Source organism: Eubalaena glacialis, chromosome 14 (assembly GCF_028564815.1).
Source record: "Eubalaena glacialis isolate mEubGla1 chromosome 14, mEubGla1.1.hap2.+ XY, whole genome shotgun sequence".
Classification (NCBI taxonomy): Eukaryota; Metazoa; Chordata; class Mammalia; order Artiodactyla; family Balaenidae; genus Eubalaena; species Eubalaena glacialis.
Genome location: NC_083729.1, coordinates 88,353,091 through 88,455,141, shown reverse-complemented (window position 1 = coordinate 88,455,141; position 102,051 = coordinate 88,353,091). Strand labels below are relative to the sequence as shown.

Genomic DNA, 102,051 nt, shown 5'->3' with positions numbered 1-102,051 from the left:
TTTATTGGAGTAGAGTTGCTTTACAGCGTTGTAGATGTCCTTTAACGGGTGACTGGTGAAACAAATTGTGATACATCCGTGCCGTGGAATACTACTCAGCAACAAAAATAATTTCCAATACAAGCAACAACTTGGATGGGTCTTCAGAGAATTATGCTGAGTGAAAAAACCCATCCCCAAAGGTTATGTCCTGTGTAATTCCACTTATATAACATTTTGAAATGCAAAATTCTAGAAATGGAGAACAGATTAAGGGTCACCAGGGAGGAGGATGGAGAAGGAGAGAGGTGGGTGTGTCTGTAAAAGGGATCCTTTATTGTGATGGAAATGTTCCCTAGCTTGTCTGTATCAATGTCAAAATCCTGGTTATGATATTGTATCATTTTGCAAGATGTTACCATTGGGGGAAAATGGGTAAAAGGCACACAGAATCTCCGTATTATTTCTTACAACCGCATGTGAATCTACAATTATCAGCAATTCTCTCAGAATCTATTACACAATTATCTCAGAGTAAAAAGTTTAATACAAACAAAATTTAAGGCTTCGCTTAAATAAGGCATTTATGCCCTCTCGTTGGTCCCTAATGAAATGAAGAACTGAGCTACGTGCCAAAACCTAGCAGAACGGACGACATTTGTTTTCTTTAGCCATTAATAGATGCGTTTTTGGAAGAGAGAGAAAATTTCTTTGAAAGTTTTCAAAATGTATTCAACTTAATATTGAATACAAATTAACAAGAATTCAACAAACCTGTATAGATTTGATGTGGGACACTTAGAAGAGGAGGCTATCTTTCAGTTTCTGGAATAAATGTGCTGAGCTACAGGTGTATATAGGTATCCACGTCTGTGCACAGTGACTCGCCACTGATGTTCATAGCAAAGAACAGTATTTCCAGTAATCCTCCTCTAAATATTCTGGGAAAGAATTCTTCTTTTGTATCTATGAATAAGCTATATCCTGACCTCCACATTTTTATTTACCATGATTGTACACATCCATAGTGTTGACACAGAGAGTTTAATTCTGATGTGACTTGTTTCAATATGCCTTGTATATATGGACTCGTTATAAAAGAGTGGTTTTTGGTTGAAATGTATTTCTACAGTTTTTCCAGAAAGTCTGTATTTCATATTTAATAATGTAACCATCAAATGCTGTTCTGAAAATAAACCTTCTCTAGGATAATTGATTGATGCTTATTTGATTGCTTGTAACAAATCAATTGTTATAAAATTTGAATTGTAATGAAGCTATGGTTTGTGCTGTGTAATGCATGTGGAGTGTAAAATCTATTTTCGAAACTAGATATGTCTATCTAACCAAAGACTATTTCACTCCTGATATGATTTCCATGCTTAATTAAATAAATTTATAATATTTCTACACAGTCCTTTCATGTAATATTACAAATTGACATTATTAGATTTCTAAGAAAATAAATGCTATTACAATAAATCAGCAGTTACATTTCCAATAGAAAGAAAAGTACTAGCTGGGTGACTGTTGTTGATATGATTTTTTAAGGCTCTGAGTACAATGCACTTAATTTGCAGACTGGAAAATGCTGATGTAACCACACTTTGGTGTTCCCACTCTTGGAAGTATTTGCCATTTTTAACATAGTTGTTATTCTTCGAATTCAGGTCTACAAAAAAGCTCCCTTTTGCTAATAAGAAAACATGCCACTGGGTCACACTTAAGACTGTGGCAGAAGATGACGCATGCCCACAAGAGTGATCAATACTGCAGCTTCTGTAGACCCCCCCCCCACCAACACTCCGGCTTCTCAGAGATGGTCTTATCTTAGAGACAGGGCAGAGAGAGACCAAGCGGCCCAAATGACCCAGGACTGAGAGTCCCTGGGACACAGGACTTTCAGTGGTAAAGTCAGAAAATCCAGGGCCAATCGAGATGGATTGGTCACCTACCTTCACTCCACCTCACGCCCCAGGTCCTGAGCGGGTCACCTCCAGAACCGGCCCACCTTGGAAACTGTGCATTTGGATATTCAGGCACCTCCAACCTCACCTCCCTCCTTCCAACCCTCTCTCCTGCTCCGGAGCCCTGAGCTGCTTCTCTGTCATCATCTGACTCCCTTGTTCAAGCAGGTGAGCGACAACATGGTGGGATTACAGTGGAGAGCAAAGCCCAGCCCTCAGGAAGCTTATGTTTTGTAAATAATAAGTAAACAAGCAGATCTTGAAGCCAGGTGACCTGGTCATGTCTGGATTCTGCTCCATCACGTCAGCCGGTATCCTCAGAATCCCCACTGTTTTCTCTTGGAACCACAGGGCAAACCCTGCCCTGGATAAATTCCGCGATCATCTCTGCAGCTGAATTGTAACAGAAAAGCCATGACCACAAGAATTGGTCTCACCTTACATCAGGCATCCTCATCCTTAACTGGGCCCTCCAGCTGCCCGGGGACCCCAGCGTGGTTCTCCGTCCAGCTCTCTCCCACTCTTGTAAGCAGCTGTTTCCAGGACTGTCTACAGTCTTCAGCCCCTGGAGCCCACCCCTCGATCCCCTCACTCTCAGCTAAAAAAAAAAAAAAAACACTTCCTGGAGATCCATGAAGCCTTCAAATGAACACCCCCTCAATCACAGAATTTTCTGTTCCTCTGTTCCTCCTTCTCTCCTGACACTCTCTGCTGCTGGATGATTTTTCTGGCTGCCCTGATGCAGGCGTGAGCATCCCATTTATGGGAGGTAGAAGCCAGTGCCATGGAAGAAGGTCAGATAAGGGAGAGTTTAAGGTGTTTTTAAGAGTACCTGAGGGAATTCCCTGGTTGTCCAGTGGTTAGGACTTGGTGCTTCCACTGCCGAGGGCCCGGGTTCAATCCCTGGTGGGGGAACTAAAATCCTGCAAGCCACGCCAGGTAGCCAAAAAAGAAAAAGAGTAGCTGATATGCCACATGGTGGGAACTAAGCTGGGGAAGGAAATGAAGGAAGGAAGGAAGGAAGGGAGGGAGGAAGGGAGGGAGGGAAGAGGTGGCAGGAGAGGGTAATGCAGGAGAAGCTGGACCATCAGGGGACCCAGTGGGGGTACTTGAGCCCACAAGCTGGAAGGCGGGTCACTGGGAACAGAGTGAGATGTGTGGACGAGTGCTCTCCCAAGCAACAACATCGGTGATGGCAAAGGCCAGGCTGTGGTGGTGGGAGTGGAGGGCGAGGTGACCGGAAGATGGTGGCTGGGTGATGCCGTGGAGAGTGAAGGGTGAGCAGGAGGTGGGGATGCCAGCCGGGGTGGAGGGGCACCAGGGAGTGTCCTGCCATCCTGGTTGTCAACTCTCGCTGAAGTTCACCGAAAGTCCAAAGTTGTGAGTTTTCAAGGAGCAGAGCTGTTTTGGTTTTCCTTGTTTTACTGCAGGAGTAATGATTTGTAAAACGTGGCCTTTAAAACAGACTGGCATAGCAGGAGTCCATTGTTTCTCAGCTTTGTGAATTTTGGAAACTAGTGAATCCTCTGAATCTCAGTTACCTCGTGTGTTAAATGGGGTCATTACAATACAGTGCCTGGCACAGCGTAAGGGTTAGAGATGGTGGCGTTATATGTCTCATTATTTTCACGTGTACGTTGGTCATCTGCCCATGTGTCAGCCTCCTCAGCAAGGCTGTGAGCTACGTGAGGGGCTGATTTCACACGGCGCCCGTTTGTGGCTTATGGCAAGTGCTGGACAAATGGATAAATGATCTGTGGGCTTTAGGCCAGAGCCCCTACCTTTCATTGACACATTTCCTTGTCTCCTCCTCCGGCTGTGACTCTCCTCCCTGGCCTGATTGCCCCTCACTGAGGTCTTCCATCCTCCTGACCACTTCCAGATAAGCCACTGACCCTCCCAGAGCTTCTGACGAACTCCCAATCCTGGCGATTTGTCCCAACAGCTTCGGTAAAGAACCGTGGCGCCCCCTGGTGGCTGTAGCTGGGACCTTCACCTTGTTCAGACCAGAATCCTGGCGAGAAAGAACCCAGAATGTAGAATCCAGGCCAGGATGAAACTGCGTCCCCGGAGCCACCAGCTACGGTCAGCAAAATATCCGTGGTGGACGCACAGATATGCACACCGAGCACTCTGCTTTGCAAATACAATGTTTTCCTGCCCATGATGGCAGGGCAAACGCAAATACTTCATGACATTTTGATAGTGATATTTTAACTAATTATTTTGTTATTTATTTATTTTTAGTTATTTCTAAATAATTATTTAATTACAGCAGTTACTGTAATTGAACTCGTCCTATAAGCTAGGTATTTTACATACTTTTTTAAAAATCTCATTTAGTTTTTACATCCGCCCTGCAAGGAAGAAAAGGCTTCAATTTTCCACGTGGGAAATCTGCTCAGCAAGCAGCTCTCGGACCAGCATTCCTGGGACCCAGGACCAGGTAGGAGGCCCAGTGGGTACTAAACCCAGGTCTGTCTGATTCCAACCTCCTCTCCCTCTTCTCAATGCTTGGGGGTCTGGAGGAGAGCGCGGTCCGATCTGCATAGTTTTTCTTCCTTGCCTTCCGTCCTTGGTCCCGGGTGAGTGGCCGTCCCTGGCGTGGCCTCAGGCTCAGGCAGGAGCAGCTGCCAGCAGGTGCAAGGACTGTACATTAGCGGAGAATTTACTAAGTGCCCTGTGTTGCTCTTCACAAGCTGTACCTTGTTTAGTCCTCGTGCCAACCCTGGGAGGTGGGGAATTCTCGCTAACTGCCGACTGAGAACACCTGACCAGCGTCCCCCAGCGCGTAATTGGTGGTGTAAAGAAATTAATAAACAGAACCCTCAGCTGAATAGAGTCAGATGACCAGAAGGGGGCGCTCCCACGCTGTGCCAGGAAACAGCTCAACAGGTAGAAAATTCTCTCCTGGCAACAGTTCAGCCAAAGGAAAGGCATGGACTCTTTGTTTACCCTAACCTTCCCAACTTCCTCTTCCCTCTATTAAAGAGTCCTCCTTCCCTTGCCATGCAAGCATTTGCACTTGGCTCCCCGGGGTTGCAGACCCCAAACTGCAATTCTCTGCTGATCCCTAATAAACCCATTTTTTGGCTGGAGAAATAACTGACCTTTGTTTTAGGTCAGCCGTGGCACCCATGTGAGCCCAGACTTCCAAGTCCATGCTCTGAACCACCACCCAACAGGCTTACCCAGGCTTCTTTGTGTCTTTTTCAGTATCAAATTGTGACTCACATTTTTATTTTGATTCAGTAATATAATACTTCCAAGAACAATAACTCAGGTGTGGGCTCTCAGCCTCCAGCCAGGCAATAGGAGCTTCTACCATCCAGCCCCACACCACACACACTTCCTCTTGGGTCTTTGACTCTTGCTGCCCTTCCAGCCTCTTCATAGCTAAGTCCCTGCATTAAACCCCTCTTTACTTGAAATATCCTAAGTGATTGAATGCTGACTGACATGCCTTTCAACATAAAAGAAATGTGCGTGGCATTGATCTCTTAGTTTCTCATGGAAGAAAAAAGCCTTTGTTCTATCAAGACTGTATCTCACATTTCCCAAATCATCATATAATATTTTAATAAAACCATGCTCTGGATCTGTCTTATATGAATGCCACTTTTTATAGACAGTTTTGAAAGGATTGTGTAGTTGACCTAAAAAAAAAAGTGTCTGGAAGTGTCTGGAAATAATAAAACAGGGATTTTTGTTTATTTGTTTTTTAACGTAGCAGTTGTTTTTATTGTACTCATGGTGTACATGAGTACAACAAAAATAAAAATAAAAATTGTACTCATGGTGTACTTCTGCAAAGTAGCTGATGATTTTTTTTTAATAAAGACTCAAATAATTCTCTCTCCAGACACTATATTGAAAAAGGAAAACTCTGCCCTGAATCTGGCTGGCACACTAGACACAGACAAAGCCAGCTGCAAGGTTAACTGGAAACAATATTTCTCCCAACGTCATGCTACGGCTGTAAAACATCATAACAAACCCCTTTATGAGTAACTTCTGATTTTTTTTTTCATTTCTATCACTTTATTGAAATATAATTGACATACAATCAACTACAGGTATTTAAAGTATCCAATTTGACAAGTTTTGACAATGTATACACAGTGAAACCATCATTACATCAACATAATGAACATGTCCATCACCCGCAAAGAGGTTTTCTCATGCCCCTTTGTAGTCCCTCCTTCCCACCCCCCATCCTAAGATAATGACTGATGTTCATTCTGTTTCTATAGAATAGTTTGCATTTTCTAGAATTTTATGTAAGTGGAATCACATAGTATGCATAATTTTTTACTGCTTTCACTCAGCATAATTATTGTGAGATTCACTCACGCTGTTGCATGTAACAGGAGTTGATTTTTTTTTAATTGCTGAGTAGTATTTCATTATATGAATCTATCATAGTTTTTTATCCATTTACCTGTTGATGGACACTGGGATTGTTTTTATTTGGAGGCTATTACAGATAAAGTAGCTATGAATATTTATCCCTTTAACTTTTTTTTTTTAATGTGGCAACTACAAAATGTAAAATGTGTTCATGTTGTATTTTTTTTAATACACAGAAAGCTTAATATTTATTTAGTGATTTCTTAGTGAGAAATCGTGCTCTAGAATCAGCAGCTGTCAGAAACTTTGACGTTTGAAATCTAATCAGTAATGTTACCCCAAAACTGGGTTCACCTCTTGGTAGGTGTTGAGCCAAAAGCTACAACCAAGCCAAAGACGGGGAGAAGGAAGGATTTATTACTTGCGACAAGTAAGGAGAACACCGGGGATCTTTCCCAAAGCAGTGTCTCCCCTAACAGCAAAATTGGGCAAGTTTTAAGCTAAGGCACATGCATATTCATGAAGGGGCTTGAGCAGAGGAGAACTCAGCATAGAACTGGGGCAAAGGTCGACAGAGTCCAGGCTTAGTTGACTGAAGTCAAGAGGGTCAGAAAAGGTCATTATCATCATCTCGTACATTCCAGTTGATCTGGTGGGTTGGGCGCTCCAGCGTTTAAATTCTGCAAAACAGCTCAAGAAAGAGTTTCAGGCTAATCTTTACCATTGAAACAGAACTTGGAGTCTTTACAACTGAGTTATTATCTTTGCTATTGTTATTTCTCTTGCCTGATAACAGTCGTTTGTTCTTTTATTCCCTTAAGATCATTATCACTGAGACCTGTTCAAGGGCAAGCATTGCGGCTAGGCTTAGATCACAAAATGGCTTCTCTTGTGTAAAAAGGCTACAACTGGTTCTTTTCCTCCACGGGCCCCCCACCCTATCTGCTTACAGTAAGAAGGAAATATTCCACTTTGCCTGAAAGATCTATGTCTTTTTTTTTTGGCCGCTAGGCTTGTGAGATCTTAGTTCCCCGACCAGGGATCAAACCCATGCCCCCTGCAGTGGAAGCACGGAGTTCTAACCACTGGACAGCCAGGGAATTCCCATAAAGATCTATGTCTTTAACATAGAGAAGCAGCCTTGATTTCCAAAGCAGATGCAAGCTCCAGACATAGGGCGTTCTAGAAAAGATTCTATTGATATCTTAACTTGTCATTTCCAAGAAACAGGGCCCTGAGTTCACTTTGCAGTTTAGACCCAAAGCTGACCCCTGTTTGCCTTGAGGCTGTCCAAACATGGCTTCATTAAAATTTTACCTAAACTCCCTTCCCCCATATCACATAATAACCTTATCTCTTTCTTTCTTTCTTTGGTGAAATGCCCAGGCTCTGCTGGAATGCAGTCTCCCTTTCCAGGAGCTGATAAACCTGACCTTGCTGGACTTGGGGTTTGTCCTCATGCCTTTGGCTGAGTGAGCTAGTGAAGCTGAATCTGGCTTCTGCACCCCAACACTGAATTAAATCTCAGAGACAGAGTTTGGGTGAAGTAGAAAAGAATAGCTGTATTGCTTTGCCAGGCAAAAGGGGGCCACAGCGGGCTCATGCCCTCAAGACTGTCTCCCAACTTGGAGCGGGTCGTGAGGAGTCTTACAGTGTTTAAGGAGCAGGGCGTGGTCAGCTCCTGGACACTCTTCTGATTGGCTAGTGGTGAGGTCATCGGGAGTCGGCATCACCAACATTCTGGTTCCAACCGGGCTGGGGTCTCCGTGCTTGTGGGCAGCAGACAGTTAACTTCTCCCACCTGGAGGGGGTTTCAGTATCTGCAAAACAGCTCAAAGATATTGTTCTGTGCATCCCTTTCTTCTTTTTATAATTAATTTTTATTGGAGTATAGTTGCTTTACAATGTGTTAGTTTCTACTGTACAACAAAGTGAATCAACCATACGTATACATATATCCCCTCTTTTTTGGATTTCCTTCCCATGTAGGTCACCACAGAGCATTGAGTAGAGTTCCCTGTGCTATACAGTCGGTTCTCATTAGTTATCTATTTTATATATAGTATCAATAGTGCATATATGTCAACCCAATCTCCCAATTTCTCCCAACCCCCCTTTGCCGTTATGTGTATCCCTTGAGGGGGGGGAACCAGGACCCTGCCCCAAAGCTGCACTGTTGTTTCCTGACTGCTCCTCCCTTGTCTCTGCATCCCCTCCCTTCCCTGATGAGCATCTGTTTGAACCTGCCCTTGGAACTCAGGGCAGGTCCTGGAGGCTGAATGAAGCCTATTTCCTGTAATCCAGAAATGGGGTACACGGAAAGGCTTTTGTGCCCGGGAGCCCCACAGGGTCCTGCTCCGTGTCACTAGGGCAGCCTCCACAGGCCCAAATGTTTCCACTGCACAATCAGGGTGCCCCACCCTCCTTCCCAGCCACCAGGGAAGCTGAATTATTATTCAGAGTTGTTTCATGAGCATACAAACAGAGCAAAAGAGTAGAATGGATTGGAAGGAGTTATTCACCCAAATTCAGAGACAGGCAAACAAGATCGTCTTTATTCCCCAACAGAGAATGCAGCCACCTTTCCCTTATAACTGTTACCCAACTCAGGTCCGGCTGCTTGCTGCTCAAAAATTCATACCTGAGAGAGGCAAAATTTGGTAGAAAGGAAAGTTGCTTGTAATCAGAATGCTGGCGATCTGACGAGGTGGTGGACACAGAGTCCCCCCAAAATCAACTCCCAGGAGTCTGCTCAGCCGTGAAAATTTTAAAGGGAAAAGGGGAAGTCATCTCAGTTAATCGTTGGGATAGGGGGGTCAGACTCGTAGGCTTGTTGACTTCTTGTGCTCTTTCTTTAGATGCTATCGTGTTCACACAATTTGTTCATGAGATTACTGAAGGGGAAGCTAGGGAAGAGATCTGGTCATCTGTGAATTACTTATTCTTCATTTCTACTTCTTTGATCTAGGGAAAGAACCGACAGAATAGGCAAAGTATTGCCTGATCAAAAGATCTGCTAGGGCCGGAGATGAGTAGAGCATGCTGGTGCCTGGTTAAAAGTTAGTTACAATGTAGCTTTGCTAAATTGACTAGAAAAGGGTTTTCCTGCTGAGGGCAGTTTCCGGCAAAGAGCTGCTTACAAATCCCCTCCCCCATCAGATATTATTCCATTGCCATGGAATTAGGGATGAAGGTCTGGCTTCTGTAACTTCTTCATGCTGAGAAAGAGTGTCGAGGTCTTAGTGTGAAAGATATCAAATGAGTTTGAAGCATCTCTTTTCTGACAGTTTTAGTTGCCCACTTACATATATGTGCAAAACAAGCTACAATTATTTTGATGCCCACCAAGATATACTTTATTATGAGCAATAGTGTTAATTCCATTGTCTTAAGGCCAGTTCCTGGAATTGTGCTAGCCCTAGACTCAGTATTGCTCGAGATGGAGCAGCTTGTGTCATGGCTACAGTCTGGTCATCATGCAGTTGGCTTTTCCCTCTGGTGGCATTTATAGTATCTGTAAGACAGCTCAGAAATATGCATCAGACACTGAGTCTGTGACTCTATTGTCCTAATCTTTAGCTGCTTGAGCCCACTCTTTTGTGACCCAGGGAGGCCTGGAAGGCTTCAGCTTTTCTACAAACAAGAAGCAGGGAACATGGAGGGGCCTTTGTACTTGGGGGGGGGGGTTCTGCTTGGTTCCACAACCAGATTTAGTGGTTCTCTCCCTATGAGACAGTGATGGGTAAATGCTTAATATCACTGCCGAAGCTGTATTTCAAGGTACTGTTCTATAAGCCATGAGACATTCTGTCTCCAACAATTTATTATCTACTGATTTAATTAGAACTACTCCGTAAGTTTTAGGATGTCCTGCCATGGCGACCAGCAATTTCTGTATAGTCTACTTAGCTGATGTAGATTGTATCTCAGTGTTTTAGTTATCTATTACTGTGTAACAAATTTTCCCAAAACTTAGCAGCTTAACACAATATTTATTATCTCACACAGTTTCTGAGGCCAGAAATTCTCATGCATGTTGCTAAAATTTTTAGGGAATTTAAATCCAGTTAAAAATAAAGTTGCTAACTAACGTAAGCGGTCCCTGGGCCTTTCTAACATCCTCCTCCAGAGACAGGACTTTGAGCTTTTGCCCTGGGCCCTACGGTGATGACCATCAAATCATACGATTTTTCCGCCACCATAGTCCCCGTTATGATTATTTCTTATCTCATAGCTCCCCAGATATGAAAGATTCCCTCAAAGCCAGTTCAGGCTCACGGTTTCAACAAAGCCTGGCTTTGAGGTTCCTGTTCCTGGGAGCACTTTTTAGGCATATTTATAGCCTCCCCTCCCAACCATGTTTATAAGGCAGAATTTTGCAAGTCTTGACGTTAATAGAGTAGCTAGCTCTTCAAAACCCAGGAAGCACAATTCTCGGATAGTCACAACAGACAACTGTAGTCTGGGTCGTTGTTTGTTTTCTAGGTGGGTTTTTCTTACTTATTCAAGCCCCAGTCTTTAATTTTATGAAACAACTTCCATTAAGCTCCTGCCGAAATGAAATTTTATAAATCTTAAACCATTACGATTCCTGTACTGTTTCAATCAAAGCTATAGTGTGATATTTCAGTCTGTTAAATAAAAATGTGAGTTTGAATTATGCCATCTATGCCAATTACAAAGCGATTAAAAGATTTATTTTCTACAAAAAAAAATAAAGTTGCTACTATTCCTATGTGAATGGAGATATTATCTATTTAAATTGTTAATATGAATGCAGCCTTGTGAAAGCTTTCACTGCTGCTGTCCTCATTACTGTGTATGTTTTAGTGCATCAGTGTATTCATCCCCCTCAGGTCTAGAATACAAATACAATTCATCTTGGGATCCATAACTCATGGAAATTGTTCAGTTCAAAAGTAGAGCAAGTTTATAATAACATTAAATTATTTTAGGAAACATATCACTTAACTGCTCATTATGGGACCAAAGAAACACTAAGTGGGAAATATAGAGAGAGAGAAATATAGATATATATATACATATACATATATAAAGTGGTGTCATTAATTTAGGATCCTGGAGTAACCTTCTACTTTATACAGTAACTTCTGTTGCAATGGTTGGTTAATGTAAATCAGCCCCTTTCTTCTGATAGGTTTTCTTTATTAAAAATAGAAAAGGTGAAGAGGAAAGACCTTTTAAAGTCTTTTCTAAGACAAATGGTATTTTTATATGTGACATAAAATTTATCATGCATTCTAGCAACCTGTCAATATTTTTCAAACACCTCATTAGGACTTAATAAAAGATAAGGCAGTGCGTACTGACTGAGGCCAGGGCAATGGACTCAAACAGACGAGCTTAAGGACAGGCTACGCCACTTACAAGTGTATGACCTTGGATAACCTAAGTTCTCTGACCCTTCATTTTCTCAATAGTAAACTGAGAATAATAACTCATAAATGCCATAAGATTGTTTTGAAGATTAAATGAGATGTGTAAGTAAAACCCTCTTAGCACTGTGCCTGGCAAATCATAACTGTTTTTTAAGTAATAGCTCTAATTATTACAGTCTATCAGGACATCACAAAGGGAGTGTAGCCATGTACAAATACAGAGCAACTTTATATGTCCATTGGTCAACTTGAAAAGTTAAAAATTCAGTTAACACAAAATAAGTAAGTATAAGAAAAAAGCTCGGTCTTGATCTCTTCTATATTTCTCTTTCTTTCATTTTTCCACTAGTCTGATATACCTTTGTCTATCTTTTTAGAAAAACTAAAAATATGTTTCAGTATGTTTCTTGTTTGCACCAGGGAAACTGAATTATTATTTGGGGTCTAGTTTTGTTACCCAAAGTCTTATTCTTTTCGTGAGTTAAGCCCACTCGCATTTATTGATGTAACTGATATGTTTGGTCTCAAATCTGTTGTAATATTTTGTAATGATGTGTATTGTATTTGCTGTGCTTCTTTTTCTACAAGATGTGCATTCTTTACTCTTGTTTATTTAAATACGTTTGGTATTTAGGAAGCTTCATGTTTTTGTTCTGGTGGTCACCTTTGTACTTACGCCTTTTTTTTTCCTGCAGTGTCTAATCTGCTATTAATTCCATCCAGTGTATTGTTTATCTATACAATTTCCATTTGTGTCTTTTTTATATCTTCCTTGTCTCTACGGAACAGATTCAGTCTTCTCCTTCTTGGACATATTAAACAGTTATATTAGCTGTTTGCTTTGTCTATTAATTCTATCATCTGGTCATTTCTGGGTCTGTTTCTATCGATTTATTTTTCTCCTCACTCTGGGTCATGTTTTCCTGCTCCTTTGCATGCTTTGCAATTTTTGATTGAATACCAGAATACTGGAATTTTTAAGTGAATATTATATCTTCTTGGGTGCTAGATATTTTTCTATTCCTGTAAATATTGAGCTTTGTTCTGGGATGAAGTTATTTAGAAACAGTTTGATTCTTTCAAATTGTTTTTTTTTTAAGTTGATAACATGGAACAGCCTTTGGTCTAAAGTTAATTACTCCATTACTGAGGCAATAACCTCCTTAGTACTCTGTTCAATGTGCCATGAATTAGGAGGGTTTCCACTCTGCTATTCTCCTCAGAGCCTCCACAGAGGAACGTACCTGTGCTGACACGTTGATTTTTGAGAACCATGTCAGTCTTCTAACCTCCAGAACTTTGAGACAATAATACGTGATGTTTCAAGCCAGTAAATTTGTAGTAATTTGTTACAGCAGCAATAGGAAACTAATACAGTACATATTCATGACAAATTAGCTCCCATGAAAAATTAGTAAAATGTGAAGAATAGGATACAGTTAAAAACAAAACTCAGTTACATGAATGAATTGGACCTTGCTCAATTGCATTAAAGGAGGTGACCTTGGAAGTTTTTTAAAAATAATAATGTTAATTGATTTTTATTCTTTATGTCAGAGACCTAAGCAGTAAAAATGGGGAGAAATGAGAGAAAGTCTGATATAGACCCTCCCTCCCACATACAATAAAAAGAGCTTTTCTTGATAAAAATTGCCATCACTATTAAGGAAATATGGTTTTTGATCAAGCCAAGAAAGTGCTATAGGGACTTCCCTGGTGGCGCAGTGGTTAAGAATCTGCCTGCCAATGCAGGGCACACAGGTTCGAGCCCTGGTCCGGGAAGATCCCACATGCCGCGGAGCAACTCAGCCCATGCGCCACAACTACTAAAGCCCGCGTGCCACAGCTACTGAGCCTGCGCTCTAGAGCCCGTGCTCCACCACAAGAGAAGCCACCGCAATGAGAAGCCCGTGCACAGCAAAGAAGAGTAGCCCCCCGCTCGCCACAACTAGAGAAAGCCCACGTGCAGCAACAAAGACCCAACGCAGCCAAAAATTAATTAATTAATTAATTTTTTAAAAGTGCTATATATTTTGAAACTTGATATCTAAATTAAAGATAAAAATATAAGAAACAAAGGGTATATTCTGCCAATATATAAAAGTTAAAATTTCCAAACAAACTTAGGATGATAGTCCTCATAATTTGACATTAGAAAAATTTTCAACAACATATGAAGAAGAACAATGCTAATTTTGTTGGACATTATGTTCCTGTGGGGCCTCTAAGTGGCTTTACTTTGTAAAAAGAACAATCTTCTATTCACAGAGACGGGAACTGAAAAATAAAATTAATAAAGCGCAAGCTTCAGAACTGTTTGCATTCATGTCAGAATATTTCATTATAACTATCTTAACAAATTCTTGCACAGTTTAGTTTTTTTCCAAAATTCCTTTTTAATGATTTCATGCAAATTTAAAATTGGTAATTTTCTGAGCATGCATAAGAAAGCATCTTGAGACATCTTTGTGTTTTTCACAATTATTTTCATCCTCTTGAAATAGTTGGGTTAAATGGCCAGTGCAAACAAGTCCTCCACATCATGTTTCATCTATTAAATGATTAAAAATCATGAGCTTCACTGAAAACAAAGCTACCCAAAACCTAAGAACTATGAAATGACCCTCAGCATAAGGATAAACTGAAGCAGGCAATGCGAAATCTTTTAAACATCCTTGAATCTAGGTGAAAACTATAGCCAAAGAAGTGTTTCAATGTAAAAAAAAGATACTTTAAGAGAAATAAAAATTGAAGTAAAATCCATATATCACAGAATTAACCATTTTAAAGTGTGCAATTCAATGGCATTTAGTACATTCTCAATATTGTGCAACCAAAAAATTATTTTTAAATTTATTTTCACATATCTTTAAGACACAGAATTACTCACCAAGTATTAATACATGATTCCTATAAAGACTCCATCGTTTTAGCTAAAGAGGCCAAAGGGCAAAGAGCTATTAAACAGTGACAACTCTTTGTCTTTTCTGATGACAACAAAGATATCCAAATCCCTTCAGCTGAACAGTCAACAGAGATCAAAGGGGCTCCTAATGTTACTGCTGAGAAAGATGCACGCTCTCTTTACACATTTTAATAAATCAGGAATGCCCAGTGACCTACACGGAGGATAATGTTCCACAGGCTTTTCAAGAGAGAGCAGTTGGAATTTCCAGGGTAAATTTGTTAGTGACATTAGTGACATTAGCGATAGTGATTACATACTGATGTTTGTATTTTTTAATACAATGTAATTTGGTCTTGCAATACTTCAGTCAGTTAGCAACTTCAAATATAAGATCCAAATATCTGGAAAAGCTGACAGTATGGTTTCTTATTCTTCCGTTAACTTGAGCATAAACACTCTTGAATACTTACGGAATCTCACCTGTTGAAGGAGCAGAGTTTCTCTCCTTCTCTCCTAGGATCTCCCATCAGTGAGTGCCTCCTGCTGGCAGAAGATAACAGGAAGTCATCTGGCAAGAGAGCCCGGGACCCCCAGATCCCACACTCCAAGAGGGTTTGCAGATCCCCAGCCTCAACATGACAGAACCAAGTAGAAAAGAGACATTGTGGATTTAAGAAACAATTGGTCAATAATTGGCCAAGTTCATGCCTTCCAGTACTCAGCATCTACACCCTTCAATACACATTTAAACATCTCTTCACCAACAACAAACCTCATGTGTCACCCTTACAAGATGCAAGCCCAATTTGTACAAATAAAGATACTCACACTGTCTCCCTGAGAAGAGGAGATTTAAAGTCCCATCAGCCACTGTATCCCACGCTGGGTGATATTAATTCCCGCCTGGATGTTCTGTAACCCAAAGACCAAATTATAACGTTAATCGCCACCAGTACTCCTCATATAAAACAATAGAGGAAAGGAAGAGGGAAATTTGGGGTTAATGCAGATGAACAAATGAGCAGCAAGCAAGGAAGAAAAGATAATAACTTCTATAGCTCCTGTTATATCAGGAGTCACAAAGCCACAGTTGATATCCATGACTTCCTTCTTCCTCTATCCATCTCATGTTTCTTTTCATCTCAGTTAGCAGTTCAGGTGAGGTTCATTACCCAGAGGAGTGACCCAAACCTTTCCTGAAAGGTCTTAGTCCTTAGCAATCTTTATAGGTTGCTGTAGCCTTCCCTTACAGTTTACTAAGAGATGTTGCAAACACCATGGTCCCCACCCTCTTTGTGTACCAGGATCCTTTGTCCCCTTGATAATCAGGATCAACCACCCCAGACAACCTGCCTGTTGGTTCAAGGGGATGAAGAGCCCTCATGGTCAAATGACAGTCCCCTGCAGTAAACCTGCCCTCCAGGCTGATGGCTGATCCCTTTGGGAATGGTGCCATATTGAGGACTAAGCACTGACATCTGGTTTTGGCAGATCCAGATCACAGAGGTCACAGTAGCAGGACCAGATTTGTGAAAGGAAGTACAGGTTCCGTGTATTCAATATTACATACATTCCCACCTGCATTGGGCAAAGGCAGGTGGGATGAGAAAGAGGCTGACAGCCACAGAATAGGGGGTCTTGTTCTCCTGGTTATTAGGGTCCTCCTCTGGTCTTTGGTTAGCGTTCGCATGGGATATAAATACCTTCACTATTTTTGCCCATTCGAGATATCCATCCACATTCCTCCTTTCCAGACCTCTTTGTCACCAGTCTTTTACTTTCCAGGTCCCTAGCTAGCTAGCCAAACCATTAACTATTGTCCATGAATCCATATAGACCATCTCTTTGGCCATCTGTCCATCCAGGTGGATCTGCCCAGGATTTTCCTCGCCTGTTGTCCTTCAGACACCCTCCTGGTTGAAGCCACAGGGCTGCAGCTGTCCACTTCAGCTGACGCCAGCATATCATCAGCTAAGCCCAAGCTTGTTTGTGTTTTTCCTCTGTGAACTGGTCATAGAAAACTCCCCATTAAAAACTGGGTGATGTGGGCAGCAACATACCATCTTGGAACCCTTAGAGCCTTTCTTATCTAAGTACGGGTCAAAAAAATGATGTCCGGGCTTCCCTGGTGGCGCAGTGGTTAAGAATCTGCCTGCCAATGCAGGGGACACGGGTTCCAGCCCTAGTCCGGGAAGATCCCACATGCCATGGAGCAACTAAACCCGTGCGCCACAACTACTGAGCATGCACTCTAGAGCCCATGAGCCACAACTACTGAAGCCCACGCGCTTAGAGCCCGTGCTCCGCAGCAAGAGAAGCCACTGCAATGAGAAGCCCGCGCACCGCAACGAAGGGTAGCCCCCGCTCACCGCAACTAGAGAAAGCCCGCGCGCAGCAACAAAGACCCAACACAGCCAAAAATAAATAAATTAATTAATTTTTTAAAAATGATGTCCGATTGTCATCTAAGTACTTGCACCATTGGGCTCAGTTATTGGTTCTACTTGAAAGAAGAAAAAGTGAAAGAAGAAAGATTCAGAAGTCATATCTTCACAGCAGCTGAAAAAAAAGAGGAACTTATTCAAGAATTTCCTTAAAACACTAGAGCTTACCTGAGAAGTAATGAGAACCCAAATGAACTTCAAGAAGGCCAGAAGACCATAGAATTAGATTTGGAGAAAATTGGCCTCTCTCCCCTTTCTATTCATTCATGGATTGATTTTTTATTTCACTTGTTTATTCATCTGCTCTAACACTTATTGATAATATACTTTATGCCAAGCCCAGAGTGGATACAACAGTGAATAAAATAAAGCCCGTGCCCCAACAGGGCCTCTATCACAGAGGCTGGTTGTCGTGAGGATTAAATGAGTTAATACAAATAAAGTGTGTATAATAGGACCTGGCACATAGTAAACACAGAGGAAATGTTTGTTATTCTTACATTCTATTTTCGACCCACAATTTCACACAGAAAGAGAGAAAATTTGAGAGTGGGGAAGGAGCCTTAGGGTCAGGCAATTCAACATCTTTGTACGGTCAGGCAATCAAGATGGCTGTCCTCTTGCTCTCTATCCATCCCCTGCTCGACCAGTCCCTGCTTCGCCTACACCCGACTCACATGACTATCCAATCCTCTTAATTACAGGACTTAATCAGTAACTGCCTACAAGCTTGCCCCCTGCCCCAGCCGCTGGTTCCCCTGGTAACTGATGAGCCAACCTGATGTCAATTCCCCCTATAACTGGTAGCCTCCATCACCCGCCCCACCCCACCCCACCCCACCCCACCCCCGGGACCGAAGACTGCTTCGTTTCCTACCTGTGGTCTACAGTACACGGTGGGGTATCTCCAGGACCTTGCTTCAGACTTGTAAGATCCCCTATCTAATGAACCATTGATGTCTCTGTTGCTGTCTCTGTCGCTCTCCAGGCTCTTTCTTCAGTCTTTTTTTTTTTTTTTAATAAATTTATTTATTTTATTTATTTATTTTACTTATTTATTTTTGGCTGTGTTGGGTCTTCGTTGCTGCGCACAGGCTTTCTCTAGTTGCGGCGAGCGGGAGCTACTCTTCATTGCGGAGCAAGGACTTCTCATTGCGGTGGTTTCTCTTGTTGCGGAGCACGGGCTCTAGGCGCACGGGCTTCAGTAGTTGTGGCTCGCGGGCTCTATAGCACAGGCTCATTAGTTGTGGCACTCGAGGTTAGTTGCTCCGTGGCATGTGGGATCTTCCCGGACCAGGGCTCGAACCTTTGTCCCCTGCATTGGCAGGCAGATTCTTAACCACTGCGCCACCAGGGAAGTCCGACCGTGCTTTTAAAGAGAATGTGTGCTCCACTTGTGAGGGGATAAACTTCAGTGTTTCCTTGCCGCCCTTTCTGATTTTGTCTTTAAGGGAATCTCCTGAAAGATAGAATACAGTGGAATCAGTGGAAACCACTTCTGCTTAACTTAAGCAAAGGAAAGAGTTGGTATGCTTCAGGTATGCTTTCACAGACTTGAAAGGAAGTCAAAGTTGCTGGCTTCTGAAGGATGGACGCAGAGCAGCTGGAAGTCTGGTGCAGGTGCCAAGGGAAGGTCTCTTCAGAGTCCTGGCCTCTGAACAAATGTTCTCCAACGCTTTCCAGCTTTGTGCTCTTCCAATTCAGGTTCTGGGAGAGAGCCCCCTTTTGGACTAAGTTGACTTACTTGCCAACCCTTGAGTGAGAGAGGGGAAGCATCTCGAGTGACACTCCCATCAAGACTGTATCCAGCATAAAAGGTTAGTTCCACAAAAAAATGGTGGTGCCCCTGGCAGAAGAACAGGAAATGGGCCCTGGGCAAGCATACCCGACAGATGTCCACTACACTTGGCTCAATGGCCTGGTCAGGGATATGCCCCCCCAATCAAATCTTAATTCGCTGAGACAGTCCCTTTGTCTCCTCATCAGTTAAATGACGAAGAGGAAACCTGCATGTGATGGTTAATTTAATGCGTCAACTTGATTGGGTTAAAAGGTGCCTAGACAGCTGGGTAAGCATTATTTCTGAGTATTTGTGAGAGTGTTTCCAGAAGAGATTAGCATTTGAATTCATAGACTGAGTAAAGAAGAGCGCCCTCACCAATGCAAGTGGGCATCGTGCAAGCCACTGAAGGTTTGAATAGGACAAAAAGGAGGAGGGGGTGAAATCTCTCTCTTTCCTTGAGCTGGGACATTCCTCTTCCCCTGCCTCTGAACACTGGTGCTCGTGGTTCTCACGGCCTTTGGACTCAGACCACAATTTATACCATCAGCCTCCCAATTCTCAAGCTTTCGGATTCAGATTGCATGCATCAGCTCCCAGGGACAAAGACCAAAATACGTATTTCTTATTATATTCCAATCGGCCTCTTCAGTGGCTAGAGCAATGCTATGGTAACTCACCTGCCATCAGCCCTCTAGGCCTCTGGGCTCTGATGCAAATGTTCTGTATCAGTCCAGGTTCTCCAGGAAGACAATTTCAAGATGAGATGAGTGGTTCAAGGATTTTATTATTCCCGTGAGATAACTGGGAGAGAGCTGGGAAAGGTTGGGAGTAATATTAGACCCCATGCAAGTTTGACCCAGAGTGAAAGAGACAGGGAAGAAAGATTAGCTGGAGATGTCCTGGGCCTCTGTGTGATGTAAGGTTCCGCAAGACCAAAGGAGAGCCCTTAAGCCAAAGTCGGCCATCAGAAGGGTCCATGTCTCCTGGGAATTGCCTTAGCATCACTGGCTAAAACACCAGTCATTGGCTGTGAGCAGGCCAGCAGCGCTGGTCAATTACACCCCCATAGTTTGAGGTCTATTAGAGGCATTCTATGGCCACAGCAAGTCCACAGTCATCTATCCCTAAAGAAGTGTTTTGCCCAGAAATATGAAATTCTGAGAATTCAAGTAGACTACAAAGTTCATACAATATCTAAATGTTCATTAATTTTGTCTTGTACCTTCCTTGTTGGAGTCCCTGATTTTTTTTTAAACAAATTTTATTTATTTATTTATTTATTTATTTTTGGCTGCATTGGGTCTTTGTTGCTGTGCGCGGGCTTCCTCTAGTTGCTGCGAGCAGGGGCTACTCTTCGTTGCGGTGCACAGGCTTCTCATTGCGGTGGCTTCTCTTGTTGCGGAGCACGGGCTCTAGGTGTGCGGGCTTCAGTAGTTGTGGCTCACGGGCTCAGTAGTTGTGGCTCATGGGCTTAGTTGCTCCGCGGCATGTGGGATCTTCCCGGACCAGGGCTCGAACCCATGTCCCCTGCATTGGCAGGCGGATTCTTAACCACTGTGCCACCAGGGAAGTCCACCCGATTTTTTTAATTCAGAAAAACCCATGTCCTTTGTTAAAATATTGATATTACACACTTTTTTGGGGAGGGGGACTTAAAAAAAAACTTTGTTCCAAACAGAAATACCAAAAGAAGCACGTTAACTCTGAAACATTTAACAGATTTCATTTAAACTCATATAGTCACAAACTCAAAATATCAAACAAAAACAACTTTGTGTGCTTAACCACTTTTTTTTAAAATTTTTTAATTCATTTATTTATTGGCTGCATTCTGTCTTCGTTGCTGCACGTGGGCTTTCTCTAGTTGCAGTGAGTGGGGGCTATTCTTTGTTGCCGTCCGTGGGCTTCTCATTGCGGTGGCTTCTCTTGTTGTGGAGCAGGGGCTCTAGGCGCGTGGGCTCAGTAGTTCTGGCTCACAGGCTCCAGAGCGCAGGCTCAGTAGTTGTGGCGCACGGGCTTAGTTGCTCCACAGCATGTGGGATCTTCCCGGACAAGGGCTCGAACCCATGTCCCCTGCATTGGCAGGCGGATTCTTAACCACTGCGCCACCAGGGAAGTCCCTTAACCACTTTTAATAATGAAACTTTAAAAAAGGAAACATGTAGACTCCTCCACAATTTGGGAACCATTTAGGCAAGCAAATATTCAATATTAGGCAAAAAGACAGCATTAAATCTAAAAATCCTCAAATTTAAGGAGAATGCCTATTCAAGTCTTTGATACACATAAGCACGTGAGAAAACAAAGACTATTTTAAAAGAAACCAAGTCTGTGTGCTTACCCTTTCTTTAAATGTGACCTCCCACCTCGCTTTCATCTTGACTGCGTACCCCTCACAAGACAGTACTTCACCTACACCGAACAGTGTTGGTCAACACGATTGGCTTACTGTGAAGCCCTCCAGTACCACCCATTATCCTCTTATTAAGGTTTGTACAGCCTTATAACTATCACCACTGTCATCAAGCCAGGGAATTTCAGCTCTCCAAAGATGATTATATATACACAGTTCTGTCTCATCACACAGTTCGTAATATATAGCAGGTGATTATATAACCAACCATAAAGTAAGATGAATATTGACCGAGACAAAAGCATCAGCTTTGTCTCCAGCCACAAATGAAACAAAGACACGTACATTTGCCACCATATAGAGGTTGTGTTTACTCTGTAGTGCAGTCCTGAGGGCTCATACCACTCTAAGGGTGTTTAAATATAGAATCCATAACATATTTCTGGTGGCATCACAATGAAGTGTAGGAGGCAAGGTCAGAGGTGCCCTGCGCTCACGGGCTGCCTGTGCCACATATGTAACAGCAAGGCCACTTTTAAAGCTTTTCAGATAAAGTTATTCGATCATGTTTGCCTTTTCAAAATTATTACCATACTAGTTCACACTGAAGGCAAAAACAATAGCTAGGATTGCTTACTTACTAATAACACATTTTGACTTCTTTTAAATTTCAGACAAAGCTGTTGGCTACCACAAGTTCTAGTCTTTTGTCAAATTTAAGAAAATATAGGACAACACAAAACCATCCCTGGTAATGTATTTGCAGTTTGGTCTTCAAAAGCTGTAAAAAGTGACCAAGAAATCAAAAAATATAATGAGTTAAAACCATTAAAAAATATATTTGTTTTTAAATGCTGCATGTTTGAGATAGCAAAAACCGAAACATCCGCCTTCAAATTCTCACTTCACTTGTATTTCACAAAAGTGCTTTAGAATTTAGATTTCTATCACCTACATGGAGTGTATAGGCAAAAGGAAGCCCCGTGGAACCGCAGGCCAGTGGAGTCTACTGCCAGGGCCAGGGCGTGACCCCAGGCTAACTCACCGGCCACACGCTGAGCACTCAGATACGCCCAGGAGTGCGGGACACACACGTGAGCAAGGGGGTCAGGCACCACAGTGCCTTTGCCACTCATTCCTGAAACTCAGCCCACTTCAAATCCTGACTCTATTCCATAGGCCAAAGGATGCTACTCTCATTTATTTGGTGTCAAATTCTTGTTTTCTCAAATCCTTACATCTGCACCTTGGTCTCTAGAATAAACTGCCATTTCCTGCACAACGCCGTCAGAGCCTTTGTAAACTAGTGAGCTTCAGTACCCCCTGCAAAGGCTTGACAATGCCTCCTAATCCTTCACAGCTGGAAGAAGGATGTTCCTGTCATTTGACCAGCCACCTTGCATTGACAGGTAAACATCTTTTTTGGACTATCTGTCCAGAAACTGAGTAAACTACCAATTGAGCCCTGATTTTATTTTGGTCAGCATGTGCACATATTCACATGCAATTACCCAGAATGATGAAAGACTGGTAATAAAACCTACGTGCTCTGCCCCATGTCAGATGCTGGAAAGTAACCTTAACTACACAATACTTACAGATGTGGATTTTTAAAAGATTGATAAACCACTTTTCTAGGATGTCTCGGATGTTTTTTATTTTTTTTCCCGTGTCTTTTTTTTTTAACATTTTTATTGGAGTATAATTGCTTTACATTGTTGTGTTAGTTTCTGCTGTATAACAAAGTGAATCAGCTATACATATACATATATCCCCATATCCCCTCCCCCTTGCATCTCCCTCCCACTCTCCCTATCCCACCCCTCTAGGTGGTCACAAAGCCCCGAGCTGATCTCCCTGTGCTATGCGGCTGCTTCGCACTAGTTATCTATTTTAAATTTGGTAGTGTATATATGTCTCGTATGTTTTATTAGTTATTCAATTAGTGTATGAGTCACTTTGCCTTATTTATCTGGCAAAAAGTATGTTAAAATCTGATTCCTTTGACAAGTAAGTTTTTGTCTGTTAGCTAAGGGATAAGTATGCTATCCACCTATCACCAACTTCTAGAATTTAAAACTAACCCCTGAAATATCTTTATTTAGGTCTTATCCTCTCAAACTGTCTTACTGTTTAAATGATAAAATGGTAAAATTGGGTTCCCAAAATGTAAAGATCCTAATAGAAGTCTCTATTTCCAAGAGTAAAATAAAAAAAGACAGCTTAACACTGTGGGGTGAAAGCTATCCTGAGGGTTTTTTTTTTTCCCCTTCCCTGGAACACTTAGAAACCAGAAAAAAAATCTGAGGTCCAAAATAAAATTTTATAGAAGCATTTCTGTTGTTTTTTTGTTTTTGTTTTTTTTAACTTCGGGTTTTTGGGGTTTTTTTTTTTTTGGCTGTGTTGGGTCTTCGTTTCTGCGCGAGGGCTTTCTCCAGTTGCGGCAAGCGGGGGCCACTCTTAATCGCGGTGCGTGGGCCTCTCACTATCGTGGCCTCTCTTGTTGTGGAGCACAGGCTCCAGACGCGCAGGCTCAGCAATTGTGGCTCACGGGCCCAGTTGCTCCACGGCATGTGGGATCCTCCCAGACCAGGGCTCAAACCCATGTCCCCTGCATTGGCAGGCAGATTCTCAACCACTGCGCCACCAGGGAAGCCCCTCTGTTGTTCTTTTAATGGGAGTTTCAAGAGAACAGGATACTTGACTATGACAAACTACTACTCAAAGGAAAAAAAACCAAAACTCCAAAGCTCTTCACTAAGTTGGCAACAACAATTCAAAGAAGCTGAGCTAAACAAAATTGGATCTCTAATGCAATTACAAGTTTCCCCGCATTCCTGTGGAACCTTTCGTAAGCCGAAATGGCACAGAGAGAAGAAGCAATTACCTTTTTTCGTAAAAGCACAAATCATCCTCGTATTTCTTTCGGTTAGTGAAAACAGGTACTAATGTAGGTCTTTTGTAAAAGCGAAGTGGCATGAAGAAAAGGGGGGAATACCTGTAATATGAAACTTCTTAATGGGATGACACACCATTAACAAAATTTAAGTCTCCACATCTTTTGGCAATGAAATAAGTGAAATTAATATAAAAATATTTTGGAAAGGTTTAAGGTCACACTGAGAACTACAGAGAAAACTTTCATCCTAGAAAGCAAAATGGGAGATGTCATTAGACATTAGATGTCATTGCTTTAGTCTACCACGTCTAAAGAGAAATAATTCGGATAATGACCATCCCAACAGGTGCTTAGTTTCAAAACGAATACAAGCAATTTATCATGAAAAATCCACACATAATAAGCTGTTTTTCTTCTCTGTTTTGCTCCTTTGTCCTACCATGTATAAGTTAACAAAAACTGCCCTTTGCAACTCCTCCTAAAAGCAGAGAAGCAAGAAATGGAGTAGTAGAAGTAAGCCTGAGAATTCATGGGACCCTAAGAGCCTTTTCTCTGCCTGGTCATGGCCACTTAATGTTTCAATATGGAAGACTTGGAAAAAAAGAATCGTATCTTGGCTGTTAGTTTCCTTGTCAAAAGCCATCAGATAGACAGCTATTAACCAGGCAATTAGCCTGAAGTTCTCAGATAATGATTAAAAAAAATACAAACAGACCCCCCCCCAAAAAACAAAACAAAACAAAAACCAAAAAACCTTAAATTTTCCTACTGAAATCTTTTATTCTGAATTTGTTGCTGCTTAAAGAAAACAGCTTTGCCCATAATTCATTGTGCCCTGGATTTATGACACCAATTTGTATTTGGCTGATTAGAAACAAGGCCAAACTGCATTCGTCTTAGATCTATTCAGTTGATAAATGGCACTTAACTGATTTCTTTTATATAATCTTTAACAAGAACTCATAAGTCGATTAATTATGCCCCAAGAGATGGGGGACCGATGGTAATTCAGATGGGCACCTCTGAAAAGATTTGTCAGTTTCCTGTCCCGTTGTAGCCATATTTTTTGTAAAACCTTAGGGAAAGACTGAAATTCCCCACCAATCTGAGATTGCATGCGAGTTTTTACAACATTAACTGGAAAAAACAAGATTCCCAACATGGCACCCAACAGGCCTCCGCAGATAAAATCATTGACCAAATGAGCGCTGTGAGTCGTCGCTGTAGGCAGGTGCTCCTTGATGGGACCTCGAAGGCCAAAAAAAAGGACATTGCTGAATCCATTACAGAAAAGAACAGGCACCAAGCCTCGATAATACTAATTCCATGGCATTTCAGTGCCTTGAAAGCCTGATAAGTGTTTGTAAATTTGTCATGATGCTTGTGGACTCAAAGCAATGTTTGAACGCTTTCCAATGGAGTGAAAATTGCTTCTGTTGTCCCTGCAAGTACTGCAGCCATGCTAGGGTTGCAAACTCTGGGGTACTGATGTGCTTATAGAGAAGGCAAGATAAATCCTCATACAGACCAAACATAAGTGCCAGTGTAGTCGTTTTCTGCATTAATGGGGGAAGGATTCCACCATACAAGTTTCGAAATCCATCCCTCCTCAACTGAAGTACTGAATCCCAGATTTTGATTCCATACAGCTGTTGCCGAAAGAGCAGAATGGGAAAATGTGATTGCTATATTGTTGAGAGCTGCACAGCTGCCACACAAGTAATGCTTCATTTCGCTAACATTTGCAATATGAGGTGATATATCTTGCTTTGAAGATGTTAGGATTTGTGGCCTCTTTTCATGAGCTTCTGAATCCATCGTGTTGCTTAAGATCTTCTTCAGGAAGGATTTTTTTTAACCTGAAACACCATGATAACTTTCTCAATTTCCCCCATCGTTACTGGTCTGTTAGGTTCTCTCTTCTGGAGTCAACTTTGATAACTGGATTTCCCATCACCGTGGGCGCCCGGCTCCGCGGCCGGTACCCGCCCGCCCGCAGGTTGGCGAGCCCGCGAGCCAGAGCCGGCGCAGGCGCAGACCTGCCACTGAGCCCAGTCACGTGAGGGAGACGCCTCCATGCCCCTCTCCCTAAACCCACGGAGTGCCAGGTGACACCGGCCAACTCCTGGCAGCGGTTCGGCGCCGCAGCGCAGGTGTAGGATCACCCATCACACCTGTCGTCAGGCTGTGGGGTTCCACTTGGTTGATATTACACACTTCTAATTGAAGAGAGCTCTAAATTCTATATTTTTCCCCCTGTGCGGTACATTGGCAACTTACTATTACTGGTAACTTATTTTTTTATTGAAAAATAAACATTTGTTGCTCTACAATATTGTGTAAGTTAACAGTGTACAATCTAGTGATTCGCAATTTTTAAAGATTATACTCTATTTTAGTTCTAAAATATTGGCTGTATTCCACACGTTGAACAATATATCCATACAGCTTGTATTATACCTAATAATTTGTACCGCTTAATCCCCTACCCCTATATTGCTCCTCTCCCCTTCCCTCTACCCATTGATAACCACTAGCTTGTTCTACATATCTGTGAGTTTGCTTCTTTTTTGTTATATTCATTAGTTTGTTGTATTTTTTAGATACCACATATGAGTGATATCATACCCTGTTTGTGTTTCTCTGTCTAATTTCACTTAGCATGATGCCCTGCAAGTCCATCCATGCTGCAAATGGCAAAATTTCGTTCATTTTATGGCTGAGTGGTATTCTATTGTATTTGTACTTTATGATGATAGCCATTCTGACAGGTGTGAGCTGTTATCTCATTATGGTTTCGATTTGCATTTCCGTGATGATTGATGGTGTTGAGCATCTTTTCATGTGCCTGTTGGCCATCTGCATTTCCTCCTTGGAAAAATGTCTATTCAGTTCTTCTGCCCATTTTTTAATTGGGTTGTTTGTTTTTTTGATATTGTGTTGTATGTGCTGTTTTTATATGTTGGATAGTAATCCCTTATTGGTCATATCATTTGCAAATATTTTCTCCCATCAGTAGGTTTTCTTTTCATTTTGCAGATGGTTTCCTTTGCTGTGCTAAAGCTTTTAAGTTTAGTTAGGTCCCATTTGTTTATTTTTGCTTTTATTTCCTTTGCTTTAGGAGACAGATCCAAAAACATATTGCTGTGATTTACATCAGAGAGTGTTCTGTCTACGTTTTCTTCTAGGAGTTTTATAGTATCCAGTCTTACATATAAGTCTTTAATCCATTTTGAGTTTATTTTTGTATATGGTGTTAGACAGTGTTCTAAGTTCATTCTTTTACATGTAGCTGTCCAGTTTTCCCAGCACCAATTACTGAAGACACTGCCTTTTCTCCATTGTATATTCTTGCCTCCTTTGTCATAGATTAATTGACCATAAGTGTGTGGGTTTATTTCTGGGCTCTCTATCCTGTTCCATTGATCTATATGTATGTTTTTGTGCTGGCACCATACTGTTTTGATGCCTGTAGCTTTGTAGTATAGTCCAAAGTCAGGGAGCACGATTCCTCCAGTTCTGTTCTTCTTTCTCAATACTGTTTTGGCTATTTGGGGTCTTTTGTGTTTGCATACAGATTTTTAAATTATTTGTTCTAGTTCTGTGAAAAATGCCATTGGTATTCTGATAGGAATTGCACTGAATCTGTAGATTGCCTTGCATAGTATGGTCATTTTAACAATATTGAATCTTCCAATCCAAGAATATGGTATATCTTTCCATCTGTTTGTGTCATCTTCAATTTCTTTCATCATCAGTGTCTTATAGCTTTCTGAGTACAGGTATTTTGCCTCCATAGGTAGGTTTATTCCTAGGTATTTTATTCTTTTTGATGTGTTGGTAAATGGAATTGTTTCATTAATTTCTCTTCCTGATAGTTCATTGTTAGTGTATAGAAATGCAAGAGATTTCTGTGTATTAATTTTGTCTCCTGCAAAATTTTACCAAATTCATTGAGGAGCTCTAGTAGTTTTCTGGTGGCATCTTTAGGATTTTCTATGTATAGTATCATGTCATCTGCAAACAGTGACAATTGTACTTCTCCTTTCCAATTTGGATTCTTTTTATTTATTTTTCTTCTCTGATTGCTGTGGCTAGGACTTCCAAAACTATGTTGAATAAAAGTGGTGAGAGTGGGCATCCTTGTCTTGTTCCTCATCTTAGAGGTAATGCTTTCAGCTTTTCACTGTTGAATATGGTGTTAGCTATGGGCCATATATGGCCTTTATTATGTATTTTTCCTCTATGCCCACTTTCTGGAGAGTTTTTATCATAAATGGATATTGAATTTATCAAAAGCTTTTTCTGCATCTATTGAGATGATCATGTGGTTTTTATTCAATTTGTTAATGTGGTATACCACACTGATTGATTTACAGATATTGAAAGATCCTTGCATCCCTGGGATAAATTGCACTTCATCATGGTGTATGATCCTTTAAATACAGTGTTGAATTGGATTAAATTTGTTAGTATTTTGTTGAGGATTTTTACATCTATGTTCATCAGTGATATTGGCCTATAATTTTCTTTTTTTTGTGATAGCTTTGTCTGGTTTTGGTATCAGGGTGGTGTGGGCCTCATAGAATGAGTTTGGACATGTTCCTTTCTCTGCAATTTTTTGGAATACTTTGAGAAGGATAGGCATTAATTCTTCTCTAAACATTTAGTAGAATTCACCTGTGAAGCCATCTGGTCCTGGACTTATGTTTGTTAGGAGTTTTTAAATTACTGATTCAATTTCATACTGGTAATTGGTCTGTTCATATTTTCTATTTATTCCCGGTTCAATCTTGGGAGATTGTACATTTCTAAGAACTTTTCCATTTCTTCTAGGTTGTCCATTTTATTGGTATATAGTTGTTCTTAGTAGTCTCTTATGATCCTTTGTATTTCTGAGGTGTTGGCTGTAACTTCTTTTTCATTTCTGATTTTATTAATTTAGGCCCTCTCCCTTTTTTTCTTGATGAGTCTGGCTAAAGGTTTATCAATCTTGTTTATCTGTTCAAAGAACCAGCTTTTAGTTTCATTGATCTTTTCTATTTGTTTAGTCTCTATCTCATTTACTTCTGCTCTGATCTTTATGATTTATTTCATTCTACTAACTTTGGGTTTTACTTGTTCTTTCTCTGTTAACTCTAGGCGTAAGGTTAGGTTGTTTATTTGAGACTTTTCTTGTGTTCCTGAGGTAAGCTTGTATTGCTATAAACTTCCCTCCTAGAACTGCTTTTGCTGCACCTCATAGGTTTTGGATCATTGTGTTTTTGTTTTCATTTGCCTCTAGGTACTATTTGATTTCCTCTTTGATTTCTTCAGTGATCCATTGGTTGTTTAGTAGCATATTGTTTAGCCTCCACGTTTGTGTTTTTTGCAGGTTTTTTGTTTGTTTGGTTTTTGGTTTTGGGTAGTTGATTTCTAGTCTCAGTGTTGTGGTCAGAGAAGATGTCTGATATGATTTCAACTCTCTAAAATTTACCGAGGCTTGTCTTGTGGCCTAGCATGTGGTCTATCCTGGAGAATGTTACATGTGCACTTGAAAAGAATATGTATTCTGCTCCTTTGGATGGAATGCTCTATATATATCAATTGAGTTCGTCTAGTCTAATGTGTCATTTAAGGCCAATGTTTTCTTATTGATTTTCTGTCTGTATGGTCTGTCCACTGATGTAAATGGGGTGTTAAAGTCCCCCACTATTACTGTGTACTGTCATTGCCTTACGTATTTGGGTGCTCCTATGTTGGGTGCATATATATTTACAATTGTTATATCTTCTTGGATTGATCTCTTGATTGTTATGCAGTGTCCTTCTTGTTACAGTCTTTATTTTAAAGTTTATTTTGTCTGATATAAGTATTGTTATTCTGGCTTTCTTTTGATTTCCATTTGCGTGGAATATCTTTTTCCATCCCCTCACTTTCTGTCTGTGTGTGTCTCTAGATCTGAAGTGAATCTCTTCTAGGCAGCATGTATACGGGTCTTGTTTTTGTATCCATTCAGCCACTCTATGTCTTTTGGTTGGAGCATTTTGTCCATTTACATTTACGGTAATTATTGATATGTATGTTGTTGTTGCCATTTTGTTAATCGTTTTGGATTTGTTTTTGTAGGTCTTTTTTTCTCTTTCTTCTTCTTTTGTTCTCTTGTGATTTGATGACTATCTTTAGTGTTATGTTTGGATTCCTTTTTGTTTTTTATGTGTATATTGATTATAGATTTTTGGTTTGCAGTTACCATGAGGTTTTTGTATAGCAGTCTATATATAATATATACATGATTATTTTAAGTTGCTGATTTCTTAAGTTCAAATGCACTTTAAAAACCCTTCATTTGTACTCTCCTCCCTTCACAATTACTGTTTTTGTTATCACATTTTACATTTACTTGTTTTGTGTATCCCATAACTGCTTATTGTGGATATAGGTGATTTTACTTTTGTCTTTTAACCTCCCTGTTAGTTTTGTGTGTGGATGATTTCCTCCCTTTATGGTATGTTTGCCTTTTCTCGTGAGCTTTTTCATTTCATAATTTTCTTGTTTCTATTTCTGGCCTTTTCTTTTTTACATAGAGAAGTTCCTTTAACATTTGTTGTAAAGCTAGTTTCATGGTGCTGAACTTTTTTAGTTTTGCTTTACTGTAAAGCTTTTCATCACTCCATCAAATCTAAAGGAGAGCCTTGCTGGGTAGAGTATTCTTGGTTGTAGGTTTTTCCCTTTCATCACTTAAAAAATAGTGTGCCACTTCCTTCTGGCCTGCAGAGTTTCTGCTGAAAAATCAGCTGATAGACTTATGGGAGTTCTATGGGATAGACTTATGGGATTCTCTGTGCTTTCTGGACTTGGGTAACTGTTTCCTTTCCCAGATTAGGAAGGTTTTCAGCTATTATGTCTTCAAATGTGTTCTCAGCCCCTTTCTCTCCCTCTTCTCCTTCTGGGACCCCTATAATGTGAATATTGGTGTGCTTGATGTTGTCCCAGAGGTTTCTTAAACTGTCCTCCTTTCTTTTCATTCTTTTTTCTTTTTTCTGTTCATCAGCAGTGATTTCCACTACTCTGTCTCGAGCTCACTCATCTGTTCTTCTGTATCATTTAGTCTACTGTTGATTCCTTCTAGTGTATTTTTCATTTCAGTTATTGTATTCTACATCTCTGTTTGGTTGTTCTTTATATTTTCTAAGCTTTTGTTTAAAACTTCTAACTTCTCACTCTGGGCATCCATTCTTCCCTCAAGTTGTTCAATCATCTTTACAATCATTACTCTGAACTCTTTCTTGGGTAGATTGCCTATCTCCACTTCACTTAGTTCTTTTTCTGGGGTTTTATCTTGTTGCTTTATCTGAAACATGTTCCTCAGCCACCTCATTTTGTCTAAGTTGCTATTTGTACTTTTCTGTATGTAGTAGGGTTAGTAATGTTTCTCATCCTTGGAGAAGTGGCCTCCTATAGGAGACATCCTATGCATCCCAACATAACACTCCCCTCTCACCCCCCAAGCTATTTGCTCTAGGGATTCCCCCTAAGAGGGTTGCGTGGGTCTTTCTGTTGTGGTGGGCTGACTATGTGGGCAGTCTTGTAGTCTTGGTTTGCCCCTAGCCCAGTTGGTTGTCAGGTCCTGCCTTGTGCAGACACTGCTGGCTGCTGTCTAGCAGGGCTTGGTCACGAAGCAGTTGACTGCAGAGCCCCAGGTGGGGCCCAGGGCTAGTGCTGGCTCACTGGAGGGTGGAGTCAGGGACCAGAAGACTCCAGGCCTGTAGCCTTCCCCCTGGTGGGTGAGCCAGCACCTGAGGTTACTGCTAGACTATTGGCAGGCAGAGCCAAGTCCTGAGTCTGGCTGCAGGACTCAGGGATCCCAGAGCTGGTGTCATATCAGTTTTGGTGAGGGGGCTGGTTCCTGACCCAGTTGGGCATGGGGTCTGGGGTGTCCTGAAGGTTGTGTTGGCCTCCTAGTGAACTGGGCCGGGTCCTAGGGTAGGGCCTGGCCTGCTGTGGGCTGGCTGGGTCCGCAGGCTGGGATTGTGGTTTTCTTGTATCTGGTGTCTGCCCCCTGGTGGGTGAGGCTAGTCTAGAGGCTTGTGCAGGCTTCCTGGAGGGCAGGGCAGGTGGGTGGAGCCCACTGGTGGGTGGAGCTGGACCTTGGCCTTCTAGTTGGCAGGGCCATATTTAGAGGTGACTGTGGGCTAAGGAAGATTTAGGGCAGTGTGTCTGCTGATGGGTGGGGCTGTGTCCCCACCCAGTTAGTTGTTTGGCCTGAGGTATCCCAGCACTGGTGACTACAGGCTGTTGAGGGAGCCAGGTCTTGGGCTAATGAGCTAGAGTGAAGATCCCAAGATGGTAGCCACCAGCTCCCAAATATGGCTGCCACCAGTGTCTATGTCCCCAGAATGAGTCACAGCCACTCCCTGCCTCTCCAGGAGACTCTCCAAGACCAGCAGGTAGGTCTGGCCCCGGCTTCTATCAAATTACTGCTTTTCCCCTGGGTCCCAGTGTGTGTAGGATTTTGTGTGCACCCTTTAAGAGTGAAGTCTTCCCCCAGTGCTTTTGGACTCCTGAAATTAAGCCCCACTGGCCTTCAAAGCTGAATGCTCTGGGGGCTCATCTTCCCCATTGCAGGACGCCTGGGCTGGGGAGCCAGACCTGGGGCTCAGAACTCCCACTCTTGTGGGGGGAACCTCTGCAATATAACTATTCTCCATTTGTGGGCCACCAACCTGGGGGTATGGGACTTGATTATATCGCAAGTCTGCTCCTCTTACCCATCTGGTTGTGGTTCCTTCTTTATGTCTTTAGTTGTAGAAGATCTTTTCTGGTAGGTTCTGGTCTATTTCATTGATGGTTATTCTGCAGATACTTGTGATTTTGTTGTGCTCGTGAGAGGAGGTGAGCTCAGGGTCTTTCTACTCTGCCTTCTTAGCCAATCTCCTCCTAAACTCTATATTTCTTGACTTCAGTCTCAGCAGCATAAAAATTTTTTTCTGGAAGAAGTATAATTACAATACATTGCCTCTGATACCGATGTTGATGCCCAGCTTTGCAGCTTTAGAACTTGTTTTATTAACTCATCCATGAATTAATATCTTTCCCATGCATTGCATTCACACAAGACTGGTTTATAAGCCATCATGCTAATTTGTTAATGTTAAAAGAAGATAAAATATTTGTAGTAAACCATGATCGTGGCCTTGATATTAGAACTATTAGATCTGGAGAAGCCAAATTAGAGAGCAGTACTGCAAGGTAAGCCTGATGACAAAAGAAAGGAGGGTGAGGGAATTTTCTGGATCTCTGTGATGCCATAAGCAGGCGTGGGAAGTTTCTGTAGAGGAAAGGGAGCTGAGGTTCTGTCATCTTCTCTCTGGCAAGTGGAGATAGGACAGCTGCTGACAGGGCACTGACTCAGCCTTAGTAATAACACTGCTTCTCTCCTTCTGCTGTATGGTAGCCATTTAATAAGAATTTTTATCTGGTTGCGCTTATTTGTTCAATAAACATTTATGAAGTATGAGCTTGGTAAGTGTCCTGGGTATTGGGACTACAATGCTGAGTAAGGCATGAACCTGCTCTTCACTTGCAGTGATAACGTAAAATATACAGAAAATTGGCTAAATTATATCTCTAGAAGACCCCACTATCTGCTTTCTTTACTTCGCCCTCCAGGGACCCCACATGGATGATTATGCCAACTGGTTCTACCACACATTCTTGGATTTAGATGCCATTGGGCTCCCAATGGTCTTCAGAAATCTATTTACCCATGTCTAGTGGACTCTGTATCTCATTCCCCAGCAGCTACTTTAATCCTTTCCCTTATTCTCAAAACCCAACACCTGCCCCATCCTGGTGTCTGGTGACCTCACTTTCTATTCTCTTGAGAAGTGTGAGTTGCCCACTGAGAATGCCTTCAGCTTCCTGCCTGTATGCATCAAAATGTCTCTGTATCCACACTTGCCATTTCGTCCTTCTCCCCTGTGTTGAGGAAAGACATATACCTCCTTTCTTCTAAGGTTCCTCCTCTACTTCAATCCCATCCTTTTTGCAACTTTTTGCAGACTTGATCCATCAACCACTCCTTCTAACCTCCATCCTCAATCTACACTTATCCCTGGTTCCTTCTCCTCAGTCTACAAACATTCCCATTTACCCCACCCCAAGAAAGAAAATGCTTCCCTCAATCCTGCTACTCCTTAGCATTACCAGTCTTGCTTCTCCTCAAATGATTTAAAGTGGTATATGCTTACAAGCCCCCAATATTGCAGTCAGTAGTATCCTTGGGGTCTTCTTCCTTTCAATGTTTCTTCATTCTCTTGCCCTTCCCAACCACTACTCCTTCTTCCCCCGAGGTTCTCTACCTTCTCTCTTGAAATAGTTTCCTTTGCTGGGCATCTCAAACCTCATGGCTCCCTAATCACCTTTGCACCGTCACCTCTCAAATTAGGATCACTAGACCTCACCTCTCTCTCTAGCTGCTGACCTACATTGCCAGTGCACATTTCTACTTGAATGGCTTGCCAAGCACCTTCAACTCAATCCAAGCCAATTCATCATTGTCCCACCAAACCAGTTCTTCCTGCTGCTTTCTTTACCTTGGTTTGACACCGTCGTCCTTCCAAGCACCCTTTCTTTCCCTTGTTGTTCATATTTGAGCAGTTTTTAAGACCTATAAATGCTGCCTCAATCATGACTCTTTATACACTGTCATTCCTCTCAGATCCCAATGCCAACACCCTTGTTCAGCCCATCATAGTGGTCTCATTATTTAAATAGCATCCTAATTAGTCTCCCTCACTCTAGTCTCTTCCTTTTAAGACGCCCGTTCCTCCAAAGATATGAAGTTAATCTTTTAAATCAAGGCAGAATCATGTCACTTCCTGGTCCAAAAAATATCAGTGGGTCCCTACTGTCCACCAAGTGAAGGATAAACTCCATGGTATGGAATCCAAGTCCTTTCTAATATGGCTTCAAATACTTTCTGACCTTACCTCACTCTAACTTCTATACCCTATTTTCCATTCAAAACTGACTATTTACTGGGCTCCAAACCTTTGCTTATACTGTGTCCTACCTCAAAGGTCTTATCGTTTTACCCTATCAAGCCCATCAAAATCTTAATCATCATTCATAACCCAATTAAACAATGGCAGAGGACCCAAACAGACATTTTTCCAAGAAGACATACAAATGGTCAATAGGTGTGTGAAAAGATTAATCATCAGGGAAATGCAAGTCAAAGCCACAGTGAAATATTACCTCACACCTGTTAGAATTACTATTATCAAAAAGAGAAGGGAGGGGCTTCCCTGGTGGTGCAGTGGTTAAGAATCCGCCTGCCGATGCAGGGGACGTGGGTTCGAGCCCTGGTCCAGAAAGATCCCACATGCCGTGGAGCAACTAAGCCCGTGCGCCACAACTACTGAGACTGTGCTGTAGAGCCCACGAGCCACAACTACTGAAGCCCATGTGCCTAGAGCCTGTGCTCCGCAACAAGAGAAGCCACCGCAATGAGAAGCCCACGCACTGCAACAAAGAGTAGCCCCTGCTCACCACAACTAGAGAAAGCCCTCATGCAGCAACGAAGACCCAACACAGCCAAAAATAAATAAATAAAATAAATTTTTTTTAAAAAAGGCAAGGCACGGAGCAACTAGGCCCGTGAGCCACAATTACTGAGCCTGTGCGTCTGGAGCCTGTGCTCCGCAACAAGAGAGGCCGCGATAGTGGGAGGCCCGCGCACCGCAATGAAGAGTGGCACCTGCTTGCCACAACTAGAGACAGCCCTCGCACAGAAACAAAGACCCAACACAGCCAAAAATAAATATAAATAAATAAATAAATAAAAATTTAAAAAAATAAAAATAAATTTAAAAAAAAAGCAAGGGAATTCCATGGTGGTCCAGTGGTTAGGACTCCGCACTTCCACTGCAGGGGGCACGTGTTCAGTCCCTGGTGGGGGAACTAAGATCCTGCATGCCACAGGGCGAGGCAAAAAAAAAAAAAAAAGGCAAGAGATAAGTGATGGGAAGGATGTGGAGAAAAGAGAACCCTGTTGGTGGGAATGTAAACTGGTACAGCCACTATGGAAAATATTATGGAGGTTCCTCAAAAAATTGAAAATAGAACTATCATACAATCTAGCAATCCCCTTTCTGGTTATATACCCAAAGGAAATGAAATCCATATTTTGAAGAGATAGCTTCATCACATTCAACACTATTCACAATAGCTAAGATATGGATACAACCTAAGTGTCTGTCAATAGATGAATGGATAAAGAATATATGTAGTTCATCCATTAAAAAAGAAGAAAATCTTGCCATTTGTGACAACATAAATGAAGCTGGAGGACATTATGATAAGTAAAATAAACCAGGTACTGAAAGACAAACTATATGGTATCACTTACATTTGAAATGTAAAAAAGTTGAACTCATGCAAGCAGAGAGGAGTATGGTGGTTGCTAGGGGCTGAGGCATGGGGGAATAGGGAGATGCTGGTCAAAGAGTACAAACTCTCAGTTATAAGGTAAATAAGTTCTGGGGATCTAATGTACAACATGGTGAAAATAGTTAATAATACTATACTGTATACTTGAAAATTGCTTTTAAGATGGTACTTGGGGCTTCCCTGGTGGCACAGTGGTTAGGAATCTGCCTGCCAGTGCTGGGGACACAGGTTCGAGCCCTGGTCTGGGAAGATCCCATGTGCCGCAGAGCAGCTAAGCCCGTGCGCCGCAGATACTGAGCCCATGTGCCACAACTACTGAAGCCCGTGCACCTTCAGCCTGTGCTCTGCAGCAAGAGAAGGCACCACAATGAGAAGCCCATGCACCGCAACAAAGAGTAGCTCTCGCTCGCCACAACTAGAGAAAAGCCCACGCGCAGCAATGAGGACCCAATGCAGCCAAAGATAAAAATAAATACATTTATATTAAAAAATAATAAAATAATAATAAAATGGTACTTATGTGAGATGACTGATGTTCTAACTTGACCATGGTGATTATTTCACAATGTATATCAAATCATCATGCTGTACACCTTATGTATATCAATTTTGACTTGCCAGTTATACCTCAATAAAGCTGGAAAAATTATTTTTCTCCCTAAAAATTTTTTTCACCATCATTCAAATTTTAGTTCATATTCACTGCTTCCTTGAAGCATTGCCAGATTTTTCCATTAGGAAGCTCTCTTCTTCTTGTTTGGAGCTTCTCTGGAACCTATTACAATTTACCTAGTAACAAGACATAGAAAAATGTGCATCTTAAGCTCTGCTACTCAATTGTAAGTAAGCTTATGTTTGACCTATCTTTGTATCTCCCCATACAGTGCCTCATACAAGGTATGGTTCCCATCACTAAGCACACTGCTCAGTTCAGCTGAATTTTTTCTTTTTATACCAAGACGGGTTTTTTTTTGGACTGCCTTGGCCTTCATTGCTGCACGCCGGCTTTCTCTAGTCGTGGCGAGTGGGGGCTACTCTTCGTTGTGGTGCGCGGGCTTCTCATTGCGGAGGCTTCTCTTGTTGCTGAGCATGGGCTCTAGGGTGCTCGGGCTTCAGTAGTTGTGGTTTGAAGGTTCAGTAGTTGTGGCTCGTGGGCTTTAGAGCACAGGCTCAGTAGTTGTGGCGCACGGGCTTAGTTGCTCCGCAACATGTGGGATCTTCCCGGACCAGGGCTCGAACCCGTGTCCCCTGCATTGGCAGGCAGATTCTTAACCACTGCGCCACCAGGGAAGTCCCAAGACTTTTTTTTGATAAAGGGAACAGTAGATTGATTTACCCTCTGGCAGAAGTCCCTTGTCCTGTGGCAGACCATCAACAAACAGCTCACTGACTGGCACCAGACCACAGACCACACTTTGGTAGGACTGCCCTGGGTCACAGTACCTTCCAATACATATTTTAAATGAATAAGTACTCCGGTCATTGGGCAGTCTTACTCTTCTCTATTAAAAGTCATTACCAGTAATCTTATTGACTAACTAAATACTTCTCACTTAGTGTCACCTGCTAGTTCCTATCTATCTGTATTAGTTTCCTTTAATGTTTTTCATTGCTTCTTCTTTTTTTTTTTTTTTTAAATAAAGGGCCCAGGTTATTTTAAGTTATTAATTTATTTATGGCTGTGTTGGGTCTTCGTTTCTGTGCAAGGGCTTTCTCTAGTTGTGGCGAGCGGGGGCCACTCTTCATCGCGGTGCGCGGGCCTCTCACTATCGCGGCCTCTCTTGTTGCGGAGCACAGGCTCCAGACGCGCAGGCTCAGTAGTCGTGGCTCACGGGCCCAGTTGCTCCGCGGCATGTGGGATCTTCCCAGACCAGGGCTCAAACCCGTGTCCCCTGCATTGGCAGGCAGATTCCCAACCACTGCGCCACCAGGGAAGCCCCTTTTCATTGCTTCTTGATATAGAGTCTTTCACCTTGGCAAGTTAACATGAAGATAAGTATATCAAATATAACACACAGAGAAAGAAAACTTCTGGATTAGCAGATTAAGGACCTCTGCAAACCTACATCTCCACAAAAGCAATAAAAACACTGCCAGAAAATGGTCAAAATCAACTTTTCAGACCTCTGGAATGTAACCAAAGGCTTGCAACAATCCAAGAAGCATTAATTCAAGAAAAATGGCTGAATCTCGGTGAGAACAGCAAGCTTTGTGGTGTTTTAACTGCCCTTCCTCCACCCACCTCTTTCCAGCTCCACAGCAGCCTTTAAAACCAACAGCCTTGCAATTGTGTTAACCATGAAAACCAGTAGTCTGGCAACCAACCCAGTCTATCATAATGGGCTCAGAGCTCCCAATAATGCCCCATTCCCAGAGAACTGCATTATTTGACCTGTCTGGAAGTTCCCTGGAAACACTCACAAGAGCTTATCTTTATTTGACCTAATTCAGAGCTTGTTCAGTGAGAATAGCCTTTCCCCAGGGGCATGGATTGAAAATAACCAGCAATTTTAAAATTTGTCAGCTGCCTAAAGTAGTACTAATAGCTGGGGCAAATGAGAAGCTGACCAAAAAACTTGAAAAGCTGAATAATGAAATGTCCATAGGGACTTTGAAAACCTCCAAAATATTCTTGGGAATCTAAAGGCTCAGGCCTGTGCAGAACCGTGTGCGTGCTCAGGAAAGACTGAGAAGGCCCTGATCTCTCACCTATGATAACCTTGAGGCTCTGCACAACCCAGAAGGGAAAATTAAGGCAGAATTGCAAACGGCCTTCTGGAACATTGAAAACACGCCCTGATGTGCACACAGAGCCCTTAAGCAAAGCTAGGAGACTTAATGGTTCAAGGCACGTAAGAAAATCTCAGACCAGTCATCAACAGACCAAGGATTCCATATTCAGAAAAACTATACTTCAAAAAAAATGTAGGAGCAATTAAGACATTCCCAGATAAACAAACAAAAAATTAGGAGAATGCATTTTTCAGCAAACCTGCTTTACAAGAAATTTCAAGAGGGTCCTTTAGACTGAAATGAAAGAACACTTTTGTTTTAAACTTCTCAGTAAGTTTAAGTGGCTTAAACTTAATTGAAATCATATAAAGTATGTTCCCCACACACAGTGGAATTAAATTAGAAATTGTAACAGAAGTAAATTTGGGAAATTCACAAATATGTGGAAATTAGGCAACTCACTTCTAAATAACCTATGGGTCAAAGAATAAAAAAAAAACAAGGAAAAATTAGAAAATACTTTGAAATGAATGAAAATGAAAAATAAAACATACTCAAACTTACAGGATGCAGGTAGAGCAGTGCCTAGAGGGAAATTTATAGCTGTAAGTGCCTTTATTAAAAAAGAAGAATGATCTCAAATCAATAACCTAAACTTTCACCTTAAGAAACTAGAAAAAATGAGCAAACTAAACCCAAAGCAAGCAGAAAGTAGTATGTAATGGACCTTAGAGCAGAAATAAATGAAATAGAGAATAGGAAAAATAATAGAGAAAATCAATGCAACCAAAAATTGGCTTTTTGAAAAGACAAACAAAATTGACAAACCTTCAGTTAGACTGACAAAAGAGCCCAAATTACTAAATCAGGAATGAGAGGGGACATTATTGCTGACCTTACAGAAATAAAAGGAATTATAAGAGAATATGATGAACGATTATATGTCAACATAGATAACTAAATGAAACAGAAAAATTCTTAGACAAATATAGCAGTTATCAACAAAATGGTGCTATATTTATTTGCCTGTCCAAAAATACATATTTCCAACGACAAACTGAAAATTAAGGAAGGAGATAGAACATTTTGAATATTGGTGAATGAGTCTGTCATATGCCTTCTTTTATTTATTTTGTTCTTAGGTTCCCCTCTAAACGTACAAGTGATTATCTAAATAGGATTAATGAAGGAGAGTTGAAGAACCTTGCCTCTTCTTTTAAATGTCCTCAGAAGGACCCCTCATTGTATAAGTATAAATGAATAAATGTATTATTTGTTTCCAGAAGAGCAGTGCAACCCACAAGCTTGAGGAAATAGAAGACTTTCTCACCATGGTGAACTATGACATTGTATAACAGGCTCTGCTAACACAAGCTGTAATTAGTGGATGACCCAGTACTAGGTATGCACTTAAGAACTTACAATTTACGGCCTGCACCAGCAGGCAAAGCCTTACACACACCCCTGTTTATGAGCTTTTAGCAACCATTTACAAATCTGTGTATTTATTAAGTTTGTGGGATGCTGTAGCCTGCTTTTTTCAGTAGGATAAAAAAGGTTTATATAATTGTTTGGTAAATATCCAACCTCATAATTTTTCATCATCTGGTAAACTGTTTCATATACTGGTGCTAAATTTTCAGATGGTAGTAAGGCAAAGTTTCTATTGATCCATTTAGGAATATTTATTAGAGAATCATTTTTTTTTTAATTTATTGAAGTATAGTTTGAAAGCAGGAGCTACTTGGTACATAAAATTCCTGAGAACTAAGATCTTTGGTACTTGAGAAGGAACCTTGATTGAGCAAATGTCAGGAAAGACCTTTTAAGACCCCGTGTGAGACATTAAGACACAGCTGTGTTTGGAGCCCATCACCAAATACCAAATACCAAATACCATGTTCTTGCTGGACACAATAGCAATGTCTCAGGAAATCTATTTGTATTCACCTGGTCCTACACAGCCCAATAAAATAGCCACTAGCCACATTTAGCTACTGAGCACTTGAAATGTGGCTAGTCCTAATTAAGATGGGGTAGAAGTATAAAACACACACTGTATTCCAAAGACTTAGTACCAAAAAGATGTAAACAATCTCAGTTATTTTTTTTTAATACATTTATTTATTTTATTTATTTATTTTTGGCTGTGTTGGGTCTTCGTTGCTGTGCGTGGGTTTTCCCTAGTTGCGGCAAGCGGGGGCTATTCTTCGTTGTGGTGCGCGGGCTTCTCATTGCGGTGGCTTCTCTTGTTGCTGAGCACCGGCTCTAGGCACATGGGCTTCAGTAGTTGTGGTGCGTGGGCTTCAGTAGTTGTCACTCGCGGGCTCTAGAGCGCAGGCTCAGTATTTTTGGCGCACGAGCTTAGTTGCTCCATGGCATGTGGGATCTTCCCGGACCAGGGCTCGAACCCGTGTTCCCTGCATTGGCAGGCGGATTCTTAACCACTGTGCCAACAGGGAAGTCCCAATCTCAGTTATTTTAATATTGAGTGTATGTTGAAATATTGTGAGTGTATTAGGCTGGGTAAAATATATTATTAAAATTAATTTCACCTGTTTCTTTTTACTTTTTATATGTGGCTACTAAAAAAAATTCAAATTTGCATGCGTGGCTCACACTGCATTGTTTTTCTGGACAGTGAAGACCTAATGTGTTACAGATAACTTGACATATCCAAAGGGAGAAGGCTGAAATTAACATCACAGATAGCAGGAACCCCAGAAATGCCTGCAGAAATCTTCCTGAAAATTCATCACAGACATCTTTTGGAGAATGGAGTCAGGTTTTATCCATCATTTCTTAATGCTGGCAGCGTTCAGAAGACCGAAGAGATAGTAGGTTAAAAAACAAACACAAACAAACCAATCAGGCTACTGTATAAAGGATGCCCAGGCCTGGATCTAATTATAATTTGAGTCAGTCCCTGGAAAGGATGTTTGATAATGTTCTAGTTAATGGCCTAATGATCAACTTTGCCAGATTCCACCCTCGATGCTTCAGTGCCATATTTATGGGCTTTTTCATTTCATTCAATCACTTATTTCAAATAGTGATTGACAAGTAGAGAAAGGCCCCAAGGCACCCCTGACCCATATGAGAGCCATTCCGGAGCCATTGTGGCTTAGATTTAGACTCAGAGGAGCCTAGAGAGATCTCTTCTTCTCAGGAGCCACCTGGGATTTTCTGCTTTGAATAGCATCCCATAGAAGTTCACCCTGGGGCAGGCGCCTCCAGGGCCTCTACCACCCACCTGGGGTCAGTCCGGCAGAGCCTTTGACACACGCCCCAGGGAGCCTAGCAAAGCTCTGTCCTTTGTTCCTCCAGGGGTCAAGCCCTGTGCTCCTTCCTCAATGTGCTCCTACACACCTCAAACCGAACCAGGAAGACTTTGCAGACCTGACAACCCAGGTTTCATTTAAGCTTGTAATATTTATTTTACTACCAATAAAGTCAAGCAAGTGCATTAAAGAAAATGTCTAAAATAGAGGACAGAGTTTTAAAAATCATAGGGAAATCAATCTAAATTCAGAAAATTCACTTACAGTAGTACCAACCACAAAAACAACTACTATTAACAATTATGTGATTTCCATTCAAGTCCTTTTTTAGACATACTTGGGTTGTGTCAAAGTGAATATGTGTCTTTGAAATTTTTAGTGAGTTATTTATTCGTTCATTCATCCATCATCATGATTATCTGGGTACACAAATCTAAAAGCCACAGCCCCTGCCATCAAGAAGGTCCTTTGTCTAGGAAAAGGGGTTTTAAGCTTCTTTAGAAACTTTTTTTTTGAATCTCAACAGAATTCTGATATGTATATAATCCACACAGAAATCAGATAAGTGATGCTTTTTTTTAAAAAATTTTTATTGGAGTATAGTTGCTTTACAACGTTGTATTAGTTTCTACTGTACAGCAAAGTGAATCAGTTATACGTATACACATATCCCCTCTTTTTTGGATTTCCTTCCCATGTAGGTCACCACAGAGCATTGAGTAGAGTTCCCTGTGCTCTACAGCAGGTTCTCATTAGTTATCTGTTTTATACCTAGTATCAATAGTGTCTCTATGTCAATCGCAATCTCCCAATTCATCCCACCCCCCCCCATGAGTGATGCTTTAGTCGCAGAACCTAATTTCATAATTTCAAATTGGCAATATCTATTTTGAAATACTAGTTTGTTTGTTCTCCTCTCTGCGCCCACAGCATCCCACACCCTCCTCAGCTCAAGCAGGTCCAGGGCTTGGTTTTCCTTTGCCTCAGAAAGCTTTGCAGAACAGACAACAGAAGCTGTTCTAAGGCTCTTCCACCTTTTGAAGCGGTCCTCACCCGTGTTACACAAGGAGTGGTCCTCTGAGGAGCTGTGTGCTTGTTAGAAGTGTGACTCCGTGGGTCCCACCTGGTCTCTGGAATCAGAACCTTTGAGGGTGAGACCCAGGAAAGTCTTGCAGCAGCTCCCTCAGGCAATGGGCACACACAGTAAGGTGAGAGAGCCACAGTTAGAGGCAGTTTCCAGAGGCGGAGGGGAGGAAAGAGGAAGGGAGGGAACAGCCTCCAGGGCTGGACCCAGGAAGATGTTGAGACCTTAGGTGAGGCGGCCTCGGGTTCCCTGCCGGCCAAGCCTCCCTGCCCTCCGTGATAGGCAGGGAAGCGGTGTGTGAACGGACTTCAAGGCACCACCAGAGACCTTGACAGTGAGGGTCCATGTGTCCGCAATGGACTGCTCATCAGAGGTTCTGTTCAGCCTGCAGCCCTGGGTTCTGGACCCCACTGGAGCCCGCTGCGTTCTGCCGGGCGCCTGTGCAGGCTGAGACACCCATCCTGGGGCCGAGCCCGCAGACTGATTGACTGATGGCTGTGACTCCCTTCGGAAAACTGCGCTTGGGCTCCAGGAGCCACATCTCCTGCCTAGAGTCCAACCTGAAAGCGGAACTGGGGTTTGCGGAGGACGTGGGGAAAGCGACGAGGAAGGGGCGGGGGCGGGGGCGGGGGCGGGGGCGGGGGCGGGGCCCCCCTGGGGGCGGGGGCGGGGCCCCCCCTCTGTGTTCCTCCTCCGTAACTGGCCCCTCTGACGCGGCTCAAAATTTCCCTCTCGAGGGGCTCCAACCACAGGGCTGGCTCGGGGCTTCCCACTAACGAGAGAGAACGCCCAAAATAGGGGCCACAGACTCAGATACTTTCAGGGTGGGCCAAGTAACAGGGGTGGCGAGGTTGAAAACGTGAAGTCACGTTATAACTTGAGAGCGCAGAGAAAATGCAAGGCTTAGGTTGCTCGCCCTGAAGCCTTGAGATGAGCTTTCTTTTTTTTTTCTTGCTCTCTCTTTTCTCTTTTGGTCCCTTCACCCATATGGAGGTTTATCTGCAGGATAAATACCTAGAAGCGGGACTGAGTGAATGCTGAGTAGGTACATTTATAATTTGTTTAAAATTTTTATTTAACCTTTTGACTCCTTCACCCATCTTTCCCACCCCTGACTGCCACCTCTCCCCACCCCTGGACCCCTGCAGGACAGTCTATCTGTTCTCTGTATCTATGAGCTTGGTTTTTTTTGTTTGTTTGGTTTTAGATTCCACATATAGGAGAGGTCATACAAGAAAGGCATTTTTCTCTGTCTGCCTTATCTCACTTAGCATAATGCCCTCAAGGTCCATCCATGTTGCTGCAAATGGCAAGATTTCATTTTTTATGGCTAAATAATATTCCATCGTGTATGTACACCACGACTTCTTTATCCATTCATCTATCAGTGGACACTTAGGTTGTCTCTATATCCCAGCTATTGTGAATAGTGCTGCAATGAACATAGGAGTGCTTGTATGTTTTCAAATTAGTATTTTTGTTTTATTTGGATAAATACCCAGAGGTGGAATTGCTGGATCATATGGTAGTTTTATTTTTAATTTTTTGAGGAACCTCCATACAATTTTCCATAGTGGCTACACCAATTTACATTCCCACTAACAGTGCACAAGGGTTCCCTTTTCTCCATATCCTCACCAAAACTTGTTATTTGTTGTCTTTTTGGTAATAGCTATTCTAACATGTGTGAGGTGATATTTCATTGTGATTTTGATTTGCATTTCCCAGATAAGTAGTGATGTTGAGCATCTTTTCGTGTACGTGTTGGCTATCTATATGTCTTCTTTGGGAAAATGTCTGTTCAGAACTTCTGAATTTTTTCTTAATCCGATTGTTTTTCTATTGAGCTGTATACATTCTTTATATATATTGGATATTTACCTTATCAGATATATGATTTGCAAATACTTTCTTCCATTCCATAGGTTGCTTTTTCATTTTGTTGATGGTTTCCTTTGCTGGCTACAAGCTTTTTAGTTTGATGTAATCGTACTTGTTTATTTTTGCTTTTGTTGCTTTTACTTTTGGTATCAGAGTCGAAAAAATCACCAAGACCTATGTAAAAGAGCTTACCACTTACGTTTTCTTCTAGGATTTTTAAGGTTTCAGGTCTTACGTTCAAGTCTTTAACCCATCTTGAATTAATTTTTGTGTATGGTATAAGATAGTGGTCCAGTTTCACTGTTTTGCATGTGGCTGTCCAGTTCTCCCAACACCATTTATTGAAGAAACTGTCCTTTCCCCATTGTATATTCTTGCCTTCTTTGTTGCAGATTAATTGACCATAAGTGTGTGGGTTTATTTCTGGGCTCTCTATTCTGTTCCATTGAACCATGTGTTTTAGTGCCAGTACCATACCATTACTGTATCTTTGTAATATAGTCTGAAGTCAGGGAGCAGGATACCTCCAGCTTTGTTCTTCTTTCTCAATATTGTTTTGACTACTTGTCTTTTGTGATTCCATACAACTTTTGTTCTAGTTCTGTGAAAAATGTCATTGGTATTTTGATAGGGATTGCATTGAATGTGTAGATTGCTTTGGGTAGTATGGACATTTTAGCAATATTAATTCTTCCAATCCACGAGCATGAATATCTTTCCTTTTTTGTGTGTCTGCTTCAATTTCTTTCCTTAATGTCTTCTAGCTTTCAATATATAGATCTTTCACCTCCTTGCTTAAATTTACTCCTAGGAATTGTATTCTGTTTGATGCAATTGTAAATGGAATTTTTTTCTTAATTACTTTTTCTTATAGATCATTATTAATTTTTAGAAATGCACGGTTTTTTTGTGCATTTATTTTGTATCCCACAACATTACTGAATCCATTTATTAGTTGTAAGTTTTTTGATGGATGGAGTCTTTATGGTTTTCTATGAAAGAGAAGATATTACAACTGATACCACAGAAATACAAAGGATCATAAGAGACTACCAGGAACAGTTATACACAAACAGTTGAACAACCTAGAAGAAATGAATGCATTCCTAAAAACATATGACCTACCAAGAGTGAATCATGAAGAAATAAAAAATCTGAACAGACCAATTCCTACCAAGGAGATTGAATGAGTAATCAAACCTCTCCCAACAAACAAAAGTCCAGGGCCAGTCGGCTTCACTGGTGAATTCTATCCAACACTCAAAGAAGAATTAATACCAATCCTTCTCAAACTCTTCCAAAAAATAGAAGAGAAGGGAACTCTTCCAAACTCATTTACAAGGCCAGCATTATCCTGATACCAAAACCACACAAGGACTCCATTAAGAAAAAAGAAAATTACAGGCCAATAACCCTGATGAACATAGATGCAAAACTCCTCAACAAACATTAGCAAACCAGGGGCTTCCCTGGTGGCGCAGTGGTTAAGAATCCGTCTGCCAATGCAAGGGATACGGGCTCGAGCCCTGGTCAGGGAAGATCCCACATGCCACGGAGCAACTAAGCCCGTGCGCCACAACTACTGAGCCCGTGCGCCCGGAGCCCGTGCTCTGCAACAAGAGAAGCCACCGCAATGAGAAGCCTGCGCACCTCAACGAAGAGTAGCCCCGACTCGCTGCAACTAGAGAAAGCCCACGCACAGCAACGAAGACCCAATGCAGCCAAAAAAAAAAAAAAAAATTAGCAAACCAAATTCAACAATACATTAAAGGATCAAGTGGCATTTATTCCGGGGATGCAAGGCTGTTTTAACATCCACAAATCAGTCAGTGTGATACACCGCATTAACAAAATGAAGGATAAAAATCATATAATCATCTTAAGAGATGCAGAAATAGCTTTTCACAAAATTCAACATTCATTTATGATAAAAACTCTCAACAGAACAGGCATAGAGGGAACGTACCTCAACACAGTGAAGGCCATATATGGCAAGCCCACAGTTAACATCATACTGAAAGGTGAAAAGCTGAAAGCTTTACCTCTAAAATCAGGAACAAGACAAGGATGCCCACTCTTGCCACTTTTATTCAACATAGTATTTGGAAGTCCTAGCTAGAGCAATTAGACAAGCAATTGTTTAATTAGACCACCACCCAAAAGAACAAAGAACTGAAGAATTCTTGCATACCTGAGATTGTAAAATTGTAAACTGAGACACTTCCCCACTACATGTATTATAAAGTCAAAAAATGAGAAAAAGAACCATCTCAATGAATACAAAATTCTTTAATGGGGGTAATGATTGACATTTTCTGTTTTTTATCAACCTCACCCTCTAAGGTATTTCTTTATTAGGGATTCTTTTGCACACTTTGAAAAAGAAAATCTTCAATCACACTGATAGGTAGTACTAGGTTCATTTATACAGTGTTATTTGAGTGGGGCCTATGCAGAATTACAACTTTCCTGATTAATACTATTTTGAAAAAGTTAAAATATCTGTAGAGGTGAAAAAATCTTTATCCAGATACAGGCCAAAAAAAAAAAAAAAGGGCCATCTAGGTAACACAACTAAAGTCTCTGGTGTGAATAAAGTTAACTTTGGTATATTACACATTTAAATAAGTGTTTCTTTTTTTTTTAATTTTATTTATTTATTTATTTATGGCTGTGTTGGGTCTTTGTTTCTGTGCGAGGGCTTTCTCTAGTTGCGGCAAGTGGGGGCCACTCTTCATCGCGGTGCGTGGGCCTCTCACTACCACGGCCTCTCTTGTTGTGGAGCACAGGCTCCAGACACGCAGGCTCAGTAACTGCGGCTCACGGGCCTAGCCGCTCCGCGGCATGTGGGATCTTCCCAGACCAGGGCTCGAACCCGTGTGCCCTGCATTGGCAGGCAGACTCTCAACCACTGCGCCACCAGGGAAGCCCTAAGTAAGTGTTTCTTAATTACAACTTTGAAGTTGGAACTCTATTAAGAATAATATTACAGCTAACATGGGGGCTCTTGGAAAGCATGTCATATAGTATAAGGATAATGCTACAGCTTATCATTTCCCAAGGGGCAAGGTCAAAATCCAGGTACCAGAAAAAACTGTTTTATGACATTAGGGCAGTGGTCCTCAAATGTGGGTGTGCATCAGTCACCTGGAGGGCTTATCCAAACACAGACAGTTGGGCCCTCTTTGCCCACCGCCCTCCACTCCCCAGTTTAGGATTCGGTAGGTGGAGCCCAAGACTTCGCATTTCTAACAAATTCTCAGGTGATGCCAATAATGCTGGTCCGAGGACCACCTTTGAGAACCACTAGAACCAACTGTGGCTACCCTCTGTTGCTTGCCTTGACCTATGTACTTGCAAAGAGGAAGTACATGCCCCCCTCAAAGGCCTTCTGGGCTCAGGCCAGGGTTGAACCATTGCCCAGCTGCTTTCAAACTAGAACTGACTGCACATTACAGTCATCTAGGGACCTTTTTGTAAACTAAGGATGCCTTGGCCCCATTTCTGGAGAATCTGATTTAACTGGTCTGGCCTGGGACCTGGATAAAAGCTTGTCGGAGCTTCAATTATCATTTTAAGGCAGCGGCTCAATGCTGGGTATTTGCAACACCTGAGATTTTTTTAAACGATTACCTCGGCCTGGCTTCACTCCCAATGATCAGAATCTCTAAGGGAAGTGGGCCTGGAGTTTTGTTTTTGTTTTTAATTAATAGCACTTGTATGTTTACAGAAAAATTAAACAGAAGGTCCAAAGAGTTCCCATATACTCCCTCCCCCATCCTGCACCATTCCCCTAGTAGTAATACCTTGCATTGGTGTGGTATATTTGTTACAACTGATGATAGATGAACTGATGAATACTGATATGTTATTATTAACTAAAGTCATTAGTGTACATTAGGGTTCCCTCTGTGTTGTACATTCTATGGTTTTGCCAATTGTGTAATGTCACATATCCACCATTGCAGTGTCACATACAATGGTTTCAGCTCTGGTATTTTTAAATTTTTTAAATTTTTATTTATTTAGGCTGTACCAGGTCTTAGTTGTGGCAGGCATGTGGGATCTAGTTTCCTGACCAGGGATAGAACCCGGGCCCCCTGCATTGGGAGCACAGACTCTTACCCATTGGACCACCAGGGAAGTCCCAGGATTTTTTTTAAAAAAACACCCCAGGAGATTCATAGGTATAGCCAAGCTGAGAACGACTGACTTAACCAGGAATCAGGAACAAAATAACTGAGAACTTTCTCATGATTGTTATTTTTTTAAACTCCTCATCTGATTCTCAGTAATGATCAACAGCAAAATAAAAAGGGAGCAGGGTGTCAATTTGAATAAAAAGCAGTAAAAAGATGCATACCCAAACACAACCATTCTGATATTATTTACCTGTCATATTGGCAAAGTTCAAAAAGTTTGCTAACACACTATATCGAAGGGTACTCTCAGACACTGCTGGTGGAACAGAGTTTGGTAAAACCTCTGTGGAGCATTTTGGTAATATCTACCAAAATTGAAAATGTACTGACCTTTGCACTCACCAATTCTACTTCTAGAAATCTATCCTACAGATAAATGTGCAAACTGGCATCTGTGCAAAATTGTTTGTAATGACAAGATTGATAATAACCTAAATGTCCGGTGCTGCCCGTGGTTGCAGCTTTGGATGGGGCTGGGGGTTAGGGGTTGGGGGTGGGAACTAGCTGAGGCCTGAAGCTGGGAGAGAGAAAATTAAAACCAAGAAGCTGGGGTGGGTCTAAGGGCTCAACAGCTGCAAGCCAGTTCCTATTAGTCTGTGAACTCCTCTGAGCAACAAACCTGTAAGTAATCATAAGAGTTTTAACTCAAACAGTACAAAAGAGCTATTTTGCTTATTTAACAAACATGGATTACACACATGATGCTGTGTTAGCTGAGGCAGGCTCATGAAACCAGCAAAGACACAATCCTGGCCCTCAGGAAACTCGCAGTATTATAAGAAGACAAAAAACTGTATTTGGAAAGCAGTATTGCTGGTACAACATTGATGAGTAAGCAAAACATACACAAGCAGCAGGGAAATTAGGGGCACCCAAGTTTGCTTTTAGGAACCAGGGAAGGTTCCACAGAAGAAATAGCTTTTGAGTTAAACCTTGAAGGCGAAGATGGCATTTGCCAGGACAAGAGCCAGGAGCAGGAGAATCTCAGGAAGAAGGAAATCGATGTGCAAGACGTAGCATGAAAGGACAAACACCTGTTCTGGGAACTACAAGTATTTGTTTTGCTTGTAGAGCATATCATGGGGGGGTCCTAGGACCTGTTCCCTAGCCTGCCATGACCACCATAACTTATCTCCTTTATTCTAGGCTTGGGACAAGGGGAAGGCCTCAAGCCTTGGGGTCCTTTCAGCCTTTTAAAATTAGTTTCCTAATGGAAAAGGGAGAGGAGATCCAACTTCAAGGAGAACTTATGGGTTGTGGGCTGCATTTTGGAGCAGAGCTTTAAAATGCAGTCCAAGACTTATAACAAAGAGGACACAGAAGAGGGTGTCAGGCCCAACAAAACGCCTGGTGTGAGTGACAGCAACCTACTTCCTGCAAAGAAGGTTCTTGTGCAAAGGAGGAAGATGAATCACTCAGAAATCAGTGTTCTAAACTTCTTTTCCTGTAACAGTAAGGCTTCCTTTCCAAGGCAGTTTCATATGGACTGTCACCCAGTTTTTATTTCCAAACAATACATTTTCTCTTTTTATATGTTTATTGCTGTACCATTCCAATGCTCATCTATACAAGTAGTTTGATGCACTCACTTCAATGTTACAGACTATACACAAAATACCAAAATCAATTAGCATTACAAAATCGGTAACAAAAAGTATCTGGAAAATCTGTGCAGCTTTGGAGTTTTTAAGCTGTTTTTCAATGTTTTAGACAAGCAAGGCCTTTGCCACGTGCCTTGCACAGTGAATTCTTCATAACATCCGTTCAGCGATTTTACACAACCAGGCTACCGCGCCTCTAGGCCGGTTCGCGGAGAAGTTTCCCGTTTCTCGGGCGGTCACTTCCCATACCCCCGCCTCGGCCCGCAGGGCCCTGGGGTCCCAGGACCGCCGGGCCGCAGGAATCTGGCGACACTCCATAAAGCACTCGGTGGTCCCGAGCCCGCATGCGTCGCGCCGGGCTCAGAACGGGGAGCGGGGCCAGTCAAGGCCCCTCCCCCGCCGCCCCGCCAGGTGCGCGTGCGCCACGGCCCCGCCCGCCGGCCCCGCCCTCGCCCCGCCCCGCCCGCCGCGCCTCCAGGTGCGCGTGCGCCGCGGCCCCTCCCGCCGCCGGGACTGGGTCTTCCCGGGCTCGGCAGCTGGTCTCCGTTTCTTCGCGCTTTTCGGCGTTCTCGCACGCCAGCGCCCTCCGGCTCCCGCCCGGCCCTCTCCCGGTCAGCCCGGCGGCGGGCCCATGGCGTGGCGGCGGCGGCGGCCCGAGGCCCGCGGCGGGGCCCGCGGCGCGCTGGCGCTGCTAGCGCTGGCCCTGTGCGCGCCCGGGGCCCGGGGCCGGGCGCTCGAGTGGTACTCGGCCGTGGTGAGCACCGAGTACGTGGACCCGCAGACCAACCGGAGCGTGCGGAGCGTCTCGGAGAGCGGCCGCTTCGGCGAGAGCTCGCCCAAGGAGGGCGCGCGGGGCCTGGTGGGCGTCCCGCGCGCCGAGGACCGCGATCCCGAGGGCTGCGCGCCCCGCACGCGCTTCCTCGTGCCCGGCGGCCGGGGGGCCGCGCCCTGGGTCGCGCTGGTGGCGCGCGGGGGCTGCACCTTCAAGGACAAGGTGTTGGCGGCGGCGCGGCGGAACGCCTCGGCCGTGGTCCTGTACAACGAGGAGCGCCACGGGAACCTCACCGCGCCCATGTCCCACGCGGGTGAGCCGCCAGAGCGCGGGGACGGGCGGGGCGTCCGTGCGCCGCGGTCCCGGCCGACCGCCCGGCCCTCCGGCGGGACCGCGAGGGGCGGCGGCGATGGGCTCTGGCCGAAGGGAACTACGAGGGAAGCGCTAGGTTGGCTCGGTGTGACCCCCGGGGGCTCTTAGGAGGGAGGCGAGCCTAAGGGCAAGATTAGAACATCTCCCTGGGCCCTTCCAAGTGGAGGGAGGTGCGCTGTGCAGGAGGGTGATGGGGAGAACGGAAGAAATTAAAACTCGCAGGAGGAGGATTGTGGTTCTCGCTGGCGGAAGGTCTCATGATTCCTAATCATGGATCCCTTGCCATTCGGCGTTCCCCAAAGTCAGGTGGGGCAGGAGTGTAAGCTCTTTCCCAGGGCATTCCAGGGTCTGGCTCTTTCTTCACCACGTAAGGTGGTGGCTTGGTGACACTCTGGTGTCTTCACGTTCATAAAACATGTCAATATTCTGAACATTTGAGTGGGACAGTCCGGATTCAACTGAGTCAGAAAACCTGGCCTTAAGTTGGGGTATGTTTTCTCACTTGCTAAATAGAAGGTTATAATACTGGCTCCACTGCCAATCAGATTGCTTGAGACTTGAGTTTAGTTGAAAATTTTAAAGTTGTGACCATGCAGGAAAAGATCTTGCTCTTGGGACTTCCCTGGTGGCCCAGTGGTTAAGACTGCCCTTCCGCTGTAGAGGGCACGGGTTCGATCCCTAGTCAGGAAACCAGGATTCCCACAAGACACATGGCTTGGCCAAAAAAAAAAAGAAATCTTGCTCTTTGCCGGGTGACCCTTCCCACACACTGTTCTCTGGGGCAACGGGTTGCATCGTCAAGCAGTCATGAAAGTTTAAAAGGTGCATTTTGCAACGTTATCCTCAGAACTGAATTCCAAGTGATATTCTACCAATACACGGCAGAGGCGGAAGGCCTTAGATCTAAGAACACGAGTCATTCTGAACTTACGGGGATTAAAATCTCTTTAGAGAGTTTCTGCTGCTGCTGCAAGTCAGACATCCTTTTTCCTGTGCTTTTGGTTTTTCTGTTTTGGCTTCTTGAATGCAAGTTCAGAATACCTGTACAATGAGGACAGGAGAGTGACTTTGGATTTGGCCTATTTTAGCAGAACGAGGGAACGGAATTTTGTTGAGAGGTGAGGAAGTGAGACTGTTAGAACCACGCTTTCAAGATGGTTGACGGCAAGGGCTGGGGAGGTGCTAAAAAGTGGGTGGAAACCGTAGGGCAGGGAAGGGTGGGCTGGATGGCAGCGAGGCATATTGAAGTTGGATGGGAGTGATCTGGTAGAGGTGTTGGATGGGAGTGATCTGGTAGAGGTGTAGGATGGAGAAGAGGTAACAAAGAGTCAGGTTTTTGAGAAGGACAGCCGCTGGGTCCAGGATACTCGTGGAGGGGTTGCCCTCTGATAGGAGAGGGGAAATTCCTTAGTTGCAACAGAGAGGAAGTGGGTTTGGGGAGGAGACGGGAGCAGATGTCCCCGTGGTGGCACCGGGCGATGCACCACCTTTGGTGCAGTTATTCCAGTTGTCACTGTACCCAAGTCATGTTTCTACAAGCCTCTCGTGAGAAGTTCTGTCAGAGTTCACACAGCGTTCCAGATGCATCCTGTGGACAGGCGTCTGCCAAAGAAAAGAGGGCAGTGTGTGAGGGTTCTCTGGTGCTGGGTCCTTGCAGTCCCTTCTGAGTGACATCGTAATGGGCACTTTTTCTTTTCCATGGCAGGCCCATCAGCCTACAGTTTTCAAAATCTGTTTACTGCATTTTTTGGTAGTGACATTCACGTCCTTCCAGGCTAATTGCACTTGTTCTAACCATGGTTCAGTAACCTTGCTTGCTTACATTATTGACATATAATCTATCCAGGCCCAGAAAACACCCAGGCCCAGAATGCCCTGGGAAAGAGCTTCCACTCCAGATTATTGACATATAATCTCTCCAGGCCCAGAAAACACCGAATTGGTATTTATTTTACATCTTCTTCTTGTGAGCTTCTGTTGCCATTATCAGTGTCCGTTCTAGCCTTTTTACTGTGAGAATAATTCTGTTTGAGAAAAAAGACAAAAGTAACAGCATTAGGAATTCTTTAAAAATGTATGAAAGCTCCCAGTGTTGAGTCGGTATTCTCCACTTATTCCTCCCGACAGCCCTTGGAGGCGGGTACTTTAACCCCGTTTTACAGATGAGGAGACCGATGCCCAAAGAACTTAAATGACTGGCCCATGGTAACACGGTGATCTATGGCCAGATCATTCTTTGTTGCAGGGGTCTTTCCTGGCCTCTACTCACGAGATTCCAGTTGTGACAACCAAAAATGTCTCCAGATATTGCCAGATGTCCGAGGGCAGAGGGGATGACAGTAGCATACAATGTTTTGAACCACTGACTTAAAGGGAGGTGAATTTGGTGCAGTGTGACCAATGGGTTACTCAGAGGAGACGCTGGAAACAGGGAATCCACTTAGACCAGGTAGAAATGTGAGGGCCTATACCGTAGTGGTCACTAGAAACGGAAAAGAATGACCCTCATTCTCAGAAGGTGGCCCCACTGGGGACAAGGGTACAGATGTTTCATGGCTTTTTGAGAATGGACTAGATTTAAGAATGGAGTGAGTGGAATTAAGTCAGAAGAGGAGCCAGCTTTGACGGACTTGAATTTGAAACGTTACACAGAACGTTGACGGCAGCTCAGACTTTGCTTTCTCTTGTTTTGCAGAGTGTGGAGAGGGCCGGTGTAAAGCACTGATCAGCGGTTCTGTGCCGGGGCTCCACAGAACAGGTCGAGGTGGCTGCTTGTAAACTCCGATCACGATAGTCTCCTCCCAAGTCTCAGAATTTCACCGGTTTTTCTTAGACCTGTTGCTTGACTACTAGAATCCAGTACAAGATATTTTGGATTTAAATCAGTATTTTATTGTGGTTCTAAAATAAATCGTGACTTTAAGATAGTATTCTATCAGGACAGCTGTAAGGACCGTCACCCTAATGCCCCAGGTTGGTTCCCTTTACTTTGGCAGATGGATATACAGCGGCCAGTCTGGGCCAGGTATGGCGCCTGCTTGGGGGTAGAAACGCCTAAGACATGTGCCGGACTTTGAGGAGTTCCCAGCCTAGTGGGAGCGATAAACAGACCTTTCCGGGCAATGTGGTTTGGACCTCGACAGAATTATATGCACAGGTACTTAGAAAGCATAAAAGAAGGGCATCCGATGCAGAGATAGTGCAAAGATGATTAGAAGTCAGTTTGACCAAGAAAAGTAAAAATTGACGTAAGTCAAACCATTGAAATGAAAGCTTTTGGAGAGGGTCGGCCTCGATGTGGCGATTGTTAGTTAACACCAGGCTGATCCTCTAGCTGACATCTTGAGTGGCTGTTTAGACTGGCACATTAGTTCTGTCAGCAGTTTACTGAGTGCCAAGTACCCGGCAGGGCTTAGAGGTGTGTTTGGGGAAGGGGCCAGAGCTGGGGTGGAGGGAGATGACACAGGTGATAAGAAATTCTTACCTCAGGAGAGATGTGCATTTTGTGTTTGCAGAGCATGGTAAATAGTCTTTTATGAGTGAATGATGCGCGATGATCTTGAATGCTGCACTCTCACCAATGATCTAAACGTTTAGATTTGAGATTAGAATGTATTTTGGTGCCCTAAGAAGAGATGGCACCTCACAGCCTCGTAGCAGGTGGGATTAACTTAGACAGTTCCCAGACAGATGGAGTGTTGAAGCACAGCTTAAGCTGATGAAGGTATCTGAGTGTGTGTGTGGTATGCGGGGTGGAGTGGGGCTGTAGAACCTGGGTGAAGGGAGCGGCCTCGGAAAGGACTGAAGGCCTGAGGTGACAAAGTGAGGTGTTTGGGGAAACTGCAAAGAGTTCACAGTAAGATTGTTGAGTATTGTACTCAACAAATACAAAATATTCTTGAGCAAGCCAGATTATCCAAAACAAAATGTGAAGTTCCAAGAAGAGAATTGCATATATTTTTGAGTCCTCCTAACTCATCCTAGCCAACCATAAAGACATTTCTGTTCGCATGATAGCTTCACATTTTGGAGACGTTTCCGTTCATATTTGGTGTACTATTTCCCCTGCAAAAGGAGTCTCTGATAATTCTCCTTTTTGGGTCAGTTCAAGGATAATACCGGAAGATAAACCAGTTTTTCAGGTTGATTCATTTGTACAGAAACCCTTCTGTTGGGCCATCACTGTGTGATGCTGAGCGCAAAAACTAATAAATAAGAACTGTAGTCCTTGTCTAGTGAGGGGGAGGGGCCCAGGAAGACGTTCTAGAAGGAGGGTAGAAAGAGGTGTACTTCAGAGACATGGCTGCATCTTAAAGATTTGACCAGGAATTCTCCAGGTTTGGGGAGGGGGGTGGGAGGGATGGAGAGAATATGGAAGTTAAGTTATTGGAAAAAAGAAAATCTGAAAGGTCATGGGATTCTCTCGTTGGAGATTTAAAATGTATTTCTCGCTGCCTGCATCAGTCTTCTAGAACAGAAATCTAAGCCACTACTTTAAATATTTTAGTAGTTCCCATCTCCTTCAAGAGAATGTTGAAATCTACTTTAAATAGTTTCCTAGGGAGGAGGAATGGTACACTAGACTCAAATGTGACCCTCCAGAATGTTGAAGCTATTGACCAAAACAGATTTTCTTTTTACATTTTTTGTTTGTTTTTGACAAGGTGGTAAGGGGAACTATTATTTCTCAAGTGGGTTTATGATCGTGTGCTCTGTTTGAGACCTTAATGCGATGCCGATGTGTAAGACAGAAATACAACAGACTGCCTTCAAGGAGTTTAGTGGTGAGGTCTGTAGGTTCTTTTGGGGAAGGGCGGGCATTGCACAAGGTGACTTTTTTTGGTCAAGTGTGATTGGTAGCACTGAGGCCTGGGGAAGAAAAACATTCAAAGGGCTTTTTCTCCCCGTCCCAAGACTCAGCGTCTGTGCCTGAAGAAGGCACAGGCAAAACGTTTGGTTTGGCAATCAGCCGTGACTTGCTCTCTCGTGCCACTCGGGCTCTCTAGGACTGGCCCCCGGTACATCCGGAGGGGTGGGCAGGGCCAGACGTGGCTCCTGTGCCCGGCGTCCCTTGGGGTTGTGCACCCAGTGACCCTGAGCTAGTGCATGTTTACTCAACTGCCCGGCCAACAGTTCATCCCACACATGTCCCAGAAGAGCCAATCACGGGATCGAAGAAGTCTTCATTCTGAGTTTTTAAATTTAAAGTAGTTCCCAGAAGCAATCTTGCTGCTATAATTAGAGTGTAGCAAAATTTAGCACTCAGTATTTTTTTGTTTTTAATGTAACTTAATGAACTAAGAATTTCCTAGGTGAAAAATTTCAGATTGATACTGGAGATGTTTTCTGTCCCAGGTGTCCTTCTGATAATCACTGCTTGTCTGCAGCCCCTCCCTTGAGGTTTCGGGTGTTCTCAGCTCATTCCTCATCTCTCGCTCATTTAGACAACAAATATTTATTAAATAGTTACTATGTGCCAGGTTCTACCTGAGGCACTGGGGCTAATGAGATAAGCAGGATACCTTTATGTGTATTTAGTCACTAACCAAACTGGGCCAGCCACCATTCCAAATATGCTCTTAACGATGGTTTCACAGCCAAGAAATCTCCCTTCTTTTGCTTGGGGAACTCTTCCTGTCCGTCAAGATGCACTGACTTCCCAGGGAAAAAGTTCCCTCCCACCCCAGACAAAATGATCAGTTCATTTCCGCAGTTTTTTGTTATTCCACGTTCTCGTTAAATAAGCGACAGCCCCAGATAGAAAAATTCTCATCCCCATTTTACAGCTGAACAAATACTCTCAGAGCACCCAGGCAGTGGTTGTCAGAGGGAGATGTGAGCCCGGTGACCCTGAAACCTGTGTCCCCCCGAATGAGAGGGCAGGGCAGAGGTACACGTAGGAGCTGGGGCTTCAGGACCCTGGAACTGGCTTTTCCAGGTGGTGTGTGACATTGAGCAACTCTTTTTTTTTTTTTTTAAATCTTGTGTTCCAAACCCCTAAATCTGGGTATGTTATCTTCTCAAATGGCTGCTCTTGCTTTTTTTTTTTTTTTTAACTTTGGGTTTATTTATTTATTTATTTATCTATCCATTTATGGCTGTGTTGGGTCCTCGCCTCCGTGCGAGGGCTTTCCCCAGTTGCGGCAAGTGGGGGCCAATCTTCATCGCGGTGCGCGGGCCTCTCACCATCACGGCCTCTCCTGTTGCGGAGCACAGGCTCCAGACGCGCAGGCTCAGCAATTGTGGCTCACGGGCCCAGTTGCTCCACGGCATGTGGGATCTTCCCAGACCAGGGCTCGAACCCGTGTCCCCTGCATTGGCAGGCAGATTCTTAACCACTGCGCCACCAGGGAAGCCCTTTTTTTTTTTTTTTAATTGGAGTATAATTGCTTTACAATGTTGTGTTAGTTTCTGCTGTACGATGAAGTGAATCAGCTATGTGTATACATATATCCCCTCCCTCTTGGACCTCCCCCCCCATCCCACCCATCTAAGTCATCTCATCACAGAGCACCGAGCTGAGCCCCGGTGCTGTACAGCAGGTTCCCACTAGCTAGCTATTTTACACATGACAGTGTTTTTAGCCCTCATCTGTAAAATGATTACTCGCCTCTTTCTGCCTCAAGTGAGAGACAGATGTGAAAGTGCTTCAGAGTTGGTTTTCCCCATTAACACACAAAGGTCATTCTATCATCAGTACCAGAAACTGTAACTGTAACTGTAGCATAGCAACATTTTGTTTTCTGTATAAAAATGAGACAGGTACATGGGGTTCATTATACTCTCCTTTCTAGTTTAGCATGTGCTTGAAATTTTCCACGAAAGGAAACTTTTTTTAATTTATGAAAAGGGCTTTCAGCTTATAAAGCACCACATAATCATAAGTGGTATAAGTATTCTAATTGTTTCTGTATTTGTCTTTCTCGGCTACAAGATGTTTATTTTCCTGAAGGCAGGAAATGCCTTGCTCCTTATTAAGTCTCCCCAGTGATGACGTAGTAGATTGTGTGAGTGCTCAGATAACTAGGGTACTGGCCAAGTAACACTTTTAGGGCTGGGTCATAGGATCGACCTCCAGACAGCAGCCACCTGAGAAGGGTGCCCTTCTGGGGTTTCAGTAACTAAATCCCCACGGCCGAGGGCGGATTTGCTACAGATTAAATTTCTCTCTATAATAAAATAGTGTTAGAATGTGGTTTCAGTGTAATGGCAGAGAACAGTCTTTAAATGTATTTTGTAAGTTAGTTTTTGAATAGGTAATATGTACACCTGATAGAGAATTTTTCCTGTGTCCAGCTCTTTCCCCCGCCCGGAGGCAGTCAGGGTCCCCAGTCTCTGGGGTAGCCTTCAGGGGGATCTGTACTGATATCGCCACGTAGAACTCTTGTCCACACAGTTTTACATGTGGCTTTTTTCCTCTTGTGTCTTGACTGCCGTCACTATTAACAGAGCTGCTGCCTCAGACTGTGTACACGTACTGTAAATTATATAACTATTATTGATGGACATTTATATTTTTAATAAATAAATAAATTTATTTATTTATTTTTGGCTGCGTTGGGTCTTCGTTGCTGCGAGCAGGCTTTCTCTAGTTGCGGCGAGTGGGGGCTACTCTTCGTTGCGGTGTGCGGCTTCTCATAGCAGTGGCTTCTCTTGTTGCGGAGCACGGGCTCTAGGCACTCGGGCTTCAGTAGTTGTGGCGCGCGGGCCCAGTAGTTGTGGCTTGCGGGCTCTAGAGCGCAGGCTCAGTAGTTGTGGTGCACGGGCTTAGTTGCTCCGCGGCATGTGGGATCTTCCTGGACCAGGGCTTGAACCCGTGTCCCCTGCATTGGCAGATGGGTTCTTAACCACTGCACCACCAGGGAAGTCCCATTGATGGACATTTAGGCTGTGATAGCAAAATTTTAGAAAAAAGACTGGCAATAAATATCTTTATGGATTCCTCCTGTGTACATACATAAGTATATCTGTGGAATTAGCTTCTTGGATCTGGAATTGCCGGGTCAGGGAGACATGTGCATTTAAAGACTTTTAGTAGCTGTTGCTCTCCATACCAGGTTGTAATAATTCACTCCCCCAGCAAGAGTGCCCGTTTGTACTTGCTCTTGCTGATATGGTGTATCAGACTTTTTGATGTTTGCCAATCTTTTAGGTGTGTTTTCATTTGTACCATGACTTTTCATATGTTTAAATCCTTTCTGGGGGGAATGATCGCTAATATGTACAGGATTTCTTTTGGGGGTGATGAAAATGTTATGGAATTAGGTAGTGGTGATGGTTGCACAGGCTTTGTGAATATACTAAAAACCATTGAATTGTACACTTATTTAAAAGAATGAATTTTATGGCATGTGAATTATATGTCACTAAAGATGCTGTTTTTTTTTTTAAAACCCATTTGTGTTTTCTGCAAACTGACTTAATTTTCTTTGTTTTTCTGGCTCTTTTTCTTATAGAAAATTAGCTTTTTGTCTTTGTTATGTTCCATGTATTTTTTTCCCCATTGACCAGTTGTTCTTTTGATCTTGAGTCTTTGATTTTCCTCTCTTTTAGCCAGTGCAGAAAAATTTTTGTTTTTATATAATTAGTTAGTTGCTCAAATCTTTTTCTTTTTTTTTAAGAAGTTTCGAGGTGATTTTTCACACTTGGAAAGGTTTTCCTTCAATATTACTTCTGTTTTAATTCCCATGTTTCTTCTGGCTCTTTTATGTTTTCTCTTTTTTATATATTTAAATCTTGGATTTGGTTAGAATTTATTTTGGCTTAAGTTGCAAAGAAGGGATACAGCTTTTTTAGCCTCAGGTGATACTCAGTTGCGCCCACACTGTTTTTTTAAAAAATAATCCATTTTACCCCATTGATTTGAAATTCCACTTTCATCATTTACTGAATTCTTTTATGTATTTGGGTCTAGTTTCTGGGCTTCTTATTCTGCACCATTCTGGTTGTCTTCATATGCTACTACCACACTGTTTTAATTACTTTGACAACAAAGGCTAGTCCAGGTTTTACTGTTTATAAAGTTTTCCTGATTGTTCTTTATTATTTTTCCCCTAAATGAGCTTTAGAAGCAGAATTTTTAAGGTTTTTGAAATCCCATTGATAATTTAAAAAATTAATTTATAGATTCATGTAAAATTGGCCATTTTATCCCTTTTTTATTTCTCTTATTTTTTTGTCTTATGTCTGCTGATGTCCTCAGAACAAAATGAAATAATATCGAACATAGTGGAACTTCTCCGATTGCCTCCCTGAGTTAATGGGTGTGCTTAGGCATTCGTATTAATAGTCACAAGTTGAAATTGGTCTGTGTGGTTCTTATGTTGGTTTTTTGCTACCATGCTTGGTTTTATTACCTTAGAAATAATTTTAAGACTTCTTTTTATTTTTTTCAATCTGCTGTGGAGCACTTTAAATGTCATTGATGTTACTTGCTCTTTAAAGGTTTGGGGGTAGAGCTCACCTGTGAAACTGAACGGGGGCCGGGGCGGCTCTTGCTTTCTAGGGGGTAGTTCTTAGTGATTTATTCTACTTATGCAATCAGTCTGTTTTCTCCTTGGAGACCAGTGTTGGTAACTTGGGTTTTCCTAGAAAATTATCCATTTTATCACAGTTCTTGGTTGTATGTGCATGGAGCCATACTTTCTCTGTATCTTATTTTGTGTTCCTCATATTGATTCCTTTGTTCTTTCCTACAGGAACAGGAAATATAGTAGTCATTATGGTTAGCTACCCAAAAGGAAGAGAAATTGTGGATCTGGTGCAGAAAGACATTCCGGTCACAATGACCATAGGGCTCGGCACCCGGCACGTACAGGAGTTCATCAGCGGTCAGTCCGTGGTGTTTGTGGCCATCGCCTTCATCACCATGATGATTATCTCATTAGCCTGGCTAATATTTTACTATATACAGCGCTTCCTATACACTGGCTCACAGTTTGGAAGTCAGGTAATTGTCTCTCTTTAACTTTGCTTTTTAAAAGATAGTTTGTAAATATTTCCTATATATATTGCTTGAAATTATTGGACAATATTCTTAATTTCATTATCACTCACAATATTTAAGTATTAATATGGGTTTTTTTAAATAAATTTATTTTATTTTTATTTATTTTTGGCTGCGTTGGGTCTTCGTTGCTGCGCACGGGCTTTCTCTAGTTGCGGCGAGCGGGGGCTACTCTTCGTTGTGATGCGCGGGCTTCTCATTGCGGTGGCTTCTCTTGTTGCGGGCCACGGTCTCTAGGCGCGCGGGCTTCGGTAGTTGTGGCACACGGGCTCAGTAGTTGTGGCTCGCGGGCTCTAGAGCAGAGGCTCACTAGTTGTGGCGCACGGGCTTAGTTGCTCCGCGGCATGTGGGATCTTCCTGGACCAGGGCTTGAACCCGTGTCCCCTGCATTGGCAGGCGGATTCTTAACCACTGCGCCACCACACCAGGGAAGCCCGGGGGGGGGGTTTGAAATAAGTTTTAAATTAGAATATATTAAACTTTCTGTTCTGTGGGAAATCGGGTCATGTTTCACTTCTGCAGAGACCCTCTGTCCTTCCCAGATGTAAAGGGATGACAAAAAAGCAAAGCATGAGGTGGGGGGACCTGGTTCTGTGTTTCGAAAGAGAACGGGCCTCCCTGTCTCCATGGTGGAGCCGTGTTCAGAACCATTTATCTGCAGAGACACTGGTTCAGTAACAGGGGAGAGCAGGGCCCTCTGGGTTCCCCACTCACCTGTTGTCTTGAGAACTGCCCCTGTCCTGGCTCTGCAGGCAGTAGATGGTCATTTCTGGGTCATCTTCCACCTCCGACTAGGAAGCCTCTGCCCTTTTAGGGACATAAGCCGATGAGTGTATGGAGCCCCCTCCTCAGTTGACGACGTTCTTACCAGTAATTAAACATAAGATTGGTTTCTTCTAAAAGGGAACCCTCTTGCACAGTTGGTGGGAATGTAAATTGATACAGCCACTGTGGAGAACAGTATGGAGGTTCCTTAAAAAAACTAAAAATGGAACTACCATACGACCCAGCAATCCCACTACTGGGCATATACCCTGAGAAAACCATAATTCAAAAAGAGTCATGTACCAAAATATCCATTGCAGCTCTGTTTTCAATAGCCAGGACATGGAAGCAACCTAAGTGTCCATCAACAGACGAGTGGATAAAGAAGATGTGGCACATATATACAATGGAATATTACTCAGCCATAAACAGAAACGAAATTGAGTTATTTGTAGTGAGGTGGGCGGACCTAGAGTCTGTCATACAGAGTGAAATAAGTCAAAAAGAGAAAAACAAATACCGTATGCTAACACATATATATGGAATCTAAAAAAAAAAAAAAAAAGTCATGAAGAACCTAGGGGCAGGACAGGAATAAAGATGCAGATATAGGGAATGGATTTGAGGACACAGGGAGAGGGAAGGGTAAGCTGGGACAAAGTGAGAGAGTGGCATCGACATATATACACTACCAAATGTAAAATAGATAGCTAGTGGGAAGCAGCCGCATAGCACAGGGAGATCAGCTCGGTGCTTTGTGACCACCTAGAGGGGTGGGAGAGGGAGGGTGGGAGGGAGATGCAAGAGGGAGGAGATGTGGGGATATATGTATACGAATAGCTGATTCACTTTGTTATAAAGCAGAAACTAACACACCATTGTAAAGCAATTATACTCCAATAAAGATGTTAAAAAAGAGGTTCTTCTTCAGACATGGAGTTGAAAATAAGTATTCTTGAACAGCAAAACAGCCCTTAAGTTAACATGTGGCTGTTGTGTACATTAGGACTTCAGTGGTAATTTCTTTTTTTTAAATTTATTTTATTTATTTATTTTTGGCTGCGTTGGGTTTTCGTTGCAGCGTGTGGGCTTTCTCCAGTTGCGGCGAGCGGGGGCTACTCTTCGTTGTGGTGCGCGGGCTTCTCATTGCGGTGGCTTCTCTTGTTGCAGAGCATGGTCTCTAGGCGCGCGGGCTCTAGAGCACAGGCTCAGTAGTTTTGGCTCGCAGGCTCTAGAGCACAGGCTCAGTAGTTGTGGTGCATGGGCTTAGTTGCTAAGGCGGCATGTGGGATCTTCCAGGACCAGGGCTCGAACCCGTGTCCCCTGCATTGGCAGGCGGATTCTTAACCACTGCGCCACCAGGGAAGCCCTTCAGTGGTAATTTCTTAAAATTAGTTTCATTGTAGTCATCTAACTTTGCTTTTTAAATGAAATTTTTCCATAGCTTGCTTATATTATAATATATCAATTTTTTAAATAGTGACTTAAAATTTTCAATAATAATAATGTTTTTCCTCCCTAAGAGCCATAGAAAAGAAACAAAGAAACTTATTGGGCAGCTTCCTCTTCATACTGTAAAGCATGGAGAAAAGGTAATATTTTCATAGCTTTTGTTTGTTTGTTTGTTTAGACTAAAATACAAATCTGTTTATGTGTCTAAACTCAGTATCAATCATGGAGCTTTGGCTAGTCTGAGTTAGTGTTAACTATGACCTATGTGTTTATTTTAAAGAAGCGTTGGCAGAAACACTCTTGTATATGTGGAGAGCCTTCCAGACCTGTGCTGCCGGAGGGTACCACTAGCTACATACAGCTATCTGAATTTAAATAAATTAAATTAAACTGAAAACTCAGTTCCTCAGTCACACTGGCTACATGTCAGATGCTCAGGTGGCCACACTGGCTGGACAGTGCCCACACGTCCATCCTCCACCTGTCGGTCAGACACAGGTAACTCTGAAGAAGCTCTGGTCTCTACCGGAGACCCTGAAGCTTAAATCCATCTCCATTAAATCTCACACACTCTGTCCATTCTCTCTGAGACTCCTTTAATTACAGGGAGAAAATAAGGGATTTGTGGAGAAGGGGAGAAAAGATGTTTTTAAAACTTTTTAAAAAAGAAACGTTTCACATGGCCAATCTGAGACTTTTAAAAGGCCAAAATCGTACCAGAGTTCAGAAGCATTTTTGGAATAGGACAAATCCCAACGAAATCTCAGAACCTCAGGTTCTTAGAGGATAGATTCCTTAAAGGAAAACAGTTGCTAATGCAGGAATAGTTATTCCCTTAATGGTCCGTTTACTGTGCTGGGAAATGTTGATGGCTGTGTTGACATAGATAGCTATGGGTTGGTTCCATTGTTTGGATTTTCGTTTTATCTCCCCGAGTTGTTGAGATTTAGTCCATCCATGCCGACCCCCTAGTCTCCACTCCCCGGTAAGTGCATTTGGGTCCACATCTCCTCCTCTGACCTACTTAAAGAATTAAAGCTTCAGAATAACACTCATTAAATTTATAGACCTTTGATTTTAAAACTTTGGAATCTGACATTAATGGTTCATGTGGAATGTGTTACATATTCTACTCTTGGAATTGTATTGTGTGCTGCATTCTTGCCCAAATGCCTTACGTTGTAATAACAGTGAATTTTCATAGTTGGTGCAAGGTCCTGCTTTCTTTCCATGTAGATGTATTAAACAGGAAAAGTTAAAAAAAAAAAAATTCCCATGTCATGGGAAGATTAACATCTGATTTACAAATCACGAGGGTCCCTGGGGAGAGAGCCCAGCAAATGCCTGGGACAAACTGTGCATTCAGCTGGCAGTTCTGTGACAAGCATGGAGTTTTATGTTCCTCTTGAAATGTGTCTTCTACTCTCTGGGGCAGGAAATCTGTCCTTAAATATGAGAAGACATAGATTTATATGTGTGTAATTTACTGCATGGAGTCTTTGAGAACATAAATTAATTGATATCATTCTCTTCGTGTACAGAACATCTTTGAAAATAGGCTTCTATGGACTGTTTTTTGAAAGTTGTCAGTAATAATGGTTAAAAAAAAGGATCCATAAATGGTCCATGAGGTACACACGTGGATTTTCTGGCAATTTACATTTTAAACTTGTACAGAAAAATACTGTGTTTTTTCTTAAATCTACACCTTGTCCAGTTCTGAAGACTGTATTTGTTTTCTAATTTTTCTTTTCTTGTGGACTTGATCACAGTAATGTATAAGCTTGTAAACCATTAGGGAAATAATTATTTCATCATCCTTGCATGGCATGTGAAAAAAGGTGATAATGTATAGTTGCAACATATAATTTTAAGTGCTGTTACAAAGTTAATTTTAATACAATCTTTGATAGCAGTATCTACATGTAAAATCAGTTTTTACTGCTTGCTTGTTAACACGTGACCCACGTGGCTAAAGATATTTTTAAAGAATTCCATGATGACTGTGAAGCTGTATCCCATAAAATTAACTTGCTAAAGTTGCAGACACTGATTGGTAGCTCCTGAATCCCCATCCCAGAGTCCTGGGAGAGAGAGTCTCATTGGCCTGTTTTGGGTCAGGTGACCAGGCTGGCCATGCCTACTTTGGTTGATGGGCTGAAGCCAGGTGGGTATGTCCAGGGGGTACCCAGGGAAGTGGGGGAAGGGCTGACACCACCAAAAAGGTCTGTGACCCACAGATTCTCAGAAGTTGAAATTTTGTCACAAGACTGCTTCTTCCCCAGCAATTTTTGTTTCTTTTTACCTTTATTAACTTGATATATGAAAAAGATAACTTCTTTTAATTTATGGTTCTTTTTTTGCTAGTGAGGTGAATACATTCAGATATTTAGCTATTTGCATTTTCTCATCTGTAAGTTATAACTCTGTTCTTTCACAAATTCTAATGAAAGCGCTTTTTTTGTTTTGTGTTTTTAATGATTCCAGAAAACAAGTAGCTAATTAGATATTCATTCTCTTTGTTTTACATTTGAAAAATAATTTATTTTATTATAATAAAGCAGGCATTTGCATTTCTACAGCCCTTAAAATATGATCACTTAAAAAAATGAACAGTAGCCTAGAATTTAAACATAATTCATGTCTGATTAGGTAGACGATGAAATTTTTTCTTTTTTAGCCAAATTCTTTTTAAAAAAATCCCTTGATAGTGGTAAAAATAAATACCAAGTAGAAATTATCTGTGTTTAAATTCAGGATGTACCAATGTAGAGTAGAGTTCATCATTGTTTTACCCAGGTTGCAGTGAGTTTTGGATTCGTTTTGTTTTGTTGTTGCAGTGAGTTTTACCAAGCGTATACTGTATACTAAGGATATAGTACCTTTTGTCCTCTTCTTTCTACAGGGAATTGATGTTGATGCTGAAAGTTGTGCAGTGTGTATTGAAAATTTTAAAGGAAAGGATGTCATCAGAATCCTGCCATGCAAGTACGTTCTCTTACTTCCTGAGATGTTAAAATTTACTGACAAGTTTCAGGTTTCTGACCAAAGAGTGAACATGTTTTTCATGATATGAAGACCTTGCTATCAGGTGATATCTTGTGATCATCTCACCTTTTAGAAAAGAAGCTGGAAGTCTTCAAGGCTCCTCCTGTATTGTTTTCCTTTAAAATTGCTTTGCTTGGAGACTTCAGGTGACCATTAAGACCCATTATGTCCTTTTGTCATAGATTGGCTTTTAGTCTTTTAAGCAAGGCTTCATTAGGGTCCTGGGAATCTATACTATACATTGAGCTATTGGGATAGGTGAAGGCCCTGGGGGTGAGGGCCAGGAGCAGCCAGCAGATGTGGCTCCCGCTTTGCTGGGTTTTTTACTTTTAAATATTTTAATACTTAATGTTTTGAACTAGTGAGCATTTTCCCAGACATTTATTAGAAATGTTATTTTTAAAGACATTTCCTGGTTATGTATCTTTGTCTATTATTTTCTACCAAGATGCCTTTTTTCTTAGATTAGGCTCTGCTGTTATTTGCACCCTGGGTTTGGGTTCTTTTGGGGGTTGTGTGAAATAAATATTCCTCCCTTATTTCATTAATTTATTTTCTTTAGCAACAGGAAGTTATGTTTCCTTTTTAATAATGAGATACTTCGTTAACTTTTTTTAAAAATTGCTTTGTTAGCAGAAAGGTGTACAAAGATTATGTTTTAAAGCTGGTCAATTTTAATTATACTTTCCACCTGTTAGAAGCAGGTCACAAGTTAAAATATAATTATGTCTTACTTTATGTTTGCAAAGTGTTTTTGTGTCTATCCCAGTACTTTATAGCAGATTAAGTTCTCAGGAGTTCTGTAGAGGAAATGAAGGAATGAGGATGAGAATAACAAAATTAATTTTCCTGCATGAAGATGTTGAACTTCAATCTACAGGCATTTATATGGGTTGGTGTGGTGGATACTTAATGAATTGGGGTCAGTGTCGGGTGATGGTGTCCTGTAGAAAATTATTAAGATAGAAAAGAATTTTTACTCTAGGAGGGCTTAGGGCACGTCTTTGTGACTCGGATGCCACACAGTGAAGCAGCCTGAGGCTGATTTCCTTTTATAGGAAATCAGATACTCCTGAAGGCCGAGCTGGGATTTGCACTGGAGCTTCGTAAACAGACGAGTTTATATGTGCACATATCCCGGTCTCCTTCATGGGGTTTTATTCCGTCCACCCCCGTTTTCTCCTACGATTTATATCAACAAATTTCCGAATAAAGCCCACGTGTTGGTTTTGTTTTTTCAGAATGATTCCAGTGGGTCAGTTTCAGTTTGAGGATGGAAAGGTCACAAGACAAGCTGGACTGGACCATGTTATGTCCTTACATGCTGTGATTTTTAACTGCACTGGCAGATTTCCCTTTGAAGGAAAGGTCTTCAGACAGTGACGACAGTAATGATAATGAAAGATTACTGAGGATTTATTGTGCCTTGTAACCACATCACACGTTTGCTCCTCAGAACAGCTGCAGGGTGGGTGCAGAGTGGCCTCAGGATCTAGTTCAAAGTCACAGCATCAGGACATACAGCTGGTGTCTGAGCCTCATCTATGGGGCTCTGATACCAACAGCTGCTTACCTGCAGTACAGGTAGAGAATGTAGATTCATCACACAGGAGGGGAAGTTAGCCAGTGAGGACAGTCAGTAAAAGAAGAAAATTCATATGTGGTTTTTCTTTTTTTGATTCTGAAAGCGATACGTTCATTCTAGAAAAATGTAGATGCTACGAAAATATATAAGACAAAAAAATAAGTGTTTTTTTAGCCTGCAAGCCGAAGATGACTTGTTAATATTTTGTTGTATTTCCATTGGAGTCATTTTATAGACTTATATCAGATACTATCTGTTTAGTATTAGTTTGTTACTATTAGTTTACTCTTGGGTTACTTAGGCCACGTTTATTCCCAAATAAACATACATCCTAGCATGATGTGAAAATAAACCATGTTATTTTTGTGCAGCGAAGGGGGAATTTCCCTCTACATGCCAGATACTATTTAACGTGGAAAAATAGAATAGATGACTACCTAGGGTAAATGGATAGACTGGAATGTTGATTTGACGGCATTTAACTTGTAATGAGAAGATGAGTTGGTGGAATGTGTTGTTTCCTTTATAAGATATAAACATTTATTTTAAAACATTAACACATACTTAATTTTTTTAGGCATATTTTTCATAGAATATGCATTGACCCATGGCTTTTGGATCACCGAACGTGTCCAATGTGTAAACTTGATGTCATCAAAGCCCTGGGATATTGGGTTTGTTACATTTTTGTTTATATTCAATCTCTGCACCCCCGTTCTCCCTGAGTGATTCGAGTCTGTTCCTGACCAGAGGCAGGAGTGGACTAAATGCTCCTTCTAGCATCCTGGTGGTTCCTGAAGAAATTTTCCTCTTTATTAAAAGTGAATTCTTAAGACATTCCCCAAAATCAATGAACTAAATTTGTGATTACAGAATAATATGCTAGGTGTCTCCTTAGAGTTTGTACTTAGAGTGGTATCTTTGATAGATGTCGGTGTGATACATTGCAGGGTGTATAGATGCTAGTCAGTGTCATATAAACAAGAATTATTATAAAATGTTTGAAACGGAAGGAGCCTCATGCACAGGTGCACATTTTACATACGAGGAAGCTAAAGCCCATACCTCCTGACACCAGCTCTCCCGGTACTTGGGTTTCAGAGTCAAGATGCCGCGGGGAAATTTATCCTGCACCGAACGTGCTCCATCACTTTGTGGTACTGAGATGGTCATAGACGTTCCTCAGAAAATAGAGACGGGAGGGCAGAGTGAAAGAGAGCGCATCATGGTAGCCATGCGCTGATGCCTTACACGAGTTATTACATTGACTCTTCCAGCCCCTGTGGGAGGGAAGCGCTGTGACTCTCCTTATTTTGAGCTCAGAGAGAAGTAGCTCACCTAAGGTCACACGGTGAGGTAATAGGGAATCGGCTTTCAGGTGCAAGCTTGCTTAATTCCAGTGTCCAAGCTCTAAACTACCCTCCTACCCAAAAGAGGGGAGGGATATAGATGGGGAAAAAAACCCCAGATCTTCCTAAATTGTTATATTTTTAGAGTCTTCCTATAATCTATTAATGTCTCAAGATATTCTTGATTAAATATAAATAGTTTTGAAACAGATCTTTGAAAGAAGTAATTTAAGTATCAAATATATTTTTCTTGTTGCTAAACAGAGGTTTTTGCAGCATTTATTACAGAGGTAGAAACTACAAAGAGATTTTTTATTATGATAATGACTTTATGTGACTTAAAGCCGTAACAGCCTTCAAGGCTGCAGGCCCCCTTCGGAGTATTTTTCATTTTGTAGTTCAGCGTATCTTCAAAAGAGAGCTGAGTGACCACGCACTGGCTTAATAACCAGTGTGATTTTCTGTGAATTATAATTTTCAAGTGTGAGTTCCAGAGGCCTCACCGTAGGCACACGGAGGGGGAGGCTGCAGGACTGTCTTACTGGAAACTCATCCGCCTGGATGTCTGGAAAATGTGCCTTTGCTGTAGAATTTCTAACATTCGTTGGTGCGTAGTTCTTGATAACTGGCAGCTCTCCCCAGCGTGGAGGCTCACCCCTGTCTGCCTCACGCCTTCCTGGGACCGCGTTTGGAACAGTAGAACCCAGGGAGTGAGACAGGTGTTTTCTTGGCAGTTTTCCTTCTTCGTCTTTTCCTCTCGTAGATACACTCTGAAGCTTCTTTTGTTTTCTTCGTCAGTCAGTCATTTTAAACCTCTTTTCATTTCTAAACCTTTGTGCAGTAGGCATTTCACTGACCTTAGTGTTGAGACTTTAATCCTTGCAAGTTTTGCTTTTGGAAATATATCTATGTGTATGTTTCATGTGTTAAAAATCAAGACTCTTCATTTTATATCAGGTTGGATTGCTTTCAGAATGTTAATTTCAGAAAGCTAGAATATGTGTCGCCAGAAAGCTTGCTTGCTTTTTTGAAGAAACCTACAGTAACTTTAAATGAAACTTAAGAAATTAATTTGTCCTGCCTTTAACTTTTTTTTTTTAATCCTTTGACAAATCTGCCATTTTCTTTGGGCCCATTGGCCCCTCCTGCGTTGGACTGTAGAGATGGTTATGACTCTCGAATGGTAACTAGTTCTCATTTCCAAGAAAATGACCGCGGTGAGAGCGGCTTTGACGTGCCTCTGGTCCCTGCTGTGTGTGTTCGCTCATGGGGCAGGCGTTCATCAGGGGAGTGAAGTGTAAGGTGCTGGGTCTGAACTTGGCTCCGGGGGGACGAAGGGATAAGACTCAGCCCTCCTGCTCGCAGGCTCCTAGGGGACTCCGCTTTCTGGACTGGTGGGTGGGAGCCGGGCCTGCAGCCCACCCCGCTGGCCAGGGAGGCCCGTTTGAAGAGTGTGGGCACAGGAAGGCGGCCTTGACCCTGCCAGCTGCATGTGGGAAGGGACAGGGAGGGGTTTTTAGAGGCGCGTTTGAGCTGCGTGTTCAAGGGTTAGTGTATTGCAGGGAGTGACCAGGTGGGGTTTGGGACGGGCAGGTAGTTCAGTTTGGCAGGTATTTAGACAAGTTCCTGGAAGAACAGGCTAGGGGTGGGCTGTGCGGCAGTTCGGATGCTACGGCAGCTCAACAGGATTTGTCGGTTGGTGCGTCACAAGTCTGTTCTGGGGGTGTTCGGTTGCCTGTGAGCAGGCAGGGAGCCACGTGGTGCCGGGGAGTGGGGAGAGGGTTCCAGAACACGTGTGGAGCCGGCAGTGCAGGCGGCAGGGCCCCAGGAGCGGGCGGCGTGGCGGTGCGCTGTCCTCAGCCTGAACCAGCGTTCGCAGGACCACCCCCCAACGCACACACCTTTGGTCGGTCACTTAGCAGCAGCTTCGGCCATCACGACCCAGCTTTGACCCTGGCGTGAATCAAGAAAGGTTTCTGGATGGCCCCTGAATTTTGAGACTCGACGTAGTGACGCTTGTAGGGTCTCCCGCTCTGACTTTCGTGATCTCATTTTCTTCTTTGAAGCAGCAAATGGGGAAGCGAGGCAGACTGGCAGCGGGTAGACACCCTTTCTGTAAGGAAGGAGCAGAACTGGTTATCTTCAAGTGAATGCAGGTACAGTCTGCAGCCCTCTGCTGTTCAGAAGCCTGCTTGTCTCCGAAGCCCTGGCACCTGGCAGCCATTAGGGCGGTCATTCGAGGTCAGGGCTCCAGCCTTAGTGATGAGCGCCCAGCCAGGCTGTTCAGAAAGGCAGGAAAGTGCATTTGTGGCGAAGCTCCACTTTCTGTCAATAAATAGTTGAAACGGTGGCATCGTTTGTATCAAGGGGAAAAATGGTTTTTAGAGGAAAAGGATTTAGGTCTTGAAAAGCTGCTTATTGAAGAGTGCGCATTTTCTGGTGATGCTAAATAAAGAAGACACTGATATGCTTTTTTGCCATGTTCGTGTATAAAAGTAAATATTTTGTATGAATTATGAGCAAAAGATGATAGATAAGCCTGATCGTGTTACTGAGAATAGGTATTTTCTTTGCTCTGACTCTCAAGGGAGAGCTTGAGGACGCGCAGGAGACGCCCGCCCCAGAAGCTCCCCCTGGGGGCGTTTCGACTGCAGATCTGAGTCTTACTTTACCAGATGGTGACAGAAGTGACTCGGGCAGCTCAGCACTGCCCACCACCAGCGACTCCACGCCGCCTTGCGAGGCCAGTTTTAAAGAGGATGCAGGTGAAAACACGGCCTTGCTGGGTGAGTCTTTTGCGGGTTCTCAAACAAAATGATGTTATCAGTGGTTGAAAGAAGGTGAAGAAATACATAAGGTGCAGAAAAGCGTAAAGGAAGAATGATAACCATGACCTCACACCTGCAAATACCATTTTAACATTTCCATAAATATATTTCAGATGTTTTTTTCTGTGTTTAAGGATGGGGAGAATATCATTCATGTGCCGTTAGGTGACCTGTTTTTTTTTTTTTTTTAATTTTTGGCTGCCTTGGGTCTTCGTTGCTGTGCGCGGGCTTTTCTCTAGTTGCGGCGAGCAGGGGCTACTCTTCCGTGCGGTGCGTGGGCTTCTCTTTGCGGTGGCTTCTCTTGTTGCAGAGCACGGGCTCTAGTTGCGTGGGCTTCAGTAGTTGTGGCACGCGGGCTCAGTAGTTGTGGCGCACGGGCTTAGTTGCTCCGCGGCATTTGGGATCTTCCAGGACCAGGGCTCGAACCCCTGTCCCCTGCATTGGCAGGCGGATTCTTAACCACTGTGCCACCAGGGAAGCCCAGGTGACCTGTTTTTTCCTCTTAATGTGTGAAGCTCTTTCTGTATCAGTAGACAAGACACATGATTTGGTACAGCTGCGTAGTATTACATTTTGGATTCACTGTCATTTCTGTAAACCACATCCTGCTGATGGACTTTTGTCGTCAGTAACACTGAAATCATTTTGTGTATACATTTACCACCTGTCTGTAAAATAATGAATTGCATTGTTTTAAATTACTGATGCAATTATCTTCTTTTCATATTTGTTGGTTATTTATATTTCTTTTCTGAGTTGCCCATTATTTCATCCTTAGCTTCTTTTTCTATGGAGAAACTAATTTTTCATATTGATTCTAAGAGCTCTTGGTCTTTGATTTTTATCTGGTCTAGCTTCTCATTCTTTCATGATTCTTTCTGCCTTTGACAGCATGCTAACTTAGGAAAATCTGTCTCATCTGAGCGTTATTAATTTAAATTTTACTGACATTTGTGGCTTTGTATTTTACATTTAAATCTTTAATGCGCATTGTTTAAGGGGAGATTTAACCTATTTTTCTCAAATGTTTAACCACTTGTCCATTGTTTAGTGATAATTACTTGTGAATAATATGTTTTGATATTTGAAAGGCAAGGCAAATTCCTTCATCTTTTATTCTTTTTAAAAAAAGAATTCTGAACTATTCTTCATTTTTTAAGATTAATCTTAAAATCAACTTGCCATTTGTAAGAAACTCCCATGAGAATTTTTATTATAGTTGAATTAATTTATAGGTTATTTTAACTGGGAAGAATTGATGCTTCTAATTTTGAATTTTGCCATCCTGGAAGAGGAAGCATATTTTTCCAAATCGGTAGTATTCGAACTGAATCAGTTTGTCTTTTTTGCCCATTTTTAGAATCTGGGAGGCAAAGACAGAAATATGAGAACTTAAGTTTTAAACCAGTACCAGAGGAAGAAAGAATGCATTGTGTAAGAAAAAGGGAGAATGAATTTCAGAGAATGAGGAAGTGGAAAGGTGGATTGTGTAGGAGTTCTCCTAACCAGCTCTCCTGCTGGGACTCTGCCTTGTAAGGCAGAGAGTTCCGTTTATAAATGTTTATAAATGGTTCTTGTTTTTAGGAATTCCATTGCTTTGTGCCTAAGTGCATACCATTGTTATTTTTTTTTACCATTGCCTTCAGGCTCCAGAAAGGAAACGAAATTTGTTTCCTTTAGTACTTGACTACCCTTGAGATATTTCAGGACAGGTAAAACTCTTTTCCTAAACTAAATTTCCAAGTATTTGTTCAGGTAATTCATAATTCGTTCAAGTAATTTATATGTTAATGTTCTTTCTACCCTATAATTGGATCGTTTGAGAACTATTGGAAAAAATCAATTCTTTTAAGCAGACATGAGTACTTTAGTATAGTGTTAGTACTTTAGTATAATGTCTGCTTATAATTATATTAGTATAATTAGTGTAATGTAGCTTTACTCCTAGCTGAGCTAACATTTGCTCAGGAGTGCCTAGGAAACGGATGCGGGGGTTATTTATTTATGGTAGCCCACTCCCAGGAGGACGCCTCTGCCCGAGGGGGCTCCTCTTTTGTCTGCTTGACCTCAGGTCTGATTGAGGAAGTATCCTGTCACTGTAAGAAACCTTTTTTGCTGAAATTATCTTGTACTCCTCTTCCTAGTAACATCCGCCGGATTCGAAGGCCGGTTTGAACCTCTCTGTGCCTCAATTTCCAGTCTCTAGATTGGGGATAATACCAGACTTGTCTCTAGCTCGTAGGGTCTGTATTGCCCAGTAAGCTAGCTACTGCTTTCATGGGTGGTGGCACCATCGCTGTGTGTTTGAAAACACACTCTCATTAATCCCACCAGCTCAGCGTGTGTCTTTCCTGTAGCCCCGTGCTGACCACGTGAATACTGGTGAGGCTAATGCCAGAAAACCTCTCATGCTCTGTGTGAGGAGGCTGTCGATATGTTTTCTTGACTGTCTGGAATAGGTTGTCATTTTTCCATGTAAGTTTTATTTAAAATTTTCTGTAATTTGTTTCTTGAACTATGATCTCCAAATCTAACAGTGTTTATGTAACTAAAGTTCAGAATATACCAACCAATGCTGGCTTTTGTTGCTTTGTTGCAGAGACAAGCAGGAGTGACCCTCAGCGTGAAGGACCTGTCTCCTAGCGTATAACCTGCCGGCAGTGTCACAGACAGAGCCTGGGCTTGAATTAAAGGACATTTTATTTTTTTTACTTTAGCACATAGTTTGTATATGTGAAAATAATGTACATTCTTTTACCTTTCAGGTTCTGATTTGATGTACAAAGGGCTAAGATACTTTATTCTTAAAGAGAATTTTTGATTAGTCTTCATATATTTATCTACTAAAATGTATCATAAGATTCTTTCTTCTTAAGGATGTTTCTAGACTAAGCACATTGAATTCAGACTAGTTGAAATGGAGTTGTGTGATTATATTCAGTAACTGATCACATGAGTTTCCCTGGAGGAAAGACTTTTTTAGAACATTAAACTTGTAAATGTGATGAGAGAAATCGATCGCTTCCTTGCACCTCTGTACTATAGAGAGATTTCCAAACCTTAGAGCACTTTCATTGTTGTTTTTTATTTGGAGTTATGGGAAAGGCACTGGTTGACTTTAGGATTTGCATTTCTCCCTTTCATTACCTAATTTCTTCTAACAACCTTGATGGGGAGGGAAGTTTTGTCCATTTTTTTCTATACAAATAAAAAAAGCTACGATTCTGTATTGCGCACAAGCATGAAGTTCTTCATTGCTTGTTAAAGAAATGGAGTAGACAGACTCTGATGGACTCTGATACGGCGTTTTTGGGGGTAAATGATGAATATACTGATTCCAACTGCAGTTTAATCTTTACAATTATAAAGGGCGGTAGATGGGGACTTTTCATTGCTGTTGTAACAAAATAAACAAGTAACCAGTTTTCTTGATTAATTTTAAAGCAAACTTAATGGTGGTGACCTTGTTTAATCATCTCTCCTCTTTACTCGTTTGCGGTTCTTCCTTGGCAGTGGAGGTGGAGGGAGTGGGCTGTTCAAGCTTTCAGGGGCCGCTCTCTAAATTGATAAAGCGATTAAACAGACACACACACCCTGTCTGTTCTCACTTCTTAGAGGTGGAAGTCAAGGATGAGGAAGAGATTTTTTTAGAACTTGAAATTGTAGTCCTTTGTCATTTCCAAACTAGTTACTGTGTGTATCTTTGTGGGTAAAAATGTTTATTAAGAATATGTAATTTTAAAAATTTAAATAATTTATTTTTATAGCTGTATCTAAGATGTAAAGTTTATATAGCTTATTTTTTTCAAACTACTTACTACACTTTGATTCCAGCCACTCAGTGAAATACTAGGTGAGTAAACAGTGTTTACCGAACGAAGTAAACTGAGGCCAGTTTCCATGTGAGGAGCTATTGGAATAGAAGTTGTCTTACTTTGAGCTCTCATTTCAACAGACAGCCTCAGTAGGTTTCCATAATAGCAGTTATCTTTGAAATCTGCCTTCTGTGGTACATTGTGGATAGGAAAATATGTCCTTGATTTTATACAGAGTAGACTGTTTGCTCTTTATATTTTAACACACACAGTAGGGGAAGATGCTTTAATTCTTCCCAGTAGCCAATGAAGCTGACTTTTAAAAAGAATACTGTGGCAGATCAAGGTAAATTGTTTTTGATGATTATGGAAGTGTGAGTTCTTAATCAGTGGCTGTCAGCTAGAGCTTTCCTTAATTCAGAAGTTTGAACCCTAAGTTATAAATAGAAGAGATTGGAAAAATTATAGTACTCATCTCTAGAAACACAAGTCTTTAACCGCAGATAAAGAAATAAGCAAGAGAAGACAGAAAACTCTTCAGTACTTTGAAAGGAAAATGTTTCCTTTGATACGCTTTTCTTAGGTGGAAATAAACATGATAAAGGGTCAAATATTACTAGAATTTTTGTTGAAATATAAAGCTGATAAAATGCTGGGAATCTGGGGAATGTCAATGAAGGAAGATTAGTAAATGAGAGATGTAGTTAAGGTTATATTATTTATGGCAGTAATCAATTTCCTTCTGACAGTTGTCATGAAGACCATTTCTTCACAAATAATGTAGAGACAGTATTTTTTCTTTTTAACTGAGAGCCTCAGGCAGCGTGTGGAGGAGGGCAGTGTACCCATGGATGTGAACACCCCGCAGGCTGTTGCCCGCCATGCTGCTTCCAGGCTTCCCATCAGAAAGCCATGACGCTCAGAGGGGAGGTGTACACACAGCACCTGGCACAGGTAATAGCTCCTTGCATGCTGTCCTTTTAGGGATGTTGACTCCGCAGAGCCTTTCCTGAAAGACTGCTCCCTCCCTGTAGTTACTGAGGAATGATGACACTAAAAGGCCGAATTGCAGTGTGTCCCTCTGCAGTTGGCTCTCTGTGGGCGCACGGTGACAAAACCTCCTGAAGCGAACGTCTAGTCTGACCTCAGTAATGTCAGGGCAAGATTTCCGAGATAGGCCTTTCCAGCGAGCTCAGATATTTTTAAGAAAAGATAATCAGTGAACCTTGGGGCAACTTCGGGGCTTGAACATGCAGTAAGCACCTCTCTACATGCTTTATGATATACTTGCTGAATCAAAGACCACTAGAATCATGAAAACAATAACAACAGTAATAGACCTTCAGGAACCGGGTGTGTTTTTACTTGGACACAATACCCAGCGTAACCAGATTCCCCAGTAAGATAGCTTAGTTTGGCTATAGTCCTCCTTTTGAGCACATTAAAGTTTATGTGATCAGTGAGGGCTGAGGTTAAGTCAGCACGCATACATTACTAACTAGAACCTGAGGTAATGACATGTTTTAGTCAAAAGCATTTCTTTGGGCTCACTGTAAGCCCTGCTTCGAGATTTACAGAGCATGGGACGTTGGCCTGAACCAGAGCTTGTCTTGTGTGGCACACGCTGTGCTTCTGTGATGCAACAACCAACCAGAAAAGCCACCTACGCTTTTCCCAGTTAATTTCGTTTTTGAAGTTTTAGAAACACAAGCATTTCATTCATCAAAAATACTAGTACTTGTATTACTGGTTATGAAAGTGAAACGTCTACAATGTCATCATCAGCCATGCAGCTAGAGATCTGCCCTTGTTCTAACAGCAAAGTACAAAATAAGTTGTAAATCAAAAAAAGTATTTGCACTGCATTTGTTTAAAATTAGTACAAGAAAAGTCAATCCATTCTTTTTGATGAGTTGTAGGCTTGTGTATTAAGGGCTAAAGAGAAACTTGGGAACACTAGTACTTTCTGTTGGGCTGATTACAGTTATTGAATCCCAGGATTATGGAAGTCCTTTCCTCAAGGATTTTCCTCATAAGAACAGTAGTGATTGCATAAAAAGAAAAGACCAGATACAAAAGGAAATTAGCAAAATCTCTTGGTACAGGGTGCAGGAATTTTAACAAGTATGTGAAAAGTTCTTCCCATGCGTTAATTTTCCATTTTAACCCTTAAAATATTTTAGGGATATCACCCTAGTATCATTTAAAATAGGTATGTGATCCACTGTTCACCATGGGAATGTGAATCATCACAAAATGCATAATACAGTAGTACATGCTACTTAAAATTTATGAAAGTGTATCTGTATTCTATAAGAATAAAAATTGAGTGATACCATTTCCTTAAAGTTATTTAACAAAATACTGTTAAAGAGAGGTATTTGAAATAGTTAAATTTTAGGATTGCAAATACACTTTTGAACTTTCTACCCTAAGATGTCATCTTCTTAACAGGTCTTTTTGTTGTCTTCTTTTTAACAGGTTATTTGAAGATATTAAAGCTACAACAAATTGGAACTAAAAGTCCAGAGAATTCAAGGTGTGGTTTTTAAAGAACATGACAGTTAAACTGAACTCGTTTGATGATACTTAAAAGTTGACTGCAGTTTATTGAATCCCAGGATTATTGTTTCTTTTATTTCAGGTAAACTTTCTTCTACTTTTAAATATGTTTAATGAACTTTTTGCTGGTGGTGTAACTGTGTATGTTGACTTATTTTTTTTAATGTTCTCTAAATATAATTACTATTCTTTGTAAGCTATTTATTTAAAATAAATTTGAAAACCTTTCCTGTGTCAAGTAAACACCAGTACTGTAATCTGGAAACGATGTGCAGTGGTCTGTCTTTAGTCACAGGCCACGTTTGCACATCTGCCCACAGAAGCACACTTGCCGCTCCAAATCAGTGTGTGTAGCACATCTGCGGCAGCTCGTGGACACCCCGGGGGCAGTGACCGTGCTGTCTTCTAGTTTCAGCTCAGACTGTCAACAGGTGTCCTTTTGTGGTCTATGTAGTCCCACATCTCCGAAATTTTGTGCTTCTTGTTGGTGATTTCAGTTTGGAACGGACCCCAGGCACAGTGTTGTCGCCCTGGCTGCTGCTCCTGAGCGCTGGTGAGGTACCTCCCGGAGAAAACTCGTGTTAGGTGAGTGACGTGCGTGCGTCCCGGGGCTGCCGGCCAGGAGGCTCAGCCTTACCAGGAATCGGCAGGGCCTGGAGCCTGAGGTTGGGAGGCTTGCGGCAAAGCGCGGTTGAAACCTCGCCATGCCAGAGTATTTGAATAATGAACTGTTTCTTTGCCCAGTGGTAACATGCAAAACGGTGATGCCAGCGATTAGGTGTTGAGAGAAGTCAACTGTTGCCATCGTTTAGATGTCTGAAGGTGTGCCTGTTACACCAATTTGGGTCCTTATTTCCTTGAAGCAAATATATTTATAAATCCCTGCCCTTCATAAGAATAACTAAGCTAAAATTTCTCATAAATCTAAGAGTACTGTTTTGCCAGTATTACAAGGTGGGAATTTGTACTCATCTTAAAACCCCTCGGCTTGGTATCCTTTAACTTTTGCTAAGGGTTGGATTGGAAGGTGATTCCTGTTCCTATGAAGAATATGCTTTGAAAGTACCTCAGCAGATGGGGAGTTTCTCATGATGTCTTTCAGTGAAAAATACATCAGATAATAGAGTTCATAGAACACTTTAATGTAAGGCACTGCTGTCCAGAGTTAAATGAGGGCTTACACAGCCCACAGGACGCCACGGGAAGGGCACGAAGCCCACTCGGCGAGCAGCCGTGCAGCACGGCCCCCGGTGCCGTCCTTCCTCCTGGAGTACCGACGCTCTTAGACTGTTACCAGGAGAGAAGGCCCAGAAAACTACCAGCTGTTATAATCTCGAGAAAGGTTTCTAAGAATTCCCACGTCTGCAGGCAGCCCGCTGTTGTCTCTTAGGTCCCCATGACAAGAAAGGATAAGGTTACACGGGTGTCCGAGGCTCACAGTGCACCCAGTGAGAAGTTCAAGGGTCGGAATACAGGCACCTTGCTCTTCAGTGCTGAAGACCTCATCTACTTAGTGCAGTGACTTCGTTTGGGATGACATCCCCTATGGAAATCATCAGCAAGACACATTCTTCCAAGTTCTTACCAAAAATTCATCTGAAAGAAAAAGTCATCCAGGAAAGCAAAACTTTGCTTTAAGTGGATCAAGTGGTGTTTATACGCATTAAGCCAAGCAATCACTCAGGGTCTGAACAGTTTTAAAAATGAAAAGCACAGCACAGCTGAACGATGAACAGGTGGTCCCGACGAGGTATCACTTGGACATCTTGGTCTCAGAAGGTGTCTCCCCAGTGTCCAAGGTCTTCAACAACCGGAAGAGGCCTGCAGCTTCTCGTATCCTGCTGAACTCAATACAGAAGGCCTGCACTTCTATAAACAAGTCCTGCACGTTGATGATTTTGTTACGGATCAAGGACTGGAGAAAGACACACACGAGACGCACCAGACGATTCTGAAAAAAACTAATTTTAGTGTGTGTTTTCTGGGCAGGTATTTATAAAATTTACAGAAATGTCTATTACTTACCTGCATATATTTATCCTTAATTTGTTCACAGGTAGAAATGCAATTTGATATATAAAGGTGAATAAATTCAGGAGGTAGATCAACAGCTGTAGTTAGTCTGTTTCATAAAGTTAGAAAGTCAGGGCTGTTAATTTTATTTGCTAATAACATTTTAAAACACCGTTAACCATAAAATATAAAATTTCCTTTGGTCATTTAGTGAAAAATTCTGATATATGATCCAGTTACCTAGTTTTAAATGAGTTTATGCAAGTAAACCTCGGAGGGCCCACCCCCAGCGCCGTTAATAAGTGACGCTTCCGTTTCTTAGGTCTACACTCAGCACCGCACGTGCAATACGCCTTGAGCACCGCGTCCCTGTGTGTTCTTGGCCGAGTCAGAATTCATAGTTGTCGTCCAGGCTCTAACAACCCGGGCAGTTACTCTGTCCACGTAAGTAACGCTGACTAACCTCATTACACACAAGTGCTATGCGAGGAACGCATGTGAAGAAAGGCGTGGTAGTAACTGAACATCACAATGTATAACTAAGTGCTAACATGAGGCGTTTGCACAAAGAGTGATGTAAGTGAAAGACTCGGGAAAAGTCAACAGGGCAAATGACTTAACTCGAAACCCAAGGAGAGAAGTGGTGTTCCTTCCAGCTAAGTAAATAATCTGAGTGGATTGTGGAATCGGACTGGCGTGGCACACTCAGGAGCTGGTGGGAAAGACCTGGCTGGAAGGTAGCAAAAGGCACCTTGGTCTAGAGTCTTCAAGGGGTGGCTGGTATTTTCCAAAGGATTCTGTGAAATGTTTTAAGGGGGGGGGGGGGAAAGGGTAAAGTAGGAATTTCATGCTCAGATAAAGGTGTGTGCTATGCTGACTATACAGTATGAATTTCCAAAAATTTTCTAAACTTATTTGATAATTGAACTTTTTTTCCACAAGGCTGAGGAACCCGTGCTCCAAGGAAACGCAGCCATAGGCTACCAGCGACACACTTGGGGGTGATGCACCATGATGGAGGGGCGCACACAGAGCAGACCTTGTCCTTGAAATCACTTCTGCACCGCTGGTAAAAAGATGCGGGTATTCTTGGACTAAGTGCCTAACGGCTGGTTTAGACAGTAAGTGGGCACGTAGAGCATGGTCGGCCCAGAGGCCCTGAGCAGGAGGCAGCCCCGAAAGAGGAGTGAGTCTCAGCAATGGGGAAAGGCCAAAGGCTGGATGAGGGCGCAGAAATGAAGCCGCATGTCAGCAAGCGGCCAGCCGGTTTTGCCGTCACAGAAAGTAAAAGGTGAATACCTCGTGCTTCCCTCCCACAAATCTGCGCTCTCCTACACGTACACACACTTGGGATCCCTTGGCTTCCAGCCAGGCTTTTCCCACCAGCTGATTAACTTCATTGTGGTTTTTTTTTTGGGGGGGGGGGTTTGGCTACACCGAGTGGTTTGCAAGATCTTAGTTCCCCCACCAGGGATGGAACCCGGGCCCTTGGCAGTGAAAGTGCAGAGTCCTAACCACTGGACCGCCAGGGATTCCCACGACATATTCTTTAGTACAGCTTTAAGTAAGTTAAAAAACAATTAATCCCCAACTTACAAACGAGTGAGTGTTCAAAAGGTGTGCTCTAATTGAAGTGCAGTTGCCTAGCACTCAGAATGGACCTCCCCATAAGCAGAAAAACTATATAATTTAGCCCCTACAACAGGACACCACATGGAGGGGAGCTGAGAATGAGAAGCCTAAACTGGGACCACATCAGGCAAGCCTGCACATATGGCTACACTATCCATAGACAGCTTAATAAACAGTAGGCTCCCAAGCTAACCCCCCAAGCCTATGAAATTTGTAATTTACCTAAAACATATTTGTAAGCAAAATAACGAAGTGAGAAACCACTACTCAGAGCACATCAAGAAGGGAATGTATTGGTTCCCTGACTGACAGTTGATGACAACGGAGCAAGGAGACCAAAGAAAGGTTCAGAGAACAGTGCAAGGAACAATGAATTCTAGGAAGGCATTCCCACAATTTTCTCAGCTCCTAGACCCATCCTGATACAGCTGTTAGTCACTGACGAGAAATAATGCAGTATCTGTAATTTGTGTAAAGAATATACAACCATAATAGGAAATAAATTTTAGCAATTAAGTTTCACTGATGCTGCTACTAGTGCTAAATACTTGAAATGCCCTCCAAGTTCTTATTAGTGGGTGCTGAATTCACATGCAGTCAACACTAAGGCTCAGATTAGTTATTTAATGGGTTTTCTCAGACTAACAAACAGTATCAGGGGAAAAAAAATTGTTGCTGGTTTTTCCCTTCTAGTCATTTAATCCGGATCTATATTACACACCCCTGTCCGCATTTGATCACGTATAGAAACTTACCGGTTTACAACTTCCATTGAATGTAATGACATGTCCATATTGACCAGAACCGAAAAATACTCAGTGATCTGGCTTGACTGCATTAACTTCAGCAACATTTCTATAGCGACTAGAGGGTTGTTTTCCACTAGGTCAGGAAGCTTGGCTGGAGTGAGGCCAATATGATAAACAAGTTTGGGGTCCTTTTCCAACTCTCCAAGGAGCTAAATATAATCAAATTTTTAGAAAGAGAAAAAGAGAGGTTCCTGAATCAAATCAAATTCTCTTTCCTGCGTGCATACAAAAAAACAGGTATTTTATAAAGAAAAGTTATAAAATTATCTGCACTGAACCAACTTTATAAATGTCTTCCTTCAAATCCATGATCATCATTCTTTGATATTTTAAAATTTACATTTGAATTGTCAGCTATTAAAATCAAGCACCTTCACAACAGTTTATAAACGACACTAATGCATCCTGGGCATTAAGCCAGAATCAATATTGTCTGGATTTTAACAATATCATCCTTAAGTCCTTTGTAGGTTTTTTTTCCCTGTCATTTGTTAAAAATAATCTTACCAACTAGTACTCCTGAAAAGCACAGATCACAGAGATCATCAGGGAACGTCCGGAACCAAAGCCCCACCCAGCGCCCAGGGGAACAGATGCCTGAGAGGGGGACGGGGAGGGTCTGTCTGCCCACCACACTGCACACTCTCACTCAAATAGGTGTCCTCAAAGACAATTTCTTCTGCCAAATTGGTACATTCTTCTAAATGTCCTGTGCTCCTTCCCCTGTCTCCTTGTGTGCACACATGTACTGTTTCAGGATGGCCTGGTAAGCAAAATGAAGTACGTTGGAGACGTATCTCCCGGCAAGTTCTAACGTTAAAGCGTGCTAACTGAATAATAAAGTTCACCAACCGGAACCGCCCCCAGTGTCCTGCCTTTCCCCCAGGCAAGTGTCGCAGTTGGGTGCGGGGGCTATTTTGAATCCACCATTAAACCAGCTGTGTGATGGGTGCTAGTTTGCCTTCCTGGTGAAATGTTAATTCCGCTTACCCTCCTGGAGTCCCGTCCAGCTTAGTAACAATGTACATAAAGCGCCCAGCAGCGCAGAGCCGGCGTGAGCGCCATCCTACACTCCGGAGGCAAACTGATCCCGAACAGAAGTCGCTAGGTTCTCAGGCACCAGAGTTCGTGCCCCGCCAGAGTGAAGTGAGCCGAGTGGGAGGGCAGAACAGAGCTTCAGGGACCACGCCTCCTACCGTTGGCTCATGCTGCCAACGGCATGTTACTGGTCATTTATCACTTTATGAAAAACGAAAACACCTGGTGAATTAAATACAGGAAAATGTTTACAATAAATATATACCTGTGTCTGTTGAGGAGAAGATAAGGGGCTCTTGAAGGCTTTGGCCATTATTCGCTTGATCTCCACGCCAGTGCTGTTCTTCACACACATTGACTTGTCCCACTGAACCGCGTGGTCGGGCTCAGTTGGATTGAGCCACGCCAGCTCGTCCTCACACACGTGGAGCGGAGGTGGTGGACGGATGAACTCCGGCCGAAAATGGCCTGTAATCAGAGGAGCGTGTCTGCCTGCTTCTGTCCCTCAGCTGACCGCCCCACACGTCTCTATAAACCTCACAGACTCCGCTTAGTGACCTGCAGTAACACCTCTCTCAATAAGGACAACACACCGACACTCTGACTTGAAAATCAGAAGCAAAAACGACATAAAGGCAGGGTTTTATTCAGAACACGAACAAGAAAATGAAACACTGACATAACATTATCATGTCAGAGACCAAATCTATCTATTTTGGGGGAGGAGAGGAAAACATTACCACCACCTGACAAGTCCTAGTTCAAGCATGATCACCACTCAAGCGCAGGACACAACTAACTTACTCCATGGGTAAGTCTGGATGGGAAAAACAAAATACTAATTGATCTCACTCATCCTATTCTCAGCACTGTTTTATTCAGAGACCATATGATGTGTACTGGTTTTGTTTTTGCATCTTATAACCCTGAAGTAGCAAATTATGTGGAGATGAAATGGCGGGAGAAAGGTATGGTTGACTACTGACATTCGCAAATGAATCTGGAGACTTTCATAAACCCCTAAATTCACAAATGCTATATCATTTTCTTAAAACAGTAAAAATACAACAGAACAGTGAAGTGACTCAATTTAATACCTCAACTACTTTACGAAACAAGACTGATCCCTAAGTTATAAACCCACTAAAATAAATGCCGTCTGTCTGGGACTTCTCAGCGAATTTCACCCCTCACTTTGGTTCCCACGTAGGGCCTAAGATGGCTAACTCCTCTCATGGACCGAGCCCCGGCCAAATTTGAGATTACTAGGTCCTCTCGTTTACTGAAAATGTCTGTGTCTGGCTAAGAATTATCCCTTTATCTTAAACTACACCATCTCTTCACATATATCACCAGAACTAGCACCTGAATCTCCACACCATTTACAAAAAGAAAGTTTTTAACATTTCATGAGAAGTTATACCTATGTGATAAAGAGAAAGTTCCCATGAGGTAAGGATGCCTGGTGTTCAGCTAGACTCAGACCTAATATCTGATTGATTTGCTTCTTACATACCTTTCCAGTGCCCCATTCAAGTCAAAGATGTGCCCGAGCAAGTATTAAATACAACCCATCTGTGCTTTGGACCTTCCCACACACTGTGATTAGCTGAGACTTGTTCCAAAGACCTACTGAAAATGGCATTAAAAGTCACAGTGTAAGTTTTAAACTCAAGGTGACACTATAGTCTGGAGAACATGTTCTTATCCCTAAGCAGAAAGCATGCCTTCATCATTAAAACCACACAGAATCGTATAAAACCAAAAAATGCAGGACTTCCCTGGTGGTGCAGTGGTTAAGAATCCGCCTGCCAATGCAGGGGACACAGGTTCAAGCCCTGGTCTAGGAAGATCCCATATGCCGCGGAGCAAGTGAGGCCGCATGCCTAGAGCCTGTGCTCCACAACAAGAGAAGCCACCGCAATAAGAAGCCCGCGCACTGCAACGAAGAGTAGCCCCCGCTCGCTGCAACTAGAGAAAGCCCGCATGCAGCAACAAAGACCCAACACAGCCAAAAATAAATTTAAAAAAATGAAAAATGCTGCTCTATTATTTCAAGTTCAATAGGAGTTTTCTTTGAATTAAAGTAAGAGCTATAAGATCAGTAAAACTTCAATGGAGAATAAGATTAATGACGTATAAAACAAAAAGGTAATAAGCTACAAAAATAAACTCATTTCAGTAAAATCAGAGAATTTATATCAGATATGCTGATGATAGGTATGTAATACAAAAAACTTGGGATTTTTTTGGCTGCATCATACTGCATGTGGGATCTTAGTTTCCTGACCAGGGATGGAACCTGCACCCCCTGCAGTGGAAGCACGGCATCCTAACCACTGGACCACCAGGGAATTCCCAAAAACTTGGTATTTTTATTAAAAAAGAAACTTTTTCTTTAAGTTTTTAAAATTTATTTTTGGCTGCATTGGGTCTTCGTTGCCGTGCAGGCTTTCTCTAGTTGCAGTGAGCAGGGCTACTCTTCGTTGCGGTGCGCAGGCTTCTCATTGCGGTGGCTTCTCTTGTTATGGAGCACAAGCTCTAGGCGCGCAGGCTCAGTAGTTGTGGCTTGTGGGCTCTAGAGCGCAGGCTCAGTAGTTGTGGCGTACGGGCTTAGTTGCTCCACAGCATGTGGGATCTTCCCAGACCAGGGCTTGAACCTGTGTCCCCTGCACTGGCAGGTGGATTCTTAACCACTGCGCCACCAGGGAAGCCCAAGAAACTAACTTTTATTGAGCATCTCTACTATGTTCCAGACACTATACTAGGAAGTTTCTCACTAAATTCATGTTTAACATTCTCTGACATAAATCCTACCAATGTTTTCTTAGGCCAGTCTCCCAGGCAATAGAAATAAAAGCAAAAGTAAACAAATAGGACCTAATCAAACTTACAAGCTTTTATACAGCAAAGGAAACCATAAACAAAATGAAAAGACAACCTAAAGACTGGGAGACAACATTTGCAAATGGTACGACCAACAAGGGTTTAATTTCCAAAACATATAAACAGCTCATACAACTCAACAACAGAAAAAAACAAACAACCCAATCAAAAAATGAGCAGAAGTGGTTGAGAATCTGCCTGCCAATGCAGGGGACACAGGTTCGAGCCCTGGTCTGGGAAGATCCCAGATGCCGCGGAGCGACTAGGCCCGTGAGCCACAATTGCTGAGCCTGCGCGTCTGGAGCCTGTGCTCTGCAACAAGAGGGACCGCAATAGTGAGAGGCCCGTGCACTGCGATGAAGAGTGGCCCCCGCTCGCCGCAACTAGAGAAAGCCCTCGCACAGAAACGAAGACCCAACACAGCCATAAATAAATAAATAAATTAATTAATTAATTTAAAAAAAAAAAAAAAAGAGCAGAAGACCTAAAGAGACATTTCTTCAAAGAAGACATACAGATCACCAACAGGCACATGAAAAGATGCTCAGCATTGCTAATTATGAGAGAAATGAAAATCAAATTAAAACTTCAATGAGGTACCACCTCACACCGGTCAGAATGGCCATCATTAAAAAATCTACAAATAACATGCTGGAGAGGGTGTGGAGAAAATAGAACCCTCCTACATTATGGACGGGAATGTAAATTGGTGCAGCCACTATGGAAAACAATATGGAGGTTCCAGAGTTACCGTCTGATCCAGCAATCCCACTCATGTGCATATATCCAGACAAAACTCTAAGTCAAAAAGATACATGCACCCCTTTGTTCATAGCAGCACTATTCACAATAGGCAAGACATGGAAATAACCTAAATGTCCATCGCCAGATGAAAAGATAAAGAAGATGTGGTATATTTATACAATGGAATATTACTAAGCCATAAAAAAGAATGAAATAATGCCATTTGCAGCAATATGGATGCACCTAGAGATTATCATACTATGTGAGGTCAGACAGAGAAAGACAAATATCACATGATATCACTTATATGTGGAGTCTAAAATGTGACACAAATGAACTTACCTATGAAACAGAAACAGACTCACAGACATAGAGAACAGACTTGTGGTTGCCAAGGGGAAGCGGGGATTGGGGAGGGATGGATTGGGAGTTTGGGATTAGCAGATGCAAACTATTATATAGAGAATGGATAAACAACAAGGTCCTACTGTATAGCACAGAGAACTATATTTAATATCCTGTGATAAACCACAATGGAAAAAAATATGAAAAAGAATGTACATATATATATACGTATAACTGAATCACTCTGCTGTACAGCAGAAATTAACACATTGTAAATCAACTGTACTTCAATAAATTAATTTTTAAAAAATTCACGTTTAAGTATCAACGAAAACAACATGATGTCTCAGAAAACCAGAAAGTGTCAGGGGGATGCTGATAAAATAAAACCAAGAATATAAAATTAGATATACCTACTTTCAATAGGTGGCTTTGGTCCACTGACTAAAGCTTCCGTGATCTGAGAGGCAACAGAGCTGTCAAATCCAGAATTAGAAGAATCCGGGTCTGGGTCACTGAGAATGCTAGGGAAGCTGGCCTTACTTTGAGTTGGCAATTCAGACTGGCGTTCTGAAATAGATTAAAATAGGAAACATTTCAAAATTGAGGGCACCACAAGGAGAGTGAAAAGAGAAGCTACTAAATGGAGAAAGTTATCTTCAACACATAAACAAAGGGCCAGATTCAGGATATATTATCAATTTTAAAAAATAGGAAAAAATGGGCTAATGACTTCAACAAGTGTTTTATTTTTTAAAAAGCTTGAGGCTTCCCTGGTGGCACAGTGGTTACGAATCTGCCTGTCAATGCAGGGGACACGGGTTCGATCCCTGGCCCAGGAAGATCCCACATGCCGCGAAGCAGCTAAGCCCACGCGCCACAACTACTGAAGCCTACGCTCTAGAGCCTGTGCTCTGCAACAAGAGAAGCCACCGCGATGAGAAGCCCGCGCACCGCAAGCAAGAGTAGCCCCCGCTCGATGCAACTAGAGATAAGCCTGCGCGCAGCAACGAAGACCCAATGCAGCCAAAAATAAAAACAAATAAATAAATTTTTAAAAAAAAGAAAAAAAAAGCTTGTATGGCCAATAAGCATCTGAAAAGATATTCAATCCCATTAGGAACCAGGGGAAAATCTGTTAAAACAAGATACTATTGCACACACACTGTAGTTATAACTGCCCCTTGTGGTTCCTGATGTTTAACTTGTCTGCTTGTTTTCTTAAAGTTAGGAAAATGCAACTGCATCATCCATAAATAAACCTTTGGTCCCTGGATCCCACTGTAAAGACATCTGAATTTCAGGCCAGCCTCCGTACAGATGATCTGTGTGGCTAGCTCCAGAGAAGATAGGTGTACTTCCCTTTTTTTCTTAAGCACTTGTGAAAATGATTAAGACATCTTCAGTCTGGGCAGAGGACAGCAAACAGCTCTAGGGGACAGCCAGCTTAGCCACTGTGCCAAGCCTCTCAATCCTAACTCTAGTCACATATTCCTTTCTGAGCTTGATGTACTTTATAAATTTATTTTATTTATTTATTTTTGGCTGTGTTGGGTCTTCGTTGCTGTGCCCGGGCTTTCCCTAGTTGCAGCGAGCAGGGGCTACTCTTCACTGTGGTGCGCGGGCTTCTCATTGCGGTGGCTTCTCTTGTTGGGGAGCACAGGCTCTAGGCGCCTGGGCTCAGTAGTTGTGGCGCACGGGCCTAGTTGCTCTGCGGCATGTGGGAACTTCCCAGACCAGGGCTTGAACCTGTGTCCCCTGCATTGGCAGGCGGATTCTTAACCACTGCGCCACCAGGGAAGTCCCTGAGCTTGATGTACTTTAAAACTGTCTCATGGGCTGATTCAAGTCATCACAAGTTGAAAAGGAAATTAGATCTGATTCTTACTTTATTGAATACAAAGCTAGAACCCTCAGAATATACGTCACTTCTAAAGGTAAGGTGGCTGAAATTGCCCATCACCTCGGCAACCAGTTTTCATACTGTCTTTGGTCAAGCAAATAATTATTTTATTTCTGTTAATAGATTGCATCTGGCACTAGTAGCTAATAAGTACTTTTGTGTACCTTCAATCTTAAAAGTCTGAAAAAGAGTTCTCTTAGTTTCAGAAAATAACCATTGTTATATTGTTACTATTTAGTAGTTTAAAAATAAGGTTTAGAATGCCCCAAGGAAAGAGAAGGTTATTGAAAGATGTCACCTTATATAAGATGCCGAATGTCACAGAGCATGAAGTCTAAGGATGGGGCACTGTCAAATTAACCCTGCAGCTCACTTAATCACAAGGTCAAGGGTTCACAAATCTGGCTACAGATTAGAATTTCCCTAATGAATTGCTCTCAGGTGATGAGACCCATGCATCTGCACTTTTGCTTAGAGCAGGTTAGCAAAAGCTGCTCTTTATCCTTGTATGGAGAGCCTCTCCCTGACCTCCCTGTTCAAGGTCTCGTTATTTTCTATCACAACACGAGTTTGCTTCAAGACCACCCATTCACTTGCTTATACGTGTAACAGAAGGTGCCCAAATAACCTTGAAACAGAAGAACATGGTGGAGGTCTCACACCTCTCGATTTCACAAAAGCTATTGCATGACTTGGATTAGTGTCCTGCTCCCCTGCAAATAAAACCCTTTTTACATGAAAGGAAAAAAAAAAAATAAAAAGCCACCCTAATCAAAAGTGTGGTACTAGAATAAGGACAAATAGACCGGGCTTCCCAGGTGGCACAGTGGTTAAGAATCCGCCTGCCAATGCAGGGGACACGGGTTTGAGCCCTGGTCCGGGAAGATCCCACATGCTGCAGAGCAACTAAGCCTGTGCGCCACAACTACTAAGCTTGTGCTCTAGAGCCAGCGAGCCACAATTACTGAGCCCTCACGCCACAACTACTGAAGCCCGCATGCCTACAGCCCATGCTCCGCAATGAAGAGAAGCCACCGCAATGAGAAGCCCGCGCTCCGCGACGAAGAGTAGCCCCCGCTGGCCGTAACCAGAGAAAGCCCGCGTGCAGCAACGAAGACCCAACACAGCCAAAAATAAATAAATTAATTAATTTAAAAAAAAAAACAAATAGACCAATGACGTAGAATAGAGAGCCCAGAAATAAACCTTCCCATATATACATTCAAATGATTTTCGATAAAGGTGCCAAGATGACACTGTTTCAGCTATTCTGGGTCCCTTGAGATTCCATATGAATTTTCTATTTCTGCAAAACACATTGTTGGGATTTTGATAAGAATTGCATTGAATCTGTAGATCGCTTTGAGTAGAAATGACATCAGGAAAATTTTAAACGGACCAAGTCTTACTCAGCATTCTTCTTAAACTGGAAAAGCAATCAATTCAAGTGAAAATTCAAAATGAAATTTATTTCCCATAAAAGCAAGGATCCAGTACTGAAGCTATGTTTTTCACGGAAAATACTAACTTTTTAGTACAGTTACAAAGACCTTCATTTAAATGGAGTACCTCAAGAAAAAAGGCCTAATGCTAGCACACAAAGATGCCTGAAGCGGGATCCCTCCTTACCAGCCAGGGCTAGCTGAAGCCCGCTAATGTCCACAGACTGGCCCATGTTTCCAACGTCCATCAAGGCAATCTGTCGCGGTGTCTTTTTGAAGAGTTCCCGTGGAGGTGCCAGCATCAGCTGGGAAAGAAAAAACTTTTCTGGTGGAGTTATAGGAGGTAAAAATCCTGTAAACAAAAAAACGCACAACAGTTTCTCTAACGGTTATTTTTAAAAATTATCTTGAGTCTGGTAAAATTAGCATTTGCTACTTGTCACCTCAACTCACGTATCTTTAAAGACAAACTTACAATTGAAGATTCATTTAACCAAATAGATACATTCATCAAAATGTAATTAAATAGTGTCCCTGAGGAGGACTGGTTCCAGGACACCCTGCGAATACTAAAATCCAAGGATGCTTGGGTCCCTTATATAAAATGGTGTCGCATTTGCATGTACCCTACACACATCCTCCCTTATACTTCAAATAATCTCTAGATTAACTGTATGTCAACTGAAATTCTATGATTTGTGGCAATGAAACTTAAGGTTCTTGTAACTATTAAGAACTTTGTTTTGGGGAATTCTCTGGCAGTCCAGTGGTTAGGACTCGGCGCTCTCACTGCCGGGCCCGGGTTTGATCCCTGGTGGTAGGGGAACTAAGATCCCGCAAGCCGCACGGCACGGCCAAAACAAAACAAAACAAAAAAACCAACTTTGTTTTCTAACATGCTTCAATTCCTGCAAAGGCTGAAGCTTACATATGCAGGCAAAAACAAATTAAAAAAAACTACAGTGCTCAGAAATGCTTTTCTTCTCTACTGCTACCAGCAACTGTGTAAAAGTTAAAGAGACAAGGAAGCAATCACTAGCTCCGCAAATACACTTCACACACCTGTTTCAGTCCACAGCACAGCTACAATTCCCAGAGTGCTGGACATAATGCTTCCCTTTCATCCCAGAGCCACCCGCTTACCCGGCGGCGTCCATCCTACCGCAGCACCATGGCCAGACGCTGTTCCAGCTCCCAGCTTGGACTCCTACCCACTCACCGCCCAGAGTCCACACGCCCACTTACCACTGAGTTATATTTCTGGGTACAAATCTGCTCACATCACTTAACCTGTTTACACAGAATTAAACCCAAACTTCTGCACCATTCATGAGACCTTCCTAACGTGGTCCTGACCCACTTTCCTAATCCCATCTCCTGACCCCCCCCCCCCCGCATCCATGTGTTCTACACTCCAGTTGCACAAAATCTCTCACCTTCTCTGATTCCAAAACATCCAATACACGCAGCTCTTTAAGAATACGTGACAGGGCCACACCCTTCTCTCCCCACCATCGCTCATCAATATCCAGCAAAAACGTCACCCCCTCTGAAAGCCCCTCCAGCTACACAGCTGTAGTTCCTGTGCTACGAGGTGCTGTGCATGTGACATCTGGTACGGCCCTTAACCACACTGGGCTACAATCATGTTTATGTCTCTTCAACCAGACTGCAAGCTTCTTGAGTGCAAGGAAGCCATCCTACTTACTTCCAGATACATTCTCAACGTTGGCTCTGCAGCAGAATCATCTGAAAAACTTTCAAAACATATACCCATTAGATGCTCCCCTTGACGCACAGTATACTAAGCCTTGGCATTGACATTCCCTCTGTTGTATATTTAAGCACCATCCCTACCTAGTAACGATAGTAATGTATAAAGCTTATTGTAAATCCTTTTATTTCTCATAATTTATTATCTGCAATTTTCAGACACGGAAATTGAGGCAGAGAGAGGCAAAATAACCAATCCATGGATTTCCCTGGCAAATCTGTTTACAATGCAGTCTATGTCCTACATCTAGGTTTAAACTCATCACATTCAAGAATGACATTATATAAGTCATGGTTCCTTTGCCTAACCCATCCTACAGAATTCAAAGGGCTCTCCGACCCAAATCCCACACTGCCCCCATCCATCTCGGTGGTGGGTGTGACCACACACACACACACACACACACACGTTGCAGTGACTTTCTCAGCGTTCTCAAACTTCCTGAAAACCAGGTTCAGTACCTGTACCCTAAAGACATCTCATGGAATACACAGGTTGCCCCTCTTAGGTAAGGGCAGTGCAGGAAATCAACGAGAAGATGCTTTAGATCCCGAGGAGTTGCCAGCAGGAAAAATGACTAGCTTAAATATAGAAGCCCTCTCCTGCAAGGAGAAATTCTCTGGCGTTACCTCAAAATCCGCTGCCTTTCCCTTCTGGCTCCCTGACCAGCAGTCCCTACCTAAAGGGGTCACTCGCCTGTTTCCTCACTGCTCAAGGCCTGTAAGATCAAACTGCTTCCCGCCTGTCACTACCTGCTCCGCCCACTACCGCTGTCCTCCTCCAAGTCTCCCAGGTACCCTTATCACTCCTCACCATCTCCTCTGTGCCCTTCTCCTCTCCTGGCTTCAGGTCTTCTCCCAAAATCAACTCTCATAAAGCATCTCTTGAGTTTAAAAAACAAACAGATGTGGACGCTGGAGTGCCACGCAGCTGCCAGCCTCCTGCCCCGCTCGGCGCCCCCGGGCTATGTCCAGGCCCACGCCGGGGCCCCACGGCCAACGAAGGTCGCCCCGCTCTACAGCTGCCAGGGCCTGCACAGGCAGCCAGCCCAATCTGAGCCTCTGCTGCCTCAACCAGATCCTGAATGTCAAAAAGCAGAGCGTCTGCTTGATGAATCTGAGGACAATGGGAACTTTGGGTGACGCTGGCCCTCTGGACGATACCACCTACGAAAAACTGGCCGAGGAGACGCTGGATTCCTTAGCAAAATTTTTTGAAGACCTTGCAGACAAACCTTACACACTTGAAGACTATGATGTCTCCTTTGGGAGTGGTGTTTTAACAATTAAACTGGGTGGAGATCTAGGAACGTATGTGATCAACAAGCAGACCCCAAACAAGCAAATCTGGTTATCTTCACCATCCAGTGGCCCCAAGCATTACAACTGGACTGGGATAAACAGGGTGTACTCCCTGACGGTGTGTCCCTCCACGAGCTGCTGGCCACAGAGCTGACTCAAGCCTTAAAAACCAAACTGGACTTATCTTCTCTGGCCTACTCTGGAAAAGGCACTTGCTGCCCAGCCTAATGCTAAAGACATTAAAAGCTCTAAAGCCAAGACCCCAGCTTTGCTCTGCAGCTGAATGGCTAGTTTTTTCCATTCCTGCTTTTGAGGACAGTTGCATTATGTGTAACGGCTCTGTGAAAAGACCATGTCGCCTCCCGCCCTGCCCCTGAGTTCAGATTTTTAATTTCCACAGGTTTCTTTGGATTTACTGTCTGATTTCCTCCCTCACGTGACAGCCCTTATCTTTCGTAATGTCTGTATGCCCATACCTTTAATATATAACCTCACAACAAAGAAAAAGAAGAAGGACAAATTCCAGGAGGAGAAATGAATTGGCTTCACCATTCATTCTTTGAAAGGCTTACTACAAAACTGCATGAAGAGCGGCTGGCCAACCTTGCCATCCTGTCTCAAAATAAGACTCATTAAAGGGAAGCCTAAAACGTTCCTTTAGTATTGAAGCATCAGTGGCAACTCGGGAATTCTCAAACCGAAGACCATTTTCTCTTTGTGCTTTGTGACTGCCAGGGTGTGGCCCGCATGGGGTGACACAGGGAGATGTGGTGCCATGTCTTCCATATGTGCATATATATGTACACAAACATTTACATGTGTGTGTACATATATATTTTTTAAATTTAAGGGTCAGTATAGAATAAGTTATTGCAACACTGGTCTGAGAATGCAAAAAATCTCCCAAAAGCCACCTCTGTACGTTCATGGATATAGTATATAATAAATGAGGTCATGGAGCTGAGGAGGTGCTTGGTACATTGTGAAAGGCCACATAAATGAAAAGATGCTGGTGTTAATGAAAGGAACCCCCGTCTTACACTTGGCCCAGCCCAAAAGTAGTTGTCTGTCTCTGGGCAAGTTTCTCGAACTCCCTGGACCTCTGTTTCCCCGTGATAACAGAGAGGGTTAAACTGGATAGAATACAGTCGATTCCCAATTTAGACATTTAGTGTCTAAATTGCCCGTCAGGCAACTTATCAGGCCAGCTTTAATTCCCTCTAGTAGAGGAGATGACAGTGAACAGTTTTTTTTAAACTACAGAGTAAGTATATGGTTTCGGGTTTTGCTCTACTTGAATTTCAGTTGAATTCAGGTTCAAATAATCACCCTTCATTGTGCCATTACCGTGCTACGCCTGGGCTGTAGGCTGAATGTTAAAGTGTTGATCCTAACCGCCAATCACAGCCCTCATAAATGCGATTAGTGCCCTGAGAAGAGAGACCCCAGAGAGCTCCCTCATCCCTTTCACCATGTGAGGACACAGCGTGAAGACAGCTGTCGATGAACCAGGAAGCAGGCCTTCACCAGACACCCAGTCTGCTGGGGCCTTGACCTTGGACTTCCCAGCCTCCAGAACGATGAGAAATAAGTTTCTGTTTATAAGCCAAACAAACAAACAAAAATAGCAAAAGCGGCCTCGCATCCAACCCAGTGATCTCACGAGCACGAGTGCACGAGCATGCATTTTACATAAGGTCCAGTAGTCTTGCGTTTCCTAGTCTAGGCCGTGAACTGAGACTACTTTTATCCCCTGCCCCCATCGCGTTAACCAAGGATACCGAACAGCAAGAAGGCGGCTGTGAAGTCCTGACACGCTGCTCAATGTGCATTTCCGCTCAACAACGTATTCGGGTCTGAACGACTTCTCGGTGACTCCTCTGAGACTTAAAGCCGGGGGGGAGGAGGGCAGATCCTGTATGTCATTACTTACAACTGCACACACCTCAGACGCGCGTGACGAGCACGAACTGCATCACGAGGCGCTAAAGCGTCAAGCCCCACACTAAGCGGCACGGTTTCACGGCCCGTACTGCTGGGAGGAGTAATTTTCGGTGCCGTGAAGCTGCGACTTGTCCCTACTCGGTGGAGGGGGTGCGGAGGGGATTTCAAAAGGACACAATCCATTTCACGTGCGGGTGAAGGCCCAGCAGCTGCCGGATCTCACCCTCCGCGCCGCACACCGGGCTCCCGGCGGGAGGAACCGGGCTTACCTGAGAGCGGCGGCCGGTCGGGCTCCTGGCCGCCGCGGGCGGGCGGCGCGGGGTTGAGCAGGTGCGCGAAGCTGGCGGCGAAGGGGTTGGCGGCGAGCGGCTCGGTGCGGTACATCTCCCAGAGCAGGTAGAGCGCCGTGAGGCGCTGCGCCGCGCTGGGCAGCAAGTCCGGCTGCTGCAGCAGCATGACGAGCACCGAGCCCAGGCGGAAGTGGTCGGCCTTGCTGAAGTAGTGGTGGAAGGCGGTGGACAGGCCCTCGAAGGTGCTGCCGCCACCCGCCTCCTCCGAGATGATGCTCAGCAGGCTCGAGAGCTCCTTCGGGGTCAGGCTCATCCTGCCCGCGGGGCCCCCCGGGCCTCCACAACCCGGCCCGGGGCCACCCGCTCCGCCTCTGCCGCCGCCGCCGCCGGAGCCGGAGCCGGAGCCGGAGCCTCCTGGCCCGCTCCTAGACACCGACCCCGCCGCTTCCCGGGCTCCCCTTTGATCCGCGGCGGTAAGAAGACGGCCACACGCCGCGCTCGCCCCGCCGCCGGGCATCAACCTCGCTCGCCTGTCCCGTTTCCGGGCCGGAGGGGCCCTGGCACCGGCTCGCTCCGTCCCCGCGGCCGTAAAGCGCGCTGTGGCACGACAGCGTCGCAAACAAAACCCGCCGGGAAGCCAGCCACCCGCAGAGGAGAGTGTGGCGCGGACCCAGAGCGAGGCTGCTGGAGCCTGGCCAGGGAGAGGATCCCGAGACGCCGAGTGGGCGGAGCGAAAAACCGGAAATGGGGGCGGGGCCTGTGTGTGGAGCTGCGGAAGTCTCGCGGTGTCACAGCCCCACGCTGTGGTGCAGTCTGCGCATGGGCGAGCAACGTCCGCGCCCAGAGGCGCCCCGAGGGTTGTACCAGGCATAGAAGGTCCCAAGAAATTTGGGTGACGTTATTGTCTGGAAAAATGCATCTTATAATCTGAAAAGTTGGGGCTTCCCTGGTGGCACAGTGGTTAAGAATCTGCCTGCCAAGGTAGGGGACATGGGTTCGAGCCCTGGTCCGGGAAGATCCCGCATGCTGTGGAGCAGCTAAGCCCACGCGCCACAACTACTGAGCCTGCACTCTAGAGCCCGTGAGCCACAACTACTGAGCCCAAGCGCCACAACGAAGACCCAGTGCAGCCAAAAAAAAAAAAAACTGAAGTTTTCTTAATATAACACACCTGGCTGTTCATGGTGAAACCTTTCTAAGTGCTAATAGCTATAAAGACCACGCATTTCTCATAACTAATTTCCAGTCTTACACTCCTATTTGAGGAAATGGAATCATACTGCACACGACCTTTTTGTACACGGTTACTTTAACAAGATTTTCGTAAAATGTTTCCAATAAACATTAGTTTACAAAATTGTTGTACAACTTTTTACGCAGCCTGCCCAAGGGCGCTGATTCTGGGCCTTAGCTGTGCATTGGAAGTTCCCCGAGAGCCTTTAAAAATTCTAGTGCCTGGTCCTGGTGGCCAGGTATTAACAAACAGAAAGCAAAAACACCTGCCCAGGTGCCTAGTGTGTACTCTGGGTTGGGAATCACCGAGGGGTGTGTCCCAGACTTCCCCGGTTCCTCCCTTAGACTTACAAAACCCTACAGGGATTTCACCAGCGATTCCCAGCAGGCAAGTTTGGGAGATACAGTCTGCCCTAACTCATGCTAGCAGCTCGAGAATTATCTAGTTGCGCGCCACCTTAATTCGAAAGTATAATTGAAGGAAGAGAAACTGCTGGGTCAAGGGGCATGCATATTCTGAAGGCTTCTTCACTTGACTGTTAGATATCCCTCTAGAAGGGTCCTGCCAGTTAACTAACAGCAGCAGATATAACTTGCTAACGCTTGGACTCCTGGGAAACTGATTCGAATTATCTTGAAAGTACTCTCATTTTATTTATTTACTATAGTAAATAAACTTTATTGTGTTTGGGAGGTCTGTTTGTTACAGCAATGAGCGTACCTGCATAGGTTTTACTGGTTTTTTTTTTTAAAGTTGTTTCAAAATATGTGAACATTATGTGCCCCACAACCCCAAAAAACTAAATATTTTTCTTTCTGTAGGAGCATTTTCAAAATTAGGTTGGTGTTAAAAAGAAAACCAGAGGACCCAGGTGGAGTCACTTATGCTAGGTCACACTACTAACCTAACTGAAGCTTCACCCTCCCCCAGAAATGTAGTCTTAACCAGGAATTTTCTGGTCAACACCAATGAGGTAATCGGTCACCATGCCCCAAAGGAAGATGAAGTAACCTGCCACAAAGACTTCTTCCGTCCCCCATAAATAGGTTACCTATGCCTGAAATAAATCTTCCTTGCTTAGACTTCTTTGTCTTGCCTTTGAAAACCTTTTCTTTTCTGTAGCCCTTGGGAGCTCCTCTCTAGCTGCTAGATGGGATGCTGCCCGACTCATGAACTGCTCAATAAAACCAATTAAATCTTTAAAATTTACACAGTTGACTTTTTGTTATTTAACAATGGTAATCCAGGGTTTCCTACGTGTTCCCCGAAAACAACTCTCAGGCCCTGGTAACAAATAACCACAAACAGAAATCTGTCCTCTCACAGTTCTGGAGGCTAAAAGTCCAACATAAGGGTGTCAGCAGAGCCAGGCTCCCTCTAAAGGCTCTGGGGAAGAATCCTTCCTTGTCTCCTCCTAGCTTCCCGTGATGCCCAGCGGTCTCTGGCGTCCCTTGGCTTATGCTGCACCATTCCCATCTCTGCCTCGGCAGTCATGTGGCGTTCTTTCCCGTGTGTCTGTGCTTCATGTGGCTTTCTTATGGGGACACCAGTCATTGGGTTTAGGGCCCACCCTAATCTAGTATGTCCTCATCTTAACTAACTGCATCTGCAAAAACCCCATTTCCAAATAAGGTCACATTCTGAGGTGGACATGAGTTTTGAGGAGACACCATTCCACCAGTAGAGACCCAAAGCTCTCCTGGGCATACGTCTTGGCTGTTCCCCTTCACACCCACCTCATCTCTGCCCTTAGACTCTCCCCCAGCATTTGTGCATTTAACAGATACTGTTTTGAGCACCTCCTATGTGCCGGGCAGTGCTGTAGGCATTGCTGGAAGGCAGTGAGCAGAGGAGATTAAGCCCTGCTTTGGAGGAGCTTGACGGCCTCTTGGTCAGCCCCATGGTAACTCTCAGTGCAGCCTCCACGGGAGAACCGCCTCATCCTGATAACTGACTTTACCGTATAATTGAAACATCCTGCTCAAACTGTTTTAAATTCTTTCTAAAATGGATCACATGTTTCCCTCTCTCTTTAGACCAAGTGTACAGACACCATTTCACCTTGCTATCATTATGACTAATGGTGTTCTCAGACAGTAACCACCAGGGCCAGTGAGGCGTAGAGAACTAGTCGCCCTACACAAAGTGTCCTCCAACTGCTATACCTTTTAATTCTTGTGCCTTTTACAGTTTTTCTATTTCTTTCACCCTGTTGGGTTGTTGTTACTCTCCCATGAGACTGAGCCTTGCAGTTGGGGCTCACACAAGAGTGACGTGGGTGAGAGGGTGTGTGGTTGCTGGGAACTTGATTTTGTGACGCTGCTTTAGAAACTCTCCTGGTCATTTGCTGCTTCCTGGCTGAGTGGCAGGGAGCTGAGGTTGATAGATATTTGGCTTTCAAACCTGAGCGAAAATCTTGCCAGATGTTTGCTTCCTTATTCTGTTTTCATCCTTTTGTAGAAATTCCCATGCTTTTCTTCCACCACTTTCTCTTCTGGGCACCACAGCAAGGGATTTTCCTTTCAAAGGCAGCTTGAAATGTGTATTACTGTGCTAGGGTTGCCATAACAAAGTACCATAGACTGGGTGGCTTGAACAACAGAAATTGATTTCTCACAATTCTGGAGGTCAGAATGTCGAGAGTAAGGTGTCACAGGGTCAGTTTCTTCTGAGACCTCACTCCTTGGTTTGTAGATGGCCACCTTGTCCCTGTATCTTCACAAGGTCTTCCTTCTGTGTCCTAATCTATCTCTCCTTTTTTTTTTTTTGGCCGCACCGAGTGGCATGTGGGATGTGGGATCTTAGTTCCCTAGTCAGGGATTGAACCCGTGCCCTCTGCAGTG

At 43.0% G+C, this 102,051-nt stretch overlaps 3 protein-coding genes, 1 non-coding gene and 1 pseudogene across 5 annotated transcripts; 3 read left to right on the top strand and 2 right to left on the bottom strand.

Moving 5' to 3' along the window:
* Window positions 1–25,020: 25,020 nt before the first annotated feature.
* On the bottom strand, window positions 25,021–26,036 carry LOC133105427 (mitochondrial nicotinamide adenine dinucleotide transporter SLC25A51-like; annotated as a pseudogene).
* Window positions 26,037–51,796: 25,760 nt separating this feature from the next.
* On the top strand, window positions 51,797–76,897 carry RNF149 (ring finger protein 149). Its single transcript, XM_061210796.1, has 7 exons — window positions 51,797–52,384; window positions 62,142–62,392; window positions 64,738–64,806; window positions 67,572–67,654; window positions 69,877–69,973; window positions 73,236–73,434; window positions 76,076–76,897. The coding sequence occupies exons 1-7, from the start codon at window positions 51,931–51,933 to the stop codon at window positions 76,117–76,119; spliced, it is 1,197 nt and encodes a 398-aa protein (XP_061066779.1). The 5' UTR covers window positions 51,797–51,930; the 3' UTR covers window positions 76,120–76,897.
* Window positions 76,898–78,327: 1,430 nt separating this feature from the next.
* On the top strand, window positions 78,328–78,441 carry LOC133074830 (small nucleolar RNA SNORD89). Its single transcript, XR_009697238.1, has one exon. It is a non-coding gene; the product is annotated as a small nucleolar RNA SNORD89 (small nucleolar RNA).
* A 2,533-nt stretch (window positions 78,442–80,974) lies between these two features.
* CNOT11 (CCR4-NOT transcription complex subunit 11) lies at window positions 80,975–98,570 on the bottom strand. 2 transcript variants are annotated; one of them, XM_061211112.1, is made up of 7 exons: window positions 97,954–98,570; window positions 92,853–93,017; window positions 89,738–89,890; window positions 85,611–85,813; window positions 84,254–84,456; window positions 81,879–81,975; window positions 80,975–81,804 (listed from the first exon to the last, which is right to left on the bottom strand). In XM_061211112.1, the coding sequence occupies exons 1-7, from the start codon at window positions 98,489–98,491 to the stop codon at window positions 81,607–81,609; spliced, it is 1,557 nt and encodes a 518-aa protein (XP_061067095.1). In that variant the 5' UTR covers window positions 98,492–98,570; the 3' UTR covers window positions 80,975–81,606. The 2 variants fall into 2 exon arrangements, with proteins under 2 accessions (XP_061067095.1, XP_061067096.1); XM_061211113.1 differs by lacking the exon at window positions 81,879–81,975 and having other exon boundaries at window positions 97,954–98,549.
* LOC133105438 (frataxin, mitochondrial-like) lies at window positions 95,345–95,994 on the top strand. The gene is given in 3 exon segments (XM_061211428.1): window positions 95,345–95,472; window positions 95,474–95,850; window positions 95,853–95,994. Coding segments are annotated over 3 exon segments (621 nt in total). The 3' UTR covers window positions 95,969–95,994.
* Window positions 98,571–102,051: the final 3,481 nt, after the last annotated feature.

What these genes read in the sequence shown, in the direction of transcription:
- RNF149 (XM_061210796.1), top strand. Translation starts at nt 51,931, where the DNA reads ATGGCGTGGCGGCGGCGGCGGCCCGAGGCCCGCGGCGGGGCCCGCGGC. An exon ending in CGCGCCCATGTCCCACGCGG is followed by an intron (nt 52,385 to 62,141) that starts GTGAGCCGCCAG and finishes TCTTTCCTACAG; the next exon opens with GAACAGGAAATATAGTAGTC. An exon ending in ATCAGAATCCTGCCATGCAA is followed by an intron (nt 67,655 to 69,876) that starts GTACGTTCTCTT and finishes TAATTTTTTTAG; the next exon opens with GCATATTTTTCATAGAATAT.
- CNOT11 (XM_061211112.1), bottom strand. Translation starts at nt 98,491, where the DNA reads ATGCCCGGCGGCGGGGCGAGCGCGGCGTGTGGCCGTCTTCTTACCGCC. An exon ending in TCAATGGAAGTTGTAAACCG is followed by an intron (nt 81,976 to 84,253) that starts GTAAGTTTCTAT and finishes TTTATGAAACAG; the next exon opens with ACTAACTACAGCTGTTGATC. An exon ending in TTAAGGATAAATATATGCAG is followed by an intron (nt 81,805 to 81,878) that starts GTAAGTAATAGA and finishes AGTTTTTTTCAG; the next exon opens with AATCGTCTGGTGCGTCTCGT.